Source organism: Dermacentor variabilis, chromosome 8, assembly GCF_050947875.1.
Source record: "Dermacentor variabilis isolate Ectoservices chromosome 8, ASM5094787v1, whole genome shotgun sequence".
NCBI classification, from domain to species: domain Eukaryota; kingdom Metazoa; phylum Arthropoda; class Arachnida; order Ixodida; family Ixodidae; genus Dermacentor; species Dermacentor variabilis.
In genome coordinates this window covers 43,829,401-43,964,281 of record NC_134575.1, presented here as the reverse complement: position 1 = coordinate 43,964,281, position 134,881 = coordinate 43,829,401, and the positions used below count along the sequence as shown (strand labels likewise).

The window sequence follows — 134,881 nt, the reverse complement described above, 5'->3', positions numbered from 1 at the left end:
CCCACCCAACTTTCTGCCACCCTCTGCTACGCTTCCCTTCCTAGCAGTGTGGACAGGGTTATATAAAGCGGCATAGGCAAATGATACAACTAGATACAGCTGTTATGCGTAATATTTTTTGCTGGACTAAATTCTTGCTCCTTGAACTCATTCGAGATCATTAACTGTAGCACCAAAGTAGTGGAACACTATCGAACAAAGGCATGTAGCGCGCACATCTCAATTCTTCTTATGCCAGTCTTCTTTTTTACACCAATAGCTGCTATGGGCCAACTCCCCTGGTTCTGATGTCTACTGGTGTTGTCACTCTAATTCCCAAATTTATTGCTAGGATATTGCCGATAAAGTTCTCATTGTAATGTGTGGATTCAAACATATGATCAAAAGATTGGCAGTCCACAATTCTACATTTCAGCCACTCTGCTGAAGGTACAGTTGTGGCGAATACTGATCCTGGAGAGTGCGATCTAGCCAACAGGTGCCATGATTGGCTAACACCTGTTCAATGTCTGCGTGCTGTATATAGAGCGGGCGTCCACGCCTTCAAATTCTTACTCATCATTTTCCCCACTTGTGAAGGCAGTACTATGTTAATTTTTCTTCTTGCATGTAATGACGGTGATTGGGTGCATCTGCTTTATTAATCTTCTAGTGCTTGGCTTCTCAGATTTACTGGATGGAAATGGTTGATGGGGCAGAGCGCGAGACTTAGAAATGGGTAGCTCAAATATAGATTTGCGAAAACCAAATTAATTCAGCAGTAAGAAGCTAAAGGGTTGTTTTTCTGGAGACCAGTGACCAAGTCTGGATGTGAGAGGAGGAAGAAAACTAGTCTTTCCAATTCAACACTGGGAGGCACAACTCCCACTTGTTTTACTTCTTTAAAGGAGATTACTGACTTGCACTGGCAAGTGTTCACTTCAACAAACACGGAATGAAGCAAGCTTCCTGCGCATATTTCACCATTTATTGCATCACTTTCACAGTATGAGTGAAACTCCAATTTTCGTTATGCCACAACTTGCCCAATACTGTGTTTTGCAGTAGGATGTTAGCAGTGCTATTAAGGCACTTGCATATTCGTGAATAGTAGTAGAGAAAAAAAAGTAAGAAAACAGTGGCTTTTTGTGCATCGACTATGCATGCACCTGGTGCTCTCACGTCCATTTTTTCCGCTATCTGCTAAACCATTCTAAACAAGAAAAGCTCATACGCTATTATTGTACAGTCAGACAACTAAACCAGTATCCTTGGTAAGCAAGGTTTATTTATTTGGTGACATTTTCTGTGGCGCTGTTATTGGGCTTTCCTTTCATCCTTTTCCGCTGTGCAGATTCATAAGAAGTGACAAGACAGTTTGACAATTTTAATCATTGAAAGACTTAGCGAAACCTTTATTGGGTTGTTTTCCCTTGCTTTCAGACTCTGCACATTGCCTTTTAAGGCATGTTTTAAGTGTTTCTTTTTTTATGGAGAGGGCATGTCAACATATTTTACACCATGTCAATTATGTGGTGCCATAGTGTGTTCTTGGATGGAGTCTTGCCCTTTCATTCAGTACAATATGATGTCGTTTTTTGTGTCGTAGGCCGTTTTACATTTGAGTATGAGTGTAGCATTTCGCCAAGTTTTGCCTCTGTCACCCAAGCTTGCTACCCACTGCTGTTGACATGTGACTTTTGTTCAATAAAAGGAAGTCTGTCACTTATCCTGTGCACTGGTTATCTTTTTGAATTACAATTTGTTGCCTATATAAGTTCTTTTGTTGTATCTCAGATTAGGAATGGCTATCACAGTTGACATCATTTAACCATATTGCACACAATGTGGATGATATGTACTTGCAATATATGGCCGCCATAAATAGAAGTTAATTCAAGAATAGTGCCTTTGCATGGTGGGGCAGCCATGAATTGTAGCTATAAGTTACCAGCACTGCAAGTAGCACTGTTTGTGCAGGATGTAGTTCAACTCTACTACTTTCAAACATCATTGTTTTTATCTGCATTTGTATAGCTCCAGTTCCTGTGAACAACACGCATCTGGCGGAAAAGTGGCTTGCACCTGCAGTTTGGCCCAACGAATAGGCAAATTTCTGCCCGTTTTCATGTTATTAACATATTAGTTGAGGCAGTCGTTCTTATAGTAGCCTGTTTGCCCAGTGTAGAAGCCACTGCGGGTGTCAGGGTCTTGTACACATCTTCAGCTTTGCAGGGGACACAGCATCTGGTACATAGTTTGTCACAGGCCATGTTTTTGGGGCAAGTTGGGTTTACTCACTTGCAAAGAGAGAACCAAGCTTGTTGGATATGAATTAAACCGCCTGTAAACTCGGTGGCCTTCTTCATTTTGTGTGACATATATGGTTATAGCAACCCTTGCTTTATGCACTCCTTGTCCGGCAGCAGTTTTGCTTTTGAAACACTCAGGATAGCTTTCAGCAAGCTGGACAGGAATAGCACTGAAAAACCAGCAGATGGTAATTGTCGCACTTGTCATGCGAAGCGTCCTACAGTATGATGAGGACGGAAATTAATGAAGGTGTTCCTCAAGGCCTTCTAGCTTGTCATGAGTTTGGAGCAACGTGATGTATAGCACTTTTCTGAACGCACACTATAGGTTCAGCAGGTGTGGCCATGGTTGAAGTGCAGTGCAAGGTCAAGAAACCAGATATTAATGAGCAGCACACTGGTAAAGGAGACGCTGGGAAAACTAGTGGGAAGCCTGTTGAACATCTAATTGACCAAGTTGCTGGCTTGGCTTCATCAGGTAAACTGTGATAAAGAGAAGCAAGTCATCAACACATCAGAAGGTTTTTGCGTATAGACACTGCTAAGGTTCTCAGGCACGTCTCTTGTAACACGCCAACAAATCTTAGTGCGCAGGCTATGCATGACCAACTACATATGCCTTCTGTTTGGACAAAGAACTGCTCATTGTAACTGATGAAGATGGAGTGGATAAAAAAAACGGCAGCTCCACTAATCTGGTTTCACTGGTATCAGCAGTGCTTTGTAAGTGTGCATCGCCATACTCCCCACTGCCTTCTTGGTTGACATCAGCAAGGACCGGCTTGAGGCAAGGGGTAATAGACATCTTTACAAGTTAAAGATGCATGCATGCATGGAGAGCACATTGTGTCCAAAAAGTAGGCACTTCACAGGGGCACTGGAGAAGAAACAGATTATTGACAGTGGCCAAAGGCAAGCATATCTGCTACTAAACACCCAACACTGTTGCCATGTGACACCTCTGAAACAATCCTTCTGAAAGAAGAAATCATCCTTGTGCATCCATAAAGAGGGCGGATAGGCAAAGCCCCTTCAGCAATGCTGTCAGATTCAAAAGGCCCACTTGGCACATCCTGAATGCTTCCTTCTTAGACTTTGCTGGGTGCAAGCATTCTACTGTCCAAAAGTTGTCATTGAGAGCACTGTTGGTTTGGTGGCAATACAGTTCAGAAGCGATTGCAAGAAACCTTTCTTCCGAGTTGGTCTGGAGGCTCATGGTGCTCACAAAGCGACACCATGAGACAAGCAAGGTGACCGGATGCCTCCAAGCCCTTGTTCGTGTATCACACTGTTCTGTTAGTAACCATCAGATCTGAAACTAACAAGCCCAAGTTCAGCACTCGTGTGGTTACTGTGGTGGATCCATAATAAAAAGCACAAAACAGAAAACTGAATGGAAAGGATAAGGCACCATTTAACACCTAGTATTGCTGCAGCCCACCCCCTTTTATTTTGTCTGCCCCCCCCCCCCATGCTACATTATTTTATATAAATAGGCATGAACTTATCCTGTGCACAGCTTACTGCAGAGAGCATAGGTGATGTTCCCAATCGGTGTCCGATTTTTATATACAATATGTGCTGGCTCAAAGAGGCTCGAAACACTGCAATGGAAGCTTCTAATAGAAAAGGCGCCTGGAAGAAAAAAAAGCTGTGCTGCAACCATCTTGGCAACATCTTGTCCCCTTAATAAAAATTGTGCTTCCATATAAACTTCAGCCCTCCAGTTTAGAGTAAAGTACCAGTGCACTTATGAACAACGAATCAATTCTCAAAGAGCATGTGCAGTCCAGCCAGAAGCATAGGCATGAAACCGCATTGTGCTCCTGCATTGAAGGTGAATAATGCGTTACAAAATGATGAATGTGCCTTAGTAAGCTTCCCTGCAATATGAATTTGTAATGTACAAAGAATTGTCAATTAAGCTTACCAAGAGCACAGATGCACTTGCAAATTATATCACAATTGAAAATAATGAGCAAACCTATGTGCCCTTTCCACTATAAGTATGCTTTACTGCACGATGCTTATTTCCACCTCTGTATTGCGGTGTAGCAAGCTACGAAAGAAACGCTGCATAATTGAGCTTTTTAAGATTACCTTTTTTGCAATACACCTGTGTTCTGCGGTGAAGCCTAAGCAATGTACTGCGTTGAAGCATACCAAAAGTGGAAAGGGGCCACTGTCACTGGACATAAAAAGAATTCTTTAATTATACCCTATGATTATACACTCGCGCAACCGCCGCCTCTCAGGTCGCCTGAGTGGACATACTATGCTGCGTGATAGCGGCCCCCTCCCACTTTTAGTATCCTTTACCGCGTAACTAAAATGCACTGCGGCGAAGAAGCCGTACATTTGTATTGAGTGAATAAACAAATGATTTTTACAACAGTACAGAAATAAACGTGCACCATGCATCAGTCTACCACATGGAAGAGCGTCGCAACAAAAGGTAGCTGATTCACACAGGCTGTGTAGCCCATTTATCAGTCGTAAAGGCTATTCTGGGTAATTCATAATTTCACACACACAGAAATATGTTTATATGTTTACGTTCGTACTCCTTGCGTAATAAGACTTCCAGAACTTCCACAACAGGAAGTAATTTACAACACACAAACGAAAACAACAGATATATATGCCTTGTTTTCAACTCGGTCGTCATGCAAATGACATATGGCACGGAAAAACGTGAACATGCTGTGTGTTAGCGTCGTAAACTTCATACTAGGCAAGGAGCACACCACAATCCCGCGACAGCCGCTAATGAGACCAAAACGGGAGTACATATCCGTGAACGTGCAAATGGAGACCCTAAGCCACTCTGCTCCTCCACCACACCCCGCTGTACGGCTGAACCACTCGTTTCAAGCACAGCACACCTAACACACATTCAGCACTGAACAGTGGGCGGTCGACGCAGTCGCATTTACATGACTTGTAGCGAGCAGCACATCCCTGGATGTTCGTTAAGCAAAGTCGGACACGGCGACACCACATCGCGGTTCGCAGAACTTCGCTGCCGATGCACTAGGCCACTTCGACATTTCAATTGTCAAGGAAGCACGGGTCACACAACGCAGATTCTCTACTGCCAGAGCTCACCGAGGCGAAAGCCGCACTGCCGCACCACCACTACTCGCGGCTTTCCGCCAAGTAACGCAGAACGTACAACCAACACACAAGCAACGCACGTACAATGACATGAGCAATGTTGAACAACGCGGGGTCCAGAGAACGATCACGCCGTGGACGAACACGCCACGGCGTCGCTCGGCGCCAGCATCGCGTAGCATCGCGCCTTCTCAAAAATCCCTAAACGATGCTGTCCCTAGGCACCTAGGATCAGGTCACGTGAGGGATTTTTGTACGACAAATAGACGCACGCGTGAACTCCTCGCCGCCTTTCGAAGGCGCCGGCGCCATGTTTGTTCTCTCGGGCGCAGTCGTGTACTGACGTTGGCGCTTGCTGGACACCTTTCTTCGGCGTGTCTTCGGTTAGCTTTGCGTGTGCGCGGGTTGTGCGCGCGTAGGAGTGTACGCGAATTTGTGTGTCTTCGTTGTTTGTATGTGTGTGCGTGTTTGTGTTGTACGAGTGGGCGTGCGAGTTTGTGTAAGTACATGTGCGCGTGTTGTGCGCCTGTTTGTCGGCGTGCACACGTGCCTGCATGTACATGTGTGTGCGCGCGAGTTCTTGTGGATTCGTGTGTGCGTCTGTGCTACTGCCTGCTGTGTGCGCGTGTCTGTGTGCATTTGTGTCACGCGCATAGGTGTTTGGGCTCGTTTGTGCGTGTGTGTATGTTTCTACGTGTGCGCGTGTTTTTGTGTATCTGCGTTTGTGTGTGTGTCTGCGTGTATGTGTGCGAGCGTGTTTGTGGTTTGTGTGCGCATATTCTCATGTAAGCGCGGGCGTCTTCGTGCACGCATGTGTATGGGCGTCTGCACGTACTTGAGAAGCCGTGCATTTGTGTACATGTACGTGCGTATTTAAGTGTGTCGGCCTGTTTGCGAATACGTACACGTGTCTGTGCGTACGTACGTATTCCATACGGTCCGTAGAGCTTTAGATGCAACAACCTGCTCTTCAAAACTGGTGCAGTGCTTTCCGAAAAACAGAATTTGCGGGTTTGCACTTACTTAGATAGGCACGCGATTCTTAAAGAACAAGTTTTTTTAATAAATGAATAATTTTTTCTCCAATCTTTATTGCGAATGCTTTGCGGATCCGAACACTTTATATTACCAAACTCTGACTTGCGCCTCACTTCCCCAGCGCAATTCTGCGTCATTTCGGGAAAATCACGACGGCTTGCGTACGCGCTCCAGGGTAATGCAGCGGAGGTGAAAACAAATGTGGGTCCGGCGGAGATTCGTGTCCCCAGCCTAAAAGCAGGGCTTGCGGTAATAAACACCACACATTCATAAAAGCAAGGCTTGGTATAGAGATGCCCTAGCCTATATATATATATATATATATATATATATATATATATATATATATATAATATAGGCTAGGGCTAGGCTACGCTAGGGATATATATATATATATATATATATATATATATATATATATATATATATATATATATATATATATATATATCGTTCCTATTATCAGCCTGGCTACGCCCACTGCAGGGCAAATGCCTCTCCCATACTTCTCCAACTACCCCGGTCGTGCGTTAATTGTGGCCATATTGTCCCTGCTAACTCCTTAATCTCATTCGTCCACCTAACTTTCTGCCGCCCCCTGTTCCAGTCCGTAACCCTTAATGACCATCGATTATCTTCCCTCCTCATTACATGCCCTGCCCATGCCCATTTCTTTTCTTGATTTCAACTAAGGTGGCATTAACTCGCGTTTGTTCCCTCACCCAATCTGCTCTCTTCTTATCCCTTGACGTTACACCCACCATTCTTTCCATAGCTCGTTGCGTCGTCCTCAGGACGTCATGTTACTTATAAAGAGGCAAATCATTGATGACGACACTAGAGACAATCGGGGCATCCTTGCTCTAGACTTGTCGAAGGCTTTTGATAACATCTCGCACCGGTTCGTGCTAGACGCCATCTCGGACCTGGGCCTGGGGCCACGATTCCATGCGTACGTTAGCTCCTTCCTGAGGGATCAAAAGGCCACTGTCAAAATAGGGCAAATCAAATCCAAGGAATTTACATTGGGAGCGAGAGGCATCCCGCAAGGGGCGGTCATCTCTCCCCTACTGTTCAACATCGCCATGAAGGGCCTCTCGGACAGACTGGCCACAGTAAGAGGAACGGGTCACGCCCTCTATGCGGATGATATTACCGTGTGGTACATGGGAGGGTATGACGCTGCAGTTGAGAGTGCGCTCCAAGAGGCGCTTGACATCACAGAACACTTCCTACTAGACACGGGCCTGAGTCTGTCACCAACCAAATCCGAACTTCTATTCTATAGGCCCACCCGACGGGGGGTTAGGTGCTCCACACCTTTAGATCAAGTTCCCATAGCCCTTTAGACGAGGGACGGACAACAAATCCACAGAGTGGATACCATCAGGTTCCTCGTACTCTTGCTGGAATCTCGTGGGGGCAACTCACAGACTATAGCCCGCATTACCTCCAAGACGGAGAATATGCTTCGGCTTATCCTCAGGATCTCAAACTGCAGAGGGGGTTTAAGCGAGAGCAATCTCCTCAGACTCTACCACGCGTTTCTGATGAGCCACGTTAACTATGTAGCATCCGCGTTGCCCTGGTCTAAACGGGATGAGGCCAAAATCGACGCCCTCATGCGCAAAAGCATCAAGTGCGTGCTGGGTTTACCACTCTCTACCAGCACCGCGCGTCTCATGCAACTAGGCATGCACAACACCCTATCAGAGGTGATAGAGGCTCAACGAGTGGCTCAAATAATACGACTCTCATCATCACGAGCGGGGAGACGCATCCTCGAATCCGTTGGATGCGGTCACCAGGAAATCACGGAGCGCAACGTGACCCTATCACCCGTGGTACGAGATTCGTTCAAGGTAGATACCATGCCACCTAATGTCCACCCTCAATGCAATGTAGGGCGCCGGGTAGCCAGGGCTCGTTCCCTGCTAAAAGCGGCTGCGGCCACTCCGAATCTGGCATGTTTTGTTGACGCCGCCCAGTACGAGCGCTCTGGTCACTATGCCGTAGTTTTCGATTGACTCCAACGGCACTCTCATTAACTCAGCATCCGTGCGGAAGGTTTCTGCAGCAGTAGCCGAGCAGGTTGCTATAGCTATAGCACTGAAGGACCCTCTACGTCCCAATATCTTTACAGACTCCCGGTCTGCAGCCCGAGCTTTCGCCTCCGGCTCGATCTCAAAGCAGGCGGCGGCCATCCTCGGCAGCGAGGGGGCTGCTGGTTTTCATAGCATCAAATGGTTCCCAGCCCATATGGGAATCAATGTGCACTCAGAAGTTGTTAACGCCAATCCCTCGCGCCCCCAAGACCTCGCGCCCATGACTGTGCGCGAGGTCTTACACACCGCGGCGGTTCAGGTGGACTCACGGGCGGCGACTTAGGACTGCACAGGGATTCACTTCTCACCTTCCATGAAATCTTGGCACATTATCAACTCGCTCGACGGGCCTTTCCGCTACCACACCCTAAACTTAATAGACCACAATCGTCGATATTTCGCTTGCTACAAACGGGGTCGTTCCCCTCCAGGAGCCGATTCAGTCACTTTGCGCCTAATGTAGAACCCCACTGTCCAGAATGTGGGGAGGCGTGCTGCTCCTTGTCCCATATGCTCTGGCAATGCTCTGCGTTACGCAGCTCATCGCTGACCACACTAACCAACTTGGAGGCAGCCCTTAAAAGCGGCGACCTCTCAGAGCAACCACAGGCTGTCCAGAGGGCCTGCTAGGCGGAGGACCATGATCTTCCAACCCCGACGTGGGTACGGCCCGCGACGGCTACGGGGACTCCCTGAAGAGGGAGGTACCCTAACGCTGTTCCTCAGGACCATTAGTAAAGTTCTTTGTCTGTCTGTCTGACCCTTTCGTAAGCCTCCAGGTTTCTGCCCCGTAGGTGAGTACTGGGAAGACACAGCTGTTATAAACTTTTCTCTTGAGGGATAATGGCAACCTGCTGTTCATGATCTGACTATGCCTGCCAAACGCACCCCAGCCCATTCTTATTCTTCTGATTATTTCAGTCTCATGATCCGGATTCGCGGTCACTGGCTGCCCTAAGTAGATGTATACCCTTACCACTTCCAGTGCCTCGCTACCTATCGTAAACTGCTGTTCTCATCTGAGGCTGTTAAACATTAGTTTTCTGCAGATTAATTTTTAGACACACCCTTCTGCTATGCCTGTCCAGATCAGTGAGCATGCATTGCAATTGGTCCCCTGCGTTACTAAGCAAGACAATATCATCAGCGAATCGCAAGTTACTAACGCATTCTCCATTAACTCTTATCCCCAATTCTTCCCAATCTAGGTGTCTGAATACCTGATGTAAACTCGCTGTGAATAGCATTGGAGAGATCGGATCTCCCTGGCTGACGCCCTTCTTTATTGTGATTTTGTTGCTTACCTTATGGAGGACCACGGTGGCTGTGGAGCCGCTACAGATATCTTTCAGTTTTTGTTTGTTTTTTTTGCATACGGTTCGTCTACACCCTGATTCCGTAATGACTGCTCAGGTTTCGACTGAATCAAACGTTTTCTCATAATCAATGAAAGCTATATATAAGGGTTGGTTATATTCCGCAGATTTCTCTATCACCTGACTGATAGTGTGAATATGGCCTATTGTTGAGTAAGTAGCCTTTACGAAATCCTGCCTGCTGCTTTGGTTGACAGAAGTCTGAGATGCTCCTGATTCTATTTGCGAGTACCTTAGTAAATACTTTGTAGGCAACGGACAGTAAGCTGATCGGTCTATAATTTTTCAAGCCTTCGGCGTCCCCTTTCTTTGGCGTTCCTGTATGTGCTCCCAGAAAGAGCATAGTAGCGCACGCTTAGCCGCTCGCACCACTACTGGCCGAGCTATCACGTAGTGTAAAATGATGCCAGGTGTTCCGCCGCGCTGTGGAGCAGACAACTTCACGGACGCGACGCCGACTTCTCGGTACCTTGAGTGCCATCAAGATCGCCATCCCCTGCTTCCGTAACATGTACGCGTGACGTTAATGACATTTATGACACGGCATATATCAAAGTATCTGTGTAATTGAGCTATGATGCGGAACAAATCAAGAATGAAAACATTACTTGCAAACTTAACCTAACCACATTTATACAACGAAATTCAAGCATATCCTGCTAATACAGCATATGAAACGTTTTTGCGCTATCATCTCTTTCTGACCTAGTCAGGCTGAAATCGTAATACTCTAAATATACAGCGTGAAGAGTCAGAAGGTGCACTGTACGCAATCCTGTTATTTTAGGTAGGATCAACTTAACATAGCGGAACTTCCTGTAGTCTTACCACGCCAACTATCTGTCAACTGTGCGTACGTTTCCCAATCAGCCACATGCACACACCTAGGGAGAGCAGCACGACTTTGCAAGCGCCCGTAAAGCTGGTCGAAGACTGCAACGACAGGGTTCAATGTCGGTTGCGTAAAACTCCGCAGATAGAATCAGACGGCGCGATACAACCTCACATATGTTCTAACAGGGCTGGTCCAATCGGCAGCGTCAACAAAAACTTGCGAGGTGGTCGATTATTGCTTACATTACGCCTAGCAAACTGACTCAGTAGAAAACCGCAGGCAAATTCTGCTCCAGGAGAGAGAGCAAATGATAAATGAAAGGTGGGAAGGTTAACCAGGACTGGGCGCGGTTGGCTACCCTACACTGGGGAAAGGGAAAAGGGGACGGAAAGAATAAAACAAGAAAAGAAAGTCCACTGGGGATATCGCTCAGTCACTTAGTCCGGATCACAGACGAATTAACATGCAGCATTCGTACTTTTTTTCCCCTCAGATTTGATCTCTCTCCTTGGAGGCACCTCTGCCAAGTTTCCCGGTATGTACCATTATATTTTCTCATTTCAAACTGCATTTCGTAGCCGAATGTGAGCGCAGGTGCGACCAGCTACGACGCACGACCGATACAACCACGCCCGACGCCATATTGTCTTTAAAAAATGAATTTCCGCTTCCTGTTTCAACACCGCCATAACAACAATCTTCCGCTGTGCTATTGCAGCAGACCGTAGTTCACGACGCCGCCGTTGAGCTTCCGTTCTACAGTGGAGAGCACTGAAAATGTTTATAGGTATTCCAAGGTCGAACCAATTAGGTCGCGAAGCTTCGGGCGAAAAGCGGTTCAAAACAAATTGTCATCGACAACAGTAAGGGTGGTTATGGGAGCGGCGATTGAAGCGCGACTATGTCAGGAGCGAACGAACATTGCGAAAGAAAAAACGTTTGGTTATAGTAAAACAAGACACAGTTTGAATCGTTCAACGAAAATAAAATGCCAAATCGATTTTATATGCATGCCGCGAGAAAAGGAAAGACAACTATATTTTACTTTATCATTACCAATACCTTTTCTCGGAGCCCACCATGAGTGGCCGATGCAGCCGCTATCACTTGCAATGCAATGTAGCTCTTGAAGCCTGCAGAAAGGCGCGCTCGTGAAGTTCACCAGTTATAATACGCCCCCATCATACCTTGTGTTGCTTTGCTCCTCAACGTTTGTCTGAATTTGATAGCGCGGGTTCCTTTGTCGTTTCTTAACCTGTTCAGTCAAATCTAGTGAGTAATGATCCGGAGATAATTTCACACTTTAACTGCTTTCGTGGGCCACCGCGGGCGGGCGGCCTCGCCGCCCGACGATGGGAACAGCACTCTGCACCCAAGGCTCTCGTCGGCCTCCAAAAAAAAGGATATTCTGCGCAGGGGTGCGATTTCGAGACCCCTACAGCTGGCTGTTTGCTGCAGCACTTTGCGCGCTGAAAGCTCGAAGCGTCCGTGAAGTCGAATGGAGGGGCATTTTAATCCTTATTTAATCCTTAGACGCTTATCCTTCTCTTTTGCGCGTTTCTGGTTCGCGGAAGTCCTCCTGCAGAGCTTGACAGTTCGAGGAAAGGGTCCCTCAAAGTTGCACACACACAAAAGAGGCCTGTAAACACTGCGGGTCGTCCGCCAGACCAGCATACACTCGAGACAACCATGGCGAATTAGGAAGTCACACTTCGTTTCGATGAGGAATGGTGGTCGAGAATTCATTTTGCACGGGGTGCTAGACGTCAACCGTAACAGCATCTCCGGTAAGGGAGGAAGATCCCGACGCGTAGGGGCCAGCAGCCACATTCCGAAACCGCTGTTTATTTTCGTTGCGCCATATCGCGCTTTTAAAGGAGAAGTTTCGGAATCCTACGCATGCGCAGACACGCGGAGAGCAGAGTTACATTTATTTGTATTGTGTTTCTTCATTGCACCCCTGGCTGACATGATTATGTGGTTGAGACAGGCAAAAGAATTAAGCAAGACAACACAAAATCTCAAACGAAGGTGAAAATCTGTGTTCCTATTTAAATGGCGAGCCGACGTCCGGGCGCACACCTCTAAGTACAAGCTGGTACGGGGACGGCGTTTCGGCGTCCTTCAACAGCGTCTGCGTGGAACTCAAACCAGATTGACCATCGGACAGGGTACGGCAGGGAAGACAACCTGATATAAAAACAATAACAGAAGTTCAATACACCGTTGCAGGTGAGTGGTGCGCTGCGAGACAAAAAGTACAGAAACGTTCGGCGTGCGTGCTCCTGCGCGCAAGGGTAGATGAGATCTCTACGTGGCGTCTCGCTGGCCTTGTTATACCCTACACCATCAGGGCAACCTCATCCTCTCTTGCTCCCTGGCAGAGGACCTTGTCAGCGCACTGGTCTGCCCACACAGAGGAATACGTATAGAGAAACCACTCGCTTGCTTAGAATGGAGTGAAGGTAGCTCGCGTGGGGTCAACTCGCGCAGAGGAATTTGCAGAGAAACCACTCTCCGGCGTAGACGCACGTGGTGGATGGAGGACAGAGCAAAGTAGGATTTGCACTGGTGCATAATACCGTCGCACACACCCGGCGGAGAAGTCTTTTCATATTGACGAGCGTGACGATTAGGCATGTCATGTCTCAGGCTCTTGGCATCCCTTCCGTTCATCACCGCACACAGTGAACCGTAACATCGCTTATTGGTGCTGTTGTCGGGCGCCGCTCACCGCTCTTCACTGCTGCCACAGTTCTCGGACTGTGCAAACATGCCTCGAGCCAAGAAGGTGAGCGTCGCTTCTACGCCATGCGCCAGAACGCCAACCGACAGGCAGCACTAACCTAATCTGCAGAAGACAAGGAAATATGCTTAAGTCGTAGGCGAATAAATAAGGAGCCACCATATCATGCTTCGGACCACGATTATTCCTTAAAGAATGTCATTGTTTTTGCGCAGGTGAAATGGCGAACCCCAGCAATGATGCTACGGACGTCTCGAGACCTGTTGAAGCTGCGGATGTCGGTAACTTGCTGGTTGGCCTGGAAGGCGCAAGAGGCTTTTTCTCCGGAAAGCTAATCGACTAGCGCAAGCAAAATGCTAACTGCGACATATGCCACGAAAAGTAAGTTACCTGTACGCTTGACAGCAACTGCTGTAAAGCGAAGCCGAGAAAAGGACTGCAGCAACAGTTTCACACATTTTATTTTAAAATATTACGAATTTAACCGTGGCGGCGCCGAAAAGACTTTTTAGCCAACTCATCTCACTCTCGAAAGAAAGGACGAAAAAATAAGAAGTTGTCGTATTCACGTGAAGTTTAACTTGCACGTGGTTCTTTGCTCATCTCTCGCAATCCGTTGAGGGTCAGCGTGCGTATTCCTTGCACGGACAGAGCCAGGCCGGTGTATTTCTCGATGGCTGTTAGTACCTGGACGCCCATCACAGAGTCTAAGCCCAACTCGCCGAGGTTGGTGTTATGGTTCAGCTTCGACGAATCTTGAAAGCCTGCGTGAATATCGTGGGATGAAGAAATTCAACGTGCGAACAATGTGGTTGAAAACCGCGACGAATGAAACTGAAGTACGCCTTTACAGTAACAGTGCATTCGTGGAACTCGTGTGCATGAACGTCGGTCCTTGTTGCCAAATTGAAGTACTTATCCAGTGCAGAGTTATATATCAGAAGTATTTGCAAAAACACCACTGCTGCGGTGTGTGAAGCAAGCTTCTATAGCAATAAAAAGCAGGAAAGCTAGTATTGGCATCCTTGCACACGGAAGAGAACGTCTGGTTTAGGAAGAAGCTTTACTACAGGAGCTTCTATATGAACACAAGGGAAATGAGAAATCCTTGAACTCACAGTCTACTGTAGCAAATGCGATAATGTTTGTTGCATATAACCAGAGGTAAAATCTACCATTGGTACGGAGCCAATTTATGATTTGACCATCAATGTTTTGGGTTGTTTGCAAAAGTAATTTTGCAGGAAAAGAAAAAAGAAATTAGGAACAATGTAGCATCAGTCACACAACTACATAACTTGGGGAAGAGACTATATCACAGCTGTTTAAACTACACCTAATAAGTAAGACACCTAAACCAGAAAAGAATGATGTATGATGACTCCAGTGAACTGTAATGTTAATTTTTGGAGTAGGAGTTCTAAAAAGTCTTTATAGACATTGCAAAATGTTTGCGTAAGAAGTGCACTCTTATGTCACCTTTACCAGCTTGAGATGGTCAAACAAAGGCAATCTAGAGAATTGTGATACCTGTTTTTCTTGTTTCAAATTCGTACTCTGCGCTTCACTTGTATTATCTTACAGATTATATGCAATTTTGTAAAAACTACGAGGTACTCGATCAAACTTCTCAAATTGGAAGACCTCAGCTTTGGTCTATTATTGCATTGAATTACATTAATATACGTTCACCAGCTGTCAAATGAAAGCATTCCGCGTTTCACGTTTATTCGAAACAGGAAATTAGAGTTGGCCTCAATCTAGAGCTTCCTCAACCTTTCCTTGACCAACCACTGGTTTCAGATGTTAAGTAGTGTTTGTGGCGGCTGATAATCTCCTGCACTATTTTCTTTTGTTTTTTGGGTAGCTTTTCGTATCTATAAACATTTACCTATGAGTGCAGCGCTGGGTTCTAGAGCATTGTCTTGGCTTGCCCTATGCTTTTCCGATTATATGTAGCTCGCACTGACACAGCGAATGATGAGTGAAATCACAGTTAAAGAGCGCAGCGAGACATCGAAATGTATACACCCCAATAGAAAAACACCAGAGAATCCTCTTCTGAAATGCGGCGCAGACGAATTTCTTCTTTAGTAATTTATTGCGCCACAGTATTGCACGGCAGCTGTCGGATGTTCTTTTGAATCTGCGAAGATTTCTCTGTATTTATATTGGAAAGCCAAAATTTTATTACGGTGCTAGACTGAAACAAAATGCGAATGGCATTGATTTATGTGGCACTTCTCGCGCTTTTTCCCATCTCGTCATCTGTGTGATATTCTGTTAATCTTTACCGTATTTTTCTGTAGTGCCCCATAAGTAGATTCCATCTCGTTTCGTATTGTTTGATTTAGACGCTAGCTTGTCCGCATAAACGTTACCGACAAGCCCCTATCTAATATATATATATGCTTTCAGAAAAAATAATAATAGCTTGTTCGTTTCGCGCCTAGTATAACACACTGACATATATGTCAATGTCAGCGTCATCGCGAACATCCAACAATTAGTACCGTTACCTATGCGCGGGGTGAACGCAGTGTACCAGACTTCTGCGGGGAAAGTTTGAAATTATGCTTATGGTAGCCAGAAGTCTGGCTGCTTGAAGCTTCATCAAAAAGCGCCAGTTGCAACCAGCCTATGAATGAACAGCAACAAGCGAAATCCATTCGACGAGATGCAATTAACGAAGTTGAACAAATCTCGTACGGGGAGAAGTCATCTTTTGCTTGGCCTAAAAATTCTCTGGGAAAATGTTTCATTTAATATTTATTTCCCTGAGGTTTCCCTTCCACTGAATCTAGCGGTCAGTCGTTGAAATCATGTCCTAGCAAAGAGAGGGTGCGTGTTATGCTCTATAAAGTGATGGATGCAGGGGAAGCCAAGTTCCCTGAATGGCTCGGGGAGCAACGCTGCAGGGTGCCGTGTAAAATATTCACCGCTAGTTGTTGGCGGCGCTCCCAATTTACAAGTGTGCTCAAACAACGTGCGTGAACATTTCTGTTCCGACGATTACGCTACACTACAGACGCTTGCTTCTTGTGTTCCCCCCGGTGTTTATGAATCACTTGGAATTCGCCCTTCGAGACCATCTTCAGAGCTGAAGACGCTTGGCCCATGGCAGTGTGCGTCGTTAGGTCAGAAACTAAATAGCATGTCACTGTAGTGCCTCAAGTCGACAATTCCCGGCGACCGCGTATAGACTCTATGTGCACTCTCGCGTGGGCGTGCAATGTGGCTATCACTCTTCTTTAAAGGGGCACTGCGGCGATTTTTCGTGGCCCACTGATCTTTAAAAAAAAATTGAATACAAGTTCTCTTTCGCACTCTGATTATCTGTACCAATATATATGGCTGCAAGTCATTTAGTTTTCCCGAAGATGAATTTTAAATATAGGTTGCGTTCCCGACACATGACTTTCTGCTGGCCCCACATATGTTTGTAACGTCAGAGACTACACCCCACTGTCGCTGGAATCATCGCTTAAATCGCCGCTGTCTAGTTTGGAAACTCTGTAAAGACTCCCTGCGCTGTCAGGAGACATCGTCAGCTTCGCTTCTTTGACATCAGCGTCACGTGTACTGCGTATTTAGAAGGCGTTATTTGTGTTTACAGCATGGTAGTGTAGGAGGTGACGTCATTCACTCATCGGGACGCCACACGAAGCAGCTACCCGTTTAGGTTTCGGTATGTCGTTTATTGGCTATTTAAAATTATTTATAGATTCCTAGGCAAATTGAACCACCCTACCGGTGACAGGACTGTAAATGCCATTTGAAAATGACAATATCCTAATATGGTTAAAAAACGCCGGAGTTGCGCTTTAATCTTTTGCCCGCGTCCAGGGTAACACATTAGACGTGCGTCTGATTACCCTCCCGGCCCATTTCATAGTTTTCTCTCTTCAATTCCCCCCAACCAAACACACCCGCGATCGAAATTAAGTGGCCCAGGGTTTCTGCGAAAAAATAACATTCGGAATTTCTTCGACGTCTTGGCATGTAACATGAAATAAGAGATTTCGCGCAGTTGAGACGTGGCGCTTCAATGCATCGCGGGGCAATTGTCAACTGGAAGCTGCAAATTAGCCTTTCTTTTTTTCTTAGAGCCCCTGGTTCGTACATTTGGGATCACGGGTGTGCATATTAAATCCATTCTTGGCATAGGGAAGTACTAATGGGTCATTCTACGTCCTTCTTGATTTCACAAACGGTTACCCAAAACATTCAATGATTGTACCGAGTGCAAAAAAAAACTGAGTTATGACAATTAATTCTGGGGAAATGCGCAAGGTTCATGTGATCACTCCGGCCCCAAACAAACATTTTATATTCAGTGAGCAACGAGTTATACATTGTTTTAACGTCGTGTTAGCATGCACAAGATTCCTGGTTAGTTTGGATGGTCGAGCAAGCACTACGGAGATATTGGTGCCAAGTTCGGTACTTGGATCAGGGCAACTTTTTCTTCAGCTGCAAAGATTTCTTAGTGACCCCCTTAGCGTCTTATTTAGTGGGAGCATTTTAGTCTGAATAGCTGTCCCTCATTTTTATGAACTGGGTTACGCTGGCCCATCTCAACTTCGAAGTTAGCTAACGGAGACATTTAGCTATGACTGGCCATGACCTTCGTAATGAGCACCAACATGCCATATGCAGCGACACAATCTTTTCCTTGTATACTGCAGTCGAACAAAGCATAGAGTTTGAAGCCTCTCACCGAGAATTCGCGCCACCGAGTCAACCAGGGGGTTCTTTTCTGGTTTCATCTCTGAACTTGAAGTGACTTCAGCTTTGACCAAGCTGGAGACTACGGGGTGGTTTTGGTTCAGAAACTTCTCCAGGACCTCCAAGGCAGACCTTATGTGCTGGGGTTGTGTTGCCTCGAATGCCACTTGCTGGGTCTGGGCTTCGCGGGCGAGGCCAGCCTCATCCATGGCGCCCCATTGGATGGCCACCCCTAAAGAGGACAATTGAGTAGACAGAAATAGAGGGAAAATAAGCCTTGCCTTTTCACGCGTCGCATCATGCGCTGCCAGAGTGGCTGTTGTGCTTTAGCAGTGACGCTCAAGTCGTGATGACTGCGTTTCTTTATTATGGTTTATTATGATTTACGCATCAAAAGTATTCCAGAATATTAGAACGACGTGGTGATATTTCAAAATTCCCAAAATTCAGCCTTTCCTTTCCTGTTTTCTTTTTTTTTGAGAAAGACACAAACAACCAAACTGGGCGAAATATGCGGAGAACGTCGCACACCAGGGTGTGTCTAGTATTCAAGGCGAAAGCTTCCTAAGCGCGACCAGATGCCTCGTTTGTGTCTGATGGGCACTCCAATTTCAGCAAAGTTCGAATGTAGCAGAATCCCTTGGCGCGTATCAGTTATTTATATCAGCAATCATATCAGTACCAGCAATTTATAAAGACTAGCTATGTGTAAGAGAAATTGCTTACATTGAGCTCGACGTCGCATATATATGGCAGGGCTTTTTTTCCGCTCGCACAATAAGACAGATCGAATGTACGAAAGCATGAAAATTTCCTGCCGCAAAAGAGTTCAGCCTAACGTGTAGGCAAACATGGTAGCCTTTTTCTATTTCGATAAGACAGAAAAGTCTATTTGACTCGATAGACCATACCCTTATCCGACTTTCCCTGCACAAGTCACGCGGTCTCGTGCACTCAAACAGCAACTTCAAAAGTCGGACTGGCGTGCAGCAAACACGGAAACATGGTTTCAGGTTTTGTTGTTCAATGACTGCACACAGGTGGTAAGACAAGCTAGATTAATACCGGTTGTCCCATTCGTTACGTAGTTGCGGCATTGCGGCTACCCTTTCATTGATAGACATGCACACGCATACCGCAATGATAAACATGCTAAGTGTGCAAAAATGAAAACAAATGTATGCAAGACAAAACAACAACAAGGGGAAAAGAAGCGATTAATATGCATCAGCGTTAAGTAAAAACGTTTATTTTCACCGTGTGATAAATAGGCTACAATGTCCGTAACACACAAATGCTGTGTTCAGGTAGTCACGACATCAAATACCTAATAGGCGCCGAGTTGATATTAATCTACAAAACAAGCCAAATTACATTGATATCGGTCTATAAGGAAATCATGTAGGCGTGTCAGTATGGTTAGCGGTGAATGAGCCGGGACTTTGTAAAGCAAAAGTTACGTCCGAGTCCGAGTACGGTTCGAGTGACTTCACCTATTCCCAAAATGAATTGACTGTTGATACTTTGTACACTTGATGAAAAAGTGGTGCACAGAAGCTTCTGGCATGTCATAGTAGGTGCAATTGGAGGTCGTATTCTTTTACACGCAGCACAAGAAGCGAGGTGTGTGAGGCACTTTCAGTGAGAAAAGGAGCAGAAGGGCATTTAAGATATGGTCTACTTTGACGTCTGGAGAAAAGTGTAGAGTAGCGCCTACTCGATACAGCAATGACAGCTGAGTTTTTTAGTTGAACTAATTCTTCAGACAATCTCAATATATTCAGATCTCTAGTGTCCATAGAACGTTTTTGGCGTCGAATTCAGCGAGATTAATTGAATCATCAGACTAATCACAGTCAAGAAGTGAGCATCAGGTGCCAGTCGGTAAGCTACCCATTTGAGAGTTATGCCACTGTAACTCTGAATCCACTGAAAGTGAACTTGATGGTTGGGAAATGAAACGAGTCAGTTTGCTAGAGACGGCATACGACAGCTAGCAGCAGTCAGCATAAAGGCAATATTCACTCAATGGCTTCAGTAGTGCTTTTGAGGCAAAATATATTGTCTAAACTGTTACCTGATTTGTTATCGGATATGCATTTTGTAGCTTGAGGGATCCCAAACAATTCTGCCGATGTAGATGACGTCTCGCGAGACAAACGATGAGTCATACTTTGATTGTGCGTTGGGACGTAAACGACATACTTGGAGCGACTCTCTGCTCTAGATCAAAGGGAAAATACAAGGGTGTTGCTCTCTTACTATGGACTCACGCAAAGGAGCGTCAAGAATTCAGCTTCTTCTGGATGGGTTATTCCTTAATGAATTCCTTCAACAGCCACAGTAGCAAAAAGTATGGTCAGATGTTCCAGAAATAATGAAGTACTGATGGGAGCGCAATACGTCACTTATCAGTACAGTCATTTGAAAGAGAAAAGTCTGTAGGATATGAATATCGTGTTGTGTTTTTAGCCTAATTGAATTTTGTGGAGCTTTACTGACACTGAACATTTCATTGACACTGACATTGAACATATTGTTCGCTGGCCTCAGGTATAAGAAGGCTGCTAAATCTTGATCGAAGCAATCCACGGCGTATTCTGATACTTCGAGCAATTAGGCTATTATTTAATGAGAAGACTCGAATATATCGTGAATTATAGGAAATGGTTCGGTGCTTGTTCTGAGGCGAACAAGAAACATGTAATCTAGGTATATTGATATTCTAAATGATGTGGGCACATGATCTCGTAGTTGAACATCACTGCATAGAAAAGTATGGGGTTGAAGGCACTGCTTTGTGGCACAACCTCGTTACATTCACAATGGGTGCTATAAAAACTGCTTGTCTTCATGAATACACTTATCTCAAAGAGTAAATCAGAAGCCACAGAGCATGCGACCTTTCACTGCTAGGCTGTAAAAAGGATTTATCACCTGTATGTGGCTTCACATCTAGGATATTAGCAGTCAATTGCTTTTGGATATCGTACGAAAAGTGGGATTTGATCTATCGGGCGCAACCCTATTATGAATTTATTTGCTGTCTTTCGCATGAAATAGCATCCTAGAAGCTAATTACGAAATGTAGTCGCTGATCGTATTGTAGCACCCCCAGTCTTTGAATTATAATACACAACGTCGGCTGTAAAACCGCATGGAACAAGTCAGGGTGGATAAACACACGATTAACATACACATTTTTTCAAGCAAGATGCGCGTGTATTCAACGGTTATGTGGAAGTTAATTCCTTGCTTTTGTCGCACGACGACACCAGACATATATTTATTCACGACGTTGACGAAAATATTTATATAAGCGGCTTCAAACACTTGACACATGGAACAAGTTTTCTTGCATACTTCAACCCTTAAACTGGGTTTCTTTACACATTGTGACAAGTGGTCGACTCACCGGGAAACCCGTCCGCCACGCGGCGTTCACACAAGCGCTCCAACGTGGAGTCGACGTAACCGGATAGCGTCCTCCCCGAAGTCCCGCGACCAGAACAAAGTGAGGAGAAGACCGCAAAGTGGTCTAGATGCGGGCACAATTTTCGGGAATGCTCGTCCAGATGCCGCATGCCCTCGGCTTTGGCCTTGTAGTCGGTTTGGTACACCTCATTCCCGTGATCGGCAACCCAGCTGTCTTCGTGGCACTGTACGGAAAACAAAGTTTTTCGTGATTACTCCTCCAATGCATGGCAAAAAATGACCATTTCGGAGTCGAGGCTGCGAACAAAGAAGGCTTTGACAGATTGTGAAGACAGCCATCCGCCTCGTGAAATATCAATGAATTATCGCGAGAATTTTCTGTGATGAGCGTCCATTATGCAGCAGCAGCAGGGACAACGAAGTCGCCTAAATCAAGTGATTAGTATTGAAATCAGAAGGCCTCCCTAGGCTTAGGGTCACTATAGTGATTTAAGGAACGATTCCATCATCGCCGAGCTTTCATCACTTGGCGTCACTTTTGGAACCATTTAAGTATTGTCATGAATACACTTCCTGAATTCGGTTCTTAATCCATGAGACCTGCTAGTGTTTGCGAGCTATGTAAACATTTCTTGAAATCTACTCAAATAATTCTGAATCTCAGTGTGTAACCGCACGTTTCGAGCGATCGTTCCACATGCTTTGCCTCTCATTCGCCGAGTAACCGTTCAAAGCAGCATCATATCCGATGTAATTCTTTACAGCAATGCATGATTCTTCGAAGCGTTCCATACACGTTCCTCACGCAGGTATGAGGAAAATAAATTGCACGACACTATTATCTTCCCCAACTCATCGTATTTTTTAATGCGGGAGATGACTTTCTAACAGAACGTATATTACACGTTTGCTTTCTTAAAGTAGTTGCGGCGTTGTTGTCGAGACGCTCTCTTTTAGCCCATGGTCGTCAACTTGATATGACCCGCTACTTCTTCCGATATTATCCTTCACGTTACACTGTGTGCCACGTCTGCCTACGTTGTGCGTTGTGTTTCGTTTGCTTGTGAGGAATTTTAAGCAGAGATAGCAATTGGGAACGTATGTGTGTTTCTTAATTACCGATTTTGTTTCAAGTAAATCACAGGCGCCTGTCGTTCCTGGTGATCATGGAGCACTTTCGCAGAAACAGAAGCTCTGCTGCCATTGAAGGGAACCTAACATGCACTCTACTTTCGCCCAACAGGCGTTGACAGAATATTTTGGTTAAAAAGAGACACAAACATAAATTCGGAAAGAACGGGCCTGCTATGGCGGGCTCCTCGTTAATTTTGACTAACAAGTGTTCTTTCCTGTAGACGTAAATATGAATAAATGCGCGAACATTTCTGAATGCCGCCGCACCAAAAATGTGAGCGCCAGGCTCAGAACCGAATCTGTGGCCTGGCGCTCGGCGTGGAGGACGCATTAAGCTACTTAGCTACAGCGATAGGTAAGCGGCCGCTCAGCCTTTCTGGGACAGACGAGTGGCTTACTTGCCGGGCAATGTATGTTGGGACGATATTACAATGGATCATCTTTACGTCCTACAGCGCGGACAGGACGCATCGTGCAAGCGATGATCGCGCGGATTATATCATCCCAAGGTATTCAGGCAACACTCGCTTGCTGTGCCCAAGACTACCGTTGTAACAATTTCGAAGCGAAAGATCTGATTCTTTACTCCTTTGAACACACTTATACCCGCGGTTCTACATAACGCAGCCTTCCGGCTTTTGCAGTGCAGAAGGATTTAAGGACAGAACGAACATAGTGCGGCAAAAATCGCCATCTGCAGCTGGTGGCGCGGGCTGCCCCAAAATTATTTTGGCTCACCACAGAAACGTTGAAGATGCCGCCGATGGGACCCATTGCTTCGGCTTCCTTGATAATCTGCAAAGCACCTCGCGTTGTCGACACGTCGGCGTCGCTGACGACTACCGAGGCGCCGGCTGTCTGCCACCGATGCAGGCAGAGACGTTGGTACCCCGTAAACGTTCCGTGACTTGCGGTGAGAAGAAGATGGCGGCAGCCTCGACTGACCATCCAGTCCACAAACTCCAGAGCGAAGGTGTTCAAATCTCCGACGATGACGTAAGCCTTGTGCCTGTAGAAATATGTGCGGGCGATGGCTTCTACAGTGAAGGGTTGACGGCCTTCCTTGGCTTCCTGGCATTTGTCTGGTCGCACCTGCACGAATTAGCCACACATACGATTTTGAGAAAGATAGCAAGAGAGAGAGAGACACAGGTAGGAGAGGCAGGAAGGACTACCATACTGTTCAGGGTGATGCACAGAGTTGGTTGCCGAAAGGTCGGAGGCCAAATTTAGAAAGCATTGATTTCTTTGGTGGTTTCCCCCACTTTGCTTGGACTGCATTATCACCGGCATGGTCGTGTAAACTGTGCCGATGCTGGAGACGATGTAATCAAAGCTGGGCCCATCACGCAGAGAGTGCGAACAAAGGTTGTGACTAGGCTGCCCGGTCCTGACACCAGTGCACTACCTGTGAATATTCGTAATGGTTTGAATGTAGTTCGTAACCTCGGCCGCTCTTGCATGCACGGCAGCTCCACACTGCCCGCACCCTACATACCGCGCATAGCAACAGCCATACAGCTAACGAATACGGGCCCGCAGCAGCCATATATCTCAGCATGTCTACAGAGGAGCTATCGCTTAGGAGAAAGTTTCGGGGCCTGCTGTATAAATGGATGGGAAGGAAGAAATCGGTTTTTCTCTACTACCCCTGCAACAAGTTTGATGAGGTTTGTTTCATTTAAACAAAAATGTCCAATGACTACACCTAGCCTAATTCTTTTGTTTAAGCCGTCAGTTCTTCAAGAAAAAAATTGATAAAAATTCAATAAGTGCAATTAAAGAAAACGTTCGTTTGCGACTCTATCGCTCGCCAATGAAAAAAAAAAGACAACACAATTCTGTAATATGCGCCTAATAATTCATCTAAAACAGACAAAATTGATGTGTTATACATTGCTCTGAAACACCCCACTAGTGAGGTGAGTAGGATAGTCGCAGAACCTTTGCGAACATTCATACATATTTGCGGTAGTTGTAAATTTATGCAAGAAATTTGACCACTTTAGATGACTTACACGCAGGCTACAGAACCGCCATATCTTTTTTTGACACGTATACATACATATAAATTTGGTGCTTTCATTCTGTTTAACTTGCGGATTGCCAAGAATCATCGTAAATTAGTTCAGGCCATAGATCAAAACATCGTCTGGTGCATTCGCTCGGATCAAACTTTCTTCCTCAAATGCAAGGAATTTCGTTCTCATAGATCCAGGGGTTTCATAAAAGCATCTCTGCGTTCTACATGCACTCAAAGAGGCGATATCAGAGTTGGCCCTGAGCTAAAGGTGCCTCATAACATTGACAATCATCCTGCGATGATTTCTGACCAATTATTTCCAACCGCCTCTTCTCGTATATTATTATTAAGTTTGCCGACTTGCTACGTCAAGAAGCAACTAGGCGCAATCCAGCATTCATTTCTGACTATTGGTATTCAGCGCGTGCGAAAAACAAATATTGGAAGGATGCCCCAATCAAAAGAAAAACTAGGCGACAAAGACGCACGACACTGTCACTCAAACATATACGAGTAGCTCCAGTTTCAGCCGCTGTGATGGAAAATTAAATTATTAGATTCTACTAAGTGTTGAGAGTACTAGACATAGCTACACGTTTTGCAGGACATATCGCGGAAGCCCTTTCGCCACGCGTCCGTGTTGAACTGCAAAGAGGCTGTGACAAGCCTAAGGAAGACTTGAAATCCAATTACCTGAAGTACAACTTTGCTGGCGTTCGCTTCGGAGGCTTCCAGCGTGAATGCATCCATAACCTGGCATCGCGGAAACACTGTGGCAGGCAGGGGCCTCACGGCACCCGATGCGATTCCTCCACGCAGTAGTTCGGCGACTCGCCGCTTGTCCTCCGCTGCGCTGGTGTCGTTCAAGGACAGGAAATCTGTGAGAACGGCGCTGATGTTGACGACATCGCGCTTCGGGTACAGTTCGCGTGGACGATGCGAGGTTGTGCCAACGGCATCAATAACGAGGAGTCGGCCGTTCCACGTCAGACACTGAGCGATAGCTTTACTACTGGCACTGTGATGAGTGTCGAACACAAGGTCCACACCTAAAGAACGAACGAAACAAAAAATTGAAGGTGCTGAAGATAGTGAACTTAAAGGACCCCCCCCCCCCAGTTGGAAATAAAACAAACAAACAATGAGACGTCTGGATGACAGTTAAGATGTTCACGGGACCTTAACCAAACCCTAAAGGTCAAATTAAAGCTCCACAACATACAGCGAGCAGCAAATGAATCGACATTCAATACGAGCAAAATCAAACTGAGAAATCGCGTACAAAGGGGCGAAATGCAGTGAGAGATAATAAGACGAAACAAAATAATGCGCCACATTAGTACAAGGAGAAGAACAGTAGCGAAAAAACTATGCAGTAATTAATGAAGTATCTTAAGACAGAACACTTTGGCAATGGAGATGTCTACTGAATGACAATGTGCCTAGTAGTTCTTCGCACAAACGACAATTGCGCGACAGAATACCGGTGAATTTGGTGTCCTCTTCCTAGGCAAAAGAGGGCAGGTGGAAAGCTTGAAGCGCAACGAAGGCCACAATTTCTTTTTAAACTGCTTTTGGTTTTTGTTCACATTCATATCGTGACCGTGATTGCATCTACCGATGGTAGCTTTTCACTGGGATTAGAATTCTAAGGATACTTCGCGCAGTTACCGGCATCTATCTATCTATCTATCTATCTATCTATCTATCTATCTATCTATCTATCTATCTATCTATCTATCTATCTATCTATCTATCTATCTATCTATCTATCTATCTATCTATCTATCTATCTATCTATACATATAATCGTAGGCCATCAGTTTGCTGTGGTGCTCATACCTGGTTCGAAACCAACCGTCAGGCCAACTTGGGTCTGACGCGTGTGTGCCGGGTGCTTGTTTTATCGCGTTTTGCTGGACCAAATAAAAGTTTATTCACTGACTCACTCACTGACTCACTGACTCACTTTTGTCACAAGGTATGCGCCGCCGATCAACGACCATAATGGACGCCAACTTTGGTCACTTGGTTGCGCTGTGCTTATGTGCTGCTGTTCAATTACTAAGATATCCTTTAAAATTTCTCTGGGGCAGGGCATAATTGAATCGGCATCATATACGTTGTCTAAGCTAAATACATATATTCAGGCATGCACCACGCACGGACTTTGCAGCGGCCCCGTTAGATGGGGCAACATGTCCTGAGGTGAGCGCGACACATGGGCCCGGCTGCATACAGGCCCCGCGCATGACGCGTTTTGCTGGTGGGAATGTGGTGTGTCGCTGCACTACTTCAATGCTAATCGAATTAACCTGCACATTCATTTTCGAAATTGGTTCTCCCGGAATTGCGGAGATTTGAACTTTTTCGCTGCGGGTGATTACGAGGAATATTTAGAAAAGCTTGACAAGACATAACAATTTCGACGCTGGGGCGTTGCTTATGAAAGCACTAATCACAAATAATTTGATTATCTTTTATATGGTCGACTTCTGTAAACGTTTCTGTAATACTAGAAGGTACATTCACCAAGACAAGATATATTTCAGAAATGGTGCTATCACGCGATAAGTCATCTCTTAGCAAAATTCAGCAGAATAGGAGGATGACACATATATTGCCATTGAACGCTTGTGAAATGTCCGATGCGTGTATTATGTGTGTTCAGAAGCGTTATTTCCATCAGACACGACATTCTGCCACTCACCTTTATCTTTGGTCAGTTCAAGGATGTGTTCTTCTAAGCAAAGGCTGTTGTAGTTTATGATGTGCCTGTCTTGAAGCTGTGGGAAGCGGTTCTTGATGAAGTGCCTCTCTTTTGTCGAAGCTGTTCGGCACGAGAAGATGGTAAAACCAGTTGAAGGCACAAGCATTAAAGCTCTTCCACCTTATATAACTGGCACACTTGGCCTTAGCAGGCCGATACAGAACTTTGTTTTCACCACGTAGCACACGAGCAGACGAGAAGCACTGAGCAATAAGAGAGCGAAAAATTGCACTTTTGATATTTTGTGGCCGAATGCAGCAAGTTAATCACCTAGACATCACCGTGCAACAGGTTTCGTGGGGGAGACTGCCACTTAGGAATTGTTCTAAAGGATAAAGCAGTCGTCCCTGCTTTCTTTTTTTTTACTCATGGTAACTGGATTGCGTTACTACAGTACGAACTCACATACAACTGCTTTTATGCTACAATATTGCTGTATGGTATAGCCGGCTTCCATACACTCATGTCGCTTAGTAACAACAGGTTGGTACTTTTAGCGGACTTGTTTGGTCAAAAAGTGCAAAAACTGTGCAGATGCATGGCTTGTGGTTCACTTTCCAATCAGTGCTGTGGAATGCTGCGCAAAATTTCAGTCGTTGCTACAGATTACAGAGGCCTGCCATGCTGCGCGCGCTTACCGACAGTTGCGAAGACGGTACACCCCATAGACAGACCGATAGCGATTGCAGCTTGCCCAGCGCATCCACTGCCGTATTGGACGAGCACAGACTCGCCCGGGCGCATGTTTCCCCGCACCAACAGGGCATAGTAAGCGGTTGAGTAAGACAAAGGAATGGTTGACGCTTCCTCCAGGGTCCACGCATCAGGAACTTCCCACAGAAGGTCGGGATCCGCCGCAACCACGGTAGCCAATGCCTGGCTTGACACGAGACCCATGACGCGACGTCCTGTTGAGTCCGTTCCAGAAAACTCTTGTCCGAGAATGGACTCCGCATTTGCCAAGTCGCCTGTACCAGCAGAAACAGCAAGATGTTTGCCGGTGCCTGGCGGTGACTGCGGCCATTGGGTTTTTTTTCTCGAGAAGTTGCCAAGATTCAAAGCACTTACACATTCAAATAAAGAAAACAAATTTATATGTGCAAGTTAAACGGGACTCGTACATGATGAGTATCTTACACCCTCGCTATAAGGGATCTTATTGTTTGTTAAGAAGAAATACGACATTTGCAAGAATGACACCGGTAGTTTCCTTCGAAAAACAATATTTTCAAATTTTTGAATTTAGCGTCTAGAAATACACAGGGCAATATGAGAGACCCTTAGTGGCAGGCGCTCCGGGGATCTTTCATGTGCATCTAAATGAAGTACACAAGCGTTCTTGCGTTTCGCCCCCACTGAAATTCGGCCGCAGTGGCCGGGAGTCAAACCTTCGATTTCCCGACCAGTCTCGAAACATGATAGCCACTGGGCCACAACTGTGGGTCGGAATAGATAAGGTTAAAAAATTTTTTTCGAAGATGTTCCCTAGGAGGCAGGCCAGATAGTCAGTTGAGGTGACAAGACTGTCGCTCTAAGACTAACCAGGCGATGGGCGAGTCAATTGATTCTTTCAAATTTGTTACCACGAAAACGCAGTGGCAAAAACAAAAAAACAAACCAGAAAGGCGGGGAGATAAACCAATCCATGCTCACAGCTGCAGCTCGTGCCCGTCTGGCCTTCATTATTGTTGCACATTTCTTGCGCGTCATAAGGATATGTAAGGTGCAAGTTCGTTATGTGCCATCCTACTGTTCTTGTAATTTGCACGCGGCTTTGTCTTCTTACATGACCACATTTAACGGTAAGCGCTAGCTAGGGAACGTTGCCGTTGTTTTTCTTCGCAAGGCAGCGCTTCTGACGGCAACTGTGTTTGTTGACCACAAAAAAAAAGCTGTTGACAGAAAGCAGATCAAGCTGCGGGGAGGTACACAACCTTGAGAGCAAAATAAGGCATTGTAGCCGAAGGAAAGCCTCACGTCACTTTCCCGTAACTGATGCAGTCGCGGCATCAAATATGTCTGCGTGGTCAACGCGCTTTTTCTGGCCGACTGGAGGGCCACTTTGATCATCTATTCTTTAACTCACAATCCCCTGCATTCCATGGTTACCTCTTGAGCTATGTGACGGCACTCGATGAATTGAAGAGCGGGTCTGCAAAACGAAAGCGCATATTGGTTTGGCGCGGAATTATATGCGCTAATTATAAATCAACTCACCTACAAAGGCTTCTGGCGGGAGCTCTACACTGGCGAATGTGACGTCTCGACTGTTCACCGCCGCGAAGTGGACATCGCACAATGTTGGTGCAGTTGCAGTCTTGGTGATGGGCAGAGAAGCGTAAGGCAACGGGGATTCGTACCAATCGAGACTGGAAAGTTCACCACGTTTCCCTAAGTTCAGGACTGCAAACTTTGTGTTCTTCCTCGTCGTCTCCACTAGAGTCGGCGTTCATGGAACAAAAACACAAGCAAAACCGTACTCACTGCAACTTTCCTCAAGTTTAAAGCAAAATACACCTTACAAACAGCGCCCCGCCTCCCTCAGGAGATATTTTCCTTAGCGCTGTCCGTCTTTGGAAGCGTACTATTTAACACTTCGCTATAGGGCTGTTTACTCTGTGGCTCAAGAATTTTCACTGGTTTAGGAACTGCCCTAAAGTACAATTTCAAGGCACATTGCTTGCTGCATTTTTATTGTAATTTTCGATTTTTGATATCTTATCAAATGCTTCCATTGCTTTTTAGAAACCGTCAAATGTCTTTTCCGATTCACTCTCGGCTTTTGTGCAATCTTCATAGTGGGTATACACAACTTTAAAGAAGTATCAGAGCAAGAGAAACACAAAATATTTAATAAAGAAATAGCACACTGGTCAAACCATATAAGTTGAGAAGTCATAATGCCCACGAAGCCAGTGTTGTTGGGTTTAGTGTGTAGTGGAGAGGGGGCGGCAACGTTAGGTTAGCTTAGAATGTCTTATATAGCCAACTAATTTGACGCTTTGTTGCTGAACATGGTATGGCAGGATGAATAGTACGAAATATTATGTTGCAAAGTTACGAAACTTCTGAAGAAATCACTGAAGTTGCAAGATTTCTGAAGGGACAATCACAGCAGGCGCCTTGGAGAAGAGCTGCAGCCAAGGCCTATGTACATTTGCGAGTAAAAATGTAGTCAGTGCTAGTGGTAAGTCTTGATTAGCTGAGCGTCTGTTCTCTCCCGCGTTAAAAACGTATCTTAGATGAACTAATAAATCAAACTGAGTTGCGACTAAAAAAGCATTGTTCACTGTTATATGTACTTCCTCGTCAACGAAGGAAGTTGCCTGTGTTGGGCTGTAAGAATGTTAGCCTCAGGCACCGACGCCTGTAGGCAACTGTAATATAGCATTTGATTTAATTTTAGAAGCGAGAGTACCTTACCGATGCTTCCTGCGGACAACAGGGTGCCGCCGCATTAACTCACGCAGTAACGCAGGGTTGTCGGTGGCGCTTTCTGGACGTGAAATATTTATGGCCACCTCGAATGGTCGATAATTAATGGAATGGTAATGGTAATGGTAATTTCAGCGTGCATTGGCAGACTATAGCGGCGTCTGTTCCGATGAGTCAGCTCCCTCCGCTTATACAGGCTTAAAGTGAACATACTTCCCTGGTAAAAAGAGTGTCTCCTACGATACTGAACTTTCACTTGTCGTTGCGATTACGGGTTCGGCCACAACGCCTCGTTTCTGCGTGATGTAACTGTACTTGCTCTTCATGCACTTCAACGCCAGCTACAGCTCTTAACACACCGTACTACCCTTAATGCCGGCTATTATGTTTCCGACATTCGAACACTACTTACAAATTTTGGACCATAGACGCGTGAACGTTATTAGTCTATGCTGCTCAATGGCGGAACCATTGCTGACTTTGATATCGGCATGTGTAGTACCGATGAAAGCTGTTGTCATTTTCGCAATATTTTTTCACCAGTGAATGCGTATCCGTATTTTGTTAGGTTTCATTTTATTTTCGTTTAATTTGTTGTCCTTATAACTTGAAAATTATTTGCATTTCAAAACATTTCGCGGGCTTCCCTGCTGTATTTTTTCGGGGGGGGGTTTCAGAGAAAACTAGGTGTGTTTTTGCTGAATAAATGATTTCGTTATACCTATCTATTGCGAGCTTGTATGTGATTGGTATTTTGGTCAAACTCTTTGTGCTTCTACGGTCTGAACATACCTCAGAAGCGCTTCAGGGATGGCTTTTTCTTTTCTACCTTTCTGCGGACTGGTTCATAAAAATTGGAGTTAATTAGAAGAACCTTACTTCTTCAGAACAAGCTTCAGCACTATTTTTAATAGAGTGCATCTTCGAACCGCCATGAATCTTCACATGGGATCCTGTGAAGCTAAAGAAACGTGAGAACTCACATGATTTTGTGACCACATGGCTGTAGGAGCCCCACTGCCCATTTTGGTAAACGTTCATGACGAGGTCATTCCCTACTACGCTTTGGTATTTTGGATTTCCCGGGTTGTAGTCAGCCACCACGTTCGTCTCGGTGGAACCAGCATCGAACACGCATCTGCGTTTGATGAAATCACATAGATGAGTTGTAAACTCATTAGCGTCGTAATCTATAGCTAGAACCTTCAAGCACTGAGGCAGGAAAGTCTCATTAGGCTCACTTTATGATCAACGAGATAATTAAATTCGGCCATTCGAAAGAATACGACATCGAAGACTAAAAAACACACAGTATATTCGATCATTATGATAATTTCTCACCTGATATGGCTCCCACCGGACTCGTATCGGAGGCAGTTCGTCAAACCAACAATGCCGCTTACTCCAGCGTCCTCCGCGAGCAGCCACAAGTTCTCTCCTTGCGGCTTCCACTCGTAGTCAATAACCTTCTTCTTTACCAAATCGACCAAGTCGCTATGTTTCCTGTTAACTTGGCATATTTCCTGCTTTGCCTCTTCGACGGGCACGGAACGCTTCCTGAACAGATAAAGGGCAGACATGTTATTCGATTTGAAAGCCACCAGGCGCAGTCCATGCTTCAAAAACTGTGCTTCCACCTCGTCGGCTGGGGCTACTTCTAGCTCGACGCCCCCGATTTCACCGAGTAGCAATTCCGCAGGTGTCAATCCTGTGCGTTGGGCAAGCAAAACGAAACCGTTTTTTCTGCAGATGAAAGACATTTCATGGGCGAGGTTCTTGGTTTCTCCAGAGGACCATGTGGCGCTTCGGGCCACAATCAAGTCCACTTCAGGAAGCTTCTTCCTGGATGCTGCCGAACCCAATGACACTACTGTGGTACCTTGAGGGATCTTTCCCGACAGTGTCTCTGGAGACGAATGTGCTATGGTGTATTCGATAGTGGGCAACAAAGTGAGCTTGGAAAGGTACGTTGTCACCCAGGAGACCAGCAGGCAGCCGCTCCCTTGAGCAGCAAATTCCAATACTCGGAGCTTCTTCGGGTTGGTGTTTTCGACCACGGTGTCAAGAAGGAACCTGAGAGGATCTTCTTCAAAAAGTGCGGTGTTGAGTACATCGGTTTCCAAGTCTTCCTTGTGTGCAGGGAGGGCTGACTTGATATACGCTGCAATGGTAGTGTCAGTACGATCTTTTTGCTCATGGATAGTGTTAAGAAAGCGCAGGAGGGCATGATTCTTATCGGACTCGTTAAGATACTGGCTGACAACGTGCTCGGGAACGTTACGGACGGCGCTCAAAGCGTCACGAAGAGAGCAGTTGCTCTCGCAGAAGTCGTTGAGGGCCCGTCTCGCCAGGCTGCAACAGACTTCAACGTATTCACGCGTGAGAGACTCTCTGTTGTCCTTGCTGTCCTTGTCGTCCAGGTATGGCACGAAGCGATACTCTTCGACGAGCGGTGTCTGTTGGTCGACGCCGCTGTCGATGGTGTTGGCCTTTAGACCGCGTATGACGGCACCTCCAGCGCGGCAAGTGTCTGCGATATTATTGCAGATGACTTCAACATCTGTACAAAGAAGTAAAGTGAGGAGCATAGCTGAAAAATATACACATGTAAAATTGTTGATAATTTTAACATTGTATATGTGAGGGATATTGAGAGACAGTTGTTAGTTCATGAGACTCGGTTGTGCATAAAACCGTGCTTTTCAGTAGTATTTAATTTCACTTTCCTGGACATGAAATCTGCATCTGCTGAAATATGCGACGGAATCGTATTTATTTACTTAAGGACTCTAATAGATATTTACTTCAACAATATACATTTACATTTGTGCTGATTGCGTGCGTAGCTAGGGTGTGTAGCAGAATCATGTAGGCTTTTCTTAATCTCTACCATAGGTGCCCTGAATTCCTAAAAGTTGAGCTGTATGCACCTCGAGGCGCAAAAGTGTCGAACAAAAAAGTAACATCATTATTGCGCCCATTTCATTGTCGTACCCTTTGTCTGCGGACGCTACGCATGTTCGTTGCGTTCTTGAGTTGAAAGCACCTAGCACACACTCTGAAGAAATCGTAATTTTTATTGTGCAGAAACATTTTGCCTTCTAGTATGCAGCCCATTTAGGCGTGAAACGGCAAGTACGCAAGCGCATAGCTGATCAATCGTTCCGCTAACGCAGTTGCGAATCACCTCCGTAGCGCTTACAACTGGCACGCATTTTACTGATGGATACGCCTTGTGATTTTACTCGACAATTTGGGAAAACAACCGAAATACACGTTTATTGCATATAAATGTCCCTGGTTCCAATTTTCGCGATCATCTTTTGTCATTCTTTTCCGTCGCTTTTCTTGTTCAGAGTAGTAGGTTTGTGCACAACTATAGCTCGGGCCTTTTCTTAAAACTTCACTTTGTCTCCTTCTGTTTATAATGTGACAGTAAGCATGTCATCGATAATCACTATGTTATTTCAGTTAAGCACACTGTTACATTCTGCCACCATCCTGCTTACATACGGTATTTCGGAAAGTAATGCTCACCTGTGTCACCGGCCTTCTTGATCACTTCAGCGTGAACGTAGGGGTCGAAGCGGCAAAATTCAATGCTGGTAGGCAAGCGGAGCACTCGAACAGGGCTTTTAAACATGATGTACTGGATCATGCTGTCGACGAAGGTCACCCAGTTTTCCTTCCATTGGAGCCTTCCGCGCGGCTCTGGCCAGAAACAAATAAAGAAGCTAGTGTTATTTAAAGAGTAAAAGAAACGTTAAGACATGTCAAAACTTATTCCCATTCATTCAAGAATATTGAGAAGCTAACCGTGATGACAGCTTACACACAATGCCAGACTGCCGGTGTAGTCGGTTCATGGTCGGTAACTTGCAGCACAAGACAAATGCGCGAAGGTATACGCGTTTGGATACTAAATTTGTGTCTCTCTTCTTCCGTTTGCCTTGCACGGAGTACTCCTGAGAACACAGCGTGTAGCACAGCTGTATGTGTTGTCGAAAAAGGGCCAGATAGGTGAAAACAGAGGAGGGAAACACTGGTAACGACAGCTCTAGATTTCCGGCAGTTCTAGCTACGTTATAAAATGTTCGAAAACCATGAATACGAACACTTGTCAAACAGACCGTGTTGTGTGACGGCTGAGAACTACTTTCTCCGGCACAAAGTTGGATGTACTTCTTGAACGCATAGTAGAAGCGCTTATACTGGGATTTTGGTATACACAACGCAGACTCGTGGTGATATAAAAATTTGACTTTATTCACATCAAGGGCCGTCAAGAAAAATTAAGGCTGCGTTGTCTAGTGCAAATATTTGTAGGCGTTAAACATAATGGAGTAGTCGTATCACATACTCGTATTTCAATGTCACAAACATTGCGCATTCAAAGCTAAATATTGAAATATATTAATAAAACGACAAGCCAGCTGCACAAAACTTCCTTGCATAGTTGGTTTATCCGCTTAGGCGGTCAGAAGCATCGCGAACAAGAAGAGTACGACGGAAACATGGTAATAAACATTTTCTATTTCGCGGTTACAGTATATGCTTATATAAAATTTTTTAGACAATCGTAGTCGAAGGCCACTTAGTTTTGTTTGATTTTTGAAGCGAGCATATGTTCCGAGATATCCATCATACAATTTCATTCTCAGTACGCTAATTTGGCATTCAGAGGCGCAAGTCCCAATAAGACGAGCCCCGCAGGTGACGTAACTCATTCCACATAGCAGGCCATTCTAAAATCAGGGCGGAACTGATCACAACTCCTCCCCGGATGTAGGCTGGTAGAAGTAAGACTGGCGTCCGGCCTTCTTTCATAATGAGCTGCGTCATGAAGGGGTTCCTCTATGAGTTCAGATTGGCGCCTCCGAATGCGAAATTACTGCACTGAGTGCTAAATTTGATTATATGTACCTCGGAGAGCGTTTATAAGTATAATAAAATGAATTTGGTTTCGAACGCGACTGTATTCAGGTCTACATTACAAACACATACCGCAGTCGCTCAAATTACCAAAAGCCAATTAACAGACTCTCGTCAATTATGTGTTTGCTCATTCTTCTCATTCGCGAAACTGGTGTCCGCCAAGGCGCACAAGCCGCCGGTGTGCAAGCAGCCTTTGCATTCTTATTTCTCCGTTATTAACACATGGACACGAGCTCGCTTCTTTCTGCTCTAGACCAGGGTGGCAGCAAACAACGCTTTGTTCCGCACACACCAGAAATGAATGTCTCACCTTGTATGGTAGCCTGCATGATGCCTCGGAAAGCTCCTTGGTAGTCGTAACCACGCACGGCGAGCTCCTTGTATATGTCCTCAGCGTCCAGCTCGTAGGCTGTGCTCTCGGCACAGGTCATCGGCAGCTCTGTGTCGATCGCCGAGGATCCACCTTCGGCAACGCGAATGCAACCGCTTGCCGCCACCGCGCCGCCTTCTTCGCACACCTCAAACTCGCCGGAGGAGTACATGATGGTCACGACAAGGCGCAGGGTACCTGGTCACATGCGCGAGACATTCTCGTTAATGCTTTAAACGAACTGTAGAGTGTATTCCACTCACAAACTAGAATGACGTTTCAACCAGCGCATAACTACTGGTCAAAGGCGGACACGCGCGACATACTTGTCACGTCATTGTGTTATGTGGGAGTCCGGATCTTCTAAATAACAGTGGGAACGCTTTCAAGCTTCAGAGAGGCATAACTAGTTTACCATTTAAAAAAAAACAATGGGGTGTAAAGTCACGAAACATCGCAGCGAGTTACGAGGGGGGCTCTAGTGGATGGCTCCGAGTTAATTTTGGCCGCATGAGATTTTTAACGTGTAAGTAAAGCATGGCACACGTGAGATTTGCATGCATTCCGCCCCCATTGGTAAGTAGAAACCGGGAATAGAACGCGTAACCTCGTGTAACGCCTTAGCCACTGTCGCGGGTGAGTTTTTATTATATATTTTTGTTTGTTTTACTACCCACATACAGTTTGGGAGCCGGTTCGGTGGCTACGTAATGACGCACTGGCTCGTTACGTTCTTGCGATAGCTCGAGCCTTTTTTTATTTCTTTCTCTATTATTCCATAGGTTTTAATGCAAGGCATCAAGAATAACAAAAACTTGAGCGTCACACACGAATGCAGCCAGAAGGAACGCGTGCTTCCCTCTCGGTGATCTTTTTTTTTAGTGACCAACGTCATGATATTTGAACATCATTATTACACTACGTCAGCAAATTTTACGCCCCCCGTTGTGACATCACGATAATATCAGCGATGCCAGTCCTACCATTTCGCGATAAACTTCGGTATGAATTTAACATATCTCATAAAGTGCTTCCGAACATTCACACTTTATGAGGTCGTAGTTTCACGTGCAACGTGTGTGTGGTAAATTTTTTGCAACTTTGGATATATGTGCGTCAGTATGCCTCTAAATGGGACGCTTAACTGGAATGGTGTTACGTGGATAGATGCACGAGAACGATTATATGCAGGCATATTCTTAAGAGTCTATACGCGTAACACTTCCCAGAGGGAACAGCCCGCGCCAGATTGTACAGTCGTCGTCTTCATCGTCCGTTCATCGATGTTGGGCCCGCTCTCGGTCAGTGAACTCCTTGATCCGTAGCTGTGTTAGGCTGGGCCCAAACACGGTACGACGCTTTTTTGCAGTGCCAAAAGCACCAGTCTCACAGAGAGAGGAGGATACGGGGGACAAAAAAGAGGCAAGAACCAAACACAGGTGGCGAAACCAGCCGCAAGTTCAGGCACTAGCTCAGTGTGACGTCATGGATCATGACACTGCTTATTCGCTACTTGGTAACAGCTGATTGATAAACAGTTAGGTTCTGTTTGTTTAGGACAAGCCACCCAATCTAGGAAGTTGCGCGAAAGCGCTTCGAAATTAGTCAACGCGACACATTAGCACGGAGGTTTAGCCAGAAAGCTCTAACAAAGCAAAACCTTGGCTTTCCTGTCCTCTGCTATTAATTCACTATCGTCCGCCATAATAAGACTTAGAGCATGGAGAGGATGATTCACTGATATAAGTTTACAGCTACTCCAGCTACTACGTACAGCTACTCAACGTCGCGTTGTTTTCCTAAAACGAATGTAGCCACTCTCTCAGAACACAGAGATTAATTACTGACTGCAGACATCTTGAGAAACGGGGAAAGAAATATGCTGCTTCAGTACGTGAACGCCACATGTGGAGCATCACGTCGACCGTTGTGACGCGTCCACTAAAGTGGTGGCGCGTTAAATCAAGCAATGAAGTCAGATGAAGCCAGCATTGAGTATGCACAGGTTTCAGTTTACTCGCAGGACAACGTCCGCCGTTTTCCCTCTGCAACCACAGGATAGCATACGCGGATCGGACGTGTACGCAATTTTTCGAACACTGGCCGCAATATATGAATGTTCGTGGTAAATAATAATAATAATAATCATCATCATCATCAGCCTGGTTACGCCCACTGCAGGGCAAAGGCCTCTCCCATACTTCTCCAACAACCCCGGTCATGTACTAATTGTGGCCATGCCGTCCCTGCAAACTTCTTAATCTCATCCGCCCACCTAACTTTCTGCCGCCCCCTGCTACGCTTCCCTTCCCTTGGGATCCAGTCCGTAACCCTTAATGACCATCGGTTATCTTCCCTCCTCATTACATGTCCTGCCCATGCCCATTTCTTTAATAGTGTGTGTACATATACATATACGCACAACTTTCTCTCTCTCTGGCTACATACCCGTATCAGGCAGGACGACGTTCTTGTGAAGTTTGACGTTCTCGAAGATGACGGGCACTTCCTCGATAACTTTGCCGCGACGTCTACTCAGAGACTTCCACGCGAGCACCACGTGACCACCCACAGGGAATGTCGCCTCGCCACGGAGCCGATGCCCAGCCAGGTAGGCGTCGTCCTCGCTTCCGCTGATGTCAATATTCACAATATCGTCCTTTCCCTGTGCATGACAGAGCGTCTCGTTACCATATGGTAATCATCATAGTGCACGTTCCAAGTTTGAAGAGGATCACTTTAGAACCATATGAAACGAAACAAACATACAATGAACAAAAGTATGGCATTGGTAAAACAAGAGGTCATATTTAATTAAAATTCAGTAACGTAAAGACATATCAAGATGAATCTAAACGAAGGTTGTCGGAAAGAACACTAGCTATAAGTGGCAGTCGAACTCATCTGGTCTGCAATTTACGCAGGTGGTGTGGTGCTTTTTCGTAAGGCTACCATGGCGGCCGTACTCCCGTTTACGTTCTTGGGTATTTGCCCACGTGTACAGTATTACCCCGTTATAGCGTTAGCGAATGCAATTTACGGTCATAAAGGCAGTGTTAGTTACGATTCATTCTGTAACACATGTATAGACTGGTGTAATTGTTTCCTTTTTGAAGTACAGTGCATTTCATCGAACTTATTTCTGTTCAAAACAGGTTTAGTAGAGCAAGCGGCCGCATTTTTTAACGGTACGTTTATTTTCGCCTTTAGTCACGTGTCTCGCCAAAGGAACGGATTTCCTTAATGTGTCCAATGACACAGGACTGCACGTGACCAACTATGGGTGAACAAGAGAAGCCGCAGCGACAGCAAACGTTTCGGCAATTCTCTTTGTTTTGAACAATAAAAGGTGTGTGATACATCATATCATTTACGCGTTTCTGGCTATAAATTGCTTCCGGCACATGCGATTAGCAAATAGACAGCCTTCAAGATCCGTTTTTCTTATCCAGAGGGAGATCCGTCGTTGCGGTGTAAATTTGAAGGTAGCGTAGTGCTTTCGTTGACAACGTGCATATGTATCCCATGCTAAAACTCCTGCGGGAGCTTATTGGGCTGCACCATAGCACAATTACGATGCAGCAATTTTTGGCTCTTCGTGCTACGCGACCTGACACCCAAATGTGGCACTATGATCACAGCTCAAAAATGTAAAGCGCGATTCACGTTCACATGTATTGGCCTGGGTTTATTCTCTATTTATCTTATTATCACACAGCCCCGAGCAAAGTGTTACAGTCATCGCATAGGACGTGTCAACATAGTGATGACATAATGATGTCGAAGATGCTGATATTTATTGGCGTCCTCTTTGAAACGGGGTGGGCGCGAATGATTATCTAGCCTACTTGATTCAATCAAGTTTTACTACATATATCGCTGTCTCTCCTTTTGCATGTCTGGTCTCGATCTTAACTTAGGTATTTAAATCTTCTCTCACTGTATTGGACCATTGCCTACGCTGGCAATGACTCCGGATCTATCAATGTTCTTGCTACATTCTTTCCCAGCAATATTCTAATCGTCTCTCACTTATCTCGACTGCTCACTAGTTCATTCTTTCACCCTCTTTGATGTCAACGCTTGTGGGAGTATTGGCTTCGCGACATGCCGAACACTTGTCGCGCCAACGGCCCTCACGCGGACGCTGCTCAAACCATAGCAGTGACGCCATAGCCTCCGAGATCGGAGCGCTCGTCTCCCGATTGCGGACGCCGTCAACAGGTTGAGAATGTTTGGCAACCATACCGGGCGAACTTCCTTTACGTAACAGAAATGCTCTGCTGCTGTTGGGCACCACACTAACCCTCAAATCGAATTTGAGGGTTACTCCCATTTTTCGCGTTTTTTGAACTTCGTGCGACTGGTATATTGTGTTTGTGTGACTTAACTAGCTTGATTAGTTTTATGCTTAGTTTTTGACATGATAAGAAAACGTCTAGAGCAATAACGTTTGGTGTGCTCAAGTCTTACAGGGATCGCTTAAATATTTTGAGGCATCAAAGCAGCATTGGATATATCATGTGTTCGGGAATGCAGCAGGGATCTAGCACAAATATTCTGTGGCCGATTCGATTAATATAATAGGTGCCTAGGAAACTGAAGTACAGTTGATGCTGAAGGAATGAAATCAGAAAACTTGCAGGCATAGAAGGACCGGCCGACATGAGGCAAGACTAAAGAGAGATTGCGACTAGAGGTATCGTTCTGTAGTGTGCACAGAGAGATGATGAAGAAAGCTCACGCAAACTAGGAAAAGATGCGTGGCGCCACAGTACAATTAGGATTAAACCCTCTTGTAAATATTAGCAAAATCTGTGCGAATTGGTTAACTATATCCAAAACCTTCGACATTGAAATTGCGAGGAATGTTTTTGAACTGATTGCCGATTCGTAACACTGGGCTTCCTTATAAACCAAGTAAGGGAATTATCTGAACAGGAATTTATGGAAGCATTAAGATATTATATGAGTACAGCGGTATTTTTAAAATATGGCAAACAAATCCAATCGGCTGCCAAATAATGATCACGCCAGCACCTTGCTAACAAGCTGATGGAAACTTACAATTTGTTCAACTCTGTTCTTTAGGCAGCATTAATCCTAGATTTCTTATTTAAAAAGAAATCACTATAGTGATTCTTTATGAAAGTGAACAATAGCAGCAGGTACAAATACATTTTTTTCTGTAGGAAAGCTGCTTTTGTATTTTATAATTTTCAATAATTTAACTGTTACTAAAACGTTAAATTGGCAACATTTCTATGAATATGCCTAATCTTTTCTCACACAGTACTGTATCCTCACGGCCAATCTTTTGGCTTCATGGCAAGAACCAAGCCTGACAATGTTACTGGCCAAACTGCTTTCGCAGGTCAAGCTAGTAATTTGATTTATTTGTCGTAGCGAACACGACTGTTGTGCGCTCTCTCACAAGCATCAAAGCTTGCCATTTCGCAAAAAAACAACAAAAAGCGAAAAATAGACTTTCACGTTTCAAGTTTCCTTTAGCAGTAACATATTGTGAGACTCTCTTGCGCAGTCACTTATATTATATTTAAGCTTTATTGTATTAGATCATGTTCGAATTCTCGGCATATTTGAATTGCTCAATTGATAATTCGCAGCATATTTTCACATTGACATCTTCAGTTATTCGATGCCTTGGATCATTTGGTCAGATTTGTAACCCTGTTCAAAAGCAAAAATAAGCACAGCAGCAGCAAGCAGGAGATTTCAGTGCAATTCATTGATAACGAAAGATTGCAGGCCAGAACGTTCACACATTTCGGCAAAGTGTTTAAACTTAAAAGGTAACGTGGAAGTTCTGTTTGTAATTATAATAGGTAGCTCACCTAAATAACGGTATTTGGACGAAATACATTGCTGTACCAGTGCAAAATCTGCATACATTATTTGTGTCTTTTTATACGTATGCCGGGTTGTTCGGCTCAATTCATTTGGTCGCACTCTTCATAGCCCAGAAAGTCATTTAATACGGCGTGCTGCTCAATCTAGCGATTCGGAACATTGATAAATTGTTTGTGTGACTGCGCGCACACCGAAACATTGACGCGTAAATGCTGACTCACCTCTACGAGGGTAGGAACGTCTTTCCACGATGCGACGGCCCACTGCTGCGTGTGGTCCCAACTGACCAGGTGGCCAATATTTGGCGTGCCGCGTGGCACTGGCCACGGGACGGGCGGGTAGAGTGCCGATGGGTCCATCTGCACTCCCAGAGTATGGAGCTTGCCCAGGGAACCCAAGAAGAAGGAGCGGTTGTCCGTGTCTCTCTTCATCAGGCCAACGCAGGAGGCGCCAGGGCCCAGTGCACGGCGTAGAATCGACTGCGGACAGTTTGGCTGCTTTAACGACATTCGCGGAGTTCCTGGAGGCCATCGGTGTTCAGTTTCGCTTTTAAATTCGTACAGAAAATTGTGAGGCGCGAACAGGGAAAGGGGCGCGGGAGAGATCAACCAGACGCGCATTCGGTTTGCCGTCGTACATCGTGAGAGCCCAGTTAAGGCAGGCAGAGAACGGAAGAAAGAAAGAAGAAAACAGGAAAAGAAACACTAGCGGTGCGAACACGTAGGCTAGCCTATCAGGCCTATGATCGGCTACTGAGGTCGATGAATTCTAGACAGTTTAAAAATTCCTGCGTCGTTTTACGAGCCCGCAGCCCATGGTTCGTAGTTCGAAAACAGCTCCCTACACTATATTTGTCAATATATTAAGGACATTGTAGGTGTTTCCAGCGTCTAGTGAGAAAAAGAAAACCAGAGTATTTGAAGTTGCAACAGGACAACGTGGACACTCGTTGTAAACTGATTTTATTGCCAGGCAAAATTCACCAGGAAAGCGACGTGGCAACGGAAAGAATGGTTCAAATGGTGGTCCATTCGTTATACCGGCCTCGTAGCCGGTCGTGAATTGGAACCACATTGCTTGCGGCAATGCGCATTCCAGAGTGATGTATCGAGGTTGTAAAACACCATTCCCGTAATCCGATGCAACTCAAGTGCCTCTCTGTATCGAATGACAACAGCGTTGGCCATGATTCTACACAGCAAGAGCCTCTTTAGCCGAGCGATGAATTGTAAGCAGTAATACACCCATAAATCGGCCTCCAGAAAAAATAAGGTGCAGAGAAGCTGGCGTCAACAGTTTCAGGGGATGCTTTCATGAAAACTGTGCATTTCCAACTAAGTTACTCCTTGCACTCCCCCCTCCCCCCCCACACACACACACAAAGAAGGAAGAAGGAATGAAGGATTTCGTTTCTGTACACTAGTACAGACTTAAAATAGCCCTGCAGGCTAGGTTCCAAGGCTGTGGAATTGTCCAGCATTCTTCTCATACCTTACGCAGCGTAAACTTATCACAAGTGGCTATGGCGACTGTGGATCTAATGAAGCTCTACGCACGAAAATATGCCCATACTCGTTCTTACCAGCAGAAGGCAGTGAGGCGCGATCTCCACCACAATGGCGTCTCTAGGCACGTGTCGCAGCGCCTCGCAGAAGAGCACGGGTGAGACGAGGTTGTTGACGAAGTACTCGGCCGAGCAGTGCTGAGCGATGGGCTCCGTCCAACGGCTCTCGGGAACGGAGGAGCTCACCCAATTCTTTCCTCGGGGCTTTGGCTCCAGCACCACCTGTTTCGAGCACACGAGAGAAAGAAAGGCTGGTTGATCCTATTGATGAATGCTGGTGGCGTTGATTGCTGGCATGATGAAACGTTGTTGCAATGCACTGCGCCAGACCAAACAGACGGTAACACGAAATGCGCATGGCGGGCGCTGCGCATCAACTGGATTTACTGGGCAAAACATTACGTGCTTAAGAGAAGCAAATTTGTGCAAGCGTTTGAGAATGCATGACACAGCAATGAAATAGCCCATCACGCTCGCGTGCCGCGGAGGGAAAGCGAAACCCAAATTATTCTGGTTAACCTCCCTGCCTCACATTTGTTCCGATATCTCTATTTTACATATGTTCAATTTCATTATTCAATATCCGAATGGAAGTTGTGTCAAAATATGGCTCTCGAATCTCGTTAAAATTCGAACTTTAAGCTCGATAACAACAGCTGAAAACGCTTTGTTCATGAGAGGTCACCTGAAAACTGATAGTGCATTAGAAACGCACTTGCGAGATCAGCAATGTCATTTGACCGCGTCATATACAGCTTACGTACATATTTCACAACAATCGGCGTCGGAGTAAATGCTTTGCCGTGCCCAGCGGTAGGATGCGCGTTCCTCCTGCCGCAGGTTGGCTGGACCAATTACGTATATAACGAATTTGAAATCCTGAATCATTTCTCTGAAGCTGTGCGTCAATACGCATACGGGTATTTCCAAGCCAGAAGGATGATGTTTAGGAAACCTTAAGATTTTGCATCACTACCCTCTGATGGTTATACGTGAACCAGGAGTTAGCTCTGTTAAACTTGACATAAAGCTCTTTGTGATCCGAGACTACATTGTGAAGCGTAGACACAGCCGTAATTCGAAAAGGAAAACAGAAAGTGCTTTGTGGTAACAGCATGAATTTTCGACTCATCTCAGGACACATATGTGTCGAACTGTTCTTATTTTCGCGACACGAGATATAACGGAAATATTAATAACAAGACCTTTGATCCTACCGCGAAGAAAGGGTTCCTGTGGTCACAATTAAAACATCTGTCGATAATCCGCCATTTCGTCTCCGGAAAGACAAGGTGGCTAGCTCCGTCTTCGCTGTGACAACCATATGGTTTCTGCAAAACCTTTTAGAGGCAACCCTGGGTTTGAGATTGTGCAGCTACCATACATGGGTATGATGAGATTAACATTGATTTCTTCACCATTGTGGATTTGAGTTTGACTAGGAAGCGATCACAGAAATCTTATGTGGATTTGACGTTCATAAATACCTCACGGTCAAATGTGAATCATTTCTCTGAATTCTGGCAGAATTCTAATAATTGTAATAATTTTAAATCAAATAGGTGAACTTCAAATTGTATTAATTTCCTACAAACATCGCTTAGTTGTTCTAAGCGAGACCAGGCTGAAGAGCAACATTGGTGATCACGAAATTGTTACGGCTGGTCCCTGTATCTATCAGCGCTACCTTGGCTCACGTGGCCAGAGGTGTCACAGTGATCGTTAGAAACAAACGTTACAACACCGTTGCACTGTTACAACGGTGCAACAGACATAAGATTATGATTGTTTCTAAGTACTTCACTGAACGATTTATTGTATGTATTCTGGTCTACTTAGTGTACCGGACACTGAAAGGTCATTTCTTCCTAGACTGTAATCATTCGTTTGAACATTACAAATGAAATATTCTAATATTATAATACTTAAATTTGCCCTCAACTTACTCCACACATTTGGCGTTGGGGGAATCGGACAAATGTAAATGTAATTCGATCTTAATATAAGGCTAGCTTTGAACGCTGAACAAATTTAATGTGCTTACACTAGAGAGTACGCTTTTGGAACTCATTTTTTTGTCACTGACGCCCTTTCCTATAGGGTTATTGCTGTGAAGTCGGGTATATAGTATAATCAGTTGTTATATTTATCTTGGTCATATAACCTTGGTGCGAAGTGCACTGAGCATAATGTAACCAATGTTAGGAATTTTGAGTATAGTGTTGACATATAAGTGTTGACTACTTGGAGAAAACACATGATGTCCAGGTTAGTTCTCAAAATGCCCTTGCATGATATGGTTTCATTAAGAAAAGCTCCAACAAAGCTCAATTTAGTGGTATACAGTTCACATGTCAGGTCTGAAATAGAATATGCTTCGGTGATCTGGGATGCGCTAAGTAAACCGGATGTAGATGTACAAAAGCTGTGGATGTTACAAAGGAAAGTTGTCTAATCTATTATGGGGAAAAAATATGCGGTGCGGAAAATTATGCTCGCATGTAGTATTTGCACATTCTTTTAAAGGCAAACTGGACATGTGGATGCCTTCATATGTCCGACACTTAAGTATGCGAAGTAGTGGACACACGCATGATCATGCACCAAAACCAATTTTTGCAATAACCAGTGCATTTAAACAGTTTTTTCACATTGACGATTTCCGACTGGAACGCCCTTACTAAAACGGTTTTTGAGGCTAGTGATTTTTGCAAGGAACTTGAACAGACGTTCTTAGATAAGTGTGCTTTTTGTTTGAACTTATATTTCCATAGTTTCAGAGATATACCGCGTTTATTTGTTGGTGTGAATACTCCCATTTAGTTATTTGTGCTTATGAATGCTTTATATTTGGTACCCGAATTCTTGACAATTTTTTATCATATCCCACAACATCTTGGGCAAATCTGTATTGTGGTAATGTGAAACAAATAAAGAAAGTAAATAAACACATTTATATGACTTTACCTTTCTATATTACCATGAAATTATGTATTTCTAAATGTACGACGGTGATTAGTTCATGCGCACATTAAAAGGTATTGCGAATTGTTGAATGTGTAACGCTACCTCTTCTTGAAAAATGGTCACATTGCGGAATCGTAAATCTGAAGCCAGAATAACAAAGTTGAAGCAAATCCACATAACATTCACCATTACCTTGCTGGCGCGACCTCCGTGCTCGCAGAACACGTACTCATTTGCACCAGGGTTCTCTATTGTAGTTCTTTTCCTTTCTTTTTGCAGCAAGCTTTACGGCAGCGGCTGTTGGTCAAGATCACTAAAGTGCTTTGTCCGTACTGGAACTAACTCCATTTGTTGTGGATTCTAACGGCAGCTACCTTGGGCACTGCTCGCTCGTCACTAACCTGTTTGTATTCCTTCAGCAGCGCAGGTCCTACGCGCTGCATCTGAGTGCTGTGGAAGGCCACATTCATGGTATTCACAACACGAGCGAACAATTTCTCCTCTTGCAGCTCTTTCACCAGGTCGAAAATGGCGTCCTCCGGTCCGGACACGGTCACGGAATCCTCGGCGTTGTGGCATGCAGCTTCCACACCGTTGCGGCCACGCCTTTTCGCTTCTTCCCATGTCAACCCTGCGTAAAGAGGCCCACGTAGAATGGACCACCATCGGCTATAGGTGATGACTGCTGATAAGATGTCTTAGATGAGGCGATAACACTAATTTTCCGTTCCGAATGGACGAAAAATGCAGAAATAATCTTTTTTGGAAGAAACCCTTGAACCGGGCTGAATTAAGTTTTTTTCAACCTAAGAATGGTAGCCAAGTACAACGAACCATATGAGATGAATAGCAAGAAATCTAATGAAAGTGGGAAACTTTAGCGAAAATTGATGTACCAAAATGCCATCTGTTACTATACATCATGATCATGCATCGAAGCCCTGTAAACTGCGTCTATTAAAATGTCTGAAAAGTAGAAATGTCCCGAATTAGTAAAGCCGTTATGTGAAATCGTTCGGTTCCTCGCTAGATTTTCGCAATAGCCTGACTTCCAAATGAGGAGCGTATTCAAGAGCGATGGTTGAGAAGTTTTGACTGCTCGTTTGTTTTTACAATTTCCTCTAGGATGCGGGCCCCTTTGCGAATGCGGGCCCAAATACTTACCGACAGCGGCCATGGCTCCTCTTGGAAGATTCCCTACGTCAGTGCATCGGCCACGCCAGTAGGCGCACAGCATGGCCTGCTCTGCGGTGAGGCCCCCGTCGGCGTACCCACTGGCGATCTCTCCCAGCGAGTGACCCACGATTCCGTCAGGGCGAAGACCGAGAGCGTAAATGACGTCGACGAGTGCCACCTGTGGACACATTGTGAACCACCCTTTCTTTATTGATGTTATATACGGAGATGTTGACGCACAATTTAAGGCGCCGGCTACTGCTTAACTCTCGAATAGGTCTAGCCTATAACATACGGGGTTCAAGATCACACATCAAATAACCTTTCCATACAAGCGCCGGAAATTGTCAACCAACGTTTTCACACTAACACTATAGGAGGTAAGAAGTACCTGATACGTACAATATACAAGTTAAACGATTCCAGAGTTCGGTAGCAGAAAGTCTAAAATATACAAATGATAATGTCGCCTAACAATGCAGTCTCTTGTCAGCGGGTGGTACGTATATTGTGTGAACGCCTCATCACATATAATCACAACAGAACAGTTAACATAATCCACAAACACATACATACATACAGCGACATTGAAATGACAGGAGCAGTAAAATCGTTAATAACGGCAACAATGCCGCTGTCTTCGATAAAAGTTTTAATGCTTTTAAAGCGCTCTTCTGCAAGGCCGTTGTTCGCCAAGGACCCAAACGTTTCTATCAACTGAAAAACCTGCGGCCCGATGTAATTATGGTTGATTTAATTCGGCGTATTGGTTTGCCGTGATGGGGGGTGTGCAATCTAGAAGGAGGTGATGTACATCTTCTTCTACAAATCCACAATCACATTTGGGGGTTTCCGCACGGCCGATTCTATGTAGGAAATGTTTTCTGTGGGCTGTGCCTAGCCTTAATCGATAAATAAGGGTTTAGATATTTATGTCTACTGAAATCAATATTTGAATTCATTAAACCGATCAACGGATACAAATCGGAGCTCTTAGAATTCTGGTCAAACCACGTATTTCTACAAATATGAGAGAGTTGTACTTATAATGGAGTGTAAGTCATTCTTGGATATTGGAAGCGCCATCACATCATCTTTGAGGTGTACTTGTCGTGCGGCTTCATCGGCTGCTGTGTTGCCAGGAATGTTACAATACCCTGGTATCCACTGGAATGATATTTCCTGCTTCGCATGGCTTGTCTTTGTGAGGTCTCGTATATGTTTTTGCTTTTGTCCCGCACAGTGATGTTAGGACCGCCTGGGAATCGCTGAAAATTACCTATTTTTGCGCGTCTCTTATTGACATTATGAATTTTATCGCACACACGATTGCGAATAGTTCAGCCGTTGTGGACTAAGTCACGCGAGAAAGTTTAAAGGATTCTTGTTTATTGATGTGCGGTATAATGAATGCTGGAGTTGGAGGTTGCTGCACTGAAACCATTTGTATAGACGTGCCTGTATCCTGAATACCACATATATATCTTGTAAAGTGCTAATTGTTGAGCGACTTCAATGAACATGTCTCTTTTTCTGAATATCTCGCCTACTGACAATTACATTTTTTGGAAGTGTAAGCAGCCATGGAGACTATTCGATGTCTGAATTCCATAGTTAATGTCTCGGCAATATATAATTTCTTTATGAACAAATCTACTATCTCGTTTCATTATGTCTATGGTCAATGGGTGACTTTTATGGTGTGTTTGAAGATAGAATTAATGTCGCCATGTTTCTGTAGTTCCCATAACTGGAAACGGAGATCGGCGAGCCTAAGCTATTACAACACAGCTAGAAGTCGCTCTTGGAACTCCTTGACACATGCGTAGTCCTCTAGCTAAAAATCTTTGAAGTCCCTGTCCTGACGTGTCGGAAAGTCCGTGTAAGATTTGCGGGGAATACACATCTTTTGGCGTATTTAATGCATTCTAAACAGTCAGCATGGACGATGCCCGTTTCCTTTCTTTCAGATGTCATAGGAATCGTGCCTCTACTGAAGACGGTTTCCACTGCGTGAAATCACCACGAAATTTTTCCTGGTCTAAGCGAGATTGCATCTACTGTGCTGCGGGAACTACCCCGTCGTCAGCAACCTTCAGCTATGGCGCTTTTCCGCGAGTTCTCTAGCAGCTTCATCATAGCACTACCGCTGAAACTTGGAAACATTTCCGCAGGACTTCCGGTACGCATCTGCTAAAACCTTGCCCTGTATAAATGAAACCTCACAGAGGTTCTGCAGACTTACTTGTCTTGTTTGCTTAAAATAAAATAGCAATAGCTCGGCAACTGTTGCCTGCTTGCGCAATTACTGGATGTTTTCAAGGAGATCATAGGAACAATTCATGATTTTTCATAAAGGAGTTTCCATCCAGATTTCTGCAGCAATATCTCAAGATTACAGCGAGGTGGCCGAGACGAAGCTCCCCGAAACGTCGCGGCAAGGAGTCCTCGCGGAACGTAGCTCAATGTGATCATAATGGTCATCATTATTACCTTCCTCAGACGAGCGCAAGCGAGAGAAACACTGATGGTGACGCCATCAGCGTATATGAGTTATGCACTCGAACATACTTATGACCGTTTCATGCGATCTGTGTTCAAACTACGGAGGCGTTTGTACTTAGATGAAGAATTGTTTAAACTTGATTAACTTGGGCGATCACGAAGTTTCAACAACGCCGCAGTTCCTACGTAGCGTATGCTGCTGCGAGAAAAGTACTGGACTAGGTGGGCCGGTCCCGGAGATAGCGTTGCCTAACACGTCGACTCAAAGCGCAAGCTGTCACAAGGAAAGAAGACGACAAAGTTGCACGGGTTGCACGTGCAGAGTAATTATTTTGTGCGAGCCATGATAGTGGTCCATCTTAATCACCTTCTTATAAGAGCTGACTGGCTTTGGAACGAGAGAAGCATGCATGTCCTGAAGGGGCAGCGCAAGAAGAAAAAGACAGAAACCAGGAAAGACAAAGGACAGCGCTGAGGCAGTGCTCTCTGCTTTTGTCATCTTGCGCTCTCCCTTAAAGATGCTCAGCCAGTACAAACTTGCCCAAATGTCGATTCTCCTAATGTATGCGTGCGATCGTGGCTTAATGGTTAGAGCACCCGGATCCTGTGATCGACGGCAGAGGTGTGATTCCCACATCTGAAGCACGTTATTTTTTAAAAGCTAGGCGAGAAAAGACCCTAAACACCTACTGCAAAGTACAAAAAATGAGGCAAAGAATGTTTCGCATTAAAACACCGAATATCAGCGGAGAAAAAAAATGAAGATAAACCAGGGAACGGACCCCTATAACTTTGTCTTCGTGGACGATGCAAAAGAAAAAGGCGCTAAACATATTGAGCTGCAGATGTATAAAAACAAGCATGCTAATCACGAAGCTAAAAACGGAAATTGAGATAACGCAGTTTAACAATAATTAAAAGAAGAAATCTGCGATTTCACAGTTTTTTGCAACTTCCACGTTCGCATGAGTACTGTGCTCGAGTGAACGTACATTGAGCGTCGTTTCTTTGGCTCCGACTAAGTCTGACACAGAAGATCCGCAGGCCATAACGAGTCAACGTGGATTCTAGATAAAAATTGACAGTGCGACTTCCCTTATTCAAACCAGGACTTGGGAATGCAGTGAAGGAACTTTCAGTTTCTTGACCTACACAATATACCCTAGAGCATAAGTATGTTTGTTGTCACATACGTATAATACCACTGATTTTATTTAACGCAGTCCAGTATCGATCTGCGACGATGAGCCACTTACCCACGGTACCAGGGTGCGCTTTCCCGCTGAACATTCCATCGCGTAGAAGGATGTTGCGTTTCCCATTACTTATCACCCACTATGGCCTTTTGAACGCACATTTACAGGTGTTCTTGATGCGTCACATATTGATTGCGTCGAAGTGCACGCAATACGTCGAAAGCTCGCAAACTCACCTGAATTGCAACGATGGACACAAGGACGTTCGCGACGGTCTCCGGGCCTCGCGGTTCAACGTTGGTCACGAGGTCGATGAGGTCGAGGCCGAAGTTCCTCGCCAGCAGGTCGTGCGATGCGTGGATGGAGCGGGCGAACACGTCGAACTGCATCATCTGTCTTGCCATGCCATTCCACTGGCAGCCCATGCCGGTGAATACAAACCATAGTGGTCTCTTCGCTGGCAGGACCTTCTCGACGATCTTGGTGACGGCCTTCTGTGAGCCGTCCACAGGAATCAAGGCGTAGCCACGGAACGGGAACTGCTTTACGCCGGGCTGCCCTACTCGGTTCAAGAGGGCGTACGCGGAATCAGGGTGGGGTCCCTCGGCCTCGAGCCTGTCCAGAGTTTTCTGCCATGCAAATAGGGTTTAAAAATGTTAGGGTTGAGGCCCCAACGCAAATCTTATGTAATGTGAAAGGAAGGTATGATGTGGGGGTGTTCTCAAGCTTATTCGTTGTAGTCACGATTGCATTGCTGTTCGCACCACCTCCACCCGTGGATGTAACGTCACAGTAAAACTGTGATCAAGAAGGCTTTGCAATGATCAGTCAGTTGTAACAGAATTTATGACAACTGCCATGCACTTTGCCATCGAAATTGCCCCTTTTCAGCCTTCTCGCGGTGGCTAACAGGGAATAGCGGAACGACGTGGTATACGGAAGAAAGTTCCTGATTTTCGGCAGCTGGTATATATTTCCATAATGCCGGTGGCGCGGTGAATAGATGTTAGTTTCTGATGCGCAGGACAAAAAAAAAGGTTTTCCGGCCAGACCACAAAACCTGAGTACGAGTAAAACCCACTCTCAGCGAGTCTTCGCTCCTTCCAGCCATGAGAACGAGTCTGGGAAGTTCAGGCTTTTCCCGGGGCATAGTGTCCACGTGCGGTCCCGGGTTTGACTCGAGAATGGCGTGAACGTTGGTCCCACCGAATCCGAACGCGTTGATTCCAACCAGGCCACCATCGAAGGGCGTCAGATTGGAGATCACCTCGGTGCTTCCGTCGTGAAGACACGAAATGCTCGGATTAGGATCCTTGAAGTGCAAGTTTGGCGGGATCATGCCTGTCTCCATGAGGATGATCACCTTCGAAATAGTGGAGATTGCTGTGAACAAGAAATAAAAAAAACAGTTAGCATGAACCGGCTAAGTACCGTTGTCTCGGGAGGTGAAGAGTGTTAGAATATATTAGAGAGACGAGATAAAATAATTATGGCACACTAATGTGACGTTTCACTTCAGGCTATAAGCAAGAAAACCGAAATTGCACCATGAATGACTTCCAAAACCAATTTATATCATAAGAAGCCAACAAACACTGACACCAAGGACAACATAGGGGAAATTACGTGTGCTTAATAAATGGACAAAAAATGGTGAATTAATGGAAATGCAAGTGGATGAAGAAACAACTTGCCGCAGGTTGGGAACGATCTCACAACCTTCTCATTTTGCGTGCGAAACAAGTTTGTCGACAAGTAATTTCCCCTATGTTGTCCTTGGTGTCAGTGTTATTGGCTTCTTATTATATCACTAATAAAAATCGGGCCCCTCGGTTAACCCCCTTTCTTCTCGTTTAAACCAATTTATGAATTACACGCTGAGGTGCAGTTTGCGTTCGTATAAATTTTTTTTCGTTCATTGGAGGGGCTGAGTGGTGGTGGTGTGGTTGGGACTGGGGCTCGTATATAACTAGTGTTTTGTCAAGGTGAACCAATTTTTCAGATACCATGCGGCAGATAACGTAATTGCAACAATTTAGTCGGGTCACTTGATTGGCTGATCGTTGCTTGCATGATAGAGCATGCTGTTAATTTGCTGATGATGAAAATAATATTTTCAGCCCAGAAGTGGTAATTGCAAAATTGAAGCAGGTCGAAGGCGCAAACATTACAAGGTCAGTGTCAAACTACCATTTAGCCACAGTTCTCATTATCGCGGTTGAATAGCACATCACAGCAATCGATTTAATAGCGTGTGCTAAAAGGAAAACCGTGACACCTCAAAGCGGGCCAAAATTTCGAAAATAAAATATTTAGCTCACGCGGTGCTATTCGCAAATATTCCTGATGTCGGAAGACGTTTTCATAAAGACCCCGGAGATATTTTACAAGGCCCTAAAGCGGCCGCTATTGTGCCTGTTCACCATACCAACGGCATTTCATAATTGAGTAATTAATTAGCACCTTTGCCAACTTTGCACTCACTATGTAGGCCTCTCACTAGCATTTACTCTGCTACTGCTAGGTTTAAGCGGCATACGTTCGCTCACCTATCGCTGGAGGCCGTTTCTGGATCCCGCTTTTCACCCCAAGCACGGAAAAACTCCTAAAAGCTCATCTTATGCGCACGTACCACGTGATCGTGCAAACGGATAATGTGAAAATGACAAATTCTGACAGAAGACGAAAGAGGTCAGCACGCGTTTTCGCGGAACGGTGTTATTTGCAGTTGACTGTGGCATTTTTTTGTTTATACGGTACTTCAGTTCGCAACACTTACACAGCGCATGGAGGGCTTTTGACAGGAATATTATGGGAAGCTTCGTCCAGCAACAAGGAAACCTGACGACTGCGCGACGCCCCTCCCTCGGGTATCTGGGAGCATTCGTCGACCAAGACGGAGCAGGAACGATATGAATCTAAAATGACACACTGCAAGCATACCTTTCACCTAATACGAAGTATTACAGCGTTTCAGTTGGCCAAGAAACAACGGGAAACCAGGGAAATCGTTGAAGGAGTCATTACTTCAAGTGTAATGTATGATTACCGCTACTTCAACCTGACATCAATAGACGTAGAACAGATTGAAAAATTACATCGGAATGGCATGCGAATCAGTACAGCTCTACTTATGCACACATAACGGAAAAACCTGTGAATACACAGGAATTCAAATACGCCAAGGTAACTGCATTTTCACATGCCTCTAGTGCTTAAGGCAGCCGATAACATTTTTTTTAAAAGAAATACGGTACATAAAACGAAAAATTGTCATTCACCCGAATGTAGCACCAAACTCCAAAGGAAACTTAACGAGCTCCTCAGAAAGAAAGTTACGCAGTTGAGGAAGACGTTACAAATTCAATGAAATCGGACATAACCAAAATTTGTGGCCGCTATCATTATATAAATATAAAGAGATTTCAACGAGAAAGGTTGTCAAAGAGTGGAAACTTGTGTCAGCACTCTGCCTGCGTGGTTCCTTGTTTGTCCTTGTCGTTCGCGCTGCCCGTTGACATGAAGAACTGTAGGTAACGTGAAGATTGAGACAAAGCGCTCAACTGGCGAACAAGGGAAGCTTCGGTTCCAACAATTCCGCAAGTGGACTGGTTTTCTTCCGGACTGTGCTTCCCGCTGCCTCTCACTGACGAAGAGAAGTCTTAACGGAACGCTGGCTCAATGCTGAGGCTCTTGCTGGACCACAGTTGCTCACATGCTTAGACTTCCACTATTTCGGACGGGAGCTATATTCGTTGCTTGGTATAGTGGTTGAGACAAAAAAAAATGCTAATTGCAATAAAAAATAACATTCACTGTAACAAATTCCCCACAATGTCACCAAACGTATCCACAGTTTGTATTCTGCATACGTGCGTACGCTCGCAGTACGACTAAAGCATGGCCTTCGAGATTGGTCTCCGTTACTCAAAGCGAGCCGTCGTCGCGGGTGTGTAACGTGAAAGCATCTACTGCGCATTTTATAAAGAAACGCTGTCTTACAGGAGGCGGCTTCGGCATGGCCCGCATTGCTCTTGACCGCGCCAATTTTGAGGGGTCTCTCGCGCTCCGGCACACAGAAGAATCTGCTGAGCGCGGCCATCTCCTGAGGGTCTCCCACCCTCGTTCCGGTGCCGTGGGCTTCGACGTAGGTGACCTTCAGTGGGTCGACGCCGGCGCCGGCGTACACTTCGCGAAGTAGCTCCTCCTGCCTCCTGCTCGACGGAACGGTGATGCCTGCGACATCCACAGAGCCATTTGATGCTACATGTTCCCGTAGCCCCTGTGAGGATCGTTACGTTGTCATGTTACACCCTCTTCATTTGGTATATAGAGTGGAATCTGCCTAAACTGAATTTATTTATTTATTTATTTATTTATTTATTTATTTATTTATTTATTTATTTATTTATTTATTTATTTTATTGAATTGCCTTAAAGGCCCTGGCAGGCATTACATAGGGGGCGAACAACAGTAAGCGCAAAGCAACGCAGCACTACGATCTTAACAGAAGTCGTTGACCGTTAACAGCATGTTGAAAAGAAAAACTCAAAATATAAAGACAGATAGCCACAAGCATCAACAAGCATTCAATTTTTACAGAGTAGCGTTTCAGGATGGTTACAAAAGCTTCGTAATCCATGACAGAGGCAATGGTGCCAGGCAGAAGATTTCATTGACGGATGGCGAGGACAAAAGGCGAATGAAAGAAGAGATTAGTGCGAACAAAGATGGATTAGACTTTCAGTTGGTGGTCAATGCGTGGGAGTATGCGATGCGCTGGCGTGATACGGTGTTAATGTTCCTATTCTCAGGAGTTCCGTCTACTGAGTAAGAGAGTCGGAAATGCGGCCCCCAAGACACCACCTCTTGATAATGTTGCATATTTATTCAGTTACCTCACAGGCTCCCGAAGGAGTATTGCGTGAGGGGAGGATACAGGGCATTCGCAAAAAAGAAAGGAGTACTAAGAAATTATACATTCTTAGCGAGTAAACTTGAAAGAAAACATATGTAACAATATGACTAACGCGATAAATGAAACAAAACGACTGTGTGAAGTAGCAAACAAGGAATACGAAGAAATTATACAAATGGTAGCTGGTGAAGGTGAAAGTGGAAGTCTCTAACAATGTTAACGCAATACAAAACAAACATTAAACAGAATTACAAATTCGCTAAAAGTATTTAGGCGCGCAGTATGGTTTCGCTGGGATGAATTATGGACATAATATGCATAAGCGTGCTTTGAAGGATACATGGTCGAGAATGTCAACTATGTCGTTTGGCAGGTTATTCCAATGCCAAATGGCACATGGTAACGCGGAACAAGTGAAAGCATTGGCTCGGCCAAAGATATGTTAAGCACAAAGACGTAAATGTAGCTGCAAGTTTCAGTCCCATGTTTTAAGAGGAAGCTTTAGCTCGGCTGCTCCTATCTAAATACATGTAAACGGAGAATTCGTTTTTCTCGGCAACAACTGCACCAGACCTGACGAGGTTTGTTGCATTTAAAAGAAATACTTAAAATCTAGTGACTTGGTTTCGAAGTCTCGATTTAGGTCGTCAACTTTTTTTTTAATTGGCCAACGTCGAAAATTTTCGAAAAACGACACTATCAAATACACAACTCTAACTCAGTAATGAATAATGATATAACAAACATGTGAATTTCACCTAATAGTGCATTTAAAGCGGACAAAATTGATATGTTACACATGAATCTCAAAAAAATTTATTAATATGGAAATACAGCCTTTGCAGAAGCCTTGTACACAACGTAAAAAATTCACGTAGGATGTAGAATGAGATATCGAATTTGTCCGCTTTCAACGATCTAATGGATGCCGTTTACAGAACCGCGATATCTGTTCTTGATGTAGAGCTATAAATTTCTAAACTTCATGCTTCTATTTTTTTCCCAAACATTCGAATTTTTGAAAATTGTTGTAACAAATTTCAGGCCACTAATCGAAATTCCGCTTCCAACAGTCACTAGAATTTAACTTTCTCAACTCCAACAAATTCCATTAAAATTGGTCCAGGGGCCATCTTAGAAAAGTGTTTTTGCGTTTTACATGTACTTCAATAGGCCGCGTCGGAGTTGGGCCCGAGCTAAGGAAGCTTTAGCTCGGGCCCAACTCCGACGCGGCCTATTCGAATACATGTAAAAAGCAAAAACGTTTTTATGACATAACCCCTGGACCGATTTTGATGAAATTTGTTGCATTTGAAAGAGAAAGTTAAATTCTAGTGACTGTTGGAAGCGGAATTTCGATTTAGGGCTTGAATTTTCCTAAAACGATTTTCAAATATTTGACCGTTTGAAAAAAATAGAAGCACGAAGTTTACAAATTGATAGCTATGCATCAAGAACTGATATCGCGGTTCTGTAAACGGCATCCATTAGATCATTCAAAGCGGACAAATTCAATATGTCATCTTACATCTTACATGAATTTGTTACGTTGGTTACAACGGTTTTACAAAAGTTGTATTTCCCTATGATTAAATCTTTTTATATTCATGTGTAACATATCAATTTCGTCCGCTATGGATGTACTTTTAGATGCAATTCACAGAATTGTATTATCATTCTTACTGGTTGAGTTACAGAGTTGTAAACTTGATAGTGTCGTTTTTTGAAAATTTTTGATTTTTGCCAATTTTTAATAAAAGATTGACGACCTAACTCGAAAATTCGAAACCAACAGTCACTAGATTTTAAGTCTTTCTTTTAAATGCAACAAACCTCGTCAAATTGGGTGCAGTGGTTGCCGAGAAAAACGAATTCTCCTTTTACATGTATTTAGATAGGAGCACTCGAGCTAAAGCTTCCTCTTGAGCGTGGTCGACAGCTATTGGATCGACTAGTCTTCGCTAGTTTCGGTTAGTTTCCGTTATATATACATATGCATATCATGTATAGATCTGCACAGCTTCTCGGCAGCATCACTCACCCCATAGATAATCAAAGGAAAAGCAAAATTTTAGAAGGTTTACAGCACGCCGCTTGATAACTTGCACTCTTCCTGCACAACCACATGTTAGGCGCGGTTCCGCGTCTGTCTTGTGTGTTTTTTCTTTGTCCCTTGTTTTTCGGCGGTTACATGATGCATTCCAATAACGACCACCAACTAGCCCGCTTATCCCTGTTACACATGTTATTCTGCCACCGAATGGAACCGCGAGATATATATATTCGTCTTGATGCGTGAAAACCAAAACTATATATATATATATATATATATATATATATATATATATATATATATATATATATATATATATATGTGTGTGTGTGTGTGTGTGTGTGTGTGTGTGTGTGTGTGTGTGTGTGTGTGTGTGTGTGTGTGTGTGTGTGTGTGTGTGTGTGTGTGTGTTCAGGGAGCAACTGAGGTGGCCGATGTTTGTGGATCATCACCATATGACGACAATATTTTGGAGTCATTGAGGTAATAGATGAAGACAATATGAAAGTGATGGAGCTAAAGAAAGCATAGATGATTTTATTTCTAGCTTTAACTGAAGTTCAGGAATGTCAAGCTAAAGGAAAACGATGATCGAATGAATAACGAAAAAAAAAGTTTGCTCTCACCTTCAACCTTGTAGCCGTCTGCGTTGCCCCTGACGTTAACTAGCTTGGCATAGAACCTGAGAGCTTCGGAAGCCGGCTGAAGAAACATGGCTCCTATGGTTTCGCTTCGCACGTAACCGTCCGCTGCGCAAAAAGATGCATGGTTATCTAAAGACCTTTTGAGAAGCGAATGGTACGTCTTTGTGCGTGCGGCTCACATGTGAGAAAGGAAACAAAAATATTAGACACCGCAAGGTAAATGGCAAATACTCACCACTAGAGTGCGCGCCCACATCACAATAAACGGCTGAACCACGCGGTGTATTTTGCACACGATTAGGGGTAGGTAAAGGGCTTCGAAGCCCGTCCGCAGCGTTTCACTTCGGCACGGGTCTTGAACAGAACCCGAAAAGTTGTAATTCTAGGGCGCGCCCTTAGAACTCCTCCGCCATTTAGTTTTCTATGCGATGCACGGACAATCCTAACTACCAATCAGAAGTAATAAGTAATATAACTAAGACTCATTCGCCCAATGTTAGACGCAAGACGAGAAGGCTGGTGAGATGGATAGCATGTTATGTTCCAGACGTAAACCGTGTATCTCGGCTAACAGTGGCCAAGCTGTTGAAAGAAAAAGAAAACAGGCGAAAACACAGTGCAAGATACCATTTTAAGACCTGTGCTGTTTGGTCTTATGGCCTAGAGTGACAAACACCCTATACAGTGCCCAAGCTTCTTCGATTCAGACATGTCTTGGCGATATGAGCATTAGAAAGAAAGTAATTCATGCGAGAAGTCTTGCTATACCTCGTAAAGCAAGTGCACCTAAAACTGTAAGGCTGTGGCTAGAGGTACGTCGGACGTGTCCCTCCTACTTCGTTTAGAGGTACGTTAGAACGGATCCGGTAATGTTTGTATGGAAGTACGGCCGAAGTTTCTCGTTGGTTTTATTGCCATATTATAAGGACGCTCCAGGCGCATTTCCGCCGTCGTCGTCGGCGGCGGCGTGGGAGCCGCCGTGACGCTCCGTATAAAGTCCGAATGCTGTAACACCGTCGCCTCGTGCCTTGTGCTGTAGGTGAGAGTGAAAGCGTGCGAAGGAGAGCCGAGGATAGTGGTTAGATCTCGCATGCGGAAGGGAGGAAGGTGGGAAGCAGTCGTGTCCTCTTCCATCGCACGCAAGGCACGGAGGGGGGGGGGGGGGGGGGGAGGTCGTTCTACTACGGCGGCGGCTGCGTACGACGTGGCCTCGCGGGTACCATCTAGAAAGCGATCTGTCATGGGGACAGAGTGCGCCGGGCGCTGATAGCTTCGTGGTCGCTGTGCTATGGCGCGCTTAGTTCGCGCTGAAGCGAGAGGCAGCACGAAGATCAATTCGATCACTGCTGTTGCCGGGCTTCCTCACTGGAGCGTTTTGACAGCGAGGCTGCGCAGTCAGCGAGTTGTCTTCGTGTTTGCTTTTGCACGCGCGACAGTATGCTTCTCAGTTTAGTTAGTAAGAGAATATTTTCAAGTTTGCGCGCCGTACAAAACTATTATGCTTACTTCGTATACATATCTACTAATTCGCAATCGATGCATCGCATTTCCGGCGAAGCTCCGACTTTCTTCAGTGCTTGACATTAGGTTAACTTGTTTAATGTTAACCAAACCAAAAGTGGCCTAGACGCAAAGACAATAATGCTCAAGGCGTAAACATGTGAGAATACGCCGTGCCACCCTAACGCATTTACGCCAACCTAATCGAACCTAACGTTACCTAATGGTAGCCTAACTCAACGTGGCTCAGACTCAAAGACAACAATCCGCACGGCGTAACCACTGTGAAAATACGCCGCACCACCCTAACGCCTTTCACGCTAACCAAAACTTCACCTAAACCTAAGCTAACCTAACCTAACGGGAACGAGACGCAAAGCCAATATTCCTCACGGCGTCGCATCAGGCAGTGGTGTTCAACCGCGGTTGCTAAAGCGCTGTGCGTTTATTTCACTGAAAGGGAGCCACTCAAAAAGGCTCCCTAAAATTCGCGGACAGCAGCATACGAAAACACTGCCAAGAGCCAAGATGCTGCACCAGGAGAACAGGCCCGGCCTCTATTACGGCCCATACTGCTCCCCCGGGAGGAGGAGGAATAAACATTTATTGTAGAACCAGCACTTTATGATGGCCGGGCCTAAGCCTCCCACGAAGGGACGTCGAGGGCTTGCCTCGCCGCCGCCTCGCGGGCGTGCTGGGTCGCCCAGGTTTGGTCGTCGAGGGCGGAGCTCCGCAGAGCCTCATGCAACCTCTACGAGAGAGTCGTGGTGTTAGTCTGGGTGTACTGTGCTGGGCACTCCCATAGCATATGCGGAAGGGTAGCCGGGTGAATTCCACAGCACCGGCAGTTGGGGGTAGTGTAGACGTCCGGAAATATAAGGTGGAGGCGGGCGGGTGAAGGGTACGTGTTTGTTTGTAGTAGACGCAGGGTGGTAGCCTGCGCCCGGCTGAACTTTGGGTGAGGCGGGGGGAAGATTCGGCGACTGAGCTGAAAGGCCTTAATGAGATCGTTATAAGTTGTCAGACTGTCCCTGGTGTCCAACTCATCTCCAGTGACTCCGGCGCGGTTGACTAGACCTCGCGCAATGGAGTGGGTGACCTCGTTGAGATTGGGGAGGTCTGGGTGGACAGGGCCCGCATGGGCCGGGATCCATGTTAGGGAGATTATGCTGTCTTTAGAGTGTGGTGCCTGGCAGAGGATGCGAAGAGCTTGGGGAGAAATACGGCCTTTGCTGAAGTTAGTAACGGCTGAGCGAGAGTCACACACTATGGTATGACAGGGGACAATCAGTGGTCCTTTTTTAAGGTAGAGTGCCATAAGGTGCGAGAAAGGTTTAATCTGGCATGACTGACTCGGCACCAGAGCTGCAAGCGCGAAAAGAAAGCCTGCCCTACGTACCTTCAGACACAATGATCACCAAATGGGGCGTCCGTGCCCACTGCTTCACCGCGCCGGCAGCCAGCGTCAGAGCGTAAACAAACCTGAACCCACTCCACAATGCCGGCACGCCTAGGGCAAAAACTCACAGAACACGAGCAAAGAAACTTGGTAGCGCCTGAGCAAAGTCGAATAGTCAAGGAGCAAAAGACCCCAGATTTTCTTTCTCCCACGCGTTCTTACTCGCGCCTGCGCAGAAACGTCGGGTGACTCCGGATGTGCGTCGGAAAATGCCACGCCCCGCTGTACGTACTAGCAACTGTAAAAATTCCCCCCTACCGGCGCCTGGAAACGTTAGGTGCCTCGTGCGCGATAGAAGCCGGCGCACTTCCTCTCCAAATTGAGCTGCGGTCGTAGACTCCCCTTGCAAGCTTTCACTCGCACATACAGTGTAGGGAGCGCGGCAGCGCTGTTATTGGCCTTGCATTTCATGCGGAACCTCACGGCGACGCCGACGGCATAAATGCTCTTGGAGTTTCCATATAAGTGCTATCGTAATGAAAAGAGGGCGAGAAGGCTTGCTTTCAGTCGCAGACACGTGCCTGCATCTCGCACACGCAACGTTCCGCGGACAATGGCAGCACCTTCTGCGTAGGGGTGAGGGTGAGGGAGAGAACGATTTGTGCGCCGCTCGCAATCGCCTGTGCTGCTTCGGCGTAAAGCATGCGGTCGAAGGTTTGTTCCAGTTGTGGCCATCTTTCGAAGCCATTTGACAATTAAGAAGACAGCTTCGGGCGCAAATATGGGAGCGCAATCGCAACCCTCTTCTGCGACTTTTCGCCCAGAGCGCGTTTATTAATAAAAACAACACAGCTAGAGGAAGCTAGCACCACCAGGATATTTCAACACTTTGCTCGTCTGAACCCAACAAAACTCAAGGTGGCTTCATTAGGTGCAAGAGAAAGCTCGAGTACGCTTTCTTGTGTGCTGAAAAAACTTTTTACCGATCTTCCTCACAGGCTGCTCACATGCCATCTTGTTTGGTTAGCACAGTAATCTGCATCTTTGTTTAATTCGATGCTGTCCTCACAAAGCTGTTTTTGTGGGCTTCGTAAGATCTGGACAACACAGTAGCCGCATCGTTCTCAACCTCGACGCAGTCTTGGGGAAGCTGCCGTCTTTGCTGCCTTTGTCAGGACTGGAGTAAGACTTAACAGGTCCGCAGTCCGTTTTGCTCTATATTGTGGTGTCAACGGCAAGATTTAGAACGGTGGCTATCGAGGCCCCGATTCCCAAAGAACGAGACCCGTGGAGTATTCCCAATTAATATAAAGAAATCGGAAGCTCACCGTTGGCGTTAAATGTCTTGCTTTTTCCATCTCGGGACAGCATGCCAAATCGAAACTCGCTCAGCGTGGAGAGCGGATTAAGCATGACGTTGGAGCCCCCAACGATGGCCGCCTCGCATTCACCACAGCGAAGCGACTGCAGCGCTGCGCTCAATGCTGTCATGGTCGAGGATGATGCCGAGTCGATCGTGAAGCTTGGTCCTGGTTTAGAAACAGAGGAAAGAGGTTTTATAAAAAAAATCACCAGTCTTTAGTGGTTTCTTCGGGTGGAAACTCATTTGCTGTCACAGCAGTCCGAACGAGACAGAAGCTCACCAGAGAACGGAGGCTCGAAGCGGTCAGCGTTTAATCGAACAAGCGATGTCACCTCAGGCTGGAGCCATTGTATTGAAAAAGGGCATTGCCTTTGTGAAATGGCGAAGACAAGTAACATTCCCGTATGTTGGCCTCCCAGCTGAAACATCAGTTGTTCGAGTGCTGTTACTGAACGCGACGGCAGTTAATTACTTCTCTGACTTCACTCAATGACCAAACGTTGCGCACATCTCCGGATACTGTGCGAAGTCGCCCAATTATATGGAATAAAGTCCGTCAAAACGATGACTGCGACGACGACGGCGCTATAGTGGTGGCAGAAATGTCAGCTGTGGTGGCGGCGCAATAACAGCGACAGTGTTTTATTTGGGTGATACCAAGACAGCGAATATCTGTTTCTACAAGAAAAAATCGCAGTTTTGCCCGAAAGGCGAAGCACCGATTGAAGTAGCAAATTAGTGGACAGCTATATGAAGTTTATTATCAGTATAAACTTGGAGACCTGAACATACCAACTCAATTAACAAGCATGTTGTCACGCGCGCAAAAGCAAACATGAACACATCTGACTCGATGACCGCGGAAACTCGCTATGAAAACACTGCAATGAGGAACCGCGGCAGCAGTAGCGAGCGAATTGACCTTCGTGCTGCGTCTCGCATCAACGCGAACGAAGCCGCGAAGACACAGCGCGAGGCGGACTGTCTCCGTCGCAGATGGCTTTTAAGATACAGCGGCCTGGGCGGGCGCGCCCGGCGGCCCGGGCCGACCAGAACATAACGCGGCCCCTTTATCATATCTGAGGAAAGCGCATGCGCTATCTACATGCACGATTGCCACGTGCATATACCTGCCCCTCACTGTTACTAACCCTTTCCACCTTCGACTTTAAATAACAACGCAGAATAAAGGCGTAGGCGATTTGCGTCTTGACGACGCAGCTGTCCAGTCTGTTCGTTGCACACGCGAACGAAACATGGTGTCAGAAGTGGGATACAAGGCTTTCAGCTCAAGCAAATGGTACCTAGGATAGGTGAACGTGAGAAGCGACGACATGGAGCACCTGAGGCAACCTGAACCGCTACATCTGACAGGGGATGGCGGAAGGGGCTGAAAGCGGTTTCGTCAGCAGTTCTAGTTTTTTCTGCAAGCGACGGTATGCAAAGCCAATCCAAGGTCGGAAGCGGCGAAGACGGCCCTACTCCTCAGCGTGGCGGGGGAGGAAGCCTTGGACGTTTTCAACAATTTTGTGTTCAGGGGAGAAGACAACGAGGAAGACTACAACGCCGTTATTGCCAAGTTAGAAGAGTACTGCACGGAGCAACAGAATGAAACCCACGAACGATATGTTTTTCGTTCTCGTAGTCAAGGTAAGGCGGAGCCTTTTGAGCAGTTTCTACGCGAGTTCAAAAAAACAAGCGCAGCACTGCAACTTGGGGACCATGGCGGACGATATGGTACGAGACCAAATCGTCTTTGGAACAAACTCGCCAAGGCTTCCAGAAAAGCTCAGGGACGAAAACCTGACCTTGGAAAAGGTTGTCATCCTATGCAAGGCGGCTGAAACATCAACTCGTCAAAAGGAATGCTGGCAGAAAACAAAGGAAGAGCTGGATATGAACGCTGTCGCATCCAGCAAGAGCACTCCTAGAGGGTCCAGGCACGACCTAAAATGCAACCGCTGAAACCGAAGGCATGCCGTGAGACGCTGCCCAGCTTACGGCAAAGTCTGTTACTCGTGTAATGGGCGAAACCACTTCGCATCTTGTTGCGGCGAGAAAGAGTGCATATACGAATGCAGCATCAGAACGACGACTTCGAAGTACTGAATGTCTCCAGCAGCAGCGCAAGCAAAGAACGAGACTGGCATTGAACGCATGCATTGGCGGCAAATACGTCCCCTTTAAGGTAGACACAGGATCGCAGGCAAACCTTTTGCCACTTTCAATATTTCGCAAGTTCAAGATGTCCAGTCTGATGCCCAGTTGCGCCGTTCTGAGATCCTACGGGGGCAACATGATCAAGCATGTCGGGACGTTTTCAGCGCCCGTCTAGATTAGCGACCGCGAGACATGCGCAAGTTTTTGTGTGGTAAATAAGGACCAAAGCGCTATCTTAGGCTTGGAAACCAGCGAGAAGCTAGGAATCGTACAGCGCGCTGTTCGTGACGACGAGCAACACCGAAGCAATTGTGAAGGAGTTCCCACGTCTATGCCAAGGAACAGGGCGCGCCCCGCGTGACTACAAGATTCCGCTGCACAAGGATGCCGTGCCAGTCGTCCAGCCAGCTAAAAGAGTGCCCCTGTCCTTTCGAGAGCCTCTCCGTACTGAACTAGGCAGAATGGAAAAGGAAGGCATCATCCAGAAGGTCAGCAGCCCGACTGATTGGGTAAGCCCCCTTGTCATTGTACTAAAGAAAGACGGCAAATTGTGAGTCTGCATGGACCCAAGACACATCAACGAAAACATCAGGGGGGAGCACTATCAAATGCCGCGCAGAGAGGATATTGAGGCAGACTTAGCAGGCGCGAAGTTTTTTTGCGTCTCGACGCAAATGCGGGATTTCATCAGATCGCATTAGACGAACAGTCATCGAAGATATGCACATTCGGGACGCCCTTCGGTCGCTATCGCTTTCTTCGACTACCGTTCGGTAGAGCTTCGGCTAGCGAAGTGTTTCGAAAAGACCTTAACGTCGTTTTTGATGGCCTGCCCGGTGTACGGGTGTACGTAGACGATGTGTAAATCTGAGGAGAGACCAGGGCTGAACACGATGAGAGGCTGCGCAGAGCATTACAAGCAGCTGAAAAAGCAGGCTTTACCTTCAATGCCTCCAAGTGTCGCTTTGGCCTGCAAGAGGTTCTGTTCCTGGGCGACATCATTAGCGTCAAGGGCATTAGGCCAAATCCTGATCTCGTTGACGGTCTTTTAAAAATACCAAAACCTCGGGACAAATTGGCGGTACGAAGACTACTGGGAGTCAACTACTTCGGCAAGTACCTACCGTCACTCTCGCCGCGTACGTCTACTTTACATTCCCTCGTCAAACAAGGCGTCATCTTTGACTGGAAACCAACCCATGAAAAGGAATGGCAAGCTATATGTCGGGATTTAAGTAATGCACCATTGCTTGCTATATTTGATCTGAGTCTAAAGACAAAAGTAACTGCAGATGCCTCTCAGAGGGGTGTTGGTGCGGCGCCCCTACAACGTCATGGGGACTGCTGGCAGCTGGTCGCCTACGCGTCAAGAGCTTTGACAGAATCGGAGCAAAGATATTCGCAGATTGAAAAAGAGGCGTTGGCTTTAGCTTCCGGTTGCGAAAAGTTCAATCATTTTGTCTATGGCCGCCCCTCATCCTCGAGAGTGACCACAGTCCACTGATAGACTTATCAAAGAAAGGCATAAGTGATATGCCACCCAAAGTGCAACGATTTTTCTTGAAATTGATGAAACATGACTACACGCTAACATTTATTCCTGGCAAACAAATGGCCCCTGCTGATATGCCGTCCCGATCACCTGTTCCAGGACTCAAGGCAGCTTCAGACACGAGTGACATCGAGATCCATGCCGTCACGGTCGTATCAGCACTCGTAAGTGAAACGACAGCTAGAAAACTTGCACAGGAAACGGCTCTCGATCCATATCTTGGCACTGTGTTAAGAAAGCTTGCGAAGGGAGAACCTGTCGACGGCCCCCTGAATCCAGTGGCCGCCGAGCTGTCCGTAGTAAACGGCATACTATTGAAAGGGACGCAAGCAGTCATACCGACAAGCATGCGCGGCGACATGTTGAAACGGATCCACGCAGGCCATCTGGGCCAGGTAAAGTGCAAAGCTAGAGCAAGGCAATTGGTGTAGTGGCCGAACATAAACTCAGACATTCAGTGCTTGATTGAAAGATGTCCAACCTCCAAGACATATGCTTATAAGCAGCCATCGGAGCTTTTAATCATGCAACCGACGCCTACGGAGCCATGGTACCGTATCGGTGTCGATCTTTTTCAGTACTCGGGAAGGGATTATTTGTGCGCGTATGATTCGACGTCCAATTTCCCTGACGCAGCGCTACTGCTCGAGACAACAGCCAGTGCTGTTATCTATAGACTGAATGAAATATTTTCAAGATACGTCATCCCAGCCGAGGTTTGTACAGACAACGAACCGCAGTTTAGCAGCCAAGAGTTTAATTTTGCAAAGCGTTACGACTTCAAACATGTGACATCAAGCCCGCAGTATCCTCAATCAAATGGGCTCGCAGAGAAGGGTGTACAGGTTGTGAAACGTATACTAAAAAAACAAAACCTGCGGGAGAGCGTTTTTGGCTGGGCTTGTTAAATTACAGGGCGAGTCCTGTTGAAGATGGCCGGTCTTCTGGGGAACTGCTGCAAGGAAGGCGGTTGCGCACACCATTGCGGGACTTCAATCCAATGTCGGCGACTCTCGTCAAGAAACACCTGCAGAGAAGTCATCATAAGAGCACCTTACCAGGCCTCAGCAACAATGACTCAGTACGCTTGAATGGAACAGCATGGGCCAGGAAAGCCAACGTGGTCGGATCGGCCAGCCCACGATCCTTCTATGTGCGCACAGAGAACAATACTGTGCTGAGGCGCAACCGTCGGCATCTTCTGGCGACGAAGGAATCATATGAGGTTGGCTCATCAGACGACGATGATACGACCGACAACCAGACCCCATCTCAAGGTGTGGCGTCAACTACTACTGCAGCCTCGCCCGTGGTAGCTCAACAGCCGTCGCCTCAACCATTGCGACGCAGCCAACAACAGACGCGGCAGCCAGAGCGTCTGGGTTATGACCGGCAGTTCCAGCAGACGAGCCAGCGATATTCTGTCATGTAATTACTGTTTGGAAGGAGCATGTATCATATCTCATGAAAGCGCATGCGCTATCTACATGCACGATTGCCACGTGTATATACCTGGCCCTCACTGTTACTAACCCTGTCCCCATTCGACTTTAAATAACAACGTAGAATAAAGGCGTAGGCGATTTGCTTCTTGACATCCTAGCTGTCCAGTCTGTTCGTCGCACACGCGAACGCAACAGCCCCCTCCCTCTGCTATTGTTTGTTGCATGAAGCGCCTTCACGGTCACATTTGCCTGTTGGCGCAATTTTCAGTGGATCGCGGCATATCCACGATCGGAAGTGATCGGCCTTCAAGGAGGTTGACTTCTTGTCGCGAGACAAAATTAGACCAAGAAGGTGACGGTATGATTAGTCTATTCGCCTACCATACTTTAACGGCTGCGGAAACATTTATTAGTCGTTGGCTGTTCTTTTTTTTCACCTTTACACATCAAGTTTATGCAGCTTATTTTTCTGAAAGAAAAATTTCACTCCATACTATTGCTTTTTTTTAAATTAAGAAGTCGGCATCGTATTCCTTGCCCAGAAATTCTCGTTTTGTCGCTTCATTTGAGCAAGTTAGATACTCACTCACTCAATCAATCGAGCAATCTCTCAATAAAATGTTGCTATGACTTATATATTACTGTGAATATGATAAATGCATGGCTAGTATAATATACAGTACATTATCCGCGTATAAAACTGTTAAATAAAAACAATACGCGCGACACAAATAAAGTAAGTTGCTGAGTGCTTTTTACAGCAGGCCCATACCGCAAAAGTCAAGGCAGTAGGAAACTCGATTCGAAAACATATGCAGCGCTGCTCCGGTCACGATGTAACCGTCGATGGTGGCCGAGTCACCGCCAAACGCAGTCAACGTCTCGGACAGTCCGCAGCCTACAAATACGCCGATCTTGCGTCCTCGCAACGTCGCCGGATCATAGCCGGCATCGACGATGGCTTCGTACGAAGTTTCTAAAAGAAGACGCAGCTGAGGGTCCATGAGCTGCACTTGCTTAGGCGGCACTCCGAAGAAGCTTGCGTCGAAGCGCGACAAGTCTTTGATGGTTCCCATTCTCTCGGGCACTCCGAGGAAACCTGCAAGGGGGCAAGTTGCGCGCATTACAAGAGGAAGCTTTCTTTTCATTTTTTATTGTATTTACCCTAAAGTCTGATCGGGCATTACATAGAGGGGGGGGGGAGACATATTTAGTGCAATGAACACTAAAACTCATACGCACACAACGAAGAAAATAGGTGTGCTAATAACACTTCCATAAATACTCTTACATAAAGAAGTATAATACATACAATTCGTCCACAAAAGTGGGAAAAAAGTGTTTACAGAAAGCAATACAGCAATTCGGACATTCGAAAACTTAAGCGTGGGATGATTTATTTGATGCATCATAACAAAAGAAATGAAGAACACCGTTATGAAAGTTAGAAGACATGCCATTTGCTTATTCCTTTCCACGAATTCTACCATCTTCCCTCTAGTGTTCCTAGGATCCACGCCTTGGTTGCCAATAGCTCGTTCACCAGCTTTCTTTTCCCCAGTTTCGCATTGAAGTCGCCCATTACTGCAGTATACTTAGTTTGCACTTTATTCATCGCTAATTCGACATCTACATAAAACTGATCTACTTCCTCATCGTGACGGGATGCTGGAGGGTAGGCTTGTACTACCTTTAATCTATACCTCTTATTAAGTTTGATTACCACTAAAGCTACCCTCTCATTAATGCTCTAGAATTCGTCAATGTTGCCCGCTATGTCCTTGTGGATTTGGAATCCTACCCCCTATTGCTTCTTATCTAGGAGACCTGTATAGCGGAGGACATGTCCGTAATTGAGAAATGTAAAAGCCTCACCAGTTCTCTCACTAAGGCGGATGATATCCCAAACAATGTCTGATAATTCCTGAAAGAGTCCTTCTCAGCTAGCCTTACTCGAAAGTGTTCGGGTGTTAGAATAATGAACACCTTTTTCAGGAAGCGTAGCAACAGGACCTGGAAAAACCCTAATGGTAAACAAGAAATGAAATTGACTTCATACTTTCTGCTGATCCCAGCATAGTGCAGAATGTAGAAGTGACAGGTAGGGTAAAGTGCAGTGATCATAAGTTAGTGAGGGCTAGGATTCACCTTAATTTGAAGAGAGGAAGAGTATTGGTCAAGAAGAAACAGGTCAACCTAAAGGCAGTAAGGGTAAAAGCAGACAAATTGAGGCTGGTGCTTGCAAATAAATATGCAGCCTTAGAGCAGAGATATGATGACATAGAGCTAATGAATGAAACCATAACTAGGTTGGCCTCAGAGGCAGCAATTGAAGTGGGAGGCAAGGCAACCAGTAGGCAAATTCTCCCAAATGACAAAGGACCTAATAAAGAAACGACAAAAAATGAAAGTGTCCAACTCAAGAGATAAGGGAATTCACGAAACTGTCAAAACTGATTAACAAGGCTAAAATAAGTGATATTGGAAACTATAACGTAAGAAAGACTGAAGAAGCCGTAAGAAAATTGACGCAGCCTGAAATCAGTGAGAAAGAAATTTGGCATAGGACAAACCAAGAAGTACGTACTGAAAGATAAGCAGGGTAATATCATCAGCAATATCGAAGATATAATAAATGTAGTGGAAGAATTCTATACTGACCTGTACAGTACCCAGAGGAGTCAGGATACCTTAATTAGAAACAGTAATGAACAGGATACTGAAACTCTTATAACTAGCGATGAGGTCAAAAGGGCCTTGCAAGACATGAAACGAAGAAGAGCGGCCGGAGAAGATGGAATAACAGTCGATTTAATCAAAGGTGGAGGAGACATAATGCTTGGAAAACTGGCGGCTCCTTATACGAAGTATCTATCGACTGCAAGGGTCCAAGAAAACTGGAAGAATGCAAATATTATACTAATCCACGAAAAGGGAGGCGGTAAAGAATTGAAAAATTATAGGCCCAGTAGGTTACTCCCAGTATTATATAAAATATTTACCAGAATAATCTCCAATAGAACGAGGGCAACACTGGACTTTAGTGAAACAAGAGAACAGGCTGACTTCAGGAAAGGATTCTCTACGATGGGTAACATCCATTTCATTAATCAGGTTATCGAGAAACGGGCAGAGTATAATAAGCCTCTCTATATGGCTTTCATAGATTACGAAAAGGCATTTGGTTCAGTAGAGACACCAAGAGTCGTAGCGGAATTATGTAATCAAGGAGTACAGAACGCTCACCTAAATACTTTGTAAAATATCTACAGAGGTTCTACAGCTACCTTAATTCTACACAAGAAAAGCAGGAAGATACCTATAAATAAACAGGTCAGACAGGGAGGCACATTCTCTCCAATGCTATTCACTGCGTTCTTGGAAGAAGTATTCAAGCTATTAAACTGGGAAGGCTTAGGAGTAAGGATCGACGGCTAATATCTCAGCAACCTTTGATTTGCCGATGACATTGTTCTATTCAGCAACAATGCAGACGAGTTACAACACATAATTGAGGACCTTAACAGAGAGAGTGTAGGAGTGGGGTTGAAGATTAATATGAAGAAGACAAAGATAATGATAAATAGCCAGGCAAAGGAACAAGAGCTCAGGATCGCCAGTCGGCCTCTAGAGTCTGTGAAGGAGTACGTTTACCTAGGTCAATTAATCACAGGGAACCGTGATCATGAGAAGGAAATTCACAGAAGAATAAAAATGGTTTGAATCGCATACAGCAGACATTTGCCAGCTCCTTACCGGAAGCTTACCATTATCATTGAAAAGGAAGGTGTACAATCAGTGCATTTTACCAGTGCTGACATACGGGGCAGAGACTTGGAGACTGACAAAGAAGCTTGAGAACAAGTTAAGGACCGCGCAATGAGCGATGGAACGAAGACTGCTAGGCATAACGTTAAGAGACAGAAAGAGAGCGGTTTGGATGAGAGAGTAGGCGGTTATAGACAATATTCTAATTGACATCAAGAGAAAAAAAATGGAGCTAGGCAGGTAACGTAATGCGCCGATCAGATAAGCGTTGCACCATTAGGGTTACGGAATGGGTACCAAGAGAAGGAAAACGCAATTCAGGACGACAGAAGATTAGGTGGAGCGCTAAAATTAGGAAATTCGCGGGCGCTAGTTGGAATCGGTTGGCGCAGGACAGGGGTAACTGGAGATCGCAGGGAGAGGCCTTCGTCCTGCAGTGGACATAAAACATGATGATGATGATGATGATGATGATGATGATTATGATGATGATGCCATTTGCACGTGTCAAAACTACCGAACATTTCTATGGTTATGTCAGTGGCTTTTGGTAAGCGATAAAAATTGATTTATTGCTCCTAAAAATTTATCAGAATTTTCTTCAACTACGGATTTCGGCAAGCGGTTCCACTCCTGGATTGCCAAATGAAGAAATGAAAAACGAAGTAGGTCGGTGTGGGCGAGTGGTTGACGAACTTTAAAAAAGTGGTCCAAGCGTGAAAACGTTGCAGCTGGCGTCGTTATTATTGAGGTAGTTTAAGGTGTGGAGTTGTAATATATGTTGTGAGACAATATTTAACGAGGCGTCTTCTTTCATCTTTCTGGTATTGCAAGGTCAAGGCTGCCTTTGATTTTAGATACACTTCAATAGGAAAAGTAATCCTACACGATGGACCTAGCAGCTTTGTTTTGTAACCATTCAAGCCTCTTGATGAGGTATAATTTGCTGAGGGTTCCAAATAACGAAACGGTATTCAAATTTGGATCGAACTCTAGTTTTAGGCAGATGTTTATTGTCCGCATTAGCCTGGTGAAGTGTACGTCGGAGGAAGCCAAGAGTCCGATTTGATTTTCCCAATAGCAAGTCAATATGCGCGTTTCAAGTCAGGTCAGAAGTTAAACGAACACCTGAATAATTAAATGACTCAACTGCTTCAATTAGCTCATTACTTATTGTATAAGTACGCGACACAATATTATTGCAAGTAGTGAGCCGCATTAATTTAGTTTTCTTAATAATAATAACATTCATCTGCCACTCAAGGCACCACTGATTTCATTTCTGCAAGTCATTATCAATTTGTTCGCAGTCGCTATGGTCAGTAATAGCACGATTAATAGCGCAATCGTCAGCAAATAGAAGAATTTTGGAGTTTATACAAATGTGAATATCGTTAATAAAAACTGAGAACAACGTTGGCTCCAATACTGAGTCCTGGGAAACACCAGACGTAACAAGCTCAAAGTCGGACACAACGCTTTCAACCAGTATCGCTTGGCGCCTATCACATAAATACTCTTTAACACAATCAATGACTTTATTTTCAGTATGAAGGAGACTCACTTAATGTATCAGACGTTTATGGCCCACCCTGTCGAAGGCTTTTTCAATGTCAATGAAGACTGCATTTGTTTGTGTTAGTTCATGCAGGTTGGTGTAAATTTCACTAGTTAGCTCGAAAAGCTGTGTCTCACAATAGCGTCCCCGTCGAAGGCCATGTTGGTTTGAAAAGAGAATTTGTTGTCGACCATATATTCCATAATTTGAGTTGACAAAATGTGTTCTAACAGCTTGCAACTGATAGATGTCAAGGATATCGTATGATAATTTGTCGTTTGAATCTTATCACCCGTTTTAAACATCGGCACCACGTGGGCAAGTTTCCATTCATCAGGGATATTAGTCGGCTTAGTCGGGATTCGTCTCCTAATTCAGTTTCATGTTATTCGCAAAAATTGTCGGCAGTTTCACTGCCCAAAAAGAGAAGGTTAAACATAATCTATTAGGTGAAATTTGGTAGCATAGAAATTATAGAACAATATACAACGTTTGGTAGAATACAGTTCTAGTGTTTACTACTGTATTGAAAAGATATTTTTATTCTACCTTGGTTTTCAGAAAATGAATGCCCGCAGCATCTGAATGGCTTATGCGCACGTATATCTTAGAATTAGGAGAGGAATACTCATATAGTAGCAAAGTTAATGTGCTGTGATACAACCAAGAAGGAACTTTGCCTGGATTCATGTTTGTCCGGTTCTTAAATTGTAGCTTGATTGGAATTAGATTGGAATCAAATATAGACATGGCCTAGCACGATAATTCGATAAAATGAATGTGGTAGCAAGTTGTGTAATTCACTAGGGCGGTTGCTTGGGCTAGTTGTTAATTCATGATAAAAAAAATGACGTACAGCGCGAAGGACAAGGACTAGCGAGAGACGCCATACACTGCGCCGTACAGCGCAGTGTATGTCGTCTCCCGCTAGTCCTTGTCCTTCGCGCTGTACATCATTTTTTTGTGGAATGCATTCTGTCCTTGGCATATGTTTAATAAACGCGGTTACCAAACACACTAGAGCTGGATGACGCAAGGTTCGGTATGCTTCAGGCACAACAATAAGCGTACAGAATATCTGTCTGCCACAAAAGAAATATGAAAGATGTGTTAGCAAAGTCTGCTTCATCAACAAATGCTAGCTACGTTACTTCCAATCAGATGTACTATAAATTGTTCCCAGGTATCCAGCAGGAAAGCCTCTTTGATTAGATTGTGCTTCCCTACTTTAACATAAAGTTAAAGGTTATTTTGAACGTTATTGATACGGTACCAGTATGTCTTCTCTGCATTCCTTTTTCTTAACAATTGTCCAGGAGTCCACAAGAGTTATTATTCACTTGCGGCTCAGAAGAACGATTAACTGCAGAGTGAATTACACTTTCGTAATTAGGCACATCAGGAAGATTCTACTTGACCCACAGTACGTAAATTCTTCGTTGTCGAATACGTCACATTGGCAAAGTAGTGTCTAGCGCATAATAATACCTGTTATCATCTTCATGCATCTAATGATGCGCTTGTTCTGTCACTCGAGCTCATTATAATCAATTTGTAGGCATATTTCGGTTCATTTGCAAGATGTTCTATTGGCCACTGCGTATAACGTAGAATGTATATGTTCGACTCTAATGCATAAATTAGTGCAACAGACATTCTGGGGCCACATTGTGTAGCGATTCTTTTCGCTCGATTGTAGACATTTGATGGTATTCGTCCGCCGAGCTGCTAGTATCGGTGACAACGCCGGTGCGACATTGTGCGAGTCAGTCGCGAAAACAACAGAAAACGCGAAAAAAAATCGGTCGAAACTACGACACTTGGTCACATTTGACGTAATAGTTCTGCGGAAACCCGCAAGGCGGAAAGGAGTAATTATTAAAGGGAAAAATTACACCTCTCCATCTTGCGGGTTTCCGCTGAACTATTACGTCAAAACTCTTACCTGTACTTCTGAGTTGTTGATGAATTCGATTTCTCCTGCCATCTGCTAGCCGCCTGGTTCGCTCAGATGGTATAGCGGCTGCCCCAGAAAGGCGGTGGTCCCGGGTTCGAGTCCCGGACCAGCACGAATTTTTCTTCAACTGCGAGGCTTTTCTTTCGAGGAACCCGTATGGGCTTCCTTTGTAGCACTTAGCTATGTTCGGGTGGGCGTCTCATTTTTTCCCTTTATTGGTCACATTTGTGTGCTCAACCAAACAGCCGTCAACACATCCTTCACTGACCCTTCACTTACAGTACTAAGCTTCGCCGCAGTTGTTGGCAGGCAAGATCGAAACAAAGAGAGGAATGCAGGTTTGCTTTCACTTTCCAAAAGGGTTCGCCTGTGCCTACCTCGTGGCCAGCGAGCCTCGTCGTCCGTGATAAGGTCAACGCCCCCGAACAGCTTCTCCTTGAACTCCGACAAGCTGTCTGCTTGCGGGTATCGTCCGGAGATTCCGGTGATGATAATGTCCTCTTTCGTCATGGTTTCCTGTGAGCGGAAAGAAAGAAGAGTCATAAGCATGCGCAATGTTTCTGAACACCACATTTTACTACTCTACTAGTCCATGGATTAGTTTGGTTTGAGAGGCCGTCTTCAGTTTACCGAAAGTAAATCGACCCTGGTTGCGTTCAATCGTTTGCTCCAACCACTACAGACTGCTAGACCACTCTATATAGCACTTTATTTCTTACAAAATTCAACTAGAAGCAATTAGCGAAGAGCACTTCATCGGCTTCAAGAAGGCTGCATGCGGCGATTCAGGTTAATGTTTTACCTGCGTTTTTCGCATTGGTGCTTATATATTTAGCACCACTTTATAAGAAACCTTTCTATCATAACCTGGCCAAGGGAAGCACCAATGTGAAGTACATTTTAACCGCCACTGGGTGACCTCACAATACATGATGCACCATGAACATAACGAACTGCCACACGATGATCTGTTGTAATATTTACCTTTGGAAGAGGCAGGCGGTTTTAATTGAAGCAAGATCAGGAACTGTTTACATTGTTCGTAATCGTAGATACGGGGCTATTGTAGCACAACTGCGGCACCTCCGTAAACAATTCGCCCTTTTTGTTTAGAATTGCAACAAGCCAGACAGCGTCGAAAACGAAGCTCGAGAGCTACGTCTTACCATGCCACTTAGCTAACAATGGTTTTGTCAAGCCGGCAAAAAACGCTGTCTGCAATCAAACTGACTGCAAACTGTACATTTAGCCATGCCGCTTTAACAGCAACACATATTTACGTTTGCAACAGATAAATGATTGCGGAGAAGTCATTGCAAAATACACCTATAACCGAGCCACTTTAACAAACAATGTTAACCAAGCTCCCAAGAAAGCCGTCGGTGATGAGAACTGACTACAAAATGCACATAGCCAAATCAGTTCATTTGGTCATGAGATCATGCTGCAATACGTATGGCAAACATGGCATGTTAACAAACAATGTTGTTTGTTTCAGTTTCGCCACAAAGGATTCCGCGATGAAAACTGGTTTTCATGTCGAAGCATGGTTTTCAACATAGCTTCGACATGAATAAACAATCTTCGTTCTAGACCAACTTGTGGTTTGAAGCCTGCGATATGCGCGCCTACCCCTTGCTTTCCGGCCTATTTCTTTATACGTAATACAATTACAGATCGATCAGCAAAGTCATTCAGTCAGCCTGTTGGTCGGTGGTCTGTGCGGGTGTGTGTGTGTGTGTGTGCGTGCGTGCGTGCGTGCGTGCGTGCGTGCGTGCGTGCGTGCGTGTGTGTGTGTGTGTGTGTGTGTGTGTGTGTGTGTGTGTGTGTGTGTGTGTGTGTGTGTGTGTGTGTGTGTGTGTGCGTGCTTGCGTGTGTGCGTGCGTCGCACGTGTGTCTGTACTGTTTACGATAGTATTGCACAAAAATGATGCAGGTCCTGGGCACCGTGGCATTCATTGTATCGAAAACGTCTTGCACGTGGCTATGAATCCAGTGTCGTTTAGGGTTGTGCAAAGCGAACAATCGCATATGTGACATTGGCATGTGCGTGACGTAATGACGAAGTCGGTGACAACAGTATGACGACAACAACTGATTTGTGACAACTGATTTATTTGAGTGCGGGGAAAAAAGTTACCACTGGTTCTGGGAGGACCTAGGGTTGTCCCGGTAACGCTACGATATCTCTCAAAGTGACAAGTGGCTGCAAATCATGTGTACAACTTGTGTATATCTCCATCTGGCGCTGGTCCTAAAGTGGCATGTTGAAGACGGCGTAGTAGCAGAACGGATGCACGCGCCATCGCCTGATCTGAGTGACCAGGAGAAACCAAGGCTGAGCCCTTGTCATCCGCCTACTTGACAAATTGGCGGAGGTGCTGGTTACAACGTCAGCAAACCCACACATGCTACCTGAATGCATCAATGTTGCCGGATTCGACAACCTCGTTATGTAATAAACGAGAAGAAAGGGCGTTAACCGAGGGGCCCGATTTTTATTACTCATATCATAAGAAGCCAAGGTTGTGGGATCGTTCCCCACCTACGGCAAGTTGTTTTTTTCATCCACTTTCATTTCCATTAATTTATCATTTCTTTATTTCATTTATTAAGCACGAGTAATTTCTCCTGTGTTATCCTTGGTGTCAGTGTTTGTTGGCTTTTTATGATATCGCAGCCATACCGGCACACGTGATGGAAATGCTCGACGATGTCGTCATCCAAAAACCAGCAGTCGGCGGTCATCGCCAGTTCTACTAGCTAAGTAGAAAGACAGAACACTGCGCTTCTGTGCCGATTACAGGAAGCTCATCGGCATCGCAAGAATGCCATTTAACTACGGCAAGTGTCGACTACTACAGATAGGTCGAGGCGCGTTAAGTATTCGTCATTCGTAGACTTAAGACGTCGCTATTGGAAGGTTGAGGTTCATGAGCGAGACCGAGGAAATACTCCGTTTGTAACTCTCGATGGCCTCTACGAATTCCGAGTTCGTTGTTTCGGCCTCTATTCTGCTCCAGCCACTTCCAAGTGAATGATGGGTGCTGTTCTCGTTGGCTTGCATTGGCAAAGCTGTCTTGTATACCTGGATGATGAGGTCATCAGCTCTGAGAGTTTCCAAAAACCTCTGAAGCGCCTAGAGGTCTTCGAAGCCACCTGCTCAGCCATCCTGCTGGTGATACCTGAAAAGTGCCACCTAGTTTCTTGGACACGTTGCGAGTGCCGATGGAGTTCAACCCGACCCCGACAACGCTACTGCCGTCGCCGTACACCCTCTTGCATCAAGCAAAAAGCTACGAGGCGTTTCTTCGGTTTGTGCCCTTATTATGGCCAATTAGTGGCTAACTTTTCGAAGATAGCCGATCCACTCACTCGAGTCAACCGAGAAGATGTACCGTTCGTCAGGACCATAGAGCAAGCGACTGCTTTCAAATAACTATGACAATACCTGAAAATATCGCCCGTTCTCATCCACTTCGATGAGCAAGCAGCTACAGAGGTCCACTCGCATGCTAGAAACGTCAGACTTGGTGCCGTTCGTGTACACCAACACGGTGGCGTTGAGCGCATCATAGACAATCGCGCTCTCTCAAGATCTGAGTCCAGCTATTCTACTCCACAGACAGAGTGTCTCGCAGCTCTGTGGTCGACGCCAAAATTGTAGCGCCAACGGACTACTTCGCTCGGTATGCCGAGACCGAGGCGTTATCTCCTGGAACGGCCACCGAAGTCGACCAGTCCTTCCTGGCACCACATCGTTCTGCGACACGGTGCCCCGTGACACGTAATGACTGATAAAGGAGCAACATTTGCAGAGCTGAAGGTGGAAGGCGTTTTCAAGCTGAGGCGGGCCAGCTACCGCAAGACAACCACCTACAATCCGCAGACGAATGGAAGACGGCGGAATTAAATAGGACTGTTGCAGACATGCTGTGAATGCGCTTGTGCTTTCAGCGCAAAATCTGAAACGAGATTGACGAGACTGAGACGAGATGAGACATACGGCTAGGCTAACGCATGTCAACGACAGTGACCTCGCTTTTTATGAATGTTTCGAATTCAGCGGTTTTCCCGCTAAATTTATTGCACTTTTATGCGCTGCCTAGCAGGAAAGTTTCTTCTCTTGTGGTCGGGGTGCCTTCTTTATCGCTTTTCAGGTAATGCAGGCTTCACCCCGCGCTTCTTTCTTGGCAGTACAAGAAGTTATTTTTTTCTTACAATATCTTGTGCATCGCGTGTCCCAAATATGTAGCTTGTTTATGGCCATTTGTAAGTTAGAGGCAATTGAGCGTATTTTCAGTCAGCTCAGTATAATTAAAGCGAGGTTTACAAACAATATGTCCACTGAGATGACAAACGCCATTCTTACTACGCGGGCCGGTCTGCGAATGAATGCTAAGTGCTTCTTCATTTGCACGCTGCCCGAGCGTGTTGTCGCTAGATCGGCACAGTTGAGTCCTACCTGATCAGTGATAGCTGGTAACGTACAGTAATTCGATAGCATTAACGAGAGTGTGGCAGGTCTTGTTGTGAACCTTAATAAGAGGTACAAATTGAAGGTCGTACAGATGTACGCCCCTACAACCAGTCATGATGACCAGGAAGTCGAAAGCTTCTACGACGACGTGGAATCGGCGATGGGTAAGGTCAAAACAAAGTACACTGTACTGATGGGCGACATTAATGCCAAGGTAGGCAAGAAGCAGGCTGGAGACAAGGCTGTGGGGGAATATGGCATAGGCACCAGGAATAGCAGGGGAGAGTTATTAGTAGACTTTGCAGAACAGATTAATATGCGGATAATGAATACCTTCTTCCGCAAGCGGGATAGCCGAAAGTGGATGTGGAGGAGCCCGAATGACCAGACTAGAAATGAAGTAGACTTTATACTCTCCGCTAACCCTGGCATCATATAAGATGTGGACGTGCTCGGCAAGGTGCGCTGCAGTGACCACAGGATGGTAAGAACTCGAATTAGCCTAGACCTGAGGAGGGAACGGAAGAAACTGGTACATAAGAAGCCAATCAATGAGTTAGCGGTAAGAGGGAAACTAGAGGAATTCCGGATCAAGCTACAGAACAGGTATTCGGCTTTAACTCAGGAATAGGACCTTAGTGTTGAAGCAATGAACAACATCTTACGGGCATCATTAAGGAGTGTGCAATAGAAGTCGGTGGTAACTCCGTTAGAAAGGATACCATTAAGCTATCGTAGGAGACGGAAGATCTGATCAAGAAACGCCAATGTATGAAAGCCTCTAACCCTACAGCTAGAATGGAACTGGCAGAACTTTCGAACTTAATCAACAAGCGTAAGACAGCTGACATAAGGAACTATAATATGGATACAATTGAGCGTGCTCTCAGGAACCGAGGAAACCTAAAAGGAGTGAAGAAGAAAATAGGAATAGGCAAGAATCATATGTATGCGTCAAGAGACAAAGCCGGCGATATCATTACTAATATCGATGAGATAGTTGAAGTGGCTGAGGACTTCTATAAAGATTTATACAGTACCAGTGGCACCCACGCCGCTAATGGAAGAGAGAATAGTCTAGAGGAATTTGATATCCCACAGGTAACGCCGGAAGAAGTAAAGAAAGCCTTAGGAGCTATGCAAAGGGGGAAGGCAGCTGGGGAGGATCAGGTAACAGCAGATTTGTTGAAGGATGGTGGGCAGATTGCTCTAGAAAAATATGCCTCTCTGTATGCGCAATGCCTCGTGACCTCGAGCGTACCGGAATCCTGGAAGAATACCAACATTATGCTAATCCATAAGAAAGGAGACGCCAATGACTTGAAAAATTATAGAGCGATCAGTTTACTGTCCGTTGCCTAGAAGGTATTTACTAAAGTAATCGCAAATAGAATCAGGAACACCTTTGACTTCTGCCAACCAAATGGCCAAGCATGATTTCGTTAAGGCTACTCAACAATAGACCACATTCACACTATCAATCAGGTGATAGAGAAATGTGAGGAATATAACCTACCCTTATATATAGCTTTCATTGATTACGAGAAAGCGTTTGATTCAGTCGAAACCTCAGCAGTCATGCATGCATTATGGAATCAGGGTGTAGACGAGCCGTATGTAAAAATACTGAAAGATATCTGTAGCGGCGCCACAGCCACTGTAGTCCTCCATAAAGAAAGCAACAAAATCCTAATAAAGAAGGGCGTCAGGCAGGGAGATATGATTTCTTCAATGCTATTCACAACGTGTTTAGAGGAGGTACTCAGAGGCCTGGATTAAGAAGAATTGGGGATAAGAGTTAATGGAGAATATCTTAGTAGCATGCGATTCGCTGATGATATTGCCTTGCTTAGTAACTCAGTGGACCAACTGCAATGCATGCTCACTGACCTGGAGAGGCAAAGCAGAAGGGTTGGTCTCAAAATTAATCTGCAGAAAACTAAAGTAACGTTTAACAGTTTACGACAGGTAGCGAGGCTCTGGAAGTGGTAAGGTAATACATCTACTTAGGGTAGGTAGTGACCGCGGATCCGAATCATGAGACTGGGATAATCAGAAGAATAAGAATGGGCTGGGGGGCGTTTGGCAGGTATTCTCAGATCATGAAAAACAGGTTGCCATTATTCCTCAAAAGAAAAGTGCATAACAGCTGTGTCTTACCAGTACTCAATTACGGGGCAGAAACTTGGAGGATTACGGAAGTGGTTCTACTTAAATTGAGGATGACGCTACGGGCTATGGAAAGAAGAATGCTGGGTGTAACGTTAAGGGATTAGAAAAGTGCAGATTGGGTGAGGGAACTAACTCGAGTTAATGACATCTTTGTCGAAATCAAGCAAAAGAAATGGGCATGGGCAAGACATGTAATGAGGAGGGAAGATAACCGATGGTCATTAAGGCTTACGGACTGGATTCCAAGGGACGGGAAGCGTAGCAGGGGGCGGCAGAAAGTTAGGTGGGCGGATGAGATTGAGAATTTTGCAGGGACAACATGGCCACAATTAGCACATGACCGGGGTAGTTGGAGAAGTATGGGAGGGGCCTTTGCCCTGCAGTTGGCGTAGCCAGGCTGATGATGATGATGTTCTTTAATAGACGAAATAAAGCTTCGAGAAATATTGAGACACATAAACCGAACATCTGCGTATTTTTTTTTCTACTTCGCACCGCAGCAAGAGAGATGTAATTCCGTTTCGTCTGCTTCTTCGCACTTCGTGCAGCCACCCGCGCAGACAATTTCCACAAGCGGATCACATGCCCTGTGATGCGCTTGTGTTTGCCTCAGTATTTGTGTAGCACTGATTACACCGCTAGTCAGTTGTCCTCGTGCACAGCGCGCAAAATTGTGCACTGCGAAAAACGAGACAATCACAACAGCTTGCGCGTGACGCCTTCAGCGGAAGTGCTCCACACCGCGGAAAAGCGACGAGATGGGAAAAATAAAGGAAGGCAGGACCTGTGACGTATCGTCACGTGATCCTCGAGCTCCGGTATGAGAGAACGCAGGGAAGTAATTTCGGTTGCGGAGGCTAGAAGGGGCGAGTGGACAGAACGTCTATGTTTGCGGTGAAGCTCGCCTCCTGCAATCATTGGTTTGCGGCACTAAAATATTTCTATCTCGGCTATTAAACAGCCGATTTGAAAAATTTTTGGGCAGAACTCTCCCTAGAGGACACGTAACAACTTCTAGAATAAACGCGAAGTTTTCTGTGTGGCCGGGTGAGGGGCCCTTTCAGGGCTCTTCCCCCAGGACCGTCGCCGTCGTCGTCATCATTATCATCGTCAGCCCATTTTATGTCCACTGCTGGACGAAGGCCTCTCCCTGCGATCTCCAATTACCCCTGTCCTGCGCCAACCGACTCCAACTGTCGCCAGCGAATTTCCTAATTTGCTCGCCCCCACCTAGTCTTCTGCCGTCCTCGACTGCGTTTCCCTTCTCTTGGTGCCCATTCTGTAACCCTTATAGTCCAGCGGTTATCCAACCTCCGAATCACATAATCTTCCCAGCAAAATTTTTTCTCCTAATGTCACTTAGAATATCAACTATACCCGTATGCCTCCAGGACCGCGTCCGTGTGTTAACACAAAACTCGAGCCTTCTGCCCGGCGTCCGCATCAGACGTCACCTGCGTTCTTGCCGTCGAGTACGTACCGTGATTGACGCGGCCCTACTGGAATAAAACGCCATTACCTGGGCTGATCCCGACGATAGTGCAATACCGGGCCGATCCGCGGCGGAGGTGAAGGAGGCGTTAAGCACTCTGTAAGGTCGTTGTGAACGGTCGCCTTGGTTAAACACACGTGTGCATTCTTTTTGTTTGGTTGAAATGCGTGCTTGCTGAACTTCTCTGGAATCCACTGTGTGTTTGTGTATCTGTTGCACTGCAACGTTGTGCTGTTGGCTCGCACCCGGGCCGCTTCCAGAGAACGCGTGCTTTGGAAAGGCGGTGGGCGGAAGCTCTTCGGCGAAAAAAGGGAGCGGCAGGGGTTCCCGCTCACTGGTTCTGGCGAGCGCCATAAATCGCGCAGCGAGCCGCTGTAGTAGCATCTGGAAAAGGGAGTCTTTGGGGAGTGTTTGTACCGGGCCGAGGCGGCGCGGGAAGCTCGGGTGGTTCGAGCGGCGGCAACCCCCGGTGCGAGACACGCAGCAAGGATACACGGTCCCGCGGCTGGGGGTGAGAATGTGCGCGGCTGAGCGTCCAGTGTGGTCTGAGACGTGAGAGACAACGGACCGATCTGGTCATGTGCCCGATCGGAGCGACGGACGGCTCCGAGGCCTAAGCTCAGCCGCATTCGTAAATATGAACTCGTTTTCCTTGTTTAGTGTATACTTAGTGTAACCGATAATGTCTGTGCGTAAATAAACTCAGTTCAAATTAATGACATCCGGCATCTTTAGTTCCGGAATACCGAAGCAGAGAACAGCGCAGCGGTTTAGGAAAAGCCGAGAACACGCAAGCACCAAGAAAGAAGAACCCGGCGGAGGAAGCAAACTTTACTCACTACCCATACGTGGGCCTGTCCGGAAGATAGTGCAATGCTGGGTCGGCCTGCGGCGGAGGTGCAGTTCGCCATTAAGGGGTCCACTTAAACAGCTTCGTTGGTCATCGTTCTATACAGGGTGAAATGGCGCTGAGTTTTTCTCTGCTGTGTCAATCTTGCAAGTCGTCAGCCGCCGGGCGCGGCTGATGACCCGGCGTTGCCTAGGCCAATCGCGTGAGGCGATACTGAACGAAAACTGAACGTGTGTTTCGAACCACGATCTCCGATCATGCCCCTGGTTTCCTGCTTATTGCATTCCTTGCAAGCCTGCTCAAGCTTCTATGTCTTATCTTTCCCATCTTCATACTTGGCACGAGAACCGAAGGTGATGACCGAGTGCGATGCGACTTGTGATATCGCTTAGCGAGTGGAATGTGCTAGCGGAGGGAAGCTCGATAGACTCATGAAGTTAACCATATCCCACGCTTTGCCCGATTTATAGTTCGAAAGAAAACAAAATTAAAAATAACTAAACAGAAGGAAGGGTTGTTTGCCATTCCCTCAAATTTCTTTATTTCAAGAGAACGCGTGAGTGGGAAGAAATGTGAACGTCCACATCTACTTCGTTCCACCAGATCTTGTGATTCCCGGCAACCGCTAGAAGCACGCATGTTCCTTGATACCGAAACCAGCAATCGCCTTCCGGGGGTCGACGTCAGCGTATGAGGTTAGTACAGTACCTCTGTACCAGCATATGGGACGGGGATCACTGCTCCTGCAAGAGGCGATGGCGAGCGGCTACGAGTAAAGCTTGATGTCAGCTCCCTCGGGTGAGAGGCTCCCTTGGTACACTGGTGTCGCGACTTCCCCGCGACGAAAACCCGCTTTCGTCTTTATTGGAACGAAGGCATGAGAAAAGCGTAGTGTCGCGCAAGACGGGCTGTGCGGCGATGATGGCTACGATGTGGCGTAAGAGTAGCGCGCGTCGTCTGTATGGAAACAAATCGTGCTACTCAGAGCGTTCCCTTCCCAATATGAACCGGGTACCTATATAATCATGATACAAAACACTGACATACGAAGTGATAATACATACAGGGCTGCGCTCAAGTTTCATATTATGGTTTATCGTAATCGCCTGTGAATTTTTAAACATAACCAGCTTCTTTATTACCTCCAAATCAAGGATAAGAACAGGCTACGGAGATGGCACCCACTGCCATGCCTCAGATATGAAACTGTCGCTGAAACATGCGTCAGCGCGTATGCTCAGACGAGAAAGGCCTTGTTGAAACGAGGAAGGTGTTTTAACAATTATATTGTGCCGTTGCAAGGCTGTTTTATTCAGCAATAAATTTAAATTGACATCACAAGCTGTCATTTAATTTTTTTGTGGCAGGCGCCTAAGTCAGAGTAAGGTTAATATATAGCAGCAGTTAAGCTGTACAAGCTATGACGCTATGTTTGAAGCAAAGCTGTGGCCGAAGGCGCATACGACACGTCCGGTCAACTTTTTTTTGTTTGCGCTTTTTTATGGGAGTATGTCCGTCGTATCTCGCTCGTTATGTCATGTGTCGTGCTCAAGTACGTCGGACACACATGCACGCTGGACCGCCAGACACGCGCTTCCTTCGCGCCAGCGCCCATATCCTGTGTGCGTTGCGGTGAAGCGTGCCTGAGTCGACGCAGCCCGTTCAGATCGGCGAGCACGTCGCTGCTGCAACAACAGCTGCCACATCCGCTCCCACAGCGTTGACGCACGCTCTTTCACGGCAAGAAAAAGAAACGCCTTCCGTTCGGTGCCCCACAACGCGATGACAACTTGTTCTTCTCGCAAATAGTCCGACGGCGCAGTGAAGCCCGCCTTCCGGTACCCTTAATTGATTAGTGGAATTGCGTCCGTGTTGCAGCGTTTCGCAATTACGGACACGTCAAAGCGGGAACTGGGATCAACAAATGAACAGAAACGTTAACCACTACACGTGCGCAGGAGCGCAGCTATTTTCCGAACTGTTCGCTCCGCTGAGCGCTCTACAAGTCATCTTCAGATTTATTTCGCCTAAGAGCGCGAGTGGCTGTTTTAGTAGCGTTTCCTCTGTCGCTTACAAGCCGTTCTTTATTGACACTTTTTTCAGAAGACAGGTTTAAGTACACCGCTGTGCAGACCACTAACAAAAAATTAGAAATAGATAGCCTGAGTATGAAGCGCCGTGGTTATGCACACGTTTAAAAGCAATTTCGGCCGTGTCCGTACACACTTATACGTTGATGCTGTTTCCTCTACTCTAAATAGGCAGGGGCGTATAAGTGGGGATTTTGCGCAAAGGTGAGGGAGAACCTAGGCGCATTATCTCGCATCTATGGTAACCAGAGCCAGTGCAACTAAGGGCTTGCTTTTTTTAAGGACGTCCAGAAGTGGTGGTAGGTTCTCAATACCATGTCGATGGAAGGTGAAAGTAAAAACGTGCGTAAAGTGAACATGAAGCGACATTCACAAACGCTGAAACGAATAAAAGATAATAAATCAGCCGGTGCAAAACATTACAAGTACGAAAATGGTTGAGAGTTGGTCGTTGATAGCATTCAGATCAGACCAGGCAAGATGACGCAAGCAGTGCATCTTCACTGCGGCTGGAAAGCCATGTGCATCAGACCACCGGGTCGCGCGTTGGAATTACTTGATTGCAAGGTTTTTTTTACTTGCTTTACGTAGCACATGTGAACCAACTAAATAGCGTAGTGCTTTTAAATGTGCTAGAGTGCACATGTAAAATCAGCGCAGTAAACATAACTTACACGCATGACCCCGCGGTACAGTAGGTGGTTGCTGCCCAGAGGCAGTAATAATAATATTTGGGGTTTTACGTGCCAAAACCACTTTCTGATTATGAGGCACGCCGTAGTGGAGGACTCCGGAAATTTTGACCACCTGGGGTTCTTTAACGTGCACCTAAATCTAAGCACACGGGTGTTTTCGCATTTCGCCCCCATCGAAATGCGGCCGCCGTGGCCGGGATTCGATCCCGCGACCTCGTGCTCAGCAGCCCAACACCATAGCCACTGAGCAACCACGGCGGGTAGAGGCAGTAAGGATGCACTGCTTGTTGTCATTTGCGATTGTTAGATCTAATTAGGTGGCAAAAAGCCTTTGGCCACGTCTATCTAGCTGCCGCTAAAGATATTAAAGTGCGACGCGGAGTCGAACGTGGGATGGCAGCGTGGAAAGTAGAGATGCTACCGCAACGCGTGCGCTGGAACTTGCCTAGCTGCTTCCCCAGTTGTAATATGAACTGATGCCTGAAAACTGTAAGTGCTTCTACCGCATTATTTTTGCTGATTTCGCCATTTCGAAGGCTGATTATTGTGCACATCGCGTAATTTGTGTTGTAACCCTTTACCTCTAACATATTTAAGGGCTAGAGCTACTTCTAAATGCCGCGTATCGGAGAACGCGTTTACAGTAGCTCATTGTACCATCACACAATCACCAGCCACCTATGTTTCCCTATAGTTCCCACTTCCCCTTTCCCTAGTGAGGAGTAGCAGGCTACAGACACACTCTCCAGGCCGACCTCTCCTCCGTTCTCTTCATTAATATCTACTCCTCCTCCTCTTCTTATGTAGGTATAACTCCAGTCACCGGATCATGCGGAAAGCTGAAAAATTTAGAATATTTTATTGCGATTGCAATTATATGAACACTCGAGGCGCATTGCTGCCATCGTCGTCACGGTCGCCGTAATGTTCCGTATAAAGTCCAAACACGATTACATCGTCGCCACGCGCCGTATGCTGCATGTGCGAGTGAAAGTTGCGACGGTCGCACGACGATTGCGGCTCAATCTCGCGCGCACAAGGGAGCAAAGTCGAGGAAGCGCGCCGGCGGGAGGGTAAGGACGGGGGGGGGGGGGGGGGGGCTTCTATTCTCACGGCTGCTGCATACGATGTGGCCGCACGGGCGCCCTATCCTGAAAACGACCTGCTATGGGGACATAGTGCGCCGAATGCTGGTAGCTTCGTATGCGCTGTGCTTTCGGCGCTTAGTTCGCATTGAAGCGAGAGGCAACACGAAGGCCATTTCGCTCGCTGCTGCTGCCGTGCTTCCTTACTCTAGCGTTGTGACAGCGAGTTTCCGCGGTCATCAAGTGAGATGTGTTCATGTTTACCTGTGAGCGCGTGACAGCGTGCTTGTTAATTAAGTTAGTAAACGAATGTTTATAAGTTCATACGGCCGATAAAACGATTATTCTTACTTTGTATAGCTGTCTACTAATTTGTTATCGCGCTCGATGCTTCCCCTTTCGGAAGAAACTGCGACATTCTTTTACAACCCTTATGACCATCCCTACGATCCGTACAATTCTAATATCTAAATTGAAAAATACGTTCACACTGCACTCTGAGCGTCCTGTTTTAGACCTAGTAAAGGAAAGTGACTCAGACAGTGTATTTCTTCTAAGCCGTGAAGTGAGTTGAACTTGGGTTTTCAGCGCTCCTCTGCCCGTATTTATCCTGCGGCACGTTAGTGTAGCAAGCACGCGAGCGCGCACAGTGAGCTGTTTAAGGGTGGTCTGGTGAAACTACTTCTGGCACTACTCTCTAATTACAGCTGCTAATAGAAATGCTCCCCGTTTATGAGACTAGTGGAAAAGCGCGATGACGCCACTGAAGTAGAAGAGTCACGAGGGTGTGTGCAGATAAGGACACTCTCGAAAAGGGTTCCAAATATATTTTTTCTTAAATTTTAACGAACATGTTTAGAATAAGAAGAACAACCTTTTCACACACTGTAATTGAGACTACTTTTCCCACATACGTCTGTGTTATGCACGGAAAACTAGTCAGCTGAGTCAAAGGGCAGAAATCCTGTAACGCGACGCTCTAACCAGCTGCTGCTTGAATTTACTGGATATGTGCCGCTCTTCGATGAACCTCTCGCCAATTTGGTTCACTGTGCGCCACTAGCTGTGCAGAAAGCGAGCGAACAGTTCGCGAGGTTTGCGCTTACCAGCGGGCCAGGCCTGTCGTCTCCGAGGACACGCGCAGACTTCGCGCAAGTGCCACTAGATGGCGCAGTGCTTGCACGCACCGGCGCGCCGTGCATTTCGGAGGCCACGCGCAGGCTTCGCAGCCGCGGCGCTAGGTGGCATCCAGTGTTCTTTTAGGGAGGCGCGAAAAAGGAGTTCCGCTGCAGTACACGCCTCATACAGAAGTCATTTTTCTTGTATGCTCGCAGTACGTTGTAGTGTGGGACGCGAGCGCGGCTGGAAATCAGCAGAAAGAAGCGAGTGATGCGTCCCTGAAGATATATATACCAAAACGCTTATTCAAAAAGAAAAAAAATGCAGAGAGCGAGTGGGTGGAGCCCCTAGTCCAGGGTCCCACTGGCTTGAGCGGCCCGCCGTGCCTCGTCGAGGAGCGCTAATTTCATCTCCCGATCCTCGCTGGCGAGCCAAGTCTCCCACTGCTCCCTTCCGAAAAGTTTGCCGGTTATTTTTGGTATAATGATATTGGGTGGCCTGTTCTGGCAATCCCACGTAATGTGGGCGAGAGTTGGCCGGCCTCCGCACCAAGGATCGAACGCTGTACAGCGTTGGATGAATGGCATGTTTCAAATAAAGGTTTGGGAATGTGTGCGTCTGTATTCGGCGCCAGTCATAAAAGTCCCACCTGGATAGGTCAGGGTGTGGTGGACTGTACTTTCTTCGCTCGCGCCGTTGGTGCTCAAGGATGTCTCGTGGTAAGAAGGGGTTTTCGTCAGAGTGCTTGGCCGCTCGGTTGACAAAAGCACGAGCTGCGCCGTCCGCTTTCTCATTGCCCTCGAGTCCTGCGTGACCCGGGCACCAGATGATCATGTGTTTTCTGCGTTAGGTTGGATCCTAATAGGTGAGTGGTGCTGTGTGGCAGCCTCCCGGTAAGGAAGAGTCTACATGCGACTTGGGAATCTGTAAGAGTTATCGACGATTGTCTCAGAGCGTCCTTAGTTTTAATAGCTAGCGCGATGGCTGAAGCTTCTGCGGTATTCGCAGATGCAACTCTAGCCGTGGCGCAAGTCACAAGCCCTTGATTTGCGGCCGCTCCCACTACTGCGAGGGCGTACTTGTAAGCACCACATCGAGCGGCATCTGTGTATACCGTATGCGGGTTTCCAAAAAAGTGCTGCATTAACTTTCGAGCTCGAGCACTTCTACGACCCCAGTGGTATTTCGGACTCATGTTCTTAAGGATTGGGGCTACTATGATCCATTCACGAAGGACTTTGGGCAGAGATTCGAGTTCTTCTCCCGCATACTGTGGACGAGTAGGGTAACCTACACGGCAAAGTAATTTTCTGCCAGAGGAGGTTAAGCTAAGCCTTTCCCGGTGAGATATGAGCGTCGCTGCCCGTAGCTCCTCGTAGTTATTGTGAATCCCGAGGGCCAGCAGGCGTTCAGTAGAGGTTCCCTGTGGTAGGCCGAGAGCCGCTTTGTACTACGTTCTGATCAACGCATCTAGGGCCTTTAGTTCTGTTTTCGTGGGGTCCTGGAAAGGGAGGCTATATGTGAGACGACTTAGCACAAAAGCCTGAACGAGCCGGATTGTCTCTGTTTCCTTGAAACCTTTTCGGTGATAAGTTAATCTACGAATCATACGGGAGATCTGTTTCACTGTTGTCCTAAGGGTTTTAATGGTGTGGTGTACTCGTTTGTTTCTTTTCAGCCACAGTCCGAGGACTCGCATTTTCTGGACCTTCCTTATCTGGCTGTCTCCTAGAAAGAGGTTGACCGGCTCGTGAGTTTGACGGCCTCGACCTCGGATCTTGATAAATTCTGGTTTATCGGGAGCGCAGCTCATTCCGCTGCTGCGAGCAAAGGTTTCAACAACGGTCGCTGCATGTTTCTTGCAGGATTTGTTGTTTTTGTCCTAACGAGCCGCTGGTTGCCCATAGGGTAATATCGTCTGCATATAACGCGTACCCCAGGCCGGGTATGATGTCGAGTGTTTTGGCTAAGCGTATCATGCCGATATTGAAAAGAAGGGCGGAGAGTATCGCCCCTTGCGGTGTACCTCTATTGGGCACGGGAAAAGGGTCTGGGCGCGTAGCGCCGATTCCTATTGTCGCGATGCGAGAGGTCAGAAAAGAGCGGGCGTAGTCATAGATTCTTTGTCCACAACCGATGTGATTTAGCTCAGATAAGATAAGCTCATGTGAAATAGTGCCGAATGCGCTTTTCAAATCAAGAGCTAGGACGAGATGTTCTGCACCAACCGTGGTGTTGCAAAGAACTTCTGCGCGAAGTAGCAGGAAAACATCTTGTGTCGACAAATGTTGGTGAAAGCCGAATATGTTTGTGGGAAATAGGTTGCGGTCTTCACTGTAAGACGCGAGACGGTGTGTGGATCACCTTCTCAAATAATTTCCCAAGACAGGAGGTTAGCGATGTCGGTCTGAGATTTTGTAGATCATGAGGTTTTCCTGCTTTCGGAATAAGCACGATTTTGGCCTCCTTCCACTGTTGTGGAACTACGCCCCTCTCCCACACCCGTTCATTAAAATACCGAGTAAGCTGTTCTAGGCGCTCCTCGCTCAGGTTCCGGATCATAGCATTTGTGAGCTGATCTGGTCCTGGAGCAGTATTTCTCTTCGCAGCTTGCACTGCCGCGAAGAGTTCTGCCTTAGTTATAGGGGCGTCTAGCACCGCGTTATCTTGCCTTTGGTATGGCAAGGTGCATGGGGGAGTGATTACTGCTCCCACGTACTTCTCTTTAAGCTTAGTGAGGAGGGCCTGATCTGTTCCTGAAGATTCTCCGGCAAGTTTTTTAAAGGGTGCGGTTATTGGCCGTTTTGGCTTTTCCTAGTTCCATTATCCTCCGAAGTATCGCCCATGTCTTGGAGGTGTGTAACGTTTCGCGAAGTAAGTCGCAAAAACTCGCCCAACTCGCTGCCTCTAACTGCTGTGCGTAAGCGTTTGCCCGCTCGGATATTTCAGCAATTCTGCGGCGCCGTTTGCGATTAAGTCGCTGTTTCTTCCATCGTTTAGTTAGCCCCCTTCTGGCTTCCCACATATGTAGAAGAACAAGCAACAACTGACTTTATTTTTGTGTTCGTTCAGCCTCTACGGCTAGGTTGCACACCCTCGCACCACTTCCCTTTCCAGCACACTCCGCGATAATATTTTATCGAGTCAAAAGGGGAAAGGGTGTCTGGCTGCTGCTGTGCGACCGTGAGGCCGCCACAACGTTTTCTCGCTCTATAGAGTCAATACGAAACGCTTTACCGTCGATAGTCATCATGGGATCGGTTCTGCCGAATTGTTTTTTTTATGTATGAGCAAACTACCAGTTTATCATGCCACCCGTTTATTTCCGATGAAGGCGAAGAAATGTGCGAGAGAAACATCACCTAACAAAATCGTACATGTGAAAAACTTTTAGTCCTGTCAAAAGCTCCTCTTAACAAAAGTGATGCGCTTGCTTACACGGCATATGTACCCTCTATGCAAAGCAATAAATTAAGGAGCATTAGGACAAAAACAGATATGAAAAGGACTAAATGATGTATTTGCATGATGCGGAGTGTCGCTTTATTCACTCTTAAATAAGCTCTTGGAGGAACCCTTGTTTGCCGACTTTGGAATTATTCATGGATATCTCAAATTGTGCGTCCTTTCGCACAGTGCGCGTAATGATAAAATGCTGCCCTCTCTCCTCTGCCGTACTGACACGTGTTCGACCCCCACTAAGCTCAATCGGGAGTTTTTTTCAGGACGGTCTACAATGTCCTCATTGCCACTTTTCTCTGAGTATAGTATTTATTGAATTCTAATAATTAATATCTTTTTTAACATAATTACGCGAAATAGTAAAACGTTCCTGACTTCCAGCAACGTGGCACTTACATATATTTCTGAAATTTTGGCACATGTAACGTGGGACGCATGGCACAGTAGATTAAATGTTTGCAATGCGTCAAGCTGTGCTTTGAGCTGGATGTATGGAAAACGTTCGGGGCTGTAATAATAACTGCAGCACAGTTGTCTGGAATAACAACGGACAAAAATAATCGCAGCTGTGGTGATATGAGACGCAGAAGTGAATGGTGCAAGCACCGCCGGCTACAAAGTCAAGGTCATTCATATCGAGTGCACGATAAATAAGCGAATCTGAAGATATAAAAGGCTCTAGATGGCGACAAAATTCATCAGCCCGTTATAGATTTGACTCTGAACTTTTCTCACGCTTCTATAAATGTATTTTCTTTGTCGTTATGTTGGGAGCAGGCAGACGTTGCCAGGTTTAATGACATATGGATCAGTTTATGTTGATGTCGTGGGAATTGATGTTTATTGCTCCCGTAACAGGCGCATGTGTTCTTTACGCTTGTAGGGGCTTAACAATGAGAGATTCCGCTGTTCATGTGGAGATAATTTATGACTTTTGAAGAAAAAAAAGCCCACTAAAGCCCTGCATTTGGGAAATTACTTTCATTTTCCCAATAAAACGGAATGAGGCTGGATGCATAGGCTACAACATTTTCCTGCAATTGAGTCTGTGAAGGCGCGCCATGGGAAAAGTTGTGAATGCAGTGACAAACAAGCACCATCTAAAAACAATTCGGATTTCATATAGAGCCTTTCTTTTATATTGGTTATTATGTGTTGTAGCCGTGAGCGACGAGGCAGAGCCAATGTGACGATCAACCGAACGCTTTATTAGCACCTGAGTGCTGAGCCAAAAAAGAACACGGAGCGCCCCGCTCCCAGCGATTATACAGCGACGAGCTATGCGTTATCAGTATGACGTCACACGAGCTTCGCATGACGCCACAGTTTGTATGCAGAAAAGTAACGCTCAACATCCACCTAAGTTGGCCACACATACTTATACTTAGGCTCTTTGAATGATAAAGAACCCTCTGGAAGAGTGGTATGTTCGGTGGTCAGGAACTTTGGCTGTTCTTTGAGCATCAAAAATCAGACATGGCTTTCCATCACAGATTGATATTTTGAGAGAACTCTTTCACCTACAGGTCCACTAGGGATGGTCGCAAACATTTGCTGAACATGTAAAACGGGCCCCACATTGCAGATCAAAGTTGCACACGAGCATTGAAGTCTCATGGCGACGCCGTTTAATGAAGTCAGCGCACATTTGCCATAAGTCACTTTCAAGTGTGTCAGCGTGTACACAGTTTTAACCCCTCTCACTACGACGGTCTAGTCTGCAGCTGAGCTGTTGATAGCAGCCTTGTCACCGTCAAAGTGTTTGTGATAACAATTGCCTGCCTTAAGCCAAGTTCTGCAGCGGGCTGTAAAGTCATAAACAAACTCAGGCTAAAACAAAACACAGAAAAATGGCATTTTGCGTTTCAGGGAATACAGCGTAGGCAGTAACGTTAAAATAGCAATTTATGGAAACGACGAAGGTGCCGAATGAGAGCCAAGCTTGCGGTGTTTTAGCCTCTGTCGCGATCTGGCCCTGCTTTTACAGTTGCTCTAAACTTCCAAGCGGTAATGTCCGATTTCGCATTCATGTAAGCGCCTCCTTCATTGCATATGGCAGGCGATGCCCACTGTTTCATCTTACAGCGATAGCTCTGAATACTCTTGACTCGCGTTCTGTACCTACGGGACAACACTGCAATGCAGCAGCTGAATGTTGAGTTCTCGGCGAAAAACAAGCTATCGGCCACTTGCTCAGCTCAGCCGTGCGCAGGCGCAGTGAAAGATCGAGCAGCTGCACTACAGAGGCAAGCAATCTGTCTGGTTGTAGTGTCAATCGTGAAAACAATTTTGTTTCATGCTGAAATTCAGTAGGGTTTTCTCTGCCTCTCTCGTGTGGGAAAACATACGTGTGCCAAGCTGGTCGGTGTCTTAGCACTAGGCTAAAGGAGCATTCGAATTCCACGAAGAGGATTGCGCACCCGCGTTCACGTAAGAGACTAAAATTCACGAAGTAAATTCACACCCCAACTTGGAAATACAACAGTCCAGTATAAGCGCAAAGATAGAACAAGAGAGATTGTACAAGCCCCACGAGATAAAGCAGAAAGGGGGCAGACTGTGTCAGTCATGCTTCCATAGCACTTCATGACACTGGGATATCTTATCTTGATGCGACCTAACACGTGGCAGTTTTTGGGCGTGCTAACGCAGATTAATAGTCTTGTTTTCTTTACCTGCTTCTTTTATGTCGTTTCATGACGTTTGATGACGTAGGACATGTGACGTTTGTAAAGTCTATAACCTTTCCAATAAACTTTCAGTTGCAAGTAGCACCGTGTCCTGGGTCTTTCCTTCTGTCTTAGCTTGTGTCCCAGTAGTTCGCACTACGAATCTTGCCATGCTTCCATACCAACTCGCACAATTTTTTTTTACTTTTGACCTTCTTAACGAAAGCTCATCGCAGGGGTAGACCGGGCGGGTTGGTTGATGCACAGAGTTGACAATGCGCGTGTGGGGCAGTCAAAGGATTTAGTTTTGTAGCGGAGCTGTTAGTGCTACCAAAAAGCCTCCAAGGCGTTATAGGCCTCCTTTCAAGTTGTTCCGAATGGAACTTGATCGTTCGCTAAGTTTACATTTTGAGCAAAAGTCGGAAGTGTTAGGGGTGGTATGCAGGCAAACTCTGAGGTGTTTGTCGTAAGTACTGGTTAAGTGAAAATGGCTCAACTCTTGTAGTCGACCTTGCTTAGAGGAGTTATATGAAATGCTTACAATGTTTCCCCGCTTCCTTGAGGAGACAAAAATATCACAGGATAGGATAGGATAGGAATAAACATTATTTGTCCAAAGGTTACTGAAATATTAAATTTGTGGGGAATAGGGGCCATTACATGTGCGCCGTGCACCAAATGTTTCAAATGTGGTGGTTAATTGTGTGCTATGAGAATTGTCACTGAATACTTCCTTTTCTCCCAATTCTCACGCGTTGCATGAGGAGTGCAGTTCTTTTTTTCTTTTTTGTCTCCTCGGGAGACGTTGCCTAGGTTTAGTTGACGTAGGAAGGATACTGGGAATGTTGTGAGTGACAAGTAATAATGCTTTAAAAGTACGTTGATTACTTATAGGTTTTGTAGAAAATTACTTATTCAAGCGTTCCAGAGCATATCGTATTGTTCTTATCCGCCATGTTCTCAGAATCCCAAAACACTTGTGCAAGACACCGAGTTGAAATTTGGCGTACATGAGGGCCATGTTAAGTATAATGTGCAATTCACCGCGTGGGTTGAATGCGCTGAATATGACATTACGCACTTTAAGTACTTTCCACTTGTTCGCATTTGAATTTACGCTGACTGTGCAAAGACCGGACATCGCATACGACGATATTTTGCAAATTATTCGTTGTTACTTCCTTTCGGCGAACTCTGTGAATTACTTGAGAAAGAACTACTTTGAGAAATACTATGACGCCGACCGGAACGTACGTGCAAAGCTAACGACGAAAAGAAAGAAAAAGCTCACGCTAGACAGCTTTAGCGTTTGCAACCGAACGTAAAATTTTACGTGCGTAAAGAAATAGCGTCGTCCTCACTGCGCATGCGCGGAACGTTATTGGGTGTCTGCGGTTTACGCTCGCTATGATAACGTACGTTATTTCGCGAGTTTACCGTTCGTATAGTGCTTACGGACGCTCTGAAATAGCGCTGTCGAACATGGCGGCACCATTGGCTCCCGCTTCAGCGTGAATTCCCGAGATGGCTACGCTCTCACTCGCGTTGATCGCCAGTAACTATTGTAATGAGCTTTCGCTTTCTCTAAACTCACCTGAAAGGTCAGTTATGAGCGCATAACGCGGCCGTTTTCCGAGATTGTTCGGCGATTCTGGCGCCCGTAGGCCTAACGAGATGCGTCCACATGGAGAAAGGAAATAATAGGAGGGAGCATGCCGCAACGAGATTGAATCCGTTGTGGCGGCCCAACACGTGACGGAAACGTCAGAGCGCGCAGTAGGTTTTAGTACTCCCGGTTGTTGTCGTTTTTTTTTATACACATTCGAAACCATTAATAAAGGGAAAATCAGACATCCACCCGTTCGTAGCAATTGCTACAAAGGAAACCCATACGGGTTCCGCGATAGAGAAGCCTCGAGTTGAAGAAAAATTCGTCCTGGTCCGAGACTCGAACCCGGGACCACCGCCTTTCCTGGGCAGCCGCTCTACCATGTGAGCTAACCAGTCGGCTAGCATATGGCAGGGCGAAGTCGAATTTGTCGATAACACGACGCAAAGGCAAGAGTTTGACCTAATAGTTCGGCGGAAACCCGCAAAGGGGGGGGGGGGGGAGAAGTAATTCATCATCATCATCAGCCTAGTTACGCCCACTGCAGGGCAAAGGCCTCTCCCATACTTCTCCAACTACCCCGGTCATGTACTAATTGTGGCCATGTTGTCCCTGCAAACGTCTTAATTTCATCCGCCCACCTAACTTTCTGCCGCCCCCTACTACGCTTCCCTTCCCTTGGAATCCAGTCCGTAACCCTTAATGACCATCGGTTATCTTCCCTCCTCATTACATGTCCTGCCCATGCCCATTTCTTTTTCTTGATTTCAACTAAGATGTCGTTTACCCGCGTTTGTTGCCTCACCCAATCTGCTCTTTTCTTATCCCTTAACGTTACACTCATCATTCTTCTTTCCATAGCTCGTTCCGTCGTCCTCAATTTCAGCAGAACCCTTTTCGTAAGCCTCCAGGTTTCTGCCCCATATGTGAGTACTGGTAACACACAGCTGTTATACACTTTCCTTTTGAGGGATAGTGGTAACCTGCTGTTCATGATTTGAGAATGCCTGCCAAACGCACTCCAGCCCATTCTTATTCTTCTGGTTATTTCAGTCTCATGATCCGGATCCGTGGTCACTATCTGCCCTAAGTAGATGTATTCCCTTACCACTTCCAGTGCTTCGCTACCTATCGTAAACTGCTGTTCTCTTCCGAGACTGTTAAACAATACTTTAGTTTTCTGCAAATTAATTTTCAGACCCACCCTTCTGCTTTGCCTCTCCAGGTCAGTGAGCATGCATTGCAATTGGTCTCCTGAGTTACTAAGCAAGGCAATATCATCAGCGAATTGCAAGTTGCTAAGGTATTCTCCATCAACTTCTATCCCCAATTCTTCCCACTCCAGGCCTCTGAATACCTCCTGTAAGCATGCTGTGAATAGCATTGGAGATATCGTATCTCCCTGTCTGACGCCTTTCTTTATAGGGATTTTGTTACTTTCTTTGTGGAGGACTACGGTGGCTGTGGAGCCGCTATAGATATCTTCCAGTATGTTTACATATGGCTCATCTACACCCTGATTCCGTAATGCCTCCATGACTGCTGAGGTTTCGACTGAATCAAACGCTTTCTCGTAATCAATGAAAGCTATATATAAGGGTTGGTTATATTCTGCACATTTCTCTATCGCTTGATTGACAGTGTGAATATGGTCTATTGTTGAGTAGCCTTTACGGAATCCTGCCTGGTCCTTTGGTTGACAGAAGTCTAAGGTGTTCCTGATTCTATTTGCGATTACCTTAGTAAATACTTTGTAGGCAACGGACAGTAAGCTGATCGGTCTATAATTTTTCAAGTCTTTGGCGTCCCCTTTCTTATGGATTAGGATTATGTTAGCGTTCTTCCAAGATTCCGGTACGCTCGAGGTTATGAGGCATTGCGTATACAGGGTGGCCAGTTTCTCTAGAACAATCTGACCACCATCCTTCAACAAATCTGCTGTTACCTGATCCTCCCCAGCTGCCTTCCCCCTTTGCATAGCTCCTAAGGCTTTCTTTACTTCTTCTGGCGTTACCTGTGGGATTTCGAATTCCTCTAGGCTATTCTCTCTTCCACTATCGTCGTGGGTACCACTGGTACTGTATAAATCTCTATAGAACTCCTCAGCCACTTGAACTATCTCATCCATATTAGTAACGATATTTCCGGCTTTGTCTCTTAACGCACACGTCTGATTCTTGCCTATTCCTAGTTTCTTCTTCACTGTTTTTAGGCTTCCTCCGTTCCTGAGAGCCTGTTCAATTCTATCCATATTATAGTTTCTGATGTCCGCTGTCTTACGCTTGTTGATTAACTTAGAAAGTTTTGCCAGTTCTATTCTAGCTGTAGGGTTAGAGGCTTTCATACATTGGCGTTTCTTGATCAGATGTTTCGTCTCCTGCGATAGCTTACTGGTTTCCTGTATAACGGCGTTACCACCGACTTCTATTGCGCACTCCTTAATGATGCCCATGAGATTGTCGTTCATTGCTGCAACACTAAGGTCCTCTTCCTGAGTTAAAGCCGAGTACCTGTTCTGTAGCTTGATCCGGAATTCCTCTAGTTTCCCTCTTACCGCTAACTCATTGATTGGCTTCTTGTGTACCAATTTATTCCGTTCCCTCCTCAAGTCTAGGCTAATTCGAGTTCTTACCATTCTATGGTCACTGCAGCGTACCTTGCCGAGCACGTCTACATCTTGTATGATGCCAGGGTTCGCGCAGAGTATGAAGTCGATTTCATTTCTAGTCTCACCATTCGGGCTCCTCCACGTCCACTTTCGACTAACCCGCTTGCGGAAAAAGGTGTTCATTATCCGCATATTATTCTGTTCTGCAAACTCTACTAATAATTCTCCTCTGCTATTCCTAGAGCCTATGCCATATTCCCCCACTGACTTGTCTCCAGCCTGCTTCTTGCCTACCCTGGCATTGAAGTCGCCCATCAGTATAGTGTATTTTGTTTTGACTTTACCCATCGCCGATTCCACGTCTTCATAAAAGCTTTCGACTTCCTGGTCATCATGACTGCATGTAGGGGCATAGACTTGTACCACCTTCAATTTGTACCTCTTATTAAGCTTCACAACAAGACCTGCCACCCTCTCGTTAATGCTATAGAATTCCTGTATGTTACCAGCTATTTCCTTATTAATCAGGAATCCGACTCCTAGTTCTCGTCTCTCTGCTAAGCCCCGGTAACACAGTACATGCCCGCTTTTTAGCACTGTATATGCTTCTTTTGTCCTCCTAACCTCACTGAGCCCTATTATATCCCATTTACTACCCTCTAATTCCTCCAATAACACTGCCATACTCGCCTCGCTAGATAGCGTTCTAACGTTAAACGTTGCCAGGTTCAGATTCCAATGGCGGCCTGTCCGGAGCCAGGTATTCTTAGCACCCTCTGCAGCGTCACAGATCTGACCGCCGCCGTGGTCAGTTGCTTCGCGGCTGCTGGGGACTGAGGGCCGGGGTTTGATTGTTGTATTCATATAGGAGGTTGTGGCCCAGTACTGCACCAGGGTGGCCAATCCTGCTCTGGTGAGAGAGTGCGTTACCGGTTCTGGTCACCGGGATCAGGCCGCACTCCAGGCCTGTTTGTGAGAAGTAATTAATAAAGGGAAAATCAGACATCCACCCATTCGTAGCAATTGCTACAAAGGAAACCCATACGGGTTCCTCGAAAGAGAAGCCTCGAGTTGAAGAAAAATTCGTCCTGGTCCGCGACTCGAACCCGCGACCACCGCCTTTTCCGGGGCAGCCGCTCTACCATGTGTGCTAACCAGGCGGCTAGCAGATGGCAGGGCGAAGTCGAATTTGTCGACAACACGAAGCAAAGGCAAGGTGCTGCACTGTGCGTGTCCGTTCGGCGAGCCGCATCAGAGAGAATGCCTCTCAAGCGTGTAGGAAGTTGAAGAAAGCAAATGTTGCAGGCCTCTCCGAAAGGTGCGCGGCCTTGGTACACTGCTGACTGCTTTTGCGGCAAGTGTGCGCTGCGGTTCGGGTCGCAGTAAATTGCATGGTAATGTCTGTTGACAGTTCAGAAGCTAAGCACGCTTATCCTTCACTTGTAAAGGGAGGCTGGAAATTGTATTGGAAACTGGTCAGTTCTCGTGTGAGGGATAAAGCAAGCTTTAGTTTATGAGTCGGTGTGCACCCGTCTGTTTCGTTCGCCGATACACGTTGTTTTACCCGCCGCGGTTGGTTACTAGCTACGGTGTTGGTCTGCTAAGCACGACATCGCGAGATCGAACCCCTACCGCGGCGGCTCATTTGAACAGTGGCGAAATGCGAAAATACCGGCGGTACCAAGATTTAGATGCACGTTAAAGAACTCCGGGTGGGCCAAATTATTCCGGAGTCATCCACTACGTCGTGCGTCGTAATTAGATCGTGGTTTTGGCACGTAAAACCCCATAATTCTTTTTTTGTAATCAGATCCTATGCGTCCGATGCCCTACCGCTTCTTCGTGTTCGTAGTGTTTGAAGCAGGGCCAGTGCTCGGGAACATAGCAGAGACCGCATGACCTGGCTGTACATATGGATATCAAACTCCAAAAGGTGAAACAAGCGCTGTTTGCAGTTGCACCTGCTTTTCTTGGTAGCAGGTAAAATGACAACGCACCGCGCTTCCCGAGAAAACGGCATCACCAGCATTACACTTCAGAACTAGAGCAAGTTATGAAAACGATATGTCGGGTCGCGCCATAACGTATCTATGGGTATCATATATGCTCTACTTCAGCTTCACTGCTACCGCGCTTGCGGACAAAAGTACGGCAGCGATAACCTTTCAGCAGCTTAATTGGAGCATCAGTTACGCTAAGGGTCGTGCGTAAACAAAATAAACTAAATTTCGCGTACATCACTAACTTTTAAAGCGCCTTCCTAAACGATTTCGAGTACAATCCCCTGTTTGGAGCCCGCGTGTAATTAAACACACGTATAAAACACGTATAAAAAACATGATAGTCGACTCACCGAGGAGAAAGAAGTCGTCGAGAGTGAAGTGCTTCGCACAAACCGCGCTTGTGTCACACACTTTTTTCCCCGTGCACACGGTTATATTCCCTGTCGCTCACCGAAGTGCGCCATCTGCTTATTTCGCGAAACGACGAAATGATCCGTCGCTGTCTTTTCAGCCCGATGACACGCATTGCGGTGCACAACAAAAGTCTTTCGACATAATATTATATTTTTTCGGGTTTTCGCGCAACGGCATAGCGACAATTTTATAAGTACACAGAACTGTGTTCGTTTCAAGACAGAACAGTATAGGTGCGTCCGCCAGATGGCCAGCGCTATGGGGTGGCGCGAAATTTAGCAGACGAAATTAACAGGCGAAACGGGCGCAGCAGCAACGTACGTGCGGCTTGTGTGGATGTAAGCAAAGCTCTTGAGAAAGTGGCTCTGCACTGGCTACATCACGAAATGCTGCGTTTTAGGATGCAGGAACCGGCGCGACACGGTTGGTTCGTCTGTTTCATTTCATCCGTAATTAGGGTATCGCTTTATGAAATGCACCTGACATCCGTTAGGAGCGGCAAGCATGCCATTCGTTGTTGACCTGGGCTCGCTGTGCATGCCGATCAACTGGAAATTTCTGAAGTATTGTATTACTCTTGCTGTCCGCTTTCAGGTTTCCGAAGAATGCTCGCCTGAGGGAACTTTGGATTAAGGCATCACGTCGTCCAAAGGGCTGGTGTCCGTCCAAAATGGAGCGCCATCTGCTGCCTGCACTCTGCTCCTGGGGGATTCAGGTAAACGAAAACAGGGATACAAAAGCTTCCCAAATATGTCATGCCAAGACTGTCTGACAGCGAGGTACGTTCCCTGCATGTATGTTTTCTTTTACGTTCTAGTGAAAAATTTCTGTTGCTGCCACTGTATGAATGTCAGTCAAGAAAACTATATAAAAATACAATGTCTGATAAGCTTGCAGCTTATGTGTGTGCATGCGTGCATGCATAAATGTTGAAAGGCAGGTTATTACCAAATGCATGTAGTGTCAGAAATGCAAAATGCACGCACCTTTCTGCAGTTACATGCAGGTGCTCAATATTACTTAAGCAGGCACAGAAACAAATTAGGCAAGAAAATTTGGAATTTTACTTATTGAGAATACAAAGCATTTGGAAGCTTAAGAAATGGTAACTAAGAAGTTATTTCTTTATGCATGTTCATGTATATATTTTATAGCGCAAACCTTTTTAAGCAAAATGGATGAAACATCCCATTGAAAAGCGTATTGCAGCTAATGCAAGTAAAAAAGCACGCATGCTGTGCGTTATGTTCACAAACAATTCAGAATGAAGTGCAGCGTGGGCCTAAGGGGATGGGTGTTGATGCCCTTGTCTCTCTTTCTCCTTTAGGTTTAAGCCAAAGGATGTATAGTGTATGTCTCCTGTTCACCTCTAGTTCCCCACCCGCAAGGGAAGAGTGCGCGTATGCCTATGTGTAGGTAGTGCTGACAGGAGGCGCATTTCCCTAACGAGGCTTCTCAGTGAATGCTCGTGCTTTTAGCACTGCTACTCTCTAGCACACTGAACCTTACTGACCTTTCGTGCACTTATAAAAATTTAACTCTCTGATAAATGTGCAATAACCTACTCTGTTTAATGAATTTCATGCTGTGCATCTATTTGGTACATATGCTTGTTTAGATTTTTTATTTCCTTCTATATTCACTAATCGCAAAAAACAATTAATTGGTAATAGGTTTAGCTCTGGGGCCATATTCACTGATCTTGCCAAGGTTTTTGATGCACTCAATCCCATCATTCTATTTTTCTAAACTGGAATTTTTGGACATATGCAGGTCAGCCTGCACCTTATGCATACTTACTTAATTGAGCGTTCTCAGGCTGCTAAACTTAAGAAGTTGTCCTTTCAGCCCATAGCAACTTAACAGGGCATTCCGCAAGGTTCCATATCGGGCCACATCTTTTACTTCATAAATGACCTGCCATTTGCTCTTAACAATGCTACTTGTATTCTATGTGCCAATGAAAGAATGATATTTTGTAGTGACGAACGTACTACAAACAAGCTAGATGCAGAAAATGCAACTGCTGTTATCTAGTGCGATAATAACCTACTAAAAGTGAACCCCACCATAAGAACTTCCGCGCTATTTCATTCCACCCAAGGGAAAGCCACTGTGTTGGTAATCAGTTTATTCATCAAATACTGTCACTTTTCTTGGTGCTACACTTTAACCTGAATGCTTGTGAAATCTATTACTAATATAGTAGCTTTCAGCTTACGCATGCTCATAAGGGTCTGTCAATTCTTTCATCATATTCCGAGACCACATTGTCATGCCTTCATTTATTCTCATCTCATATATTGCACACCATCCTTAGGCAATACTTATACCACACACTTAGCAGCTCTTTTTTCATATACAAAATCGGGCTGTTCTAATATTCACAATTAGCCCACATAGAGTACGTGCTCTTCCTTTATACTGCGATTTGAATTCTATCATTTTTGTGTGTTTGCATATAGATCTGGCCAGCTTCTTTCTCGTAACCGTCGTATTAAAACATCACATAACTTTTCTTTTTCACAGCTGGCCATCGAGTTTCCTAATCGTTCTTCTCATCAAAATAAACTTTTGCTGACAATGCAATTACTAATTATTGGTGCTGACAGCCTACTATACAGTAATTTTGGGATTATTTACCTGCAACAATAACAACGGCTACTTCACTGTTTCAATGCCGAGGGACTACCTTCTCGCAGCTGTCTGTACTTGATTACTTCCGATATTAAATACCGTTACCATACCCACACACTTTGTGTTCTTAATTTTCATTTGCACTTAGATTTTGAAATATTATTGCAATGCTTGCTCTACTGCTAATTTCTGGATTGTGATCTTGCAGATTTTACTGCTGAGCTTGTTTTTTAATCACCTCTTGTTCAGGTTTAGATTCTTCTTTCTATATTCATTTCACATTCGTATTTTGTGCTATTTTTCTTTTTAATCTTTTTCTGGAGTTAGTATGTTCAACGATATTCTGCAATGCTTTTGAACGATTGCCTTTAAAATGTCAAATTACTTGTTCATTTTTCTTTGTGCTATGCTTTACTTATTAAAATTGTTTAATAAGTACATGTTCTGTCTGATACTTTGCATGTGTATACTTGCGCTATATTTAGTACATATATAACACTGTTCCTTATTTGGTTGTGAATTCTGGCTAGTACTCAACGAAGCCTTGTCATAGCTTAGCTGATTGCTCACATTTGCCAGACCTTTCAGTTACAGAGGCAGAATCGGGAGGCAGCAGGTGATGCAGCTGACTTCTGATGTTGATGCCACAAGTGCAACTCCTTCTGCAAATGAACAGTTCATGCATCGCCAGCTTATAGAGCCACTGGATGCAGAAATGGAAGAGACTGCTCCAAATGGTACAGGGAGATGCTGAAGGTCATTTCACAGGTCTAAACAAAGCAGAATTAGACACTTATGCCACTGCTGGCGAGTATTCTTTTCTAATATGCAGCTCAACATAGAAGCCTCAGTTTGAACTTCAGCAAAATCATTTCGTACAGGCTCCACAATGTGATATAGACTATAAAAGAACTTCGCTACCTAAGCAATGGATAAAATTAGGGCTTATTTCGATGTCAAGCTTCCTGCGCAGATTGTTTATGTAAACGACATTGACCCTTGCCTTTGTCTGCTTAATCTGGCCCCTCTTTAACACAGCAAGAATATAGAAAATGTTCCTATTGGTACAGTTTATATGGAAGTGGAACAGTTCTCATTGGAATATGGAAGCAGTTTTATTCATTCGCAGGTGTCGTGTGGCAGCCACCCCGAAATTGAAAATCCTGAGCAATTGTTCCCACACATCTTCAAAACTCCACCCAGAAGCAGCATCAGTACTGTAAATATATGGGAGTAACTAGCATGACCACACTTAAGGAGAGGATGCTACTCGAAAAAACTTTTTTTTTTATTACTTGTACTAGAGATTTGAAAATGCTGCCTTTCATAAAGTTTTTTGTAGATTTGAAGTATGTCATAATTTTTTTGTGTAGCTACTATATCTTTTTCGTTACATACTACAAAACTACAAATATACATGTTTGGAGGCACTTCCCTGTGTATAAAATTTTCACAGAAAGCATCGCGCTGTAGGTTACTTTGCTTGTTGTGGGCTGCAAAGTTCCAATATCTATCCAAACACCATGTAAACTTACTGGAACTGTGCAAAATGAAGTCAGGACACTTTTACAAGGTTCTTTCCCAATGCCACGAAATATAACCTTGTACATTCGCAACTACTGCGGAGAGATATTGCAATTTCAAGTAGGTACATCATTCTACATATCTTGAAGAGTACGCACACCAAATGTGGTTAGTATAGGACAGCTGTAAGTGCACAAGGTTATTCTCATGGGATTGTGAAAAAAATGTGCTGTGTACTAACTTTTTCTTACATAGTTCCACTAATTATACGTGCAGTTTGGATATATCTAAGCACTTCGCAGTCTATAAAGAGCTAACTAAGCTACAGCATGATGCTTTTCTCGAAAATTTATTACCCGAGGAAGTGCCACCAAAGATCACTATATATTGCAGTTGTGCAGAATATAACCAAGAATATATAGCTGCTGCACGAGCACTATTTCCATTTGAAATCTACGTAAGAAACGTTATGAATAACAGTATTTTGAAATCTCTAGTACAAGCAATAAAATTGTTTATTTGTAGCGGCGTCTCCTTTTAGTTGCAGTGTCATTTAATGGACATCGAAACAGTATACGATCAACACAGGTCATTTGCAGTGTGTTTATTTAGTAGATATTTGTACAATGAGAAAATTAACAACAAAATGGCACTTGTGAGTGACAAAGCAGTTTCATGTGCTCTACGAAAGACCTGTACCTAGTCTGACAATATACTGAAGAGCTGCACATGACTATTACCTAGCACATTGGACAGATAGCTCTAACAAACTTCCACTGACTACTTAATAGTACGCAGCAGCATTGTGGGCAGCCATGTCTTTAAGGTGGTGGTGGACATTTTCACCATCTCCTGTAGTGCAACTGCACGGGTATAAGTAAAGCTTTAACCACTCTTCGTTCATTAAACAGTCACTTTTTGTACACAAAGTATACATACACCGAATGCTATTGCACTTTCAAAAATAACATCCTGTTCTGTTGACAATGAAGTGATGAAGTGTTGGTGTTACTTAACACACAAGCTGCTGGAGGGTTTCATCTTATGGCACTGCACTTTGCAGCATTCACCTTCACAACACACTCCAGAGAAAGCACTTCTATGTCAGGATGTGGACTGGTACACAGCCACCACCAGTGCAAGCAAGAAGTTTAAACATCTGCAGCAATCTAAACGTCACCTGAAGGGCAAGGTGGCCAGCCTTAAAAATGTAATTCAAGACCTTTCAAAAAACCACATTCATTGTGACAAAAACTTAGCATTGAAAAATACTGGCGGCTGTAGAGAAGACCTGCTGAAACGACATCTGGCACAAATATCAGGTGCATCACTTGCAAAGGTCTATTCCCTGGAGCTCAAAGCATTTGCTCTAACCTTACATTTCTATTCATCGAGGGCATAAAAGTATGTCCAGAAAATGTTTGACACTTGGTTGCCGCACCCTAAGAGATTGTCAAAATGGTACTAGCCTGTTAATGGGACCCCCGAGTTTTCTGAGGAGGCATTATCAGCTCTAAAAGTGCAGGAAAATGCACAGGCTGGCCACGCTACACTTTGCTCATTGGCAGTTGATGATATGGCGATCCGAAGACACGTAGAATGGTATGGCAACAGGTTTCACGGTTATGTTAACATGGGAACAGACATTAATGACGGTAGCCTCCCAGTTGCAAAAGATGCCTTCGTGGTCATGTCGTGGCAGTTAATGGTCCATGGAAATTGCCAATTCCAAATTTTCTTGTTGATGGAATTTGCGGAGAGCAACGGGCCAATATAGAATTGCAAGCAGCTCATAATGTACATGGTAAACGTGCACATTTGGTCAGCTTCACTTGGATGGAGCTGCCTCAAATCTCTCCATGCTGCGGAACCTCGGCTGCAAACTGGAAGCGCCCGAGCTAGAAACTTCTTTCCCACATCCAGACACAAAAGAACCCATCTTTGTGCTACTTGATGCATGCCACATGTTGAAACTTATCAGGAATACTTCATGTGACAAGAAGGTCCTCTTAAATACTGAGGGAAACAATATAATGTAGCAGCACAATGAAGAACTTCATGAAGTACAATACAGGGAGGGTTTGCATGTCGCTAATAAGCTGAGGCAGCCACACATTAATTGAAAAACCCAGCCAATGAAAGTGCCCCTGGCAGCCCAGCTGTTTAGCACATCAGTTGCAGACACTCTGGCAGAATGTAGAGCCCATAAGGTTTCGAAGCTGCTGGATTATTCAGCCACAGAGGAATTTATAAGATATGTAAATAATGTTTTTGACATTCTAAATTCCCGCAGTTTTGAGCAGAAAGGGTGGAAAAAGCCACTGTGCCGTTTAAATGTAGATGCAGTAACTTCATATTTGCAAAAAGCCAAACAGTGCTTTTCCTCATTAACAGAGTGTACACTTAAAACGTTGCTGACACAAACAAACCGGAAAACTGGCTTCATTGGTTTTTTAGTTTGTATGCAGAGTGTCACCTCACTTTACAGCAATCTAATTCATGATAAGCAGGTACTGGCATATCTTTCAACCATCAAAATTAATCAAGACCACCTCGAGTTGTTTTTTTAGCAATTCGATCAATTGGCCGCTGTAATGATAATCCTACAGCAAGACAGTTCACTGCTGCATTTAAGCGTCTTGTTGTCCAAAACGAAGTGCAAGATGTGACTAGTGGAAACTGCCTGACGCTAGACCACATCAAAGTTTTGTATGTCAGTTCAATTGTGAGGCCATCGTGTACAAGCATAATACATGCTACAACAGCACGAAGGCTGCTTCTAAATGATCAGACATTACATCCAGGTGTACAGACTATTGATGAGGAGCACGCATACTGCTCAGATCTAGGCAAAATATCAGAAATTTGAGACACTATCATTGCTTACATTGCTGGATTTGTCGTCTCCCATTTACAGCTCCAGCTATTATGTCATGAGTGCAGTTCTGCACTGACTTCATCTACATATGGTGACAAGGCATACTCTCTTATTAGAAGGAAGTCACATGGTGGGTTGGTTTATCCCTTCTAAAGATGTCCTCAAATTATGTCAACAATCTGAGAAGGAACTTCTACAAGCTCTCACTTGCTACCTATTGCAGTCTCGCATGTTTTCAGCCAAGGTTGCAGTGGCCACGATGACTGCTCTTGTAGGGAAGGATCTGTTCGCAGAGTTGAGTAAACAGGGCCTTGATAATTCTCCACTGGAAAGTCGTTGCATGTGCAAGATTTGCCAAGAGCAATTCTAGATAAATATTTTCAGGTCAGGATTCATCACATCGCTAGGTACAAACAGAGGAGGTGAGATTGTCACATGGACAACACTTCTTTACGTGTACGTGTCGTTCAGCAGTGAACATGTTTGTTGTAAGTTCTTACCTGACCAACAAATGCGTCCTGCCCAGCACAACTTTAGCAGAAAGCGTTCTTATACACCCAGAAACATCGTGTATGCAGCCTGACGTGTCTTTCCCGATCACGACTTTGCACTGTACGCATTGCAGAAATATGCCACCGACTGACAGACAGAAAAAAAAAACTTTCTTCAGCACAGCCCACAGTCCGGTCTCGAGGCAACCAAAAGCTCGGCTAAAAAGTGTAAAATATGATGTTGCCGCTCCCCTGCGCCTTGTTTTCATTGTAAACTTAGATATAAACAAAAGAAAATTTAACAGTATATACGCAGAACGTACAAAGCAAATGCAACTCACTTTCACAGTTGAAAACGGAAAAAAGAATCGGAGCACCAACATGGAAATGATGGCGCGCCAGGTGCGAAAGAAGGTACTCTATTTTGTGGACACATCTTTCTTTCGATATTTGTATCTCTCGCACATGGTCATTGCCGTCTCGCGCGTCCATCTCACCCATCCTCTCCTCGCGGGCCGCCGCTATGCCACCCTCTCCCTCAGTGTCGGACACTCGGAGTGCCCGGCAGAGTCACTCGTACACGGGAGGACGACATGGTGACGACAGTATCCGTGGTACACGGGAAGACGACAGCATCCCGCCGTTTCTTGAGGGGGTCATTGTCATCGGAGGCAAATACGCCCCACCGCATTCGGCCTGCAAGGATAACTCTGCTTCCGCAATACGATCCATTGCAGGCAATGTTCTGACTGGTGCTCTGTAAGTCGCGGGTCGCTTTTTTGGTCGCGACGATAGATTGCATTTCTTTACGAGCACTGCTCCATGAGGGTACATGTGACCGGCAAACTGAGGCCTCAGGAGGGCACCTGAGGTTATAATGAAGCAGGCGGTGCAGCATCTCCAAGGCACCTAAGGGGTAGCAGAGGGATCAAAGCTGGAAGCAGGGCCGCCCGTGTGTTGGGGCCGCGGAGGCCGAAGCGTGCCAGGGGGTGTTCGCATAAAAAATTGGCTGTCGGACAGCCGATCTTATACACCCCTAGCATGCGCAGGCCTCGGCGAGCCCCACCTCACGGACCAGTCCTGGTTCTAGCTTTAGTGCCCACGTTGCCGCTTCGGTGTCCTAGAGGCGCCGCCAATAACGCGAAATAATGACACGTTGTTACAATTAGTAAAAAACACGACTGAGTAAATTTAGTTACGTCCAGCCGCCAACTTGTGACGCTAAGTTGAACACTACCGCGACTTTTGCAACACCAGTCATAACTGTGCCTAATCGCATGCATACAAACCCTCACGCGCAAGATGCCATTGATCCAGCGACAATGCAAATCAATAATGCCCGCATAACAGGCCAAAGTAAACACGGGCAAGGCCTCGGTCAAAAATGTGACGAATATCGTATATTATCGCCCACAACGGTCTGCTTACTTGGGTCGAAGTATACCTCTAGCCTAAATGCGCTGGCATTGTGAACTTCTCGGAACTCGTCCAGAGAGCAGAACACATGCCTTGCAGGAAACGGCCGAAGCGGCACAAGCACTCAGAGAAAAATGTGGCCAGAGATACAAAGAGAGGAGCTGAGCATACAAAGAGAGGAGCTGAGCAGCCACGGGAGCCTCTATGTGAGCAGCTAGCAGCTGCCAGCTGAGCGCGCACCGAATAACAACTTCCGGTAACCAAACGTCTCGGCAAATCTCGAATTTCCTCCGCGACCTCGACGCGACAGGTGACACGTTGGGCCGCCACTGTGGCATCAAAGAGCGTTCGCTTGCCAAGGCTGGCTGCGTGTCGTAATGTTCCCTCCTATCTTTTCCCTTCCTCCATGCAAGACACCCCGTTCCCTCCTTTCCCCTTTCTTGGAACAGGGGAGTCTCCCTCTCCGCCGCTCGGGGAGAAGCGCTGTACAATGTTCTCCAAAGGGTGTTATGCCCCAACCACTGGCACGCGCCGGAAAGCTTCGGCGCGCGCCGAAGAGCCAAATGCGTCAAAGCGTCGGTCGGGAACTCGGCGAAGCGGAACGTCGCGCAGCGATTATGTGTACTGCCGATGCTAGAAGTTTGCCGACGCGTGGCGAGGCTGCGCCGGCGTGCACCAATGAGAGGCTGCGACGAGTCGCAGGCGTCAACCAATCGGAGGCTGCGGAGCCTCCGGCTGCTAGGCCTGTAATGGCCGACGATGCGAAGTGCGCCGGCACCAACGATCGTCCGAGTTTTTTGGACGCACGACGCGCGCGACAGTGTTCCTGAAAGACAGTGTTGTAATAGTAGGCCGGCAACGACACGACCAACCGACCGACGACCGTGGGTTGTGGCAGTGCGACGTGGATCCGAAGCGACTTCGAACGACGCCGACTAATCCAACTTGCCCACTGGGTTCCCCCGGGCTCGGTACGATCTTCTGCTAAACAGCCAACCGAATGACGATTGCCGCAACGTCTGTGCTTGTTGTGTGTGCATTTTGTCGAGCTCAAAACGAATGGAAACACGTTTACGAGCTCCGAAGTCTGGATAATCAACACTCGCCTATCGCCGATGTTGTTTACGTTACGCGTAGGCCTAGCGCGTCTATCGAGTTCGTAACTGGCGAGTGAACGAACTCACCCGAGAAACTCTGTCGAAGGAAATGAATTTTTAGGTCCGTTTGGTGCTGCAGTGATATAAAATATGGCACTCATGACTTCGTGTGACCTGTGATGTGGTGAATGAACCGTGTGGAAGTTGGGTTGGTCAACCGCGGCGTGTTTCGTGTGGTGTCGTTTGACTCAAGTTTAACGGGCAAGCTCTGCGCTGTTTCCAGTGGTAAAGATAACTTCCGAAAGCGAAATACACTAGTAGCCGAACTATTAGAAGTACTTACATAATCAGCCGTGCCGCCTGTTTCAGCTGACACTGCGCTCTTCTATTCGGCATGTGAATCCAGTTCAGTACAAGTTCACTGTACTCATTCACTCACTTTCTAGTGCGTCCGTCTTTTGGGCTAGTTGGGCATAAATCGCTCGTGTAGCAATCAAGAACACTGACGCACTGAAGCATACGTGACAACGCAGTCATGTTTGAGTCAGTGTGTCGTTGTATTTGAGCACTGCAAAAAGAAATTATCTGTTTGCAACGTGTGCCCTGTGTGCAGTGCATAGCAGGACCTGCATCATGCAAGACCTATGCGTGTAGCAGCGTATACCACGATTGCTTCGATGCCCGCTTCAGAAGCAGCAAGTACTGAGTCAATGAAACTGTAATTGATTTTTTATCTCACTTTTTGCTTATGGAAAGTGTAGATGGCGTGAGTGCATTGTGGGGAAGGTGAAAAGGTGTCATCAGTGTTTTGTGCAGTCAGTATGCTTAAACTGCTGGAATCCCTTCAGCTTCTACTAAAATGTTTCTTGCTGCGATACTATAAATTGTAGTCAGGACAAAGATCTACTCAAAACCAAGTTACTAATGCATCTGCGCAGAATGTGTTTGATTAACAAGTTAACGCTTCCACAACAACAATATGCCGATGCACAGCATATGTGCTTACAATAAATGCATTCCGTAAAGGTGAACGACTGGGATCAAACTTTGTAGTAGCACCGTAAAAAGTGCTGCCATGCGTATCAGCCACAACGAAACTGCTGCACGTCCAACCTCCTTCCTTGGAGGCACTTCTATAAAAGACTGTTCGGGCCCTTCCCATTCTGGGTGTAGCATTTAGCTGTTCTCTCAACTTTTCCGCATATGTCACCAGCACTCTATGTAAGCACCGGCCCTTTCTTGGGTTTGTGTCCCGTGTCTGCCTTCCCTGATGACCTAAGGTTTTCCGAGCACTCTACACTTCTATCATTCTGTCACGACTTGAGTACTGCTCATCAGTATAGTTCCCGTACCAAACTCGCGACGCTAACAAACTTAAGCTTGTTCAGCGCCGGACAATACGCACCCTTTACTCCCGTCTTTTCGGTTGTCACAAGCTCATGCCAGCCTTCGAGGATTGCCTCAAACCCCTCAAGTAGCACACCCTGCAATACCAACGCAACATTGCACTAATCTATACTGCAGGGTGTTTGACGACTCTCTGGACAGCACTAATCTTTCTTCAGTTCGTCTGAACAAGTGGTCAGCACAGCCTGAGCCCTCATCACGCCTCTATGGCCCGACACCACAACTCCTTGATTATATCTCGCATGCAAAGCTTTCTCTCCACCCCCCTGGTGATTTGGATTCTCCTTCCTTGGAACCAGACTGAATTAGCACTGCTGTGTGTTGTGCACCTGTCGAATGTGTGCGTGTGTGCCGTGCTGTGTTATTGAGCAAGTGTGTGTGCACGTGGAGGGGAAGGAAGTGTCTTCTGCATCCTGCCAATTCCTGCTCTGGATGGCTGGTTATCAGATGCTCTAACATACAGGCATCAGCCTTCTTCTTAGTCTAGTGTGCCAAGTTACCACTAAGATTATTATTATTATTATTATTATTAGAATCATCACTTTGACCACGTTGATTGTGTTGAAGCCAGCGTGACAGATAATTCAAAATATTTCTGGAGCTTTGTGGGCTCTCCCTTCTAAAAAGAGTGCCAAAGATGTACGTCTTCTTCATGAAAATAGTGGTGTTGTCTCGAACACTGCTGATGCCTTTGCAGAACATTTCTGTTTGCTATATAGTGTGAAATATGCTTCAAGTAACCTTCCTTCTCAGTCTGGCACAGTGTATGCTAACAGTCAATGAAAACCTCGTTTCCAAGTATATGAAGTGCCTTAAACTTTGCCTTAAACTTTCCCTTTCTTGTGGTGTTGATGGTATTTCCTCCACAGAGCTTAACCCTTTGAGACGCTGTCTACACAATTGGGCACAGCAGCAGCGTGCATCAATAACAAAAGCACTGATGAAAGTAATGGTATTTAAAATGTGTTTCATGCAGCTTGAAACACTTATTATTGAAACTGTGCTGCAATTTTGAATAACGTGCAGAATGTTTTAACAAAATGAGTGGGAAGGTAGACGGCTGGGTGTTGTTACTCTGTGTCAGTACGTTGTAGCGGGTTCACTTCTTTCATTGTTTTTTTACAATGTTGTGCACCAGGCATAATTGTCAAGTGGCTGGATAAGTGCTTTTCAAGCTTTTCAAAACACGAAATAGCACATGTTCTCATATTTTGTGTTCCTGTAGTGAGTTTTCGCATGGAGTCGAAATTTTGTAAACTTGACAAAACTCGCTAAACAATTGAAAATTCTTAATATTTGCTGCAGCTGTACACTTTCTACGATTCTGAGTATGCAGGAGATGTGGTGAAAGCAACTTTTCAATCAACGGGATAAAGTGGTGTCTGAAAGGGTTAAGACGTATGGAAGTATACTTGTTCCTCGTTCTCACAAGCATCTTCAATAGTTCCCTAAAGTCTAGTACCTCTTCTAGCACTCGGAAGGTAGCATGAGCATTGCCCATGCACAAATCAGGTGATGGATGTGCAGTTACTAACTGCCGACCTATATCTATCCTCTTCAGTGCGTCAGGTGTTTGAATCGATATGGGATTCCTCGCTTTCTGTTACTGCTAAGAGCATTTCAATAAATGAACAGCATGACTTTGTGTGCCGACAACTTAAAACTATTTCAGACTGTCAACAGTGTTCACCACTGCATCGACTTCCAAAAAGACATTTTTTCACTCTCAAACTGGTGCAGAAACAATAAGTACTCTTAAATGCTTCCAACACTATGGCATTAAGTTATATGCACAAAATGCACCATGTGAAATTTTGATACACCCTACGTGATGCTCCACTCCTTAGGGTCGATGAAATGAAAGATCTTGGTGTGTACTTCGACAAAATGCTAAGCTTCTCTTCACATAGATAATTACACAAGATGCCCTTCACGCTCTTGGAATTCCATGCCGTATATTGCATGATTTCCACTCACCTGTTGTGTTTCTGAAATTCTGCTGTGTGCCTCCAACTACTAGAGTATGCCTCTGTAGGAGGGGTTGCAATGAGCAAATCTAATTCTGGCCTCGTTGAACGCATCCAGAATAAATTGATGTCTATCTTCAAGCACCACTTTTGCCATTCTGGCAACCACAGTTGAGTCTTCTCAAATATACTTCAACACGCACCTCTAGATTCAAGTCTTAATTAATCGCACCTTTTGTTCCTGTATAAGGTGGTCCATGACATTATACATTCCTTAAAGCTCGTTAAGTGCACCAGTGCAAGGGCTCTCTAGCTGTTCCTGGGCACTACAATGAAAATTTGAATGATTGATTATTATCGTAGTATAAAATTGTGCTTTTTAAGTATGTACTAGTATACTATTTTAGTGAAGTAGCTTTTGTGCAATTAAAAAAAGGGCATGAATTAAGAAGAGAGAGAGAAAATGATAAATGAAAGGTAGGGAGGTTAACCAGGACTGAGCCCGGTTGGCTACCCTACACTGGGGAAAGGGAAAGGGGGACGGAAAGATTAAAAGAAGAGAAAGTCCACTGGGGATATCAGTCGGTCACTCAGTCCGGATCAGAGACGCTGACTCAATCCGGTATCTTTCAAATATCGCAGCAGCGCTTTTGTGGCCTTTTGTAGCTGCAATATGCGAGGCCATGGTCCCAAGATCTTGTTCAAGGTGAACGGCTTTCCATCTAGCTGATTGAGAGCTCTGCAGAGGTCTTGCCTTTCATCTTCAAAAGATGGGCAGTAGCACATTAGGTGTTATATGGTTTCCTCGACACCGCAAGCATTGCACTCGGCGCTATCAGCCATTCCAATCAAAAATGCATATGCACTGGTGAATGCCAACGCCCAAACGTAAGCGGCACAGCACTGTTTCCTCATTTTGCGGAACAGCTGGTAACAGCCGCAGTTGCGTAGAGGGACCGAGGGAATGCAATCGATGTTGAGTGAATTCAGGTGTGTGCCACTTTTCTAATGTCAAAAGAGTGCGCTAGCTTGCCTAAGTGTTGGGCTGCGTTGGTCCGCGATAAAGGTATAGAAACAAGGGTTGCTCCTTCGTGGGCTTTCCTAGCAGCTTCGTCAGCGAGGTCGTTGCCGGAGATACCGCAATGACCAGGCAGCCACTGAAACACGACGTCATGTCCTTTCATGATCATGTGATGGTGCATTTCTCGTATCTCCGAGACGAGTTGTTCACATGACCCGCGACGAAGAGATGACAGAAGACATTGTAAGGCCACCTTTGAATCGCAGAATATTGCCCACCGATTAGCCGGTTGGTTATTAATATAATCAACGGCACCTCGGAGGGCAACAAGCTCCGAACCGGTCGATGTTGTCAAGTGAGAAACCTTGTATTGGATGCTTAGTGATCGTGATGGTATAACCACTGCGCTGGTGGAGCTGGTCTGAGTGGAAGAACCATCCGTATATATGTGGACTCGATCAAAGTAGAAAGTGTGCAAAGAATCCAGAGCTGCTTACTTCAAGGCCAAGGTAGGCAGGACGGTCTTCTTTCTTATCCCTGGAACCGTAAGACGCACTTGCGGTTGTTTTAAACACCACAGAACTGAGGTTGAACGTGCTGAGGGTGTGAAGCGCGATGGTAAGTAGGCACGATGGATGCTGACCTTGTTGGAGAAGGACGCCTGTGGTCGTCGTTCTGGCATGAATTAGGAAAGTGCAATAATATGCTATGTGCCTGATCATATGCATTGTGCTATTAATTTGTTCTGAGTTTTAATAATGGCTGGCTACTGTATGCAGTGTTGTGCAATAAAATCTGCCACAGCAATTATTGCGTGCCTCGCAGAACAAATTGAATATATCTTTCTCAGTCAAGACATCATAGCAGGCTGAAAACAATAAACTGCAATTTTTCTTTTTGTGGTGACGAACTGCATAAATTGAGAAAATAACCTGCTTATATATTTCTTATACTATGCAAATGAGCTGCTCCCATACATTCGAATAAGTGCTTCAATAGTACGACTTGGCAAAGGGCAACGAAAGACTCCTATTAAAACCCTCCAATTCTCAAGCTTGTATTATCTGACAGTATGTCATTTCATTAATGTAAAGAAAGGCAAACTTGATATGTGGAAACCAGTTACAATAGAACATGGCCCTTACACTGTGAAAATGTTTTGTAGCAATACACTCAATGTGAAGGCCTCCAGATGCGGTGTTGATGCATCAAAACAACCTAGAATAATAGAGGTGTTCCATGGGCTAGATTTGGCAGAATCAAGAATTGGGGGGAGACAAGATACGAATTACATACATTTTAGCTATCCTAGTTTTTTTTTTTTGTGAGTGCTACAGGTGTTTCAATTCTGTTCTGCTGATTTTCTCAGAACCCACTTTTTCACGTGTATCTCATGCACCAACAAGCATAATTATATTGACACGGATGCTTTATCTCTATCCGGTTACCGTATTTCACCGGCTAAAAGATGTTAAAACGTTATCGCTCAGTGCAGGATGCGCCTGAACGTATCGGAAGTTTCGCGAATGTTATCGATGGTTCTGTCTTTTGTCGACGAACCTTGCTAATCTGATTGCATACGAGACACGAATTGCGTTGTAGTTTCTGGAAGGCGCGCGGGCACCAGCGAATAGGCTGTAACTTTCGACGACTGACGTATGCAAACCGACGCGCTTGACCCGCAGATGAGATTTTCTACGATTGCCGACATTGCTCGCCGCTATCGTTGCGATTGAGCCGGCACTATTTATTCACCGTCACTACTACGTGGCAATATTTCCAACACAGATTTTTTTCAGTTATACATAGCACGCCTAATTCTTACATAGTTGGCTGTGCAATAAGCTACCAAAATATGAAATGGTACAACAGTTTTTGATACATGGCATCGTCGTGCCGGTGTTTGCAAAGCGATCTTGCAGACAGACGACGCGCGAGCGCTGATGTCGATATTTCGTACACTATTGTTACTTCAAAAATAAAAACAAACTGTTGCGGCAGGTGTATATTCAAACGTGGTTTTTATATCTAAAATCACATACAGATCACTAACTTATTCTTTCAAGCTCAGTTTACAGCAGGTTGTTTTAGGCCGGACTTTGACGGATGAAGACGGAATAGTCCAGCAACAGTGCGCCGCAGCCGAGGAGCGAGCTTCGGCGCGCGTCGGAGCTTGTCTCAAGTAAAGCCTCAAGTGGTTGCGCGCCCTTTCCCTCCAGCCGAAGCGAAGCGACGCGCTCGCTTGCAGCGCGCGCCGAAGCTTTCGGCGCACGGAGGAAGGAAACGGAGAGGCCCTACCCCCTCCGCGCGCTAGGAAAAAAGTGTGGCGGAAATGACGTACTAGGTTCTCATTTTTTTGCTGCTTTTTTATTTTTTTTTTGTTGTATGGCCACGCCTTTTGGGCTACAATGGCGGCGTTGTTATGGTTTTGAGCGCTCACACGTGTTGCTCTGGTAGGTTTTGGGCCGTGGCAAAGGCGCTGAGTGGGCGGGTTTGCGTTAGTCACCGTGTCTTGTTGCGCTGTGTTACCTGCACCGTGCTCTGCCAGATGTTGCGCGAGCGCGCGACACCACGCGCAGCGCGGCGTGGTTTCGCGAAAGATGTAAACAAGCGAGGAGGGTGGCCCAAAAGGCGGAGCATCGCCATGAGCAACGCCAGATTCCGGCTTCACTTTTGCTTCACAAAGAGTGACGTCAGGGCCTCTCCTTAGTTTCCTTCCTCCGTGTTTCGGCGCGTGCCAGTGGTTGGGGCATTAGAGGCACAGTGGGAGGATCCCTTTTGTAAGAATGTGTTTGAGGGGCTCCGGCCGCCCGGCGGCGCTCATAGCTAGACGCAGCTGGCATTGCCGCGGGTGCGTGGCGCTCCGAAACAGCTAGCAGTGCTATGAGCGCGTTTGATTCCTAACGGCGTCCTGCTGAGATGCATTCCCGCGGAGAATGATACACGTGAATCTTTCGCAGCGGCGATTCCACGCATGCATAGGGGAGGACTTTTACACTACTCTCACGATGCATGCCTCGCCGGGCATGCGAGTGGCCCTGAGATTTATCTTAAGTTGTGCCGCTTTGCTACCTGGCGGGAATTAAAGCAGGATGTGATGCGCTACGCCCGCTCCTGCAACACATATGCCAACACGTGAAGCCGCGTGGTGGACGACCAACCCGGGCTCATGCAGCCGATCAATAGCCGAACACCGTGGCAAATTGCGGCGTGTGACGTCATGGTACCTGGCCAAGGACACCGAGCGGAAACCAATTCTTGCTCGTAGTGACAGTCCATTTCAGCAAATGGTTGGAACTGCTTCCCTATACGGAATCTGACGGCACCTGTAGTCATGGGAAAGCTGATCGAGCTGTTTACACTATACGGCTATCATGAGCACATCATAACGGACAATGCGTCCTACTTCACTGTCAAACTCTTCGCGGACTCTTGTGCAGCTTTCCGCATTAAGCACGGGAGAAATGCCACGAACCACGCCCGGACGAATCCCACCGAACGTGTGAACCGTAACATCAGGCACAATGAGTAGGGCGCATGTCTTCCTGAAATCGGATTTGCGATCAGGTCGACAGTGAGTCGCTCGGCTGTGTATACACCCGCCACCCTCAACCTAAAGAGGGAGCTGTTGAATCTGGTAGAACGTACTCTACAGGAACGCAGCTGCACGGAACTGGTTGTTTCGTCGGCACGCGCCGATTGTGCGACTGGGCTGCGCGCGAAGGTAACGTAGGCTTCACGAAAAGCGCGACGGAAGCACAGCTCGTGCCGAGCTCCTGAGGAAGCGCAGTACGACCGCTCCCATAGGGAGGTTCACTACAAAGAGGACGCCGTCGTGTTGAGACGCAATCACGCCCTAAGCGACGCCAGTAAGCAATCCTCAGCTTCTCTGGCGCCGAAATGGACAGGACCGTACGCGGTGCGAGAGACAGTCTCTTCGCTCGTGTAAAGGCTGGCGCACTTAAAGTTAAGACCGACCAGCCGACCGGTGCATGTCTGTGAGCTCAAACCCTACTATGACAAAGGGAACGAGTGGCGCAGCTCGACATTCGAGCCCAATGCGGCGCTGCAACTGGCGATCTCGGCACAACTAATGTTGAATTCCAATGGCGGAGTCGGAGAAGCCGACGGACTCCGCGAGCGAGCACTCGACTCTGGCATAGAGCAACGTCTCCAAATCCGCGAGTGGAACACAATCTGCGCCGCCGGAGCAAGCAGGAAGCGGAACTTCTATCGTCGAGTCACCCAGGATGCCTTGCGTGTTGTCATTTCCTTCCGCTGTTTGCTCCCAGCACCGCCGCAACTGTCACTTGTCTCTTCAGCGCCGTTCACCTGTTATTTTTTTTCAAAAGTGCGGAATGGATATGTCGCCAAACGTGCAGCAGCTTTTGCCTCCTCGCGAGTCGTGACCGGTGGCGCCTCCCAGCAGACAAACGTGGTAAAGGAAATACGTCACGCAGAGTTCCGGTCCACTCCGCCGATTTCGGCGGAGCATCTTTTTCTGCTGCACGCAGTGGCTCCCGCTGTGAATCCACTCCGACTCTCTCATTGGAACACCTTACCCCCGCCCTCACTCTGTCATTGGAACAAACTTGCTCCGAAACGAGCAGAAAAAATTGCTCTGACTCCGCCATTGGAATTCAACATAACTCTGTCCGGTTTGCAGAGGCTAGTTTATTGGGCGCGACATCGGACGGAACGCTCCTCCGATGTCTAGCGTGCAGGCTTCGAGAGCGAGCACGCGCTTTCTCTTTGGAAGAAGCGAGAGGGGTTAACCATATTGTCGCAGCGGGCAGACCGCCCATCGGAAACCGTGCAACAACAACCAAGCAGAAAAGACCGGTTTTCCCTGTGGGTACGAATGAGCAGGCTGTAAACAATCAGCAGCGCATTCGACGCAACAAGCGGCGGGAAAAGCGGACCCTCCGGCAGTCAACAAAGGAGCGCGGGGGTGGGGAGAGCGAGAAGCTCAGCGAGCGGCTTCGGTCGAGCCCCACAACCCAGCACCCAGCCCCAAAGCCGTGCGGAAAACTTCGCCCGCAAGAACCGAGTCGACCCCTGCTGCACAGCGAAGTGCAAGCCATCGGTCGGGGTCGGTCGGCGCGCCTTTGCTGATCGTGCGCGCCGAAAACCGCGAGAGCAGCTGAGGCGCAACGAAGAAAGTGGTGTGGCGAGACGAACAGGAAAAAAAACGCCTGCGACCGTACCAGAGGGCAACGATTTCCGGGGAAATCAGAAGACCGCTATCCTGCGCCATCTCGAGACTGTCTCGGGGATCGCGTCAGCATAATCGAGGCAGTCAAAAGAAATCCAGTGGCCCTTTCGCCACCACGGACCGGGCACGTCCGACTAACAGGTGACGCCGCTGCGAAGCAGGGTTACCCGGACCCAGCGGCCATCTTGCCTCCTACTACATACCGTTACAAGCTGTCAAGCTACTCTGCACCATCATTCAATGTTCCGGCCTGGCTCGTGACACGGCGACAACGGCGGTCTGCAGCTAGAGCTGCTCCTAAACCAACATGGACGCAAACCTTGTTGGAGTAGCATGTCCCTCCCAGGAAAGCCTCTGGTGATGGCGCCCTCTTCGCGGTTTAAGGGCAATTTTAAGAGGGATGGGGGAGGGGGGGTGATGTGCGATCGCACGCGCATCCCGATATCAGCGGAGCGGCCGCGCCGTTATCACGCGATGATCACGTGCTCGCTCGCGGAGGGTAGCAGGAGAGGGCACGTATGCCGCTCTCCTGCTCTTGGCGCCTGGCCGCAACGCCGCAGCTAAGGCACCCCGGTCCCTCCTTTCCCCTTTCTCGGAACCGGAGTGACTCCCTCTCCGCCCCTCGGGGAGAAGCGCTGTTCCGCCGATGCGCCTTCGCATTTCTCTTGAGGGGCTTGGGACGGCCCCCTCCCATTTCCACCGCTGAGACCGCCACAGCCCGTCCCCTTGCAGCGCTCGGCCTTCCTGAGCTGCTGACTGCCCCAGGTCCCTGCGGATCGACTGTGGGTGAGCTGAACACTTACCAGCCTCTTGTGTGGTTCCTACATTGTGCGGCTTTTCGCCTCTGACGTGCGGAACGCTCCGCCACTCTGGTTTGGTATTTGTTGTGTTTGTTTGCTGTTGTTGCCTTTGTTGGTATATGTAACTATAAGGTAAATAAACACCTTCAGTCAAAGACTCCAGCAGCTTTGCTAACCAATTCCATCGGCTTAATGCAAATGCCTATCCAGTAAAACTGCTGTTATCCTTGATTGTAGTCTTATTGCAAGAAGGCCGTTCTTCCATGAAACCGAGCTAAGTGGTATAGGGCAGAACGAAGACTGTTGCGATCCTGTGTGTACTATCGGCCACAAAAGTAAACGGACCACGGCTCAAGTGGCCGGAGCGGCTGGGGGCCACACCGGGGTGTTGCTATCGCACTCCGCGCTCTGACAGCGAGATTGCCCCGAGTGACGCCAGACTTCGCCCTCACTCTCACGCCAGGTCTCGTCACGCTTGATAAATTTCTAGTGCACCATTCGGTTGCTCTGCTGCTGACGGTCGCGACGAAGGGGACCGTGCGTCGCCGGTAGTCCAGCACATGGCGATGTAGTGCAGTGGCGGGTAGAGTCACTGGAAAAAATTTCAGAGTACCGCTAAGGTCGGGATTTGACTGGCAACACTGAGCGGCCACCGCCATATACCTTCCAAGCCGACTGCGTCGCGGGAAGGCCGCCGTGTTGGAAGAGCTTGATATTCGGTGACACATCGGGTTTAGTGTTTACTGAAGTACAAATACTTTGTGCCCGGAGATAATGGCTGCTAAGAACGAAACGAAAATGTTAGTTTGTGCGAAGTAATGCAGCCGGTGGTAGTTTTGCACGCCGATCGTGTTTACTGCTGGAACTGTGTTACGATTGTGGGCAGCAGCTTAGCGCTGCTATCGGGATCTTATGCACGCGTTCTTTCCCCTTCCGCGGAGCGAGCTACGAATGAAACATTTCGTCCCTTCGAGCCGCAATGAGCAATGAGCCGCAAAAGCCGCTTGTGCTTTTGGGCATGAACATCGCGGACCACCGCCGGCTTCTATTGAATGTTTCCAAGCAGGACGAAACTAACACCTGACAGTGTCACGTGTACGTACGTTCATTGTATAATTTCGCAAGCTAAATCGGATACATTTATTTAGTTTGTAATCGGTACCACGCGTTCTCGACTCTGCCGGGCGACTTCGTCCGCCGTATACGCACGACACACTGCGACTGCCGTGTGCGCACCGGTGTTTGGTCGTGATCGTAAGACGATGTGTGCACAGCAGATGTAAAAAAGAACTTCGATAAGCATTTTGCGCGCTAAATCTTGTGGAAGGCCAATATGAGCAATTTGCGTGATTACAGCAACGTATATGTACTTCTGTACACTGATAATGAGCGAGAGTTTGCTACATTGCGATTTATGAACGCGGCTACTCTTCTCACTTTATTTATGACTGTTTTCTTAGACTGTCAAGATTTGCTGCCTGTGTAAAAAAAGAAAGGGGGGGAGGAACGCCCGCTGGTGACGCAGCACTTTTTTTTCAAAGGTACATGGGCGATGTATAAAATTCTTGTGCTTTTAGAGCGGTTTGTGTAACATGCATAGTGATAGAGTGAAACTAAAGCTAATGGGTGCTCTGTTGTTTTGTATTATGCATCAAGCACAACATTATTTGGGTATGCACCGTAGCATTTCAACATAAGACATAATATGTATGCTGACTTCAGTTTATTGCATGTGCTCGGCTTACAAGCTCAAAATTTGAAGCATGTGTTGTGAATATGAGCTGGCCGTTGGTTTCAACCTCAAAATGCGTATGTATAAATGAGCAAAGGATAAGCCGAATGCCCATCCACTCTAGGCTTCTGAAAGTCTTCAGCACAAAAGTGGTCCGGCAAATGTTTGTTGTGTGGTTAGAAGTGTGATGCTGTCACCCTAACGCTGGGCTGCCCAACGAGGCTTCCAGGGCTTTTTTGAATGAAGCCCTGTTTCAGACATGTGACACACGAAAAACATGAAAGGTAGCTGTAATAATAAGTTGAAAGACCCAACTAAAGAGACGAAGAATACGTTATAAAAGTTTAGAAGTTTACGCAGTGAGACAATTAAAATAGCTCAATTGAGATGTAAACGTGCATGTGGCCGCAAACACGCAGCTCCAAGGATTGCTAACATTTAACCCATTTCTATTTTTCTACCAGTGCCAACACAACTGCACAGAAAGCGGCCGTTATGTGGACGCGCGACATGCATTGACCATGTTTTTATTGAATGCGATCGTCACGGTCTGCGAAAAACAAGTGCCATATGGGTCGAGTGACTCGAGGCGACAGCACGCTCACGTGCGCGGAGAAATAATGCGAGCACCAGCTGGGGCACGTAAGGACGCGGAATTCTCGCGCGACAAGTGTGCCTTCGCGTGCCACGACCACGGAATAACCGCGTGTGTTGAGCAACAAACGCGTACACCCGCGTCAAGCGTGCAAGACGCAAACGATCCCTGCAATGAACTCCTATTTTCGTAGCATTGCTAACACGGCGTGCCCTTCACTTAAATATCTTCTAAAACAGTGCCGAAAAGCACAAGCAAGGTGTACTTATACCTCGCACACGCGGCTGTTTTTTGTAGGCTTGAAGTTCTCCCGGCCGATTCTGTGTAACCACGCAGAACGACGCTCTCGGTCATTTTTCCCGGTCGGTATCGAATAAAAAGTCTTTCCAGACTCGTTTCGGTTGCTGCATCCAAAGGCACAGCAGCCAGGCATAATTTCCTTCCAGTCAAACTCGAGCGCGACAATCGGAACACACACACAATAAAAAACGTAGGGAATCTGCGCTGCCTGCGCTCAAACTCAGCTGGCCCGCCCGGCGCTTGGAAGGTATATGGCACCCCAAAGTCACGTGGTGCGGGTGGGCCAATGAACGCGTCGGCGGCGCGGGGAAAACGAATGCGGTACTCTGAAAATTTTCCAGGGGCTCTAGTAGCGGGCGGCCGCTGCGCATCGAAGTGCGGGACTCAGAAGGAATGAAGACCCGTTCTGTTTGTTGTTTTGCTTATGTTCACCTTGTGTTTCATATTAGTGCATGTCACCGGCGTCCACCGCTGCTCCATTTTAGGCTGCATAACACAAGTAGCGCCAGCCCGATAAGTTACAGGCGCCAGTTCACGCCAGCCCGATAAGTTTGAAGCGCGAAGCTTTACTGAGGGCACGGCTTTTCTGTCAACAGTACTTTTCCGGCAGTGTCTCCAGCAGTGGGTTTACTATTTACATGAGTGCCGCCTCTGAAAACTGCTTTAGATAGCTACAACAATGGTTAGGCCGTTATAAAACTTTACAAAAGTACGGCCAGGAAAAGATAATTGGGAAGACGAATCGGAGAAACTAGTTAGTCGTGAAAGTTTATTCACGGAAGCATTCCATGGCTTGAAGGGGTGCTCAGTGCGATGAAAAGTTGCCGTCGACCGCGATGACTTCGCTTACTCGCCCTGGCATCGAGCCGTAGCGCGCCGCCACTATAGCTTCGGACGTCTGCGCAGCGCTTCCCGCTAGCTTGTTGCGCGGACGTGAAAGAGCGCGCGGCACCGTAGACGCCGCTGCGGCTACGTGCGTTATGCTGCCTAAAATCGGGCAGCGGTGGAGGCCGGCGCCATGCACCAATATGAAACACAAGGTGAATATAAGTAAAACAACAATCACAACGGGTCTTCGTTCCTTCTAAGTGCCGCGCTTTGATGCGCTGCGGCCGCCCGCCACTGCACGACAACGCCATGTGCTGGACTACCGGCGACGCAGGGTTCCCTTCGTTGCTACCGTCAGCAGCAGAGCAACCGAACGGTGCACAAGAAATTTATCAAGCATGACGAAGCCCCGCGTTTGAGGGCCAAGCTGGCGTCACTGGGGGCACTCTCGTCGTCAGCGCGCTGAGCGCGATAGCAGCGCCCCGGTGTGGCCCCGCAGCCATTCCGGCCACTTCGGCCGTGGCCCGTTTACTTTTTTGGCCGATAGCACATTGTGTGTCCCACCGCATCAAGAAAGCCGCGGGCCGGGCCGGTGTTACGGCGGTGTTTGCCGCTCCTAACAAGTTGGGAACGTTGAGCAAAAATTGTCAACGATAGCCGGAAAACTCCTGGACTGTGTATTAAGCGCCACACCGCCGAGCTCGTGGATTTATTTATTTATTTATTTATTTATTTATTTATTTATTTATTTATTTATTCGTAAAAATACAGATAATTGCATGTGCGTAGTATACATAAGGAGGTCCCATAGTCAAAGACTGTATCGGGACCTCCTGATTGCAGTATCAACGTAGTTTATGCCATGCCAACCTCTTGCGGCTGCACTTACATAGGGCTAATGGGACGCTGCCTTAATGAACGTTTACTTGATCATGCGCACTGTGTCAAGATTAAGACTGGCAGTGATCTAGCTGTTCATTGTGCAAAATGTGGTTGCCCACCCGCCCAAAAGACACACGTGTGCTGAGAATGTACATCGATCAGATATAGCCAGGGAAATCTTTGAGGCCCTTTCAATTTGTGAGTTAGGAGCCACTTGCGTAAGCGGTTAGCGATAAGGAACTTAAGTTTCCTGGAAGTTAATCAGTTTCGATTGTGTCCATATCGTGCATTTAATTTAATTACGGGGTTTTACGTGCCAAAACCACTTTCTGATTATGAGGCACGCCGTAGTGGAGGACTCCGGGAATTTCGACCACCTGGGGTTCTTTAACGTGCACCTAAATCTAAGTACACGGGTGTTTTCGCATTTCGCCTGCATCGAAATGCGGCCGCCGTGGCCGGGATTCGATCCCGCGACCTCGTGCTCAGCAGCCTAACGCCATAGCCACTGAACAACCACGGCGGGTCTATATTGTGCATTTTACATTTGTATAGTTTCACGTTTGTGACCCATGGTCAGCAGCAGTGGACTGACGATGACTCCCCTTCCCTTTCTTCCTTCCTCTCTTTCGGCCAGTTGCTAATAGTATGTATTTGTGCGGGCTTCAATCAAAATGTCGTTGGCAGTCAGCGCTAGCTGTTGCTGTGCTCCTTTTTTTGTCCGTGTTTCTTTGGCACTGTTTAAAATAGAGAGTTTTAAATTAGGAGACGCAAGCGGCTTGCGTACGCAAGAACTAGGGGCCACGGTACTGCATGTGCGCACACCGGTGTGCCCATGCGCAGTACCGTCGCCCCTATTTCTTGCGGGAGCAAGCCGCTTGCGTCCCCTAACCTGAAGATCTCCGATGATTGACCCGTACCTACTAGCTCGCACCCAAACCCTTTTCAGTATAGAGTGAATCTGCACCAAAAAGCTTAAAATAGGTATGCTGCAGTACTAGTGGTGGTGTGGCCCCACGGCAAACATGACATACGTTGTTAGGAGTATATCTGCTTGTTTAATAACAAAATAGCGCGCTATAGTTTTGTATTTGTAGTGGCAAGCGTAAAGTAGAGAGTGAGAGAGAGAGCCTGTTTATTAGAAAAACAGGGAATTTTGCCTCGTTGGCGGGCTTGTGGCTCTGCCTTCGGCACATAAAAGGGGCCATCAAACACTTTTTCAAGCTACCATTTCTTGCTCGCGGGTTGCGTAGATTCACAGTTAAAGAGATAAATGCGACGTAAAATGGTAGCGGGAAGGGTACGTAGTCAGAAGTCATCCAGCCGAGAAATTTCATAATACATAGAAAGAAAAAAAAAACAGCATGCGTGCTCTCTCAACTCAAACCTCGCACGGTCTTATTTCCCCATGTCTCTCACCCACTTAAGCAATCCCTCGCTGCCAGCTATTAAAAGCCCGAAACGCCTATACATAGCAGGGTTCGCACTACGCGGTTGCCTGCATGTTCTATGTTCACGCATTCCAGTTACTCCGCTATGCTGATGACCGAGATGACCGATGATGATGGTCGAGCCAACGTGGGACTGCGCAAAGTATCTTTTCTTCAGTTCACCGCAGCACCGCGAACAACAAAAAAAGGGGGTGCGGCAACATCGATACACCAGGGCGAGAAACCTGCAGCACGAGAACAACGTGAAAAAAGCGAGGCAGCGAGGTGGCAAGGCTGCTCACGAGCGTACAAGGCGATAAGAGAATCTTTTGTACTCGGAGGCGAGCATCGCACGCGAGCTTTGGTGATCGACAGACGACATTGAAAACATAAGCATAACTTTGAATGGTGTCCATTATGCACTTACACGGCATCAAGCCAGACTCGAATATTTAGAAGATAGATGTCGGAGGCCAAATTTAATTGATTTTGGCGTAAAGGAAGTTCCTATTGAATCAGAGTCGGACTTGCGCAGAAAAGTTATCGATGATCTCTTTTCTGCTGAATTGGGAGTCCAGTGTTCATCTGTAGCTCGAATCCATAGACTGGGGAAAAGTTCTAATCGCCCTGTCCTAATGTACTTTCAGGACTATAGGGAAAGGCAAGCAGTCTGGAGCAATGTATCTATACTAAAGAGAAAAAACATTAGAATCGATAATGACTACTGCGCGGAAACGTTGTGCAAACGCAAGGATCTTTGGCAAAGTGCAAAACTTGAAAGAAAGGCTGGAAGTAAGGTTTCCTTGGTTTGTGACAAGCTGAAGAACGATGGGCTGTAATATAAATGGGACCTGCTGCCAGGACTAAATATTTTTCGCACACTTTAGCATACTTTCTAAAGACTGATCCGCAGAAATTTTGGCATCACTTGAGTAAACCCAAAGATGCACTTACTAAAGTTAAAGTTAGCAACACGATTATCACGGACGCTGCCGGAATAGCTGAGAATTTTAATCGGGATTTTAATCGATACGAGGTGTTTTCAGAATTAGATGAATATGAAATAAAAGCGGTGGCTGCACCAGAGGATGGCATTGAAGTAACTTGTGAGGGTGTCCTGGCGATGCTCTTGAAACTGGACACTAAATAATCCGCTGGACCCGGTGGTCTTCCGAATGTATTTTTGAGGCGTTACGCAGAAAAAATATCAGGTTGTCTCACACACATCTTTAAACTAACATTAGCAAATGGAAAAATTCCTTCAGATTGGAAAATAGCACGTGTTGTTCCCGTATATAAAAAAGGTGATCGATTGTCAGTTTCAAATTATCGGCCTGTTTCCATAACATGCAGTTGCTGTAAGATGTTGGAGCGTATTGTAGCCGGTTACCTGCGAAAGTTCCTGAGCGATCATAATCTTTTGTCTGATAATCAGCACGGGTTTAGGCAGGGGTTATCCACAGTTACTCACTGTTTTGTCTGAACATGAATTTGCGCGAGTGCTTGATATGTCCGGGCAAACGGACGTGGTTTTCTTTGATTTCAGCAAGGCCTTTAATAAGGTGCCTCATGGCAAGCTTCTCTATAAGATAGAATGCATGGGTATACCATTTTTTATCATTCGATGGATTCAAGCCTACCTTACAGACAGACGGCAATATGTAGAAATTAATAAGACCCCTTTTAGTGTTGTTAATGTTCACTCAGGAGTTCCTCAGGGAAGTGTGCTGGGACCATTGTTGTTTTTAATATATGTAAATGATTTAGTTACGGTTGTTCCTGAAGATGTCTCTGTTGAGTTATTTGCAGACGACTGTGTTGTGTTTAAACAAATTTCATCAGAACATGACCACAGCTCTGTACAAAAAGCAGTTTTTGCCATTGAAGGATGGTGTCTGAAATGGGCTATGGAACTTAATAGTGAAAAAACTGTTCCTCTTACGTATAACTAGAAAAAAGCCTCCCAGTTTGCGTCGTTACTTTCTTCGCGGCAACTTGATTTTTTGGAAGTTGAGAAATATAAATATTTAGGTGTAACAGTGGACAATAAGTTAATACGGTAGCTCACATTACTAATATTTCTGCTGCTGCATTACGAAAGCTATGGGTTTTACGAAGAAAGTTAAAAACTGCCCCCTACACACATAAAAAATTGGCTTACGAAACTTGTGTGCGGTCTTTACTTGAATATGCTTCAGTAGTGTGGGACCCATACACGAAAAAAGATGTAATGATCCTTCAAAAAGTCAATAGAAAAGCGGTTAGGTTTATATACGGAAAATACAGAAGGGAGGACTCTCCCTCGTAGTTAATGATCTCAAATAACATTCATACACTAGAAACCCGTCGAAAGGTTAATAGATTGATATTCTTGTTTAATAGTTTAACAGAAAATAATAAGCTCCAGCATCCAGAGTGCATTAAGCGTCCTCTAGTGAGAAGCACTCGGCGCGTTCATAAGCATTCCCTTGCTCCCCTTTTCCCCAAAACTAATAGTTTTAAATTCAATTTTTCCCTAGAACAGTGCAAGATTGCAATTCGTTACCGGCATCTGTTCTTTCCTGAAAAATTTTTTCTGATGCGTTACATCGTGTACTTACCTGATATGTATGTTTCGTATCCGTGTGCTGCTAATATTGTATAATTTTATTCTTTTAGTTTATTCTTTTGATATCCGTGTGTTGCTAATATTGTATAAATTTTAATCTCTTGGTTATACAACAATGTAAATTCATTCCTGCTTGGGCCAAGCAATGGCCTGCACTTTGCTGAAATAAATAAATAAATAATGCGAAGGTTGTGGGATCGTTGCCCACCTGCGGCAAGATGTTTTTTTCATCCACATTCATTGCCATTAATTTATCATTTCCTTAATTAATTAAGCAAGTACAAGTAATTGCCCCTATGTCCTCGTTTGTTGTTTTCTCGTGACACCTCAATACGAGGTCTTTTCAAAAAATTATTCGGTATTATATTCCGATACATTGAAGAAATCCCCCTCGTTTCAAGGCCGTCTTCGGGACTTGAGAGAAAGGTCGTTCACGGTCCCCTTAGAGCATCCATTGCCTTTTCGTGTCAGACGTGTGTGACTTTTTTTTTCTCTCGCAGGTTAAATGGCCACTGCCGGAAGTGACACGGAAGCAGCTCTGGCGCCTCACGGTGCCAATGAAGTGAGCTACCAGTTGGTTGACCTCGAAGGCGTCACAGGCTGCTTCTCTGGAAAAATCATCGACTACCGTATACCTTGCACGGCAACCGAAAACACGGCGTGCCAGATTGTCCCCCATATTCCCGTGTGGAACGAGTTATTCTGCTGGCTTGATTTGGAGCTCCGCGAGTTGTCGGAGACCGGAGGGCAACTTGGCCTGGTGGATTTCCCTATGACGCACGTTCCTTGGTGGAAATCGGACGACAAACTACAGCAGGCCGTCACTCTGGTGCACTGGCTGCTAAAGACGCATCGCTGCGTGGTGTCTGTGCATATTCCGAAACCTTGGAACGGTGTGATAAGCTCGAAATTGTATAGAGATATATTTTGGAAAGCACTCCATGGCAATTCTTCTATAAAATATGTGACCTTGCAGCATTGGTCAGAGATCGAAAACGCAAGCTTTTACAAAAGTTACTTCTCTCTGAAATGCCTCGAGGAACTTGAACTTGGGGGACTTGAAGGTCTCTCACGTGATTTGCACATTTCACAAGCCATTTCGACGCTTTCCCAAACTACAACAACCTTGACTAAGCTCCACGTACCTTTTATGCCACAAGTAGAAAGAACTCAAGCGATGGACTTCTTTGCAGCGCTCATAGCCAACTCAAGATTGCGAGATTTGACGCTGGGGTCCAATATAATTGGAGCAGACCCAACTTCATTTCTTGGATTTCTGGTCAGTACCGCCACCTTACAACATTTGAGCGTGTTCGACTGCTACGGAATGTTTCGTGACAATGCGTTGAAGTGGGTTTTCGAAGGTATGCTCAAGAACCGCACAGTCTGCAGCTTAGAGGCAAGGGACTTCGTATTGGATTCGGAAAGTGTTGAGCTGGGAGCGAGGATGCTGGCAGAAAACAAAGTTTTGACAAACTTTAAGTTTTTATCTTGCGTCGCACGCAATAGTAATCTACAAACCACACAGCCGATTCGTCTAGAGTTGATTGCGGATATCGTCACGTGGGCTAAAGCGATTTCCCAAAACAACGCGCTCCAATATGCGACGTTGAGTTTCGGCATCTGCACAGCAGAGCAATGGGGATCATTCTTCCGTGTTCTGTCGAAACGAAGAAACCTCAAGATGGTGACCATTGACGTCCGAGAAGACGAATACGGTAACTTGGCCAGTGTCGTCAATGATCTTGAACGAAGCGGCAGTAAAGATAAAGTTTCTTTCACAGCTCCCTGCAGACTAGACACATGGGCACCCTCTGAATCCATGCGCTACTCCGGCCTTGAAGTGTATCTGTCGAACTGCAATGTACCTAACCTTCGTCCAGTTTCTCAGCAGCTTCGTATTTTATCGCACTTGAATACTTTGAGCCTCAGAATGAATCACTGGCACAGCACGATTTTTTTTCTCATTGCCGAATACATAGCAACCACATCTACGCTCCAAGCGCTCCACATGCAGTTCAATGACGCATATGTCCAGCCCGAATCACTCAAATGGTGGCCAGCTCTTTCACAGTCGCTACGGCTCAACAGGAGCATCACTGAGCTTGGCATTGGTGTTGATGCCAGATCAGGCGAATATGTGACAATCGTTGCCGATACTATAATCCAGAGCGCGACGATACGAAAGATCTGCTTAATGCACTGGTGTTCACGTCCACTCCCCTACTTCACGCGCCGGCTGGCCGCCGGCATTTTCAAGAACCGCACGCTGTGCAGCGCCACCAGCTGGATGCTTTACGTGCCTTGGGATATCGAGTGGGCCGCCGACTGGTTCGCCGTACGCGACACAGCGCGGAGGAACTCGACATTTGTGGCCCGAGCAGCTCAATTCCTGAAGCACGCACGGTGCGACAGGTAAGCACAGCTCCTCCGCCATAATCAGCCTGGCGAAAGCGAATGCTGGGCCAGACATCATCGCTCACCCCTTGTATTGCGTAATCCGAGTCTGTACGAGACGCTTCGGCTGATTAGTGTAAGGCTTTAAAAATCCAGGTGCCCGCTACAGAAATGCAGGCAACTATTGTTGCGTGTGCTCTTGTGCAACTGTAAGTATTTCATTACGAGTCTAAGTCACGAATCATAGCCATAGAATCAGCCAAGAGTTTGACGTAATAGTTCTGCGGAAACCCGCAAGGTGGAGAGAGCTAATAGATAAAGGGAAAATCAGACATCCGCACAAACGTAGCTAAGTGCTACAACGTAAACCCAAACGGATTCCTCGAAAGAAAAGCTACGCAGATGAAGAAAAATTCGTCCCAGTCCGGGACGTCTTGGTTCAGGTTTCTTTTGTAGCACATAGCGGCGTTTGGGTGGATGTCCCATTTTCCCTTTGCCAGAATCAGCCTAGTTCTAACGTATTGCGCGCAGGAAATCCAACGCATTCTTTAGCGTAGAGGTGGGGTGGCAATAGTCAACGTAATTCTGTCCGAAAAGATAGCTGGTGTGGTTCTATTTTTTTTTCCCGCTCTCCAAAGAAGGCGTGCGAAATCTGAAAATATACCGCGACTAGGTGCTTACGCGCAGTGACATTGGTGCCCTCAAGCGTGCGAAAAACGACTAACATCCGTTTCTCGCCAGGTTATGTGCCGCAGGCTTGGACCGAGTCTCCCGCCATCCAGCCCTCGTGGCAGAGCTCGCCCAAGTGTTGTCCGTCGACAAGGCCGAGGCAGACGACATGGTACGACAAAATTTCCGGTGCATCGAGGGTCTGCACGACTTCATGCGACTGGCCGGGGTCGTCAAGGAGCAGGTCACGTGCCTGCCACGTCAGGACGGCCGCATGCAACTGGACGGCCTTAATGAAGACTGC

The 134,881-nt window shown here is 46.1% G+C and overlaps 2 protein-coding genes across 2 annotated transcripts in view; one reads left to right on the top strand and one right to left on the bottom strand.

The window, feature by feature from the left end:
• Nucleotides 1–14,034: 14,034 nt before the first annotated feature.
• On the bottom strand, nt 14,035–76,445 carry LOC142591381 (fatty acid synthase-like). The gene is made up of 25 exons (XM_075703707.1): nt 76,313–76,445; nt 69,425–69,751; nt 63,461–63,661; nt 59,216–59,338; nt 55,620–55,853; nt 52,699–53,000; nt 51,854–52,246; nt 47,905–48,094; nt 47,142–47,371; nt 43,792–43,995; nt 42,449–42,688; nt 38,787–39,021; nt 36,279–36,536; nt 34,571–34,744; nt 32,375–33,593; nt 32,017–32,171; nt 29,816–30,034; nt 28,237–28,566; nt 27,539–27,658; nt 25,522–25,877; nt 23,751–23,897; nt 23,544–23,663; nt 21,652–21,895; nt 18,229–18,468; nt 14,035–14,272 (listed from the first exon to the last, which is right to left on the bottom strand). The coding sequence occupies exons 1-25, from the start codon at nt 76,443–76,445 to the stop codon at nt 14,085–14,087; spliced, it is 6,582 nt and encodes a 2,193-aa protein (XP_075559822.1). The 3' UTR covers nt 14,035–14,084.
• A 55,762-nt stretch (nt 76,446–132,207) lies between these two features.
• Nucleotides 132,208–134,881, top strand: part of LOC142591016 (uncharacterized) — a 2,945-nt gene continuing 271 nt past the window's right edge. The window contains exons 1-2 of the mRNA XM_075703391.1: nt 132,208–133,926; nt 134,650–134,881. The exon at nt 134,650–134,881 is cut by the window's right edge and continues 271 nt beyond it. Coding sequence (XP_075559506.1) covers nt 132,284–133,926; nt 134,650–134,881 — 1,875 coding nt within the window. The 5' untranslated portion in view covers nt 132,208–132,283. The remainder of the gene's footprint in view (nt 133,927–134,649) is intronic.

Excerpts from the sequence above, each read along its gene's own strand:
- LOC142591381 (XM_075703707.1), bottom strand. The coding sequence starts at position 76,445 with ATGACGAAAGAGGACATTATCATCACCGGAATCTCCGGACGATACCCG. Across the intron at positions 33,594-34,570 it reads CAAGAAGGCCGGTGACACAG|ATGTTGAAGTCATCTGCAAT; the intron begins GTGAGCATTACT and ends TTCTTTGTACAG. Across the intron at positions 30,035-32,016 it reads CCATGTGGTCACAAAATCAT|TGGAGACGACGAGGAAGAAC; the intron begins GTGAGTTCTCAC and ends CGCCGACTCTAG.